Here is a 144,179-nt window from a genome sequence, read left to right as displayed (position 1 = left end):
ACCTAGAAAAGCCAAATCGGCCAGTCAGATTCAAATGTTTCCAGCACATAAATCCATTATGTGGGACATGCATCCAGGACTGTTGCCAGGGGCAGGCAAGACGGGCACCCACCTGGGTGCCAGACTGGGGAGCCCCATGTCACTGCTGCCAATGTTAGTCCAGCAGCGGAGGAAGACTCCAGCTGCAGCTGCTGTCATCAGCAGGGCTGGCTAATGACTGTCTGAAGGGTGGAAGGCAGAGCAGATAACATATAGGGATGATTTAGGGTTGGCTATTGATGCTGTGGAGAATTGGGATTATGATTTGTGGAGTGGTGGGGGTCTTAGGGGGGTGGCAGTGGCAGTTGGCAGTTTGTATATGTAATACTGTATTGTAGATAATTGGGTTTTATGTTAGATTTTATTAGGTATGTGAAATCTGTAAACTGCTTCTATTGTAAATTTGTACTGGTTATGCAGTAGATACATTTTTAAAATAAATAAACAAAAATGTCCCCACAGCTGCCGCGCCCCGCTCTCTCTTCCTCCATTGCTGTCAGGAAAGAAATTGCCTGCCAGGGGTCCTCCACCTCCCACCCTCGTTACCGTTTTTGGCCAGACGGCGTGTAAAAAAATGTTTGCACATAAGCTACCTAAACAAATGCACATCCTTCCTGAGATTAAAAGCAGTCATGACTCCTTAGGATAGAACATTTGCCATGGGTAAAACAGATTTCCTTGCAGCAGGGGAGAAAGATCATTGGGAGGACACTTTCAAGAGAGATTTTGTTGGAAAAAAAAAATGGTTGCTGGCCCTCAACCTCTTCACCCTCTCATCCATCTTATTTCCTAAGCTGCACTTCTGCCTTACTCATTTCTCGGAATTCCTAAACCCCCTTCTGTCTCCTCACCCATTCACCTTCCCTATACCTCTTCTTCAACCTTCCTCACAGGGCCAGTGCAGGAGTATTTAGCGCTCTAGGTGAACCTTTGAGCGTGCCCCCCTTCTTTGACAGTATTGACTCTGGAACAGCACCCTTCTTGGCCTCACACTGGTGGGATTTTGCCACCCCCAAAATTTCGATGATCTAGGCAGCCACCTAGCTTGCCTCTTGGAAGCACCAGCCCTGTTCCCTCAGCCCATCTCTGCCTCTTCACCTTTCTTCATCCTCCTCCTCTCTTTCTCTTTCCCTCATCTGATCTCAGCCTCCTCACCCCCTTACCCTCTCTTTTCCTCTTCACTCTCCCTTAGACCATGTCTGTCTCCTCTCCCTCCTTCAGCTTATTTCAGCCTCCTGAAGCCCCCAATCCCTCCCCCTCCCTCCCTCCAATTCCTCCCTCTCTTTGAGCTCATCATGGCCTCCTCACCCCCTTTCCAGCCCCAACTCCCAGCCGCCTTTTCATCGTGTTGTTGTTGTCTGTTTGCCACTTTGGCTGCTCCTTTTTGAGATCATGGCTAGGTCAACTAGGAAATGAGAAGGAAAAAGGGGGACCTACCAGCAATTATTTTCTAAGCCAATAACTTTCACCAACGTAATTCTTGTAAAAGACTGCTTTTGGAAGAGTTTTCATAGTGGTTCTTTTCCCTTAGAGCAGGAAAACCTGCATTTGAATTTTGACATAAACAGAAAGCATAGTTGCTTTATGGAATAACATAAAAGAGTTTAATCTTGATCAGACTGTCATTTGATATATTCACCATTAGCTAGAAAACCCTTTTTGACAGATGTATTTTTGTGATCAGACTGTATTTTATTTAGTTATTCATCCTTTCACCCTGTAGCTTCTTCCTGCTCCTTTGGGCTTTCAACTCCAATCAGTACCTTCCCTGCTGGGAGTACAGTGCCTTGAGCATTCATTCATGTCACCTGAGGGGGGAATCCCCCATTTTGTACCATTTCCCCCACCCATCCATTACAGCAACAATTCCCTGGCTGAGAGGCACATCTGGCGATCACTTCTGGAAGATGGTACAAGTGTATTTTTAAGACAGATAGTAGCTTGATGCTGTTGTACAAGGACTGGGACTCCTGGCCATCCCAAGGGCTTGAGGAGCTGCATCTGAATGGTCCACAGTCCCAGCCGGCCTCAGGAGCAGAAGCCATATCCAGAAATTTAACTCTAGCCTCCCACCCAGCAGCGCAAACTGCTGCCACTGAGCCATCAGACCAATTTTGCTGTCTTCCTTCTAAACAGAGTGTATCTGGGGGCTAAAATATTTATAGCTTATGTTGGTGCTAGGAAAAGTTAGATACTGAACAGATTTTGATATATTTCATTGTATCAACAAACACAACAATCATGTTTATTCACTGATGTTATTGTACCGTTCTTTCTCTAGAGCCCCACAGATGAATGGCCTTGTGAAACCTTCCTAGCGAATGTACTGTAATAACATCTATCTAGAAAATCTCTCCTTTTTTTGTTGGTCTAATAAAAGCTATTGCAGTCTACCGATTACCCAAGGAAGCATAGAGAAGTGCCGGTTGTTTCATCTGCTGGCATTCATGCAAGCACTTACAGAAGGCAGAACTGCTTCAGCAGTGGCAGAAGCTGCCCTCCGCCGTCTGGATTGTGAGAAAATGCCAGCCAATGGATGTGGACGCTGCAAAGCGAGTCAGCTTGGGCATTTGTTTCTCATTTACAGATGTTCTTGTAAATGCCACTCTGCGTGTCATGTTACATTGGTGTCAACAGCAACAAGCTGGTTTCCCTGCATTATTATATTATTGCCTGTTAAAACTGAAGTGCAATTGGTACCTCGGCACTAGGCACTTGCACTGTTTAATTCTGCTTTAGAAATGGACTTCCTTCATGTGCACTCAGTTTTTCTTGCACATACTCCTCAGGGTGAATGTGCATCCATCCAAAATCAGATGTGCACACTGTTTAACAATGAGATATTTTATTTGTAATTAATTATATTGTAAAATTTGGAGAATCCTAGTTCAGTTTTATTTGCAAGCAAAACAAACCTGGGAGGTGAGTTTGTGCGTTTGATTTATAAATGAACAGCATCTAATCTTTGAAATGATGCTATAGATTTGAAGAATTTTCAGAATTTAACAGCTGCAAATTTGCAATTAATAAGATGTCATAAATCAGCCACACCTGTACATTAAGAAATTAGGATTCTGATAATATGTGTCTTCACCCTCCTACTACTACTTATCATTTCCATAGTGCTACCAGACATACACAGTGTTAAACACACAACTTCCAAATATACCTGAAAGGCACAAAAATGGAACAGACTCTCTTGTAATGTGCATTGCATCCTAAGTCCAGTTTAATGGCAGTAATGAATCAGCCATGAAGGCAGGCTAGTGCTGGCATCCACTGATTACTATGCCATTCAAGGGACAAGCCATAATCCCATAACACTCCTTGCAGCATTTCCAGGAGTGCAAAGGACCACATGAGGTCAGCTATGCCATTTTGAACGGCAGAATCGGTCGGGCAGGAAGCACGGTTCCCTTCTTCTGCACCTTGTAAACAGCAGCAAATGGGGTAGGTGTAGAAGGTTTCCCGGCTTACAGGGTGTAGGTTGGTTGGCCCATGGGATTCTTGGTATTGCCACAGGGAGTGAGGAAGAGGACCAGCTCAGAGGGATCTTGACTTTGCTTCAAGGGGAGGGAGGGGGTGGAGGATCCATCTAATGGGGCGTTGTTGTGTCAGTAAGGGCAGCAGGATTGATCACGGCCCACTTTGGGCTTTATGTTAGGTGTGTGGCCAGTGCAAAACATTTAACTCCCCAAAGTGTAGCTAGATTTTTGCATTAGTTGGTGGATTAATGCAAATCAATTTGCTTAACATTAATAACTAGTTCAGTGTGATGAAGGCTCATTACTTTTATCACATTAATACACTTAGAAACATAGAAACATGATGGCAGAAAAAAAACATTATGGCCTATCTTTGTCCATAGAACAACAACTATTCAGCTTTACAATCTCTACCATTCCCTTAGAAATCCTCTGTGTTTAACACATGCCTTCTTGAATTCAGACACTGTGCTTGTCTCCACCACTTCTACGGGGAGGCTGTTCTATGCATCCATTGCCCTCTATAAAGAAATATTTCCTTAGATTATTTCTGTGTCTACCCCCTTTCATCTTTATCCCTGACCCCTCATTCTAGTGACTCCTATCTTTTGATAGAGGCCCACATTTTTTGCATGGAAACCTTGGTGATATTTAATTTTTTCTATCATCTTCCTTCTCTCCCACATTTCCTCTAGGATATACATGTTTAGATCTTTAAGCCTGTCCCCATATGCTTTAGTATGAAGAACATTGACCATTTTAGTAGCCACCCTCTGGAGCAATTTTAACCAGTTTATACCATTTTGAAGATGTGAGCTCCAGAACTGTATACAGTATTCCAAATGAGGTCTTACCAAGGCCTTATATAGGGTCAATCTCACCTCTTTTTTTTTTTTCTGCCGACCATTCCTCTCCCTATGAACTCAAACATCTTTCTGGCTTTTACCATCAACTTATCCACCTGTTTGGCCATCTTAAGATTATCAGATGCAATCACTCCCAGATCTCACTCTTCTTTCATGCTTAAAAGAATTTCCATACTACACCTTTCTCTTGAGTTTTTGCATCCTAAATGTATAACTGCATTCTTTAACATTAAATCTTAGCTGCCAGGCTCTATATCATTCCTCAAGCTTCACTAGATCCTTCCTCATGTTTTCCACAATTTCCTACTGCAGATTTTGGTATCAATGGCAAAGGACACACTTTTCCCAGAGTAGTTAAATCACAAGCAGATTGTGATAAATTGCAGGAAGACCTTGTGAGGCTGGAAAAGTGGGCATCAAAATGGCAGATGAAATTTAATGTGGACAAGTGCAAGGTGATGCATATAGTGAAAAATAACCCATGCTATAGTTACACAATGTTAGGTTCCATATTAGGTGCTACTACCCAAGAAAGAGATCTAGGTGTCATAGTGGATAACACATTGAAATCTTCAATTCAGTGTGCTGCAGCAGTCAAAAAAGCAAACAGAATGTTGGGAATTATTAGAAAGGGAATGGTGAATAAAACGGAAAATGTCATAATGCCTCTGTATCGCTCCATGGTGAGACCGCACCTTGAATACTGTGTACAATTCTGGTCGCCGCATCTCAAAAAAGATATAATTGCGATGGAGAAGGTACAGAGAAGGGCGACCAAAATGATAAAGGGAATGGAACAGCTCCCTTATGAGGAAAGACTAAAGAGGTTAGGACTTTTCAGCTTGGAGAAGAGATGACTGAGGGGGGATATGATAGAGGTGTTTAAAATCATGAGAGGTCTAGAACGGGTAGATGTGAATTGGTTTTTTACTCTTTCGGATAATAGAAAGACTAGGGGGCACTCCATGAAGTTAGCATGTGGCACATTTAAAACTAATCGGAGAAAGTTCTTTTTCACTCAACGCACAATTAAACTCTGGAATTTGTTGCCAGAGGATGTGGTTAGTGCAGTTAGTATAGCTGTGTTTAAAAAAGGATTGGATAAGTTCTTGGAGGAGAAGTCCATTACCTGCTATTAATTAAGTTGACTTAGATAATAACTAGGGATGTGAATCGTGTCCTCGATCGTCTTAACGATCGGTTTCGGCTGGGAGGGGGAGGGAATCGTATTGTTGCCGTTTGGGGGGGTAAAATATCGTGAAAAATCGTTAAAAATCGTTAAAAATCGAAAAATCGAAAAATCGAAAAACCGGCACATTAAAACCCCCTAAAACCCACCCCCGACCCTTTAAATTAAATCCCCCACCCTCCCGAACCCCCCCCAAATAACTTAAATAACCTGCGGGTCCAGCGTATGGCCGGCGCCATTTTCCGTACGAAAACGATTCGCGGCGGGAAATCGCTCCCTGACCCCCGCTGGACCTCCAGGAACTTTTGGCCAGCTTGTGGGGGGCCTCCTGACCCCCACGAGACTTGCCAAAAGTCCAGCGGGGGTCCGGAAGGACCTCCTGCCGTCCAATCTTTTTCGTCTATGGCCGCCGCCATTTTTCGGCGCCATTTTGGAAAATGGCGCCGGCTGAAGACGACAAGATTCAGGAGCAGGAGCCCGTTCCGGACCGCTGCCGTTCCGGACCGCCGCTGGACCCGCAGGTTATTTAAGTTATTGGGGGGGGGGGTTCGGGAGGGTGGGGGATTTAATTTAAAGGGTCGGGGGTGGGTTTTAGGGGGTTTTAGTGTGCCGGCTCACGATTCTAACGATTTATAACGATAAATCGTTAGAATCTGTATTGTATTGTGTTCCATAACGGTTTAAGACGATATTAAAATTATCGGACGATAATTTTAATCGTCCTAAAACGATTCACATCCCTAATAATAACCACCGCCATTACTAGCAACGGTAACATGGAATAGCCTTAGTTTTTGGGTACTTCCAGGTTCTTATGGCCTGGATTGGCCACTGTTGGAAATAGGATGCTGGGCTTGATGGACCCAGCATCCTATTTCCAGTTCCCTATGGCATGTTCTTATGTTCTTATGTAATCCTTCTGCAATGTTGCTCAAGAAAATGTTGAAAAGAACTGGTCCAAGGAATGATCACTGTAGTACCTCACTAGTAGCACCCCCCTCCTTGGAGTGAATTCCATTTATCACTACTCTTAGTTGCCTCCCACTCAACTAGTTTCTAACCTATTCAGTTACTTTAGGGCCCATACTAAGGGTACTCAATTTATTTATAAGTTGCTTATGTGGAACCCATGTCAAAGGCCTTAGTGAAATCCAAGTACACTACATGCAGTGCTTTCCTCTGATCCAACTCTCTGGTCACCCAATCAAAGAAATTGATCAGATTCATCTTGTAAGATTTACCTCTGATAAAGCCTTGCTACCTCAGATCTTATAATCCATTGGTTTCCAGAAATAGCACTATCCTCTGGTTTAGTAGTGATTCTATTAATTTAATCATCATAGAGATCAGACTAACCAGTCTGTAGTTCCCAGCCTCATCCTTATTTCCACTTTTGTGAATTGGAACCATATCCGTCTATCTCTAGTCCTCAGAAACTATTCTCTAAAAAATATTCTCTAAAAAATATTGAAAAGTTCAGCCAGTAGCACTGCAGAACTTCCTTAAGTTCCCTTAAAACCCTCAGAAGTACCCTATCTGGCCCAATCACTCTATCTACTTTGTTTAGTTAGCTCCTTATGAAAGCCGAGTTGCTTACCTATTAGGGGTGTGCATTCGTTTACAACGCATTAGCAATCCGTAATATATATGCCATATTCGTTGTATTCTTGGGGGTCACGAAACGTATGGCGAACCGCCACGAATACAACATATCACTAACGAATAAACCCCCACCCTCCTGACACCCCCCCCCCCCAAGACTTGCCAAAAGTCCCTGGTGATCCAGCGGGGGTCCTGGAGCGATCTCCTTCACTCGGGCTGTCGGCTGCCAGTATTCAAAATGGTGCCGATAGTCTTTGCCCTTACTATGTCACAGGGGCCGACCAATGGCACCGGTAGCCCCTGTGACATAGTAAGGGCAAGTCACAGGGCAAGTCTTGGGGAGGTCTCTCCAAGACTTGCCAAAAGTCACTGGTGGTCCAGCGGGGGTCCTGGAGCGATCTCCTTCACTCGGGCTGTCGGCTGCCAGTATTCAAAATGGTGCCGATAGCCTTTTCTCTTACTATGTCACAGGGGCCAACCAGGATGCCAGTCTCACACATGAGTGACATCATAGGATGGCGCCCGGCACAGAAAATTTATGTCAAAGTTTCTAGAACTTTGAGCCTCTCTGAGCATGCCCAGCATGCCATTATACCACACATCTATGCGTAGTCATCTCAGTCTTATAATATAGAATTGAAAAAAGAAATTTAATTATGAACAGTTCATAATTTTGGCAATTCCCAATAGTCACGTTCAGCCAGGTGGATCAAAAAGAACTTTTTGATGAAAAAAGGAATGACAACCACCAGTGTAACAGAAAGAAAACAAACAACACTGGTGTGGTCTTTCCAAAATATTTCACCCTGCACAGGCTTCCTCAGGGGATTCTTATTATAGCATATGCACAACTGTGTGAAAACTGAAACAAAAGTAAAAATAAAATGTGCCTTCAACGAAAAACATATCTAATCCCAAATTAAATAAACACCATTTTTCAAAACTAATCATGTGACTGGAATTAGCCAATCTAAGATGTATATGTATAATATATATATATAATTCCCAAAAGGGAAAAGATGCACTAATGTGAAGATAATAAAAAATTGTTTTATTCAAGATTAATCCATAATAAAATTAATGAGCAATACCTGCTATAATTAACTCTAAACAATCAGATATATTCTAATATACTACATACAGAATTATGTAGTACTAATACATAACATAGAACACAACCTAATATAATTGTAGAAATGGGCAGGAAAATGTATTGCAAGATACATGTGAACAAATATATGTGGTATATTACACAGAGTCAGATATCAGTAACAGTTAATCATTACATATGACTGTACCAATGATTAATGTGCTTGCGTGTAAATTCATTGGAGTAGATTTTCAAATGTGCACGAGCTACCCGGCATGCACACATGGATGCACGATTTTATAACATGCGCGCATGTTATAAAATCAGGGGTTGGCACGCACAGGGGGGGTGCACACTTGTGCATCCTGCGCATGCCGACACCCGCAGCCTTGCTCAGTTCCTTCTCAATCCGCTCCAATTTCGGAGCGGACTGGGAGGGAACTTCCCAACCCCCTACACTAAACTCCCTTCCCCTAACTTCCCCGCCCCCTAGCCCCTCCCAAAATTTTTAATTTACTTCTTGTGCCTACCTCTGGACAGGCACAGGTTGCGTGCGCCAGCACCCTGCCGGCACGTGATCCCCGGCACAGCGGCAAATGGCCACTGTGCCGGGAGCTTCTAGCCCCCGACTCGCCTTCCGGACCACCCCTTTCCCGAAGCCCCGGGACTTACACGCGTCCCGGGGCTTTACGCTCATGGCCGGGCCTTTGAAAATAGGCCCGACGTGCGTAGGCCTTTTAAAATCTGGCCCATTGTATATCAATACATCAAATGTTGCATTCTTAGATAAAAAAATGTGACCACATAAACATTCATGGACATACTAGCATTCATACATACAAAAAATGACAACCTATGGTATGTAATGTCCCAGGTTGGCAGATAAAAAGCCCCAAAGCCCTTGTTTCGCCGGTAAAGGCTTCCTCAGGGGGAACCCTGGTACCGAAGACATCATAAAACATCTATTTTGTATGATGCACTTAAATCGCTGTGAGCTATAGCAGGACCTGTTTAATACTGAATAAGTATTTTGTCACTACCTGGGAATGTTGGCTAGCAGATCTAGGCTAAACTATTGGAAGTCCGCACACAGCTGTTGCTGCAGCAAAAGATCCTGGGGCAATGTGAATTAAATGAGCAGCTTGTAGCACAAGCACTAGCCACAAATTCCAAATTGAAAAGTCACTACATGCATTGAGATTTCTGCACACAGTTCAGTAGCAGGAGGAAGGCTTACATGTGCCCGATAATTTTGCTACAAACTTTGCATAACACAGCGCTAGCTGACGCTTCTGCCACCAGGTAGAGCAGGCGAGTTTCTCCAGCTTCTATGTTCCTTTCAGTCTCGGCATCTAAATAGAAACATCTTCTGGCACAGCTTTCAGGTTGACAATACGTCTCCTGCATGTAGTGACTTTTCAGATTGGAATTTGTGGCTAATGCCCATTGCTATGAGCTTCTTATTTAATATAGAAAGAAACAATACCAAGAAGGTCAAAAGATACTAACTGAAGCAGGAAGAGAATGAAAGAATTGATACAAAGTAATAACTGAAATGTGAAATCCGTTATATTATTTTATTGTATTCTGTTTTAACTTTCTTTACCCCTTGACCATGTCTTAAACCTTAAGTCAAATGTATAGGAACAATTCAATTAATAGATGTCAATGTCTTGCGCGCGCCGAGCCCTCGGGGAGACCAGCTGACTTTCCCCGTTCCTTCTGAGGCCTCTCCGAAAATGGAGCGGCCTCGGAGGGACCTTTCTTCCCCCCCACCTTCCCCTCCTTTCCTCTACCTGTCCCACCCCCAGCCCGAAAAAAACCCCTCCGTACCTTTGTTGTGGAAGTTATGCCAGCCAAGTGCTGGCACGCGATCCCCTGGCACAGCGGCCCGGAGTCCTTGGACATGCCTCCAGGACCGCCCAACCCTGGCCCCGGACCGTCTGCCCCGTCCCCTCCCCGCCCCGCCCCCTGCCCACCCATTTGAAAATAGTCCCGGCGCGCGTAAATCCTCCTGGATTTACGCGCGTAGGGCTTTGAAAATCTGCCCCTATCTATTCAACCATCTACTACTCTGAAATGTCTTCTTTGAGGTTCTTGCTGCTATCAATTTCTTATCATGAAGCTCTCACCAGCTCTGTGCCACTCCTCTTCATGAAATGCGCTTTGATTCACAAAATACTTTTAACAAGGGGCTCCCAGGAACCTCCTTCAGCATACACTTCTGACATTGAGACAAAAAGGGTATCCATATCCAAGCCATTTCTTGCTATTAACCTTTTAGACAATCTCTAAATTAATGCCGTATAAAAACCTGAAAATAATATTTGATGATAGTTGTTCCTTTCATTCTTTTGTTATCTAAGTTCATGTCAAAAGTTGCTTGGTCATCTGCATTAAAGCAGCAGAAATAGCAAACGTACTGTTTCACTAATTCAGTTGCCAATAAAACAAACCATTTCTACAAGATTCCTCCTTGATTCCTAAAAGGTATTAATTGTTAATTACATTTATGAAAGCTCTGATGCGACAGTCGTCCTTCTGAAAACTGATAACGGTCGGATTACTTTTCTTTATTGTGATATGCATAAATTATCCCCTGAAAGAGCTCATGTTAGGCTAGGATCTGATATTATTTTAAGATTGGTTGTCTTTATATTGGATTGTGGAATTGAATAGTTTTATTTGCAACAAAAAAAAGTGGACTATGAAGGGCCTTGCCCTATGAAGGTGAATGATCGATCAGTCCGGGTGGTCTTTTTTCTACAGGGTACACCGTCTGGCTTGCTGACACCTTCTTGATAGCCTTAAAAGCATATGTGATAGCAAGCCGCTCCTTTTTATACGCTGTATTCGTTGTCCCCTTTTTTAGCTTTTGTTATATCTTTGTGGGATACAACGGCTCTCCTGATGTGTTGTTACTTCAGACAGTGGCAGGCGAACCTGGGGAGGCCCCATTTTTTGTTTGGGTTTTTTTAATTAAATTTTTATTTTGGTGTGGCAAGCAAAATGGAAATAAGCATAGGGATGGTAAGTTTGATACTGGCGAGCGGGTGCACATGTACCCTCCTATGCCGACTCACGCTAAAGGACGCGGCCATTTTATAACATGCGCACATGGTATAAAATAGTCTGTACACACATACATGTGCTTACAATTTTATATGGACACATGCATGTGCTTGCAAATGCCACCTCTATTGCTTAAGTGGGGGGATTTTAGTAGACACACGCGTGCCGACTCAATTACTAGTTTCCCCAGTTTGTTCCCAGTTTACCCAGGTAAGTGATAGGACTTCCTAACCTCCCTAGTTAAATAGCCTTGCTTTTACCCTGTTAGCACCAACCCTTAAAACTCTGCTATCTAGCCTAGATTTTATTTTATTACTTACACGCCATCCTTAGCAGTAGTAAAGTTACATGGCAGAGGATCCAGGGGCGCGTGCTTGTGCACATAAATACTTATGCGCACATTTCATGTTAAAGTCCCAGAATGCTCATGTCCTGCCCAGACCATACGCATGCCCAGTCCCTTTTTTTGCTACTTATTTGTGCACGTTAATGGAGATATGCACGAACAAGGATTCTGGCTGCAGTATAGCCTCCTTAACACCAGAGGCCCTCCATGAGCACTCTCCCCAGGCTGGCCCAGCCTTCCTTGCCTGCCTGCCTGCCCTACGCCCAGACTCCAGTGTTTAACCCTGCCAAGCCCATGCTTCGGTACTTCAGCATTGAGTTCCTTGGGCTCCCTGCTCTAGCCACCCATTTCTTGCCTTGCACTGTGGCCTAAGGACCTTCTGGGTTCCTGATTGCCTTGCTCAGTGGCCTACAGACCTTCTAGTTCCCCTCTTGCCTTGCTCTGTGGCCTACAACTCTTCTGGTTCCATTCTTGCCCAGTGGACTATACTAACCTTCTAGTCCCTTTGCCCATCCTTAGACTTCCAGGTCTCCCCCTTGAGGCTAGGCCTCTTGCTCTGCTTTCTTGCCCCTGCCTTTCTCTTGGGGCTTCTCTTGCCTTGCTGCCTTTGAGCATTCTGTGTGTCGTGGTCAGTACAGTCCTTGTCCTGGTTTGCCCAGTTGTCATTGTCTGTCTTCTTAGTTCTGGTTCCCTTCCTCTAGTACCACGCTTACCTGCACCCAGTACCACACTTACCTGCATTTTGTTCCTGTGTTCTGGTTACACCCATACCTGCACCCAGTTCCAGTGCTCTAGCTCCACGCTTACCCACATCCACTTTCACGCATACCCACACCCTGTTGCAGTGTTCCTGAAGTTCACTCTTACCTCCATGCACCTCAGTTCGCTCCACAGACTCAGCCCAGCCTGCACCTCGCTCCTGAGACTCAGCTCAGTCTCACTGGACCACGTGCACTCGCTCCAGTTCTTCCGTCCCATGCTATTCCCGGAGGTGGTGTTCACCTCATCCTGCTACCGCCGAAATTCCTAACACACAGGCAGCTTTTTAAATCTGCTTGCATATCTCCTGGTTTTGGCATGCTCCAGGCTTTTAAAATTCACCCCTAAAACGGTAACTTTCATGCATTTTATAAAATAGCCTGGCCGCACGAATGTGTGCCTAATTTTAAGTGGGCAAGTGCCTAGGCACACAAATCCCAATTCTACCGCATAAGTCAGGATATTTTATAACAGGCACACGTCCTCACCGTTGCCAGTTTCACCAGTTCATCCACCAGTTCATCCAGTTAATAGCTAGGTCCTCCAAACCCCCCTGGTTGGATAGCCTGCACACCCCCCAGTTACCCCAGACCCTTTAAACCTGGCAGAAATAGCTAATTTCTTTCCTTTTATAAGTTATGCCTCCTCCATAGCAGAAGTAAAGTTATACAGCAGTGGATCTAGGAGCGTAAGTATTTACATGTAGATCTTTTGGCCATGCCCCAAAATTCCCATGCCTTGCCTGGACCAATTTTATTAAATTTTCACAAAAACTGTAATGCAATGCATTGGTGTCACATTGTACAAATATGTCCAATAAACAAATGGTGAGACATGCACTGTTCCCAATTTCCCCCTCCCAACCTCCCCATAGAGTTCTCTGAATAATAAGCCCTGATATACAACATTAATAGAACAGATAGTCTGACTAGTGGCAATATCCCAAAATTGTTTCTTTTTGGAAGTCTATAATGGACTGGTTAGCTAATAATTTGGAGGCGAAGTTAGCACTTGATACTGGAGCAGCATTGCTCAATATTCCATTTCTGGGGCTGAATAAATATCAGCAGAAATTCTGTTTGCAAATATTTATAGCACCTCGCAGTGTCATTGCCACTCACTGGAAATTGGACGTTACCATGTCCCTTTTGAAATCAAGTGAGATATGCGCAGCGGGAGATATTGTTGTGCTGGGAATGGACCCTTGGCATGGTGCAGGATTGGTATGGCCCTCCAGTGGGACCCAGAGAGTGCCTGCCACCAGGAGGTGGAGCACAGGAGGAAACAGAGGCTAGCTGGAGCTTCGCCAATAGCAACCTGGGGTTCTCTCATGTTGAGCCCTTGGTTACCCGGGCCACCTGGTCTTAGGTGGGCCTCGCAGGGTCTCCTAGAGAGAAAGTTCAAGGGAGTGCCCACCACGAACAAGGGTGCACGGTCGGTGTCCAGATAGGGAAGTCCAGAGGTCACAGGAGACCGGAAGAGAGTGTCCGAGTGTAAAGCGAGAAACAAGGCCAGAGTATAGTTCAGAATGGTCAGCCAGGCAGGGTCGGTAACAGAGGTCAATCCGGGCATAGTCAGGTCAAGTAGAAGGTCAAGTTCCAAATGGCAGTCAAGAGTAGTCGGAGTTCCTTGCAAAGATCAAGTCAGGCAGCGATCAGAGAGTAATCAGAGAACAGGCAGAGGTCAGTACCATGAGATCAGTCCAAAGGGTACTACCAGGAATGGAGAGACGAAGGAGCAAGAGACGCTGGAACAGGAGACACAGGAGATGCTGGAACAGGAGACACTGGAACAGAGAGACTGGAACAGGAAATACAGGAGCAAGACACTAGAACACAGGCAGGCAAACTAGAGACACCGGTGTGTATGACCCGATTGCCAAGGCCCTGAACTAGGGGCTGGGCTGAGGTATATAAGTGATATCAGAATTGAGCGCCGCCCAAGGTCTTCCCGCGATTGGCTCTTTAAATTACGCTGGGCTCCGAGCGCGTGCGCTAGGGGGCAGGGTTGATGCCGAGGAGGATGCCGAGCCCCGGCGCGAGGAGAGCTGCAATGCCGAAGGCCGTGAAGGAGCCAGGGATGCCCATGGAGGACATGGTCGGGGTCGGACAAAGCAGGAACTCAAGGTAGCACTGGTAGAGGGTCGTGCCAGGTAAGCGAGCCCAGTCGCGGAGCCAACGCGGCCGGGAAGCGCAACACTATCCCCCCTTCTAGATTTTAGCAATTGGAATATGCCATCTTTGGGAATGTGCATATCTTCTATTTTTGTATTTTGCTTTCTTCACTATTCCACTGTTCAGAGTCTAGTTTCTGAGGCTTTCCATTTTGGTTTTGTCTGCATGTTTCTGTTTCTAATTTGTAGTCTCTTATTTCTATATTAGGTAAGGGTCGGTCTCTGTTTTGCCTGTGTGTGACTGAAATGCAGTATTTCTGCTAACATGTAGTTTCTCTGTAGTAATCCAACTTGTTCTGTTACTCCAGGCCTGGTGTAATATTTGCATTGCTGCTTTTTCATAGGTTGCAGTTATTTGAGTCCTGAGAGTCAGTGCTGTGACTGTAAGGTATAGCATTAGCAAGGGTCTAGATTTCTCTTTTTTGCAGGAGTTTATGTTTACTTCACAAAATGTTTAGCAATGGAGGGATATATTTTGCTGAGGTTGCACCAGAATTTGAATTTTTTTCATTTTGGTTATAATGTGAATTGTCCTAGCTCCGCTCTGCACCTGTCGTGTTGATTAATGCTATTTTATTATAGTTGTGATTATTTCTGGCTTTCTGCAAAGAGGATTCATGAAAGAATACACTGATTTTTGTTTTATTACATGATTGGTTGGATCTGTCTGTTTTCTTTGCTTTTTACATGATATACTTATGTATTTATAAACTGCAGTAAATGTAAAATAAATGAATACAGATTAATAAGAAATGTTTAATGTTGCTAAGTGCTTGAAATAATTGAGGTAAAATATTTTAAAGTTTCATACATGATGTATAATGGCTGTTGCAGACTACTTAGAAAGCCATTGAAGGGTTAGTATGTGGCATTCTTTATCAATAAGAATACAACTAGTAGGTCTCAGACCTGCATGCCTACAGCCCACCTATGTTAACCTTGTGCCCACCCAAAAAATCAGTTCTGGCTTTGCCACTGGGATAGAGGAGTTTGTCTAGCAATCTGGGTCACCAACCAGATAGTGCTACCATTTCTGAGGGGAAGAACATGATTATTTTTGTTCCCCACTAGGGCTTCTAGAGGAGTTACAGCTTTATGGAGAGCCAATGGGAGCTCCCAGCCTTTACCCCTTCAACTCAGCTTGTTTAGTGAACTGTTTTTTGTATTTCAGAACTGTCTTCTGTTTTTTTGTAATACTGGATTTCTTGATTTTTCATTCTATATACTTTATTTAATGTTTTGGAACATAACAGGAGTGTGGACTGTTTTTATCTGACTGTGTCAGCCTGTCCTGCGAGACACTGGAAACAAGTTATGAAATGCTCTGCAATCTCTGAAGTGTGGGCCCTTATGAAAGAGGAAAGGAGAAGTAATAATGTGTATCTTCGATGTTTTGTGCAATCTTGTGGCATGAGCTCTCTGAAATTGTATTTGAAAATAAAATGCCTGGGAAGACTTTTTTGGGCCCCTAGAAACTGCTTCTTTACCTCATTTGGTCACTGGACTACTAGCCCTTTACTTTTATTATAGCAATTATGTTTTGGCGTGTGATACAGTAATGCAGTGCCGACAAACCATTCTTGTCTGATGTAAATAGCTGTATCATGCACACACAAATCTGTTGATACTGAACCTTGGTGCTTTTGCCATGATGACTGATCTGTTCGTCAGCATTCACCTTTTCTTTTAGCTTTCCATTAATGACGATAGCTGAGTACAATGCTATAATTTTCAAACTTGGTCTACGCAGATTGCCTTTCTGACTCACCCTCTGAAATTATTTCATTAGTATTGTAGTCAAATTGTTCAGTTTCTGCAGATACAAGATTTATATGGAATGATTAGATGAGACGTGGTGTTCTGTCTGCCATATGCTGACAATCTTGCGTGTTCCACTTCCCCTCCGTCTTATAAAGGATAGTTTTATAACTTTGTGCTTTGAGGAAAAGTCTGTTATGTACCTTTTATGCACTGAATTTGCCCCACGTTTTGAAAGCAAACTTATGCACATAAGTTCACTTTGCAAATACTCAGGTTTAATGGTCTGGTGTGCACATAAACTTACCTGTACAAAGTCACACGAACCCTTCATAGAGGGTAACTTATTCAAGTTAACTTATGTAGACTTTTGAAAAAAAAAAATTATGCATGTAAGACCCAATTTTGCACCAGAATACTTATCACCAGAACGAGTAATATGCACACTTTTACATACACTGAGCCTCAGGCTATTTTATAACAGCCATTTACATTCATAAAACCATGTTTTATGCATGTAGATGACTACGAATTCTCCTTCCCCCCCCCCTCCCTATTCCCAGGTAAGAGGGGGAGTCACAACCTGGGAGGTGTTCTGCCTCTGGGAAGGGATGAAGGCTGGGGGCAGGGGAGACCAGCGAGCACAATTTAAGGTTGGGCTAGTCTGCAAACCAGCCTCTTCCTTCAGTGGTTTCTCCTTCCCAGCCCGCCCATCTCCGGGCAGCTTGCATGGTGGGTGAGGCTGAGTACAAAACAGTTGTGACATAGGAGCAGGGTTTACACAACCCCAGGGGTGCACAGCAAGTGCAATGCTGAAAAGCTGGTTTGGTAGAGAATACCAAGCTGGTATTCCTGCTCCTACATTTCATGGGTGGGTGAGAGAAGAGACGAGTTGCCTACCAGGCCTTTGGCTTTGATAGCCAGGCTTGGCCTGCTCACCACCCCAAAATTTGTGCTGCATGTTTAATAAGTGAGTCCTGCACTTCTATGGGCTAGGACTTCATCACACCACAGAGACCTTCAACCCAGTAAGCAAGTGAGCTGAATTGTTCATGTAATTGAAATATTTTGCAGCCATATCTTCCAATAAGGATCTTTGTTTCGAATAATGGCGCGGCAGAGTTTATTTCACAGCTCCAACTAAATGAAATTGGCAGGGGAGAGTGGAGGGTGGGGTGGGTACAGTGGGAAATTATATAGGTTAGACCAGTGGTTCCCAACCCTGTTTTGGGGACCCCCCCCCCCCCCCCAGCCAGTCAGGTTTTCAGGATATCCACAATGAATAGGCATGAGAGAAAATTTGCAAGCACTGCCTCCAAAGCATGCAACTTTTCTCTCATGCCTATTCATCCCAGTTTTCGTTTCCTTGTTCTCTGTATGACACACGTGTTATGTCATCCCAAAGTTATATGTAAACCAAAGTGATTAGTAACATTGTTACCAGAACCTCGGCATATAAAAAAATGTTACATAAAATAAATAAATATTCATCGTGGGTATCCTGAAAACCCAACTGGCTGGGGGGTCCCCAGGACAGGGTTGGGAACCACTGGGCTAGAGTGAGGAGGTGAGTTTCCACATGACACGGTTGTGAAAATCAGGCCAATAATGTACAAGGCTTGTTTCCTGAGTTCCTTTGGCATGCAGAATAATGTGTTCAGTACTGTGGTGAAATGGAGTTAATAATCAATATCAGGTAGATTTTAAAAGGGCTGTGCGTACACCCATAAATGTGCGTATCTCGCCACGCACAAAAATACATGCTATTTTATAACCTAGCAAGTACATTTTCAAAGGGCCACGTGCGTAAACAATGGGGGTTACGCGGGTGGCTGAGCCTTGCACGCACCGCATGCATTTTCAGAAGAGCCCGGCCATGCACGAAACCCCCATTACACGCAGAAGTGCCGGGCTCAAAGAAATGGGAGGGCCGGGGGCGTGGTCTGGGTGGGGAGTGGCGGGGGGGCAAGCCAGGATAGTGCCCTTAGCCACTGCCCAGGGGAAGCGCTCGCCAGCCAGCTGCTGGTGTGCGCGCAGATCACTTTTGCTCCAGAGGAGCAGTAAGTAACAAAACAAAAAAAATTAGGGATAGGAAAGTTCCCTCCTTAATTGGAATGGACTGGGTGAGGCCTGATTGCATTGCCATGCTTAGGTTGTAAAATCCTCCCCCCCCCCCCCCCTTTTTAAAATCCGGTGTGCACATGGACTTTTTAAAATTGACCCCTATGTGTGCATGCCACTTTTGAGAGAGAGAGAGAGAGAGAGAGAGAGAGACTCTGTATAGGGCTCAGCCTGATACTCTATATATGGATCATTGTAAGGGGGCACTTTGATTCTGGCCGAGTTTTCAGGAGGTGGGTTGGCGTTAGGGGGGGTGCTATTACAGACATATTCAGAGGTATCCCATGTAAAATTGACCTCATTAAAGAATTTTAGATCTTATAAGTGATGAAAAGGAGTTGGTTTGTACAATGCAGCTAGCAGACACTGCAGTGTGACATAATAAACTTTCAGCAAAGAAGGCATATGTTCTTGAAAAACACCTAAAATATCTTTCAAATATTTAACAATAAGCTCATGAGGACTAATTAAAGAAGTATAAAGAAAATTAAGAAGACGGAGCTTTAAAAGATCTCCATCTGTTCCTAACCATCTCAAGATGCCTATGCATAGCCTAGATTCATCAAATCACTATAAATATAGCAAAAATAGCACCCATGATAAAAAAAAAAAGGGGCAAGAGAGAGAGAGAAACTATTTATAAGGCTCGCTTATAGGTAAACAATTTATACCAATGTAAGAGGGGCAACTAGTAACTTGGGGTGAGGTTTTGGTGTTGGCCTAGGTTTTGAGGGGCAGTTTTACATGCACAGTCAGAGGTATGAACAGCACAGTAGACATCAGTAAAGATTTGATGTGATTTGGAGTGATGACAGGTACACAAAGATGAGATTTGCAGGTTGTACTCTTGACCTAGCTGGTAGCAGCTAGGTATAGAGGTATCAAACTAGGTTGAGAGTTCATTATACAAATCTCATCTTTGTGTACCTTTCATCACTCCAAATCACATCAAATCTTCACTGATGTCTACTGTGCTGTATGTAGCTCTGACTGTGCATGTAAAACTTCCCCCGAAAAACTAGGCCACCACTAAAACCTGACCCCGAGTTACTAGTTACCCCTCTTATAGTGGTTTAAAAAGTTGACTAATATGTGTGTGCCTCCCTAGAGGCTCTGGCTTGCTCTTCTCTCTCTCTCTCTCTCTCTCTCTCTCTCACTCATAGGATTTGCAATATTCATCACAAATCCCATTTCAGGCATAATGCCAGGAAAGAAGGTGTCGTTATTTCTGGTGTTAAATTGTGCAATAGCATGCTGTTATGCTATCGCTTGCAATGTTAAACACTTCTCTCTTTTGACAAAATTTGCATACACATTTCACGATTAGTTATTTATTGCGGGCATTAGGGGCCTAATGCTCACGATAAGGCCCTAACATGATTTGATAAATGAACCCTGTATATTAGAACTGTCCTTAATACAGGTAAATTTAACTTCTTGAGATATTAAATCATGGGCTTCAGGATTTTGTAGTCTCTTTCATGATCCCCAAGAGTTGCTTGATTTTAGAGTCCGTTGAAGATCCAAAATCATCCAATCTTTTACTCATTGCTTTTTCCAGAAGGACTATGGCCCACCAAACATTCTCAAGGCTGATATTAGTCGACCTCTGTAAGTTGGTATCCGCCAAAGTATGAAGAGAAGATCCTGCCTGAGCTTGAACAACAGGATAACCAATTAGGGAAGAAGTTTCAGAAAAACCGGTGCAAAGGGAGGAATGCAGTCCTCAGGTCTCAAAGATGTATCTTCCTCAAGCTGGCCCAATGCCATCCCAAATGCATTGCCAGCAACGAGCTTCCTGAGCTTAGTCCCAATGGTCCCAACAACATTTGCAGAATTGTGTGCTGTTGAGAGGAGGAAGGCACAGGGTCCAAATGCACCCGACTTCTCCTCTTACCCATAACAAATCCAAAGAAAAATCAAACAGGATGTTTTGGACTATAAAGGGAAAGCAGTCACAAATGGTGTCTGAAAATGGTATAAAGGGGCCCGCCCCTTTAGTGCGAGCCTTTGGCTATGCACACTGCCGGTAGCGCACCACTGGGTGCCTCCTTTTAAGGTCAGCTTCGGGACCGCCTTCTGACATCAGGGACACCCTGGAGAGAGAAACCTACATCCCTGGGATGCAAGATGGTAACTGGATCAGGCAGCCAAACAGGAAGGAGTCCTACACGCCCTATAAGACGACATTTGAGGATCCTAAAAAACTATAAGGTTACATTGACTCTTTCAGAAAATAACATTCAGCTAACGGTAATGTAGCCAGATAACTTTAGGACAGCTGAAGGTATTTGCTTCCTGGCCAGCCTCTGAATATGGACCTTTTTGTATTTATTAGGATATTATATGATTGTTACGTTCAACCATATGCATAAACATGATAACCACAAAGAACATTTAAAAAATACTTGATTAATAAACTCAGAATTTATATTATCATTTCTGTAAGAGTTCCACAAAGAAGGAGGAGAAAGACATGATGTCAAGATTGAGATACTAAATAAGAAATTGTTAGGGAAAGATGACAACATAATCAGTAAGAAATTCCTACAAGTTGATGTCTTTATAGGAACATACACAACATAATGTTATATCAAAAACAAGTAGAAAAAGAAAATCCCATTAGCCTAAACCAGTGTTTCCTAGCCTTCAGCCCTGATGGAATGTGACTCACTTTGAGTATTAGGAACAGCAGCAGTGAAGGAGCTCTGGCAGCTGCATACTGCAGCCAAGATAACTAACAGGGCCTGATTCACTCAGGCATTTCTTCCATTCTGTGTCTATGGGAAAATGCCTTGAATAAAGGCCCTCAGAGCTGGCTATTTGAACTGCACTTCACTTCTCCTGCACTTTTATATAGAGGGAGCAGGTCTTTGTATTTTGTTATATGATTTTACTTGTTCTCTGCTGTGGGCATTTATTTGGAAAAGCGGATTATAAACTGCAAAAATTAATTACATTGAAATGCTTCTACACAATGGGGTGGATTTTAAAAGGGTTACGCGTATAATATACGCGTATAACCCTTTAAAACCCCTCCTGCGCGTGCCGAGCAAGCCCCGGGACACGCGTATGTCCCAGGACTTGAAAAAGGGGGCGGGGAATGGGCAGGCCGGGGCAGGGGCAAGGCCAGAGCCTCCAGGCACAGCGGCCATTTGCCACTGTGCCCGGGATGGTGGGCCGGATGTTGGCTGGCGCGCGCAACCTGTGCCTGCCCGGAGGCAGCCTCAACTTCTAAGTTAAAGGTAAGAGGGGTTTAGGTAGGGCTGGGGGGGGGCGGGTTAGGTAGGGGAAGGGAGGGGAAGGTGGGGGGGACAGAAGGAGAGTTCCCTCCGAGGCCACTCTGATTTCGGAGCGGCCTCAGAGGAAACAGAGGAAGGCTGCGCAGCTCGGCGCACGCAAGGTGCACAAGTGTGCATCCTCTTACGCGTGCCGACCCCAGATTTTATAACATGCGTGCAGCTGCACGCACATGTTATAAAACCAGGCGTAGATTTATGCGCGCCGGGTTACATGCACAAATCTATGCCCGCACCTAAATCTTAAAATCCAGCCCAATGTGAAAATCTTCCATTGAGTTCCCGTAAAATGTATTGGGAATGCAAAGAACGCATAGTAATATTCCAGGTCTATATGGAAATTTTGCAGATGTGTACTGATATATCATTGAAGTTTAAGAGTGAACCACTGAATTTTGACAACAATGCCTGACTTTAATAGAAAATATGGAGATAAACATATCAGAACATCTTACATAAAGATTGTTTAAAGGAGCATGTTTTCACATGATTAAGAGCATGAGAATATATGCACTAATTTAAAAGTGATAGACTTAATGGGGGTCAACGTTTATGGAGGCTTGATCTTTTACATGAATAGGGAAAGGAGTCAGAGAATTCAGGGCGATATGGTGAATGTGATGAGGGATTCATCAGAACTGCTGCAGTTCATCTGCATGGGATGATATGATTCATTTGTTTATGACTGTTGGTGAATCTGTTTCAGGGACTGAGAACTTCCATATATGAGAATTTAAATGAAAAAAAACAAAAAACCAAGACAAGGACTCTGCTGGTTTATTTGAAAACTGTGAAGGCTTCCTGGGAAATGCAGTAAATATGTGAAATAAGCAACATTTTGTGCAATTACTAGTCTTGACTTTAAAAGTAACTCATTGAGCTTTATTAGTGATCATGGTTTTGTTTAAGAATTTGGAAGAGAGGACTTAAAATGCCTGATGTAGGGATTTTAAATAGGAGTATGTTCTACATTATTGGGCTTGTAAAAATGTATGCATGGGTTTTAAAAGATAGCACTGGGGAGACTGAAATTTAATTTTCAAGGTTCTTAGCGATGCATTAAGATGCATCCTTAATGATAATGGGGTAAATTGAATATTGTCAGTTGGATAGATACTAGGAGTGTACACTGACTATTTTTCGTTTCATTCTGGTTTTTATTTCATTATTTCCTTTTTTCATTTTGCTATTTCATTTGTTTCATTTTGTCTATTTAAAAAAAAAACAATACATGAAAAACAACAAATAACAATAAAATGTTGGGTTTGCCACACCGCTTTTCCCAGCGCGGGACACAACACACTGTTCTAGATATATCTCCATAAAGTTTTTAATCTCTTATACTTAACACTACCAAAAAACAAGAAACAGTCAGAAGAAATAAATTAAAATTAGAGAAGTTCCATTGAACAGTATATCAGCAGTGGATAAACTTGAATATGTGAAGTCCTTATTTATTGTTTGTTTGTTTGTTTGTTCTAGTCCTGCAAATTCTTCTTTAAACAGGTGCATTTTTAATGATTTTTTAAATTCTTTGTGGTTAGTGATTTGCCTTAAAACATTCGGAAGCAAATTTCAAAGTATGGGACCAGCTATGGAAAAGGCTCTTTCTCTTGTTATATTAAGTCTTGCAAGCCTAACTGTTGGAACATCAAGTAGGTTTTTACTGGCAGATCTGAGGTTCCTAGTTGGTTTATAAAGCCTCAATGCAGTACATAACCAGGTAGAGTCCTGATTATTTATCAGCGAATGTATTATAGATAAGATTTTATACTTAACTCCAAATTAGATTGGAAGCCAATGTAATTTAAACAAATAGGTGTAATATATTGTTTCATTGGAGAGCCTGTTAATAACTGGGCTGCAGCATTTTGAATCTGCTGGAGGTTTAGAATGGAATAAGGTAGGCCTAGGTAAAGACTATTACAATAATCCAGTCCAGAAAAAATGAGGGATTGAAGTACAGTTTGGAAGTCGGATTTGAATAAAAGTGGTTTTAGTCTTTTTAAAGTATGTAATTTGAAAAATGAATTTTTTTGCAGTATTTGAAATGTGCTGTGTTAGCGACAAATTGGTATCAAATTGAATTCCAAAATTACGAGCTACTCTTTTGATTGCTATTAAATCATTTCCTAATGTAATCGATGGTGGTGGACAATTTACCGGATTTTCGATCGCGCTTAGCAATAGGATCTCTGTTTTTTTAGTATTAAGTTGTCTACTATGAATCAGCCATTGTTCAATTGTCTTGATATAGATTTTATTTACTTTACTTTACTTTTACTATCAGCCCATGAAGATTTATACGGGACAAAGATCTGTATGTCATCCACATAAATTTTAAATTGAATGTTTAAGGTGGATAATATTTGACTTAAAGGTAATAAGTAAATATTGAATAATACTGGTGACAAAGAAGACCCTTGTGGGACTCCAACCTTTTTACTTAGGTATACACTGTTCCTAGCTTATTTCTTGCTTCTGGCTACCTTTTTTTTTTTTTTTTTAATATAAAAACACACTAACTTCTGTTTATTAGCTGCCTTACTGACTATTAAAACACAAACACACTAAATAATATACCCTAAGGGGTGGATTGTAAAAGGCCTGCGTGCGTAAATCTTTCCGGATTTACACGCGCAGGGCACTCGCGCACCGGTGCACCTATTTTGCATAGGCCGCCGGCGCGCATAAAGCACGTCCCGGGGCTTTGGAAAAGGTGTGGGGAGGGGCGTGTCGGGGGCGTGCCGCGGCATTTCGGGGGCAGGCCCGGGGGCGTGGTCGAGGCCTCCGGACCAGCCCCCGGGACTGAAACACAGAGCGGAGCTGCCGGCCGGCGCGTGCAAAGTTACGCCTGCTTTCAGCAGGCGTAACTTTGCCGACAAAGGTAGGGGGGGTTAGATAGGGCCGGGGGGGTGGGGAAGGGAGGGGAAGGGAGGGGAAGGTGGGGGGAGGGCGAAGGAAAGTTCCCTCCGAGGCCGCTCCGAAATCGGAGCGGCCTCGGAGGGAACAGGCAGTGCGCGCTGGGCTCAGCGCGAGCAGGTTGCACAAATGTGCACCCCCTTGTGCGCGCCGACCCCGGATTTTATAAGATACGCGCGGCTATGCGCGTATCTTATAAAATCCAGCGTACTTTTTTAAGATCTACCCCTAATAGTTTACTTCTCCCCAATACTTTAAAAAAAATTCCCAAGCAAAACTTACTGATTCCTTTCAGCCACCAGCAAGGTGATCCTCTTATCTGAGTGCTCCCACTGGATAGTGGGAGCACTGAAAAGAGCTGCAATGTCTTAAAAAATAAGACTGGTTCATTCCTCCACCTACAGCTACTATAGTCTGAAAGGATCTGGAGGCCAGAACATGTAAGGAGATTAGTAATTGTACCAGGCCTAGAATGGCATGCCCATGAGCTGTGAGAGGATTGTTGTTATTATGGATCTCCTCATATAGGCCAAAATTAGCCTAGAACTTCAAAGTACTTCCACCTCATGTAGCCTCAACAGTATGGCTCTGGTCTGAAATATGCCCTTTCTCCATGCCCTCCTGAAAACCTTCTCCGGATCGGGTATCTCTCCAACATATACACCGAAGCAAAGAAATAATTGTTTAATCTTTATTTATTTATTTATTTATTTAGCATTTTTATATACCGACTTTCCAATAACAGAGTTACTGATCAACTCGGTTTACATTATAACAGAACAATCACATTTACAGGTAAATGTCTTACAATGAACAGGTCGATATAACTTGGATAGGTATATATGGGGTTAACCAGTAAAAGATACATGCCTAATGTAGGCATAAGTAAAAGATACAGTGCCTAATGTAGGTTGAATAAACAGTGCTAATTATAAGACTAGGTTATGATCCTCGACTGCCAAAGTTTACGTGTGTTCTATAGATGATCTAAATAGCTCTCAGGTGGATTACCACTGAGAGGATCATTGGCAGGGATGTTCCGCGGGTTGTTGTTATGGGAATGCTTGGTTGAATAACCAAGTCTTGAGTCTTTTTTTAAAAGTAAATGAGCATTGCACTGATCTGAGTTCTGGTGGGAGAGTGTTCCAGATTTTGGGGCCCGCTGTGGAGAAGGCTCTTTTGCTTAATGCTGACTTCATCGGTGGTATGTGCAGGTTGTTTTTATAGGCTTGTCTTACTGGTCTGGTGGATGTGTGGAATTGGAGGGGGATTTTGAGCTCGAGTGGTGCCAAGTTGTGTAGTGCCTTGTGGGTTAATGAGAGCACTTTAAAAAGTATTCTGAATTTAACGGGAAGCCAGTGTAGGCTTTTCAAAATGGGTGATATGTGGTCTCTTTTGTTGGACTTGGTTAAGATCCTTGCTGCTGTGTTTTGCAGCATCTGTAGAGGTTTTATGGTGTTAGCCGGGAGGCCTAGTAGAAGTGAGTTGCAATAATCTATTTTCGTGAGAATGAGTGCTTGTAGCACTAAACGGAAATCTTGGAAATGGAGGAGAGGTCTCAGCCTTTTCAAAACTTGTAATTTGAAGAATCCATCCTTTACGATATTATTTATGAGGGATCTGTAATTCATTTGATTATCAAGGATAACCCCTAGATTTCTGACTTGAGTGGACATTGTTAATTGAGTAGACAGGATGGTACTGGGATGTGTGTAGGTTCCGTCTTGGGAGATAAGGAGGTATTCTGTTTTGCTTTGATTTAGAATCAGATTAAGGCTAGTGAGCAAGTTGTTGATGGCTTGTTTGCAAGAGTTCCAGAAGTCCAGAGTTTTTTGGAGAGATTCAGTAATAGGAATCATTATCTGTACATCGTCTGCGTATAAGTAGTGTATGAGATTTAGTTTAATGAGGAGCTGGCAGAGTGGGAGAAGGTATATATTGAATAATGTTGGAGAGAGTGACGATCCTTGTGGGACTCCCAAGGTGCAGGTGACTGGTTGAGATACTTCATTGTTGACCTTGACCTTATACTGTCTGTTCTGTAAGAATGATTTGAACCATTTGAGGGCCTCATCTCCGATTCCAATGTCTGACAGACGATCTATTAATGTGTTATGATTGACCGTGTCAAATGCTGCCGAGAGATCTAGTAGGATGAGAAGACAAGGGTGCCGGTTTTCCAGATTTAGTAATATGGAATCTGTTAGTGAAATAAAGAGAGATTCCGTGCTTCGTGATTGGCAGAAGCCGAACTGTGCTGGAGAAAGAATGTTGTGGTCGTTTAGGTATTCAGTTAGTTGTTTGTTTACCACTCGTTCCATGATCTTTGCGATGAATGGTAGATTTGCAATTGGGCGATAATTAGATGGGTTTTCTGGAGAAAGATTAGATTTTTTTAGAAGTGGTTTTACGATTGCCATTTTTAGAGGGTCAGGTACTAGCCCTTGGGAGAAGGAGCAGTTAGGGCTTTCTGCAATGGCCTTATCTTCTCTAGGTGTCCCTTTAACCCCTTGATCATACAATGGTCCAACCGACTCACTTGCAGGCTTTCTGCTTCGGATATATTTTAAAAAGCTTTTATTGTGAGTTTTTGCCTCTATGGCCAGATTCTTTTCAAATTCTCTCTTAGCCTGGCTTAAATTTAACTTGCCAGCTTATGCTTTATCCTATTTTCTTCTGAAGGAACCTTCTTCCAATTTTTGAATGAAGATCTTTTGGCTAAAATAGCCTCTTTCACCTCACCTTTTAACTAGGCCAATTTTGCCTTCCTTCCACCTTGACACTATATAAGATTTCAGGGCTGATCATTCAGTCGAATAGTATTCTCCTACACTGAGATGGGAGACATTTAAGGCAGTTTTAAGAGGGGCTATGAGTTCCTTCTCTAGTCATTAGAAAAAAAAATTAAAAACAGAAGCAACAAGAAAACTGAATCTTGACTAGAGAGATTGGAAAGGGAGCATACATGTGCTGGATCATTTAGAGTGTACAAGTCCTTGTTGATTGCTAGAAAAGAGCTGAATACTCTCCAGGTTTCTGACAAAGAGAAGTCTTTCAGATTTTCCAAAGGTTTTATGTGCAGGGGGATAAAACAGGATGGCTGCTGATGAAAATAATTGCTAAGAGACAAAGATGCATGGAGGTTTGCAAAATAAAGGATCATAACAATGTCATTAAATATTTTCCTAAAAGGGCTTTCAGTTTGATGATGGAGTTGCTGCTTGCTAGGGAAAAAAAGGCATACTACTGGTATGGAAAGAAAAGAATTCACCCTCATATTGGCTGTGAAGAAATGCCTTATACATTAATACATATGGATTCCCTAATAGCTAGAGAATCCAACTCGTAAGAGAACATTTTTTATAGTATAGGAGGATTATATTTGAATGCTTTTTCCCAAATGGGCCTATACAGAAAAACCAGCGGGTGAGCCAGCAAGCACCTGCTCTCTGGGCGCGCGATTCAGAAAAAAAAATATGTAAATGAGGGCCCACGGTAAAAGGAGGCGCTAGGGACTCTAGCGCGTCCCTAGAGCCTCCTTTTTGATAGAAACGGCGGATGTCAGTGGGTTTGACAGCCAACGCTCAATTTTACCGGTGTTGGTTCTCAAACCCCCTGACAGCCACGGGTTCGGAAAATGGACACCGGCAAAACTGAGCGTCCATCTTCGAACCCGTGGGCAGATTTTTTTTTTTTTTTTAATTTTTTTTAAATTTTGGGGGCCTCCGACTTAATATCGCTATAATATTAAGTTGGAGGGTGTACAGAAAAGCTGTCTTTTCTGCTTTTCTGTACACTTTCCTGGTGCCGGCCAAAATTAATTCTTGCCTTTTGCAGGCGTTTACTTTCTGTATCACGCGGGAATGACTAATAGGCCCATCAACATGCATTTTCATGTTGCGGGTGCTATTAGTTTCGGGGGGGGGGGGGGGGGGGGGTTGGCCGCATGTTTTCCACGCGCTATTACCCCTTACTGTATAAGGGGTAAAAATAGCACTTCAAAAACTCGTGGCCAAACGGGGGCTAACAAAGCGCTCAGCCTGAGCGCACTTTACTGCATTGGCCCGAAAGCCAGGAGTGGAGTACTTAATCATTTGTAAAGTAATATGTTTTGATTTACTAAGGGAATCTGTAATTTTCGGTTATGCCAGCATTGTATATAATGAGGCACATAGAGTGAGTTCTTTGGAGTTGAGGAGGGGGGCTGGGGTTGGTCATGGAAAGAGTGTATTTTGTTTGAAATATAATGTCTGTGCTTGGGGAAGAAAATGTTAAATTTATGTATATATTGTTGTCTGGTATACATAAGGAACAAATATATGCCACGTGATTGTAATTTATTTTATTGATACTAAAAAGTTCAAACATAACAGTTTTCCTAAAGACATTACTGAAGAATTCAGGAAATATTACAAAAAACTTTATGAATATATTAGTGTACCATCAAAATCCATACTAATGATTTGCTGGAAAGTGTTCAAATTCCTAGGCTTGACACAGAACAGAAACCTCAACTAGAATCCCCTAGTACTGTAGAGAAAGAACCCTGGACCAGATTGTATTCAAATAAAATGCTATGAGAAGAACATTGAAATGTTGTTGGAATTATACAATTTCCTGCACACTCCAGATGTCTCTACAAGCTCTCTGTTAGATGCACACATAGTCCTTCATAAAAAAGGCAGAGATGAGATGGATTATGGGTCCTACTGGCCAATCTCATTAAATAATGCAGATGCAAAAGTTTTGCAAAAATGTTGCAGCTAAGGATAGAGCAAGTCATGCATAGTCTGGGTCTTCCAGATCAGACGGGGTTTATAAAAGTTAGAATATCCTCAGCTAATAGTACTAGACTTCTGTTACACATTTTGATATGGGCAGAACTTAAAAAGATTCCAGCTCTCTCTGCTTTCTTGATAGAGCTATGCTTTCACACGGACAATGTCTTGAGAAGCACTACAGAGCCAATCTCTGACATCCTTAGTCTTCAAGATCAGTGTCAGTATACCCGGTCTGCAGCGATAGGTCAGACTAGCAAAATGCTTCACTGTGATATGCCATTCCTCTCATCTCCTTGACAACATGCCTATCCTCCCCTTCTCTGCTGACTGATTGCTCTACCCTGCATCAATTCCTAACTGTACACATGCACCTCTTGCTTTCCAATGATTTCTATGAGTACATTGTCTATAATGGCTTATAGAAATCATTCTCAGGGGTGTGCATTCGGATTGACCGCATTAGTAAAACGCAACTCATATTTTTTTTTAACTTAAAAAATTGATTCGACATAAACGATCGGATTTCCCACATATCGAACATAGATATGTTCGATATGTGGGAAATCGCGATTGTTGAGCCAAAATAAAAATATAAACCCCCTCACCCTCCTTAATCCCCCCCCCGACTTACCACAACTCCCTGGTGATGGAGCGAGGAGTGAGGACGCCATTTCTGCAATCCTTGGCGAGAAGCATGTGACGTCGGCGGCACGTCGAGTGACGCCGGCGTCACGTGATTCCCGGCTCGTTCGCGCCGGACGGCTCGTTCGGCCCAAAAAGAACTTTTGGCCAGCTTGGGGGGGTCAGGAGGCCCCCCCAAGCTGGCCAAAAGTTCTTTTTGGGCCGAACGAGCCGTCCGGCGCGAACGAGCCGGGAATCACGTGGCGCCGCGTCACTCAGACGCGACGTGACGGGAATCACGTGACGTCGCGTCTGAGTGACGCGGCGCCACGTGATTCCCGGCTCGTTCGCAGCCGGACAGCTCGTTCGGCCCAAAAAGAACTTTTGGCCAGCTTGGGGGGGCCTCCTGACCCCCCCAAGCTGGCCAAAAGTTCTTTTTGGGCCGAACGAGCCGTCCGGCGCGAACGAGCCAGGAATTACGTGACGCCGCGTCACTCGACGTGCCGCCGACGTCACATGCTTCTCGCCAAGGATTGCAGAAATGACGTCCTCACTCCTCGCTCGATCACCAGGGAATTGTGGTAAGTCTGGGGGGGGGATTAAGGAGGGTGAGGGGGGTTTAAATTTTTTTTTTGCACATATGTACATATACCCAACTCATTGGATTTTTTTTATGTCCATATTGGCCGCAAGTGGGACCCCCTTTTGGACATAAGAAATATGAACATAAAATTTTGCTCTGCACATCCCTGATCATTCTATTTCAAACAAATGAATAAGATTCGTTTAATTCATGGGGCCCCTTCAATTTGTTTTGGGGCTGAATGAAAGAAATGAATTTGCTCCTTTTCATTTCATTGTTCTATTTAGTTTAAAATTCATGCACAGCCCTAGAACTGGCCCTATCATAACTGAAAACACTTCTGCTCCTGGAAAGGGGAATTTTTAAAGCAGCCCGCCCAGGCTAGTCTGAGGGCACCTTATACCCTCAGACAGTAACTTTTAAGCCAGTGCATGGGTGCACATGTGCGTGCATTCATCAGCCTGTGCCCAGGGACATGGCCATTTTATAACACCTCCCTTCTCCCCCGTTAGCCCCGACCCTTAAAACCCCACCAAAGTGTCTATTTATGTTTATTTAATAACTTTACTTCTACTCTGGATGAGATATAAGTTATGTGGCTGGGGACCCTGGCACATGCCTGTGTGCAAAGGATTTATGCGCTAAATTCAAGTTAACTTCCAGGGATGCCCAAATCTACGCTCCACCCCTTTTATGAACTTTTCATTTGTGCCACATAGTGGCAAGTACACGCTTATCCAGACAGCTTTAAAAATCCGCTTGGTGCACGCTGGCCCAACTTCTGCGCATATCTCCTGGTTTTGGCATGCGCCAGGCTTTTAAAATTCACCTTTCTTAATTTAGCTTGACTTCAAAAATTTGCGGGTGTGTTCACAACCAGTACCAGCCTACAGCCACAAAGTTATATTTGCTCGGAAACAGGTGCAACTTTATGTGTGTATATTTGTATACACATACTTTTGTAAATCAAAATTATGGACATAAATCATGTTCCTGCCTCAATTCCACCCCTTGGAGCACCTCTTTGTAGTGCACATAAAAGCACATGCAAAATGGCTTTTGCCCATATTTCTATGGGTACAACCCCTCCAGGTAATTTTAAAAAGGCCATTTATATGTAGAAAACTAGACTTTATGTCCATAAGTGGCTTTGAAAATTACCTTCTGAATGTGTAAGGGGTATGTGATATATGCTTGAAAATGCTTAACGTGCTGGGTCCTGTCATGATTCATTCATTCTAGCCCAGATGATTCAATGCTAACAGAGATGAGAGTGAGAGGGTGGAAACTATGGCCAGGGATAGGGGCCAGAGTGACTGAGAGTGTTCCAGCTCTTACCTGCACATGGCGGGAGGTAGAGATGGGGAAACCTTAAGGGATCACTGCATGCTTTGCCAGTCCTTTTATTGTATTTTGGTTCTTTTGCAGTGTTTGAGCCAAGTCTTGAGTAGAGAAACATGCTGCTGTGATTGTTTCCTCCCTGCTCACTCTGGCCCAGGGATGGCAAAAAGGTTGGGTATAGCGGGGAGGGGGGATGTATGTGTTTCTGGTGATTTTATTCTGCATATTATTAATCCCTTCCCCCCCCCCCCCAAAGAGACCTCCACCAGCTGCCTGATACGTGAGTGCGAGGCATAGGTGGATTTTGAAAGGGATCGTTGATGTGGAAAAATAGCATACACACACACACTTCTCTTTTTCTCTTAATGCAGGTGTATATGTAGTGGCAGGGAAATCTGAAAGGAGCATGCAGACAAAAATCATGAAATATAAAGAAAAATCTCTCCAAAGAAAGCTAAATCAGTTTTGTATTGCTTCTATCATTTGCAAAGCAAGGCAACACTCATATCTTTCCAGATTTGTACCTTGGGCACACCATCTGAAAAATCTCTCTCTTGGATCTTCAATCAGACCTCAGTTGTTGGGATGGACCACCATTGGTATCTCTGCCTCCTCAGATGGCTCATGGGTCAAAGATCTGCTGCTGTGTCCCCTCTCCTTCAAAGGCCACAGGAGAGTGGAGCCAGTACTCCTAACATCCTCCTTCTCCTTCCACTGGCTCCTCTCTCTCCTATGCAGTTCAAAACCTGATCTGCGTGGAAGAGAGAGGAGCCAGCAATAAGAGGAAGTTAAAACTAAAAGCACCAGCCAATGGCTCTTTCCTGTCTTTTCACCATGGGGAAGGGGGCTGAAAGGTGAGGGGGATTAAAGGGAGAGGGAGAGGAGGGAAAAGATGGAAGTGCAGGGGGTTGAAAGGTTAGCGGGAAGGATGAAAGGGAAGAGAGAGAAAGGGATAGATGGAATGTCTGGGGATTGGAAGGAGGGAAGGATGGAAGGATAGAAGGGAAAGTACTTGAAAAGTGAGGAGGAAGGATGGAAGATGAAGAGGTGAAAAGGTAAGAAGAGAAAAAAGATGGAAATTGAAGTGGGATGAAAGATGAAGGGGAAGGATGAAAGGGGAGAAAGAGAAGAGGAGGTCGATGGAAGGTGAGGATGGATGGAAGGCAGGGGGAATGGAAGGGGAGGAGGGGTAAGGATGGGAGGATTGAAATGAGACTAAAGGGGCAGGATGCAAGGTATGGGGATGGGAAAAGGATGGAAGAATGAAAGATGAGAATGAGAAGGATGGAAGAAGGATGCTTTGGGAGAAGAGGGGGGTTTTCAGAGAGGAAGAATGGAGGCAGCTTTTGAGGGAGAGGACAGGGGAATTAGATAGCTGGAGATAAGAAAGGGAGCAACCCAACAAGGGGGAGATGGCGGGCTGAGAGTGGGCAATAGTGGGGATAGTTGGGGAGATGTAGGGTTGGGACATGGAGAAATGGGGGGAAATGGAGGGATGGAATCTAGTCATGTGTTTTTAGTGAGGCAGAGAATGAGAGAGAGGAATGGATAAAAATAACGAGATGACAGGGAAAAGATCAATGTCAGAAAGAGATATAGGGGAGGCACTGAAAACAGGTGAGAGAAGAAATGGATAATGGAGAGAAAACCTTAAAATAAGAGGTCAGGAGGCAAAGAAGAGGAAATAAGAAAAAAAAAAGATGAAGACCAAAGTGATATGAAAAATGTCCTGATGACAAAGGTAGAAAAAAAAACACATTTTACTTTCAGTTTAGTGAATGGAATACATCAATTTTGGGAATGCGCAACCCATGATATCTTTGAATTTTGCACAATGCAGGAGGAAATGCATTTTTTGTTTCATTTCTCGGGCGTTGCACTGCAAGTAAAGACTGGCTTCTCTGGGTTTCTAGTTCAGGTTTTTTTGGCATGTTTCTATTTCTAAATTGTGATCATTAATTCTGTATTTGTTGCGGGTTTGTCTGCGGATGACAACATCATGGTTTAAAGACACATACTCCTTTTCAACCCCTACTGCTTAACAAGGTAGAGATTACTCAACAGGTAGAAGTTAAAGATCATATTCATACAGATGTAAGGGTCACATGTATGGAACCAAGGTCACACTTGTGTCTACTTACAGATTATGAATAATAGTGTTATGCTTTAAATAGAAAAGAAATTAGCAGCCCCAGTTTGTGGTATCATGTACAGGGGTTAGGGCACACTTTTCACTTGCCCATACATGCCAATCTGCTGGGCTATGGCTCTGCTACTATCACTGCCGCGGTTCAGCACAAAAAACCCCCCAAAAAACCAGGAGATGTTCCATTCTAAAATAAAGCTAACATAATACGCTGGGACTAGAGTTAAACCATAAATATATAGTGCCACCCCCTTCTCCAAGACTAGGGCTGTAAATAAACCACTTCAGACTTATTTTTTAAGCTGATATGGATTTTAGATTGCGCAGGATACAGGAAATTTCAAAAATAAAAAAAAAAACCACTTCTTTCGAAAGGGTAGAAATATTTCATGCCTGCATTACCACACAATTTGCATAGAGAATGAGCTAATTGTAGTGCATTTTAAGTACCATTTAATACGCAATTTTTGCCCTAAAACTGTTCTAAAATTGGTAGTGCTTTTTAGCAGACAAAAAATGTTCTAAACCAGTAGTAAAACAGTGCAGTGAGCATTTTATTAAATTCGCCCCATGTGATTAGAGAACTGTTATGCTTGAGCTTAAAGAAACTACCGTTTTAGTGTTCTAAGACAAAGAAAAATATTAGCACACCTAAAATTGAAGGCAATTAGCACTCTGATTCAGGCAAGTCTTTGAAAAGGCTTCTTCCTCTGCTCTAATGACTATTACTACTAGTCATTATCATTTGTAAAGCACTACCAGACATTCACAGGTCTGTATAGATACAGATAACTCCTGGGTTAGTGCCCTTTACTGCCCTGTAAACTGAAAGCCTTGTGAATGCAGCTCAGTGGGTTGCCATCTTTTGGTCCTTGAGGCAATTACAGAGGGTCCACAGAAAAGAGAAACTCCCCTCTCCCAGAGTTTCTTCAGGAGGCAAGCACCTACTATAGTTGCAAGGAGGTATATGCTTTAGCTGTAACATGGAAAGGGAGAACAAGGAAATAGCTAACATGAATGTAATCGCCTGGTTAGACCATGCCTGGGTTTCAGTATTTGGTTTTATTTATTTGTTTGTATGTTTGTTTTTCTATACCGAGGTTCAATTGTACATATCACACCGGTTTACAGAGTAACAGAGGAATCTATAAGAAATTAGGTTTCTTATTTTACATTGAAACAACATAACGTATGTAACAAAATAACAATATAACTTGTGGGCAGCAATGGATTGTAATAGAGCTATAAATGACATTGCAACTTCGTAATATATGTAACATTATAAATTGTGGAGTAAAAGTAGACAGCAGTGAATTATAAAAGAGCTATGAACCAGTGGCGTAGCCACGGGTGGGCCTGAGTGGGCAGGTGCCCACCCAACTTAGACCCAGGCCCACCCAACTGGCACCGGAACTGCAAGGCTGTCGCGGGATCCCATCCCCGCGACAGCGAACAAGAGAACCCACGCCTCGCGCGCCATCACGGCACACATGGGGAAGCGCTGCTGCGGCCGTATGGCCAACCGGTCTTCCTGTTGAGGGGGGGGAGCGGAAGCGCCGCGGGCAGCTTCCGCTTCCTCCCCCCAATGCAGGAAGATCAGCTGCCTCTCCTGCTGCCACCGGCCTCCTGCTATCTTCGGGCGTCGGGCCGTATGGTCCGCCGATCTTCCTGCTTGGGGGGGGAGGAAGGAAGCGGACGTTGTGCGCTGCGCTTCCGCTCCCCCCCCCCCCGACAGGAAGTTCGGACGCCCGAAGATAGCAGGAGTCCGGTGGCAGCAGGAGAGGCAGCTGATCTTCCTGCTCTGGGGGAGAAAGCGGAAGCTGTGCACGTGCTTGAATGTGTATGTGTGGATGAGAATGGGAGTGTGTGTGGGTGAAAACTGGAGCCTGGGTGTGTATGTGGGTGAGAATGGAAGCTTGAATATGTGGGTGAATGGGAGCTCGAATGTGTGTATGTGTGGTTGAGAATGGGAGCCTGGGTTTGTGGGTGGGTGAGAATGGGAGCTTGAATGTGTATATATGGGTGAGAATGAGAGCCTGGGTTTGTGTGGGTGGGTGAGAATGGAAGCTTGAATATGTGGATAAGAATGGGTGCTTGAATGTGTGTATGTGTGGGTGAGAATAGTACCTTAAATGTGTATATGTATGGATGAGAATGGGAGCTTGAATATGTGTGGGTGAGACTGGGAGCATGGGTTTGTGGGTGAGAATGGGAGTCTGGGTTTATGTGTGTGGGTGAGAATGGGTGCCTGGATGTGCGTCTGTGTGTTCATAAGAATATAAGCCTGGGGAGGGGTGAGAAAGTGAGAACTTGAATGTGAGCTTGGGGGGGGGGGGGGGAGAGAGCATATGAGAGTGAGAGCTTGAGTGTGTGAGAGGGAGTCTGTGAGAGAAAGCGTGTATGTGTGTGTGTGTGTGTGGAAGGGAAGAAGACAGTAATAGAAGAAAGACACTGAAAAGGAATTAGGAAATGAGCTATAAGGGAAAAAATGGGAAAAAGAGACCAGGACCAACTGATTAGAAAAATACAAAGATCAGACAACAAAGGTAAAAATATATATCTATATTTTGAGATGTTAGCAATTTAAATATAAGCAACACAACCGCTCTCTCAAAATTTATGGACAGGTAGGAGCCGTGTATAAAATCGTAATAATAAGAAGGCTAAATTACCACAAATCACCGTGAATTATGTTTGTATCATTAAGTAAACCTCATACTTAGGCGTAGATGTGAATGCTATGCTGCATAATTTGGCATTATTTATCAGTAAAAAAACAACTAGTAGACCTGCATGCCTACAGCCCACCCATGTTAACCTTGTGCCCACCCAAAAAATCAATTCTGGCTACGCCACTGCTATGAACGACATTGAAAATTCGTAACGTGTAACAATATAACTTGTGGAGTAATAGGAGGAAGCAGTATGAGTTATAGTGGAGATGTTTTGGGGCATAACCCACAGCGATTTGGGGCAGAAGGGGAATTCTGTGAGATAATAGGATTCTTGTTTTACAATGTAATTTCATGACCTCTGATACATTATGTGAGACAAAGGGCATCGGTAAGGGTTATAGTAAAAGAGGAGCGTGGAATCCGCAGATGGTGGAGGAGGAATCTTCTTAGGGATCTTGGCGGAGGGTATTTATTTAACAAACAATGGCCGGTGTACAACAGATTACATATCTTGACCATACCCATGCTGAATTATCTAACCAGCATGAGTCCACTATGCCATGCCAGAGCACTTCTCTAACAATCTTGACAGCCAGACATCTGGTCTTGTTGATATGACCAGGAAGTTTTTCAAAAACATATAAGGTACTAATCATCGGTCTGCCAAGGTAAGTGTGTATTTTTTATATATGCAGATAAAAAAACAACTTATCTGTGAGACATTCATGAAAGGTTTCCATGAATCACTGAAAAGGTTTATGCAGTCATTGTTTTCATAGTCCAATGCACGACTCTACTCACAGGGGATTATTTATCACAAAATCCTGCTTTTCGAAACACTGTGAGCAGTGTTGGACAATGGACTACGAAAACAATGAGGGCATAATTGTTTTCGGTGAGTCACACAAACTTTTCATGAAAATCTCACAGAAAAGTTGGGTTTTTATTTGCATATATAAAAAATTACAAACTTACAGGCTGATAAAGTAAACGGCGCAGGAGAGAGGACGAGCGCACGCTCTCCCGGCGCGCGCGCAGGCCACTCTCCTGTGCACGCAATTCAGAAAAATAATGTATTCAAATTAGGGCCCATGGTAAAAAGAGGCGCTAGGGACACTAGTGTGTCCCTAGCGCCTCTTTTTGGACAGGAGCGGCGGCTGTCACTGGGTTTGACAGCTGACGCTCAATTTTGCTGGCATTGGTTCTCAAACCCGCTGACAGCCACGGGTTCTGAAACCGGACTCCGGCAAAACTGAGCGTCCGGTTTTCAACCCGCGAGCCGATTTAAAAACGTTTTTTAAATTTTTGATTATTTTAAACTTTTGGGACCTCCAACTTAATTTCGCCATGATATTAAGTCGGAGGGTGTACAGAAAAGCAGTTTTTAGTGCTTTTCTGTACACTTTCCCGGTGCCGAGAGAAATTAATGCCTACCTTTGGTTAGGCGCTAATTTCTGAAAGTAAAATGTGTGGCTTGGCTGCACATTTTACTTTCTTTATCGCGTGGGAATAACTAATAGGGCCATCAACATGCATTTGCATGTTGCGGGCGCTATTAGTTTAGGCGTTAATCACACTTGAACAGTGTGCAGATAACGACCATAGTGATATGATGGTCATGCCATTTTTTTGATATGTACATTTGATTTCAGCAAAGTATAGAGTGAATACCTATGAAGTGAACTTTAAGATCCACATGTGTGCACACGTGGACGCATTTGCCAGCGCACATAAATGGATGCGCCAATTTTATAACATGCACATGATGTGCACGTTTATGCATGGTGTTATAAAATTGGCTATCCACGCATACATGCAGCGACGCATTAGACCTTTTTCCAATTTGCTCCCAGTTCGCCCCAGTAAAGGAAAGGCCTTTATAAACCCCTTAGCTAACTTGCCTCCCTTTTACCCTATTAGTCCCAAACCTTAAAACCCTGCTGACTAGCCTTGGGTTTTTTTTGTTGCGCGACTTACATGCTGTTCATAGGAGAAGTAGTTGCGCTGTATTGGACCCCGGCACATGCTTGTGCATGTAACTACTTATGCACTGATCATGCCCTGCCCATTTTTCAGAACATTTTTTTTATACGCGTACTAGGAGATACGAGTGTGGCCATGGGCCTTTCCATCCCCACGGCGCACACGGGTCCAAGTCACGCATGTGTCTCCCAGTTTTGCCTCCTGCAAGCCTTTGAAAATCAACCAGTAAATATTTTTCATTCACTTTTCAGGTTGATTGTATATTAGTATTGTTACAGTAAGTTTTTAAACCATGGCTATGTTGTTAACTTGATTTTTCCATGCATTAATTATAGGTTTTTTCTTCCTAATTATTTTAATTGTTGCCCTGGTTAAATCTTTAAATAAAAAAAATGACTGAATGAAAGTTTAAATTTAGAATTTGTCACTAGTTAAGACCATTCATGGTTATTTCTGTTAATGTTAATTTAGGGGTAGTGTAGGATGCTGTGACAGAAGTGATTAGGGGTGGGATCATCTCTTCTAGATGTGCAGAGGAAATGAGAGGGAAAAGTCTATTATAATAGGGGTATGGAAACTTGAAATGATCAACAAAAGATGTAAATTGGAGGTTGTTAGGAAAAAGCTGATACTTAATAAAGCTCAGCTGAACATGTTGATAGACAGTAAAGTGGAAGGCGGCGTTAGATGTACCAGACAAATGTATTAGGAAAAAGGGAATACAACAAATCAATTGTTAGCTCATAGACTTAAAAATGAGAGTGAGTGGGTTGGTTATAGAATTCATGGATGCTAATGGAAAGAAATGATCTAAGCCACTCCGCAAGGCCTTTGCATTTTTCTATCATACTGCATACTCCTCTGAGCTTCAAGTAACTCAACTCTAAATAGACAGATATCTGCAGGGAGAATCTCAACCGGATGTGTGTCAGGATTTGGAGAAGGAGGATCTACTGTCAGAAAGTACTTGATGCTCTCAGTTTGAGTATAAACCCAGGGGAATATGACTTAACTCTTGGTTTCTATAGTTTCTTTTCTCAAGTACTAGCTTCCAAATTATCACAGTTGTTTAATTGTATTCTGGATGGCAGCATGCTGCCAGATTCTGAAGTATGCAGCTATTTCTGGTATTCATAAGTTTGGTAAGGATCCTGTGGGATGTAGGTCCCCCACTAAAATAAATTCTGTGCTGCTGACATCCCCATGTTTTGTGAGGGGAATTAGCTGTAAGGGTGAAAACAATGCAAAACTATACACTCAGGCTTGAAATCAAATAATTCTTAGAGAGCAGAAAGTCATCTAAAAAAACAAATATTTTATTATGAGGACTACAAATATTACAAATTACAGCACTAATCAGATTATAGCATATGATTATAAATGTAGATATTTTGCTTTGATTAGGATCTTTAGAGATATGATTTGTAAATCAAAAGCAAGGCTCTGCTAGTTATTATTCTTGCAAGCAATACATGAGGACTTACTAGCAGTTGGCCACCCTGCTTCTTGTAGATCAGATGGGCATGGAAATCAGGTGATCAATTTGCACCCATACTTGCTTCATGATGCTGATGATGGCAGCTCCTCCAGAGTTTCGCTGTCCTGTTTTATGTCTTATGCCTTTTCGGCAGCATGTCTCTAACAGTTACAGGTGATGTCATCCCTGTCCATGAGTCACACTGCGTGCACTCTTGACAGAATCATTGTAACTTTGCACCTAGGATGTATTTTGGCTTCATGAAGAGATGTCTCCTTTTGTTTTGGCAATTGTTAAGATGTGACGCGGATCTTACCCAGCACTGACAGCCCCCTGCCATGCCGAGCGCCACCGCCGACAGTGGCAGCAGCTAACTTCTGTTAGGGTGCGACATGGGGCTTGTTCATCTCTGGCGCCCTCCCAGCTCATTGGACACCACCGGTGGCAGCAGCGATAGCTCCTTCCTGCCTGCGCAGCAGGTGTATGTACACCGCTCAACTCCAACCTTATGTGTTGCCGCTGGAAGTTCCAGGACAAGATATCAGTGGCAGCAACTATATAAGGGGCCAGTCTTCCTGCTGCTCTTCGCCTCGGCAATGGGCTTGGTGAGTTGTGGTTCTTACTGCTGCTGCTTTAGTTTGTGCTGTTCCTGGTTCTCCCTCTTCTCCTCGGTTCCTGTTTCTGCCTTGTGGTGTCCTTGCTGTGTGAACCTTATTAACGTCCTCTCTTGACCTTTCGCCTGGTTCTGGACTTTGGATTCTGCTAGCCACCTGCTCTGAGCTCAGCGCCAAGGTAAGACTGTTGAATTCTTCCACTAAGGGTTCACAAGAAACCCAACAGTTTGATGAGGCCATTAACCCAGTGGATCTGACAGCCTTGTTACACGTGCCGGCCACAGCAGACCCATGGCGTGACCCCCTTCACCTCTCTCAAGGGAATCCAGTGCCTGGTCCCTCGTCCCTGGCAGTGGTAGGCTGCCATCCTCGGGCCACCTCTGGTGCCTCCGGCTCAGCTACAGATCCTGGTGCCTCCAGTTCAGCTACAGGTCCTGGTGCTCCGCGTCGGGCCTCGCCGCATGGCCCACGGAAAGACGCCACTACTCAGTGCCGCACCCCTCTCTAGGCATGTGCGTGTGCATCACTGTGTCTTAAAGTAGGGCCCGTGGTGGGAACCTAGCCGTGGCCCCGAATGATGATGTCAGCAGAGCTCCGGTACTTAAGCCCGGGGTCCTCTTCATAGAATTGCCTTTGCAACAGGTTTCCTCGCTGGTCGAGTACTTGTTGCCTCCTAGAGATTCTCCTCATTTCTGGTTCCTGATCCTCGCTGACTTCTGTTCCTGGTTTCCTCGTTCCTGTGTTCCTGATCCACAACCTATCCTCGGATTGCCTCCTCGGACTTTGACCTCTGCTTTGCCTGACCACACCATTGCCTCTCTCCAAGCCTGGACCTCTGCTTTGCCTGACCACACCGTTGCCTCTCTCCAAACCCAGACCTCTGCATTGACTGACCACTCCGTTGCCTCTCTCCAGACCCAGACCTCTGCATTGCTTGACTACGTTCTTGACTCTCTCCTCATCCAGAACTCATCCTTGCTTGCCACAGCTTTCAGATTGCCACCGGCCCTGACTCCAGCTTGCCTTTCGACACCTCTTCAGTCTATGTCCTGGACTTGGCTTATTCAGGCTTCAGCCTGTTCTAGCTTGGGTGCCCCCTGTCTGACTTTGGTTCTATTGGTCCCGGGTCTCCGGGACTCCGCCTCATCCAGTACAGACTTCTTCTCTCCTTTGTTGCTGCCTCTGGGCTGACCTTGATCCTTCCATCAATGTCGACATATGGAGGCTCACCTAAGTCAAGCCAGCCCCGGTACCCAAAGGCTTAACCCATGGGAAACGAGGGCTGGTATTGGTGAAGCGCCAGCTGGCCTCCGTCCAACAGCCCACTCCACCTGCCGACGGGTTGCGTCAACTCCACCTCGGCCCAAGGGTCCACCTCTGGCACAACAGGTTGCAAAGGCCATGGACTCGGTGGAGCCGCATGCCCTCCAAGCTATCCCTGGCCTGGCTTCAAAGGTACAAGAACAGCAACAGTTTATTGAGGCACTGGCCTCCTCTCTTGAGCTTATACATGCCCAAGCTTGATGCCCTATCTGGCAACTCAGTTCCAGTACTGGCTTCCTCTCATTAACAGCCGTCTCCTTCCACTCCTAGAGCCTTGTTGGCCCTACCAGCTCTACTTCGTTTCAATGGTGACTCTAAGCTCTGCAGAGGGTTTATCAACCAATGCTACATGCAGTTTGCTTTGCAGCCCTCCATATTTCAAGATGAACTAACGAAAGTCACCTTTATTTTGTCTCGTCTCGAAGGGAAGGTGCTGGCTTGGGCTTCACCCTAGTGGAAGCGATTGGACTCCCTCCTATAGGAACTGTCTCGACTCGTGGACGTGTTTTGGTGGACCTTTGATGATCCTGGGATGGCATGCCGTGGAAAGCACTAATTTGCTACACCTTTGACAAGGCCTAAGAAGCCTATTGATTATACAATCGAATTCTGGCCCTTAGACTCAGAACTTGCCTGGCAGGAAGACTGCCTGTGAGCTATCTACCTGGATAGACTCTCCCCGCAGCTGAAGGATGAATTGGCAGCTCGGGAGTTCCCCTCCTCTCTCGAGGATCTTATCAATCTAACTGGCTGAATTGTTCATCGTCTCCAAGAGCATCACCGGGAGATTCGGATGACCGGCCTAAGTTCAGTTGAGTCCTGAATTTGGGCACAACGTCACCGGCCCCTCAGTTATCTGTGCCTGGCACTTTAATCTGGGACTCCTGGTCCTTTCCATTCCTTGCTCTGGTGGATTCCGGAACAGGAGGTAATTTTATCCTCAAGGATATAGTTCAACTCCTGAGTATAAATACCCATCCTTTAGAGACCTCTTTGGGCATTGCTTCAATTTATGGAGAACCGTTACCCAGTCAAATTTCCTTGACCACAGAGCCAGTTCAACTTCTTATTGCCGCCCTTCATACTGAAGAAATCGAACTACTGGTACTAGAGAAATCTATTCACCTGGTAGTCTTAGGACTACCCTGGCTCCAACGTCATTCTCCTCAATTCGATTGGGGGTCACTCCAGCTGGTAGAATGGGTTTTACCTGCCATCAGACTTGTCTATGTAAAGTGGTGCCGCACCCGTGGTTCCTTTGGCGACCACCTCCTCAGGCATACCAGCTCCCTATGCAGACTCTGAAGATGTGTTTTCAAAGCAAAAAGCAGACCTTCTAGCCTCTTCGGAGGTTTGATTGTCCCATTGAACTCCTGCCTGGGACCACGCATCCTCGAGGGCATACTTATCCTCTGTCCCTTCCTGAGACCAAGGCCATGACAGAGTACTGTTGTGGGAGTCTCAGTTTAGTGGACCCTTGGGCCGACCTGCTGGAGACTAGGAAGAGATGGACAATGTCTCTGATGAACAGCGGACCGGGAGGCAGATGTTCAGGCGGGATGTAGATGCTCTTCACCCTGGAAGCTGGTGCTCCCCCGGGAGGAGCCCGTAGGAGCCCACCACTGGGACTTAGGTGGCTTCACCCTTGGAAGCCGAAACCCCCCGGGAGGAGCCCATAGGGGCCCGGCCCCTGGGACTTAGGCGGGTTGTGGATCAGGACAGGTAACTGGAACCAGACTAGGACAGTAGTGATACTGTAACTGGGTACGGGTTCTGGAACCAGGCAGGAAATGTAGCAGGACTCGGGTACTGGAACCAGGCAGGAACTGTAGCAGGACTCGGGTATTGGAACCAGGCAGGAACCAAGCAGATACTGTAGCAAGCAGGCAGGAACCAAGCAAGTACTGCAGCAGGCAGGCAGGAACCAATCAGGTACTGTAGCAGGAACGGAGTGACGTAGCCAAGCAGGTCACTCCAGGGCGCAACGCAATAGGAAACCAAAATGCTAACCCGTTGCAAGGCAAAGATTGGATGGCCGCGGCCGGCTTATCAAGGCCGCGGCCGGCTTATCAAGGCCGCGGCGTCTGACGTCAGGACTTGGGCAGAGCCAGTACTGGCGGGAAATGGACTACAAAGGTGTGCGCGCCTAGAAACAAGACGTCCACCGGAACCTTCATGGCGGCGCTGCCCCAGGAGGGACACCGCCATGCAGGCCGCAAGCCAGGACTCCGGAGGCAGGAGCAGGTCCGGGAATCAAGAGGTAAGGGCCTGGCTGCGGTACTCGCGGCCAGGACCGCAACAGTACCTCCCCTCTTACACCCCCTCTTAGCCGGTCTGGGTTTACTGGGGTGGTCCAAATGAAACTGCTATAATAAGTCCTTGTCGAGGATGTTATGGGCCGGCTCCCATGAGTTGTCCTCGGGTCTGCAACCCTCCCAGGCAAGCAAGTATTCCCATCGGCGTTGATGGAACCGGAAATCCAAAACTTCCCGTACTTGATACATAACCTCGTCCGGTACTGAAGGGTCCGAGAGTTCAGGAGCCTTGGAATGGTATCTGGACAACACAAGAGGCTTCAGCAATGACACGTGGAACACATCATGTATACGCATGGAGGAGGGTAGGCGTAGACAGTATGAGACCGCTCCCACTCGTTCGGCGATTCGGAAAGGCCCACAGAATTTCGGGGCTAGTCTTCGAGAGGGAATACGTATCTGTAGATTTCTGGTGCTAAACCTGACACGGTCTCCTGGGAGGAAGATAGGTGCTGGTTGACGATGCCTATCCGCCCACTTTTTGGCAGACAGGGCGGCTTTACGGATCTTTTCCTGGGTAGAGTGCCACAGGGCACGGAGCTGGCGAGCTGAGAATTGCACTGCCGAGAGTTCACTAGGTTCAGGCGAAGGTAGAGGCAGACGAAGTTGCTTCCCATAAACAATGAGGAATGGGGAACTTCCCGTAGCAGTATGCATGTGATTATTATACGAGAACTTCGCCCAAGGGAGTAGCTTGGCCCAATTCTCGTCGTTCGTTCACAAGGCATGGAGAAATGTCTTCAGGGTTCGATTGGTTCGTTCCATTTGCCCATTGCTCTGAGGATGGAATGCAGACGAAAGACTAAGTTGCACATTAAAGCACTTACATAGGGCTTTCCAATAGCGGGCTGTAAACTGTGGTCCTCGATCGGAGACAATATCCTGCGTAAGGCCGTGAAGTCTAAAGATGTGCTGAGCGAACAGACCAGCTAGGTCAGGGGCAGAAGGGAGTTTTGGCAAGGGAACGAAGTGCACCATCTTGGAAAATCGGTCCACGGTTACCCAGATGTCCGAATTACCTCCTGAGACAGGAAGATCCATGACGAAATCAGTGGAGATATGTGTCCAAGGCTCCACTGGGATGGGCAATGGTTGCAACAAGCCCCTGGTCTTCCCGAGGAGCGGTTTTTGAACCGCATAAGTAGGGCACGAGCCCACAAAGGCTTGGACGTCTTGTCTCACCATTGGCCACCAGTAGAAACGGTTTAACAGATCTAATGTCCCTTTCCAACCAGCATGGCCTCCAGTGAGGAAGTCATGGGCCCAAGCGAGGACTGATCTCCTAGAGCGACGCGGAACGATGGTCTTCCCTTGGGAGGACACCAAGGTTGCAGCAAGGCTGACTTTTTCAGGGTCCAAGATATACTGAGGTGTATCAGGGGTCTCTTCGACCTCAGAAGAGCGTGAGAGCGCATCAGCTCGAACATTCTTAGAGCTGGGTCGGTAGCGTAAGGTAAAGTCAAACCGATCAAAAAACAGTGACCATCAGGCTTGTCTTGGATTCAGGCGTTGGGCTTGCTTCAAGAATGCTAGGATTTTGTGATCGGTGTAAATCGTGACCGGGTTGTTGGCTCCCTCCAACCACTGTCTCAATTCTTCCAGAGCAAGTTTCATGGCTAGCAACTCTTTGTCACCTACACAGTATTTGCTCTCAGCCGGGGAGAATTTCTTTGAGAAATAAGAACAGGGCAACAGCTGTCCAGAATCAGAGTACTGGCTCAGTATGGCCCCCACGGCCACATTGGAGGCATCAACCTCCACCACGAAGGGCCGGCTGGGATCCGGATAACGAAGGCAGGTATCTAGTAAGAAGGCTTCCTTGAGGGCCTCAAAAGCTTGGCAGGCAGAAGGAAGCCAATCCACCGCGTTAGCCCCCTTTCGGGTGAGGGCAGTTAACGGAGCCACAAGACGGGAGTAGTTGGGGATAAAGTGATGGTAGAAATTGGAAAAGCCGAGGAAATGTTGCAGTGCTTTAAGACCCCTGGGCCTGGGCCAATTCTTAATAGCCGCCACTTTCTCAGGATCCATTAAAAAGCCTGCTGCAGAGACTATGTAGCCTAGGAACGGCAGGGAGGTCTTCTCAAAACTGCACTTTTCCAGTTTCGCGTATAGACCATGCTCCCTAAGTATCTGGAGCACTTGGCGGGCATGTTTACGATGTGATGGCAGGTCCTGGGAGTAGACTAACACGTCATCGAGGTAAACAATTACACAGGTGTTCAGAAGGTCCCGCAACACCTCATTCATCAGGTGCTGGAACACCACCGGGGCATTACATAAGCCGAAAGGCATCATGAGGTACTCGTAATGCCCATCTCGGGTATTAAACGTGATTTTCCACTCATCTCCGGGACGGATTCTGACCAAATTATAGGCTCCTCGCAAGTCCAACTTTGTGAAAATCTTCACTCCTTGAAGCCGATCAAGGAGCTCCGGGATTAACGGGAGCGGGTAGCGGTCTCGCTTGGTAATTGAATTTAGGCCTCGATAGTCTATACACGGCCTCAGAGAGCCGTCCTTCTTGCTGACAAAAAAGAAGCCCGCCCCTGCAGGTGACTTGGACGGGTGGATAAATCCCTTGGCCAAATTTTCTGCAATGTACTCTGACATGGCCCGGGTCTCAGGTATGGATAAGGGATAAACCCTTCCTTGAGGGGGCATGGTACCAGGTAGCAAGTCAATAGCACAGTCATACGGACGATGCTGCGGAAGGATCTCTGCCTTGGTCTTGGAGAATACATCGGTGAAGTCCTCATAAGGTGCCGGGGGACCCACCACAGAGTGCTTCAACGGAAGGGAGGGGGTCCTAGGCACATTCATACAATTAGCTAGGCAGAAGGGACTCCATTTAACAATCTGTAGCATATCCCACTGAATTGTGGGTGAGTGTTTCTGTAACCACGGCAACCCTAGCACCACAGGGTGGACAGCCTTATCGACTACTAGGAAGGCTATCTCCTCCGAATGGATCGCCCCATTGCAGACCATAATGGGTGCCGTGGACAGCTGGATGGGACCAGGAAGGAACGTCCCCTGGATCGGGGTAATTCATAACGGGACCTCCCTTCTATGCTTAGGGATTCACAACTGGGAGACTAAGTCGTGCAGGATGAAATTACCTCCGGCCCCAGAGTCCAGGAATGCCATCGTCTCAAAGGAACCCCCGGGGTATACCAGAGTAACAGGAACAGTGCATTGAGGAGCTGTAGCACAGCCCAGGAGGAGCTCCTCCCGACCTCCTAGGCTTTGGCGTTTTCCACACGCTCCTGGCAGCGTGCCAAGAAGTGGCCCTTCTGGCCACAATATAAACACAACTTCAACGAACGGCGACGTTGTCTTTCTTCAAGAGAAAGCGGGGGCCCATCCCAGCTGCATAGGTTCGATGGTGGGGACGTGTGGACGAGAGCTCTTAGGAGAGGGCGCAGGTCTCGGCCCACGAGCCGGACTATGGCGACAAGAGTGCTGCTCCTTGGCCCGTTGTTGTAGGCAGCAGTCTATGCGCGCAGCCATCTCGATCAAGGCATTGAGGTCTTCCGGCAAATCTCGAGCCGCAATCTCATCCTTAATGCGTCCGGAAAGGCCTTCCAGGAAGATGGCCTTAAGACTACCATCCTGCCAACCTACTTCCTGGGCTAAAGTTCGAAAGTCCATTGCGTAGTCTGCCAAGGAGCGAGCCCTCTGACGAAGTTGCAGGAGATCAGACGTAGCCGTGGCTACTCAGACAGGCTTATCAAAGGCCTGGCAAAAGTTTGTGATGAACAATTGTAAATCCGTTAGTGAAGAATCATTGTTTTCCCAAAGGGGAGAAGCCCATATCAAGGCTTTCCCATCAAGCAAGGACAGGATGTATGCCACTTTCACCGCATCCGAGGGAAACTGCCAAGGCAACAAGGAGAACCGTACAAAACATTGGTTCAGGAAGCCGCGGCAGGTCCTTAAATCGCCAGCGTAGCGGGAGGGTGCTGGTAACTGAGTCACAGAAGGGCCGTGACCCTCGGGGGCCCTGCCAGCAGAAGGCAAGGACTCCAGGCACAAGGATAGCCGTTCCACCATGGCTGCAAAATTATCAATGCAGCTCTGGTGCTGTAGCATCTGCCGGGCCATCCTGGACAGATCCAAGGGAGCGGGTGCATCCGCCAAGTCCATGGCCTTGCAATCTGTTGTGGGAGTCTCAGTTTAGTGGACCCTTGGGCCAACCTGCTGGAGACTAGGAAGAGCTGGACAATGTCTCTGATGAACAGCGGGCCGGAAGGCAGATGTTCAGGCAGGACGTAGATGCTCTTCACCCTGGAAGCTGGTGCTCCCCCGGGAGGAGCCCGTAGGAGCCCAATCGCTGGGACTTAGGTGGCTTCACCCTTGGAAGCCGAAAGCCCCCTGGGAGGAGCCCGTAGGGGCCCGGCCGCTGGGACTTAGGCGGGTTGTGGATCAGGACAGGTAACTGGAACCAGACTAGGACAGTAGTGATACTGTAACTGGGTACGGGTTCTGGAACCAGGCAGGAACTGTAGCAGTCTCGGGTAGTGGAACCAGGCAGGAACCAAGCAGGTATTGTAGCAAGCAGGCAGGAACCAAGCAGGTACTGTAGCAGGAACAGAGCGACGTAGCCAAGCAGGTCACGCCAGGGTGCAACGCAACAGGAAACCAGAATACTAACCCGTTGCAAGGCAAAGGCTGGATGGCCGCGGCCGGCTTATCAAGGCCTCGGCATCTGACGTCAGGAATTGGGCAGAGTCAGTACTGGTGGGAAACGGGTTACAAAGGCGCCCAAGTGGCACGCGCGCATGCGCGCCTAGGAACATTGCATCCACTGGAACCTTCATGGCGGCGCTGCCCCAGCGGGCACGCCGCCAAGCAGGCCGCAAGCCAGGACTCCGGAGGCGGGAGCAGGTCCGGGAATCAAGAGGTAAGGGCCTGGCCACGGTACTTGTGGCCAGGACCGCAACAAGTACAACCAAGAAAACATTGCGAAAGGGTCCATTCGTCCCTCTACATCTCTTGCCGGTGCAGGATTCTTCTTCGTTACAAAGAAAGATGGATCTCTAAGGCCATGTATCGATTACCACGGCTTAAATGCGATTACCCACAAAGACAAATATCCTTTGCCCTTAATCTCTGAATTATTTGACTGGCTACACGGAGCCTCTATATTCACCAAGTTGGATTTACTCGGAACTTACAACTTGGCACGTATTTGCCCTGATGACATCTGGAAGACAGCTTTCAACACCAGAGATGGCCATTACGAATATTTGATGATGCCCTTCAGCCTCTGTAATGAACCCGCAGTATTCCAACGAATGATTAATTAAATTTTCAGAGACCTATTATACGTTAAGGTTATGACATACCTTGATGACATCCTTGTCTTTTCCAAGGATCTGGCTATGCACAGCACCGATGTTCGCACAGTTCTTCAACGTCTCTGTGAAAATCATCTGTTCGCAAAACTGGATAAGTGCTTGTTTAAAAAATCCAGTCTGCCCTTTCTTGGGTACATAATTTAACAACAGGGATTATCGATGGATCCTGAAAAACTCAAAGGAATCCAAGACTGGCCACAGCCCATGGGCCTTAAAGTGCTACAATGATTTCTAGGATTCACAAATTATTACCGCCATTTTATTACACATTACTCAACACTCATGGCTCCTCTTACCGCATTGACCCGTAAGAGCCAAGATACTCGAAACTGGACTCCGGAAGCCATTACAGCTTTTTAACACCTCAAAGAGGTTTTCCTAGCTAGATCCTGTCTTCACCATCCAGACCTAAACTGCCCCTTTTTGGTCGAGGTAGATGCCTCCGTGATTGGGGCTAGGGCGGTCTTGAGCCAACGTTCTGCTTCCAGATCCGTAGTCCCGTGCTCATTCTACTCTCGCAAGTTCTCTTCAGTGGAACAAAATTATAGCATTGGAGATCACTAGTTACTCACCATCAAATTGGCTCTAGAAGAATGGCGCCCGCGGTTAGATTACGCTCAACATAATTCACTGTATTAACAGATCACAAGAATCTGGAACACTTGAGCCATGCCCAGTGTCTTAACACCCATCAAGCTCGATGGGCCTTGTTCTTTTCTAGGTTTAACTTCAAGCTTCTCTATCATCCAGCTGGAAAAAATCTCCGGGCAGATGCCCTATCACGTTCCCTTGCACCAGAAGATACTCCGGAAGAACCCGGTCATATTATTGACCCAGCTTGTATTTGTCTGTCTGCAACTCACCCAGTTCCCACTGGGAAGACTGTTGTGCCCCGTCGACTCCGTAAAAGAGTCCTCCGGTGGGCACATGACTCTAGGTTTGCCAGTTACCCAGGGCTAGCGCGAACTCTAGCACTGCTCCAGAGGTTCTTCTGGTGGCCCACTATGGTCTCTGACGCTAAAGCGTATGTCAATTCCTGCAACACTTGCACTCAACAAAACCCCTGGTCGGTTGACCATGGGGTCTGCTCCAGCCAATTCCAGCTCCCGAAGAACCGTGGACACATCTCTCCATGGATTTCATCATGAACTTACCACCATCTAAGGATCACATGGTCATATGGGTTTATATAGGCCCATTTTGTTCCGCTATCGGGCCTACCATCTGCTCCCGAATTGGCACGCCTGTTCTTTCTTCGCATATTTCGACTTCATGGTTTGCCCAAGGACATTGTCTCTGATAGGGGTCCACAATTTGTTGCCCGATACTGGCGCGCTCTTTGTAGCAAATTTGGCATCAACATCAGTTTAACAACAGCGTACCATCCAGAAGCCAATGGACAAGCCGAGCGTATGAACTGCTCCTTAAAGTCATTTCTCCGCGCCTATATAAACGATCAACAAGACAATTGGTCCAAACTCCTTCCTTGGGTGGAGTTCTCTCACAACTTCCATATTGCCGCTGCTACAGGTACATCACCCTTTTCCATCGTCTATGGAGAACAACCATGACCAACACTGCCCATACCATTATCGGTGCCCTCTCCTGCTGCACAAGCTACTGCTGATGCCCTCAAGGCACTCTGGAATCAGAGGAACCTTCGCTTATGCCAAGCCGCATCCCAGGCCAAGAAATCTGCGGACAGCCATCGACGCTCGGCTCCTGAGTTCATTCCTGGCCAGAAAGTCTAGTTGAGCACTCGGTATATTTGGCTTAAGATACCTTCCCAAAGGTTTGCACCAAGGTACATTGGACCGTTTCCAATCATTCGTCATGTTGGACCAGTTACATACCAGCTTCGGTTGCCATCTACATTGGGAATCCACAATACATTTCCCATATCACTCCTGAAGCCAGTAGTCCTATCCTGGCCCTCGCAAAAAGCTCATGAATCATCTCCGTTGGTTGCTGAGACCAACACCACCTACAAGGTTCATGAAGTACTTGATGTTCGCTGTAGGGGCCGCCAGTGGGAATACCTCCTTTCCTGGGAGGGATACAGCCCCGAAGAAAATTTGTGGGAGCCAGCTCATAACATCTTGGATAAAACCCTCCTCCTTCAATTTCATCGTACCCATCCAGGCAAACCCAGACCTCCAAGGCAGGGGGGGCATAAAGGGGGGTACTGTTACACGTGCTGGCCACAGGAGACCCGCGGCACAGCCCCCTCACCTCTCTCAAGTGAATCCAGTGCCTGGTCCCTAGTCCCTGGCAGCGCTGGGCGGCCGCCGGCTCCGTCCTCGAGCCACCCCTGTGGCTCCAGCTCAGCTACAGATGCTGGTGCCTCCAGTTCAGCTACAGATCTTGGTGCTCCATGTCGGGCCTCTTCACGTGGCCCACGGCGAGACGCTGCTACTTAGCACTGTGCTCCTCCCTAGGCGAGTGCACGTGCATCACTGTGTCTTAAGTAGGGCCCACGGCGGGAACCTAACCACAGCCCCGGATGATGACTTCAGCAGAGCTCCGGTACTTAAGCCCGGGCTCAGCTTCTTAGGATTGCCTTTGCAACAGATTTCCTCACGGTCGAGTACTCGTTGCCTCCTAGAGATTCTCCTCGTTTCTGGTTCCTGATCCTCGCTGACTCCTATTCCTGGTTTCCTCGTTCCTGTGTTCCTGACCTACAATCTATTCTCGGATTGCCTCCTCAGACTTTGACCTCTGCTTTGCCTGACCACGCCATTGATTCTCTCTAAGCCCAGACCTCTGCTTTGCCTGTCCACGCCGTTGACTCTCTTCAAGCCTGGACCTCTGCTTTGCCTGACCACGCCATTGACTCTCTCCAAGCCCGGACCTCTGCTTTGCCTGACCACGCCGATGCCTCTCTCCAGACCCAGACCTAGACCTCTGCATTGAGGAAGAAAACAAAGAATAGCTATTCTTTGTATTATTCCTCATGGCTTTGTTAGACCGTCTTCCTCTTTGTTTTTTGGGTCCTAGACCTCTGCATTGCCTGACTACTCCGTTGCCTCTCTCCAGACCCAGACCTTTGCTTTGCCTGGCTACTCTGTTGCCTCCCTCCAGACCCAGACCTCTGCATTGCTTGACTAAGTTCTTGACTATCTCCTAGTCCAGACCTCAGCCTTGCTTGCCACAGCTTCCAGATTGCCACTGGCCCTAACTCCAACTTGTCTTATGACACCTCTTCAGTCTACATCCTGGACTTGGCTTATTCAGACTTTGGCCTGTTCTTGTTCGGGCACCCCCTGTCTGAATTTAGTTCTATTGGCGCCCAGGTCTTCGGGACTCCGCCTCATCCAGTACAGACGTCTTCGCTTCTTTGTTGCTTCCTCTTGGCTGACCTTGATCCTTCCATCGATGATTACATATGGAGGCCCACCTAAGTCCAGCCGGCACCGGTACCCAAAAGCTCAACCCACTGGGAATGAGGGCTGGTATTTGTGAAGCGCCAGCCAGCCTCCGTCCAACAGCCCACTCTGCCTGCCTGTGGTGGGGACCTGTAGGATCCTTCCTACAGGTTGTGTCCACCCCACCTCGACCCAAGGGTCCACCTCCGGTACAACAGCCTTACAAACCATCCCTGGTCTGGCGACTCAAGTCCAACAGCAGGGCATTTTGGATCAATTAAAAGGGGTCCTCAAAAGACTTGCCATACAAACAGATGCTCTAGTAGGACAAATAGAGGCTCCTACTCCTCCCATCCCACCTATGAGTTCTGTTCTTCGATTACCGCCTCCTTCACATTTCAACAGAGACCTTTGACAATGCAGAGGTTTTATTAATCAATGCAGAATGCACTTTTCACTTTAGGCTTCTTTGTTCACTACTGACAAAACAAAGGTTACCTTCATTCTATCCCTGCTTGAAGGTTCATTAATGGCCTAGGCATCTCCACTTTGGGAATGAGAAGACCCTCTATTGGACAACTTGGACCATTTTCTTTGGAACTTTTGTTTAGTGTTCGACGAATCAGGATGTTCAGCCTCTGCAGCTTCCGAATTGTAACAGATCCGTCAGGGCTCTCACTCTGGGGGGGAGTATGCCATTCAATTTCAAATCTTGGCCTCCGAACTATGGTGGGGAGATGATAGCTTACAGCCTTATTCTGTCAAGGACTATCTGAAACAATAAAGGATGAATTGGCTGGACAGGAACCACCAGAATCATTAGAAGTATTGATTTGACTGGCAATCTGTTTGGACCAGGTTTCAGGAGAGATCTTCCAACAAAACCTCAGGAAACCTGATCTACCTCGGAGGAACCCATGCAAGTAGACCATCTCCAGATTTCTCCTGAGGAACACCAGTGACATCGGCAATGTAATCTCTGTCTTTACTGCACTGGTGTTGGTCATTATGCGGCTTCTTGCCCTTTCAAGGCGTGAAACTCTCGGACCTAGGATTGGTAGGGGAGGCCACCCTGGGTTGTTCGGATCCCTCCCCACAGATCTTACTTTCCATTAGTCTTTCCTTGAATGAGAATCTAGTATACCTTCAAGTCTTCTTAGATACTAGTGCAGCTGGAAACTTCATCAAAGAAAGATTAGAGCGGCAGTAGCAAATTCCCACTGAGCCTCTGAGATCTACTCTTATGATTCCTCTGTCTCAGGGGAACCACTGTCAGGGAGGATTACCCAAATCTCTACACCACTGATTATGAATACTGGCCTTCTCCATCAGGAAATGATCTGTCTTTACATTTTGCCATCTGCTGTCAACCAGATAATTTTGGGATTACCATGGTTAATGTTGCACCAACCCCACATCAATTGAGGTACCTTACAACTGGTTGAATGGAGCCCCAAGTGCCATGAACACTGCTTGGTCCAAGTGAGGACACCGACACTTACAATTCAGTGGTGAATTCCAACTTTGCCTGGATTACCCATTCTTTATGCGGAATTCGCTGATGTCTTTAGTAAACAAAAAGCTGAAATACTGTCCCTGCATTGAGCTTATGATTGTTCCATTGAACTATTTCCTGGGAAGATGCCTCCTCGGGGGAGGCATCATTGTCAGCCCCAGAAACAGAAACCATGACTCAATATATTCAAGATAATTTGGCCAGAGTTTTCATCAGACCATCCTCATTCTCAGCGAGAGCTGGGTTCTTCTTTGTGAGAAAAAAGGATGGGTCTCTACAGCCCTGCAACGACTATCAAGGACTTAACACCATTACCAAAAAGAATCGGTACACACTGCCACTCATTACAGAACTTTTTAATTGGCTCAGGGGAGCTCAATAAAAAGAATGGAATTATATAAAAGGGATAAATATCCTTCAGTCTATTTGTCCATAAGTACAATAAATCTCCAAACAAGAGATGGAAATACACCAAATTGTGCATGCAGGAATGTGAATATCTTGGACAAGTTTGAAACTATTGGGTCAGTATGTTCAGAGAACTGAACCTCTAAAACAACCCATTTAGTTTCTATAGAAAATAGTTGGGGGTGGCAGAATGCTGACCAGCAATCCATTCAAAAAGCTCCTCTTCTGCCATCCAGCACTTTCGCCCAGAGCAACACAGGCAAACAGAGACCGGAAAAAATAACTGAAGCAGCTAGCAAAGGATGGTACCAAAAGGCATTTTAAAAGTCTCTTCTTCCACACTTTAAAGTGACATTTACCGCACACCTAGCCCAATATACACACACATACCTTCACTGCACATATATACTCCCCCCCCCCCCCCGCCATACATACATGAACCTGCCTCTTGCACGCATGCACCTGCATAGAAACCAGGAAATAACTGACGCAGTTGATGAAATAAGGTACCTAAATGTGCTTTCAAGCTGCTTTCCCTACACTTCTCAATCCAAACTCCCAACACACAAATACTTTCCTATACCACAACCACAGTCCCACCTATACATACAGAAACATACTTCCTCCTCCCCCCAAAAAACACACCCCACAATCCTGCCTATATACACAACCCTACCTCGCATAACTGCTCCAGAGAACCCTCCTGTGATACTGAGGGCAGTCTTGGCTGCCAGAGGACAGAACCAGGCTGGACTGGCATGTTTCTCATAAACTTTTATTAATTGCTTAATTGCTTACCTTAGCAGTTTGAAAGCAAAGTTCACAATGCACTTCAAACCTGAACAGTGCTAGCCTTCCCTGGGCTTCCTTCTCTCTTCTGGGGCCTTTTCTCCCCTCCTAGACCTGGATAGCTATTCCCTTTTCCTAGGGAGCCATCCCAGGACCAGGATTCCCTACCACAATATGGTTTAAGGTAGACCAGTCCAGATCTTTGGAATCGGTCCTTTAAGTATTGTGGTGTTTTCTTCTGTATATCCCTTTGCACACCCTCCCTCACAAATCCCTACCCACCTGAACATCTCCAAACACCATACCCACACAATCTACTCCCACTCAGACACCTACATCCCCCACAGACACACACCCAGACCCTCCAAAATCACAGCTCCATGAAAATATATACATTCCACACAACCTGACATGCAACCCCCACACTCATATAACCTCCATCCACAATCACACCCCTTACCTATACACACACAGCCATATCTCAAAAGAAAACATAAACCACAACCTCATACATATTCCAAACCTCCATGCAATCCCTTATCCATCCAAACATACCACACATATTCATCCCCCTCATACACACACTCACACACCTTTCCACACAGCTCTATACCCCCACAAACACCCATACTCCCAAACTTACACATACATACCATTCCCCCAAACAGCCCCCCCCCCCCCCCACCACCACCACCACAAACCCGCCACACACACCCCTTCTACAAATCTACTTTGGAAAGCATTCCTGAAGCCATGCCTCTGCATTCTTTTCTATTGTTATAAATATTCCAAATCTCTTACTACTCTGCTCCATGTTGGTAAGGAATTTGAGGCTTATTCTGTAAATTAAATGAATATAACAAACTGAAATGATACTTACTATTAATTCCCTTGACACTAAGATTTACTAATGCCCAGTTCTCCTTTAAAAGGAATTGATGGTCTCTGACATCTCTGAGAGCCCTAATTCCCCTTTACTTTTTGAATGTCCTCCTGAACCTGGCAAATATTACTTCTCCAGCCTCTTTTTTATTATCTTTTCATATTGCAATTAAAAAACTTATGTCAGAGCCGCAGCGCCAGTACTGTTCATTCGTAAAGTCCAATGCTGGCTATGTGACGAGTGGATCTTCATCAGGGGCAAACTCCCTCCATGTTGCTGCTTCACTTGGGCAGGTAGTCTGAAGCAACAGCATCACTTGATCTTTATATGCACCAGCATGACCATAGCATTAAAAACTTCTTCAATTCACTGCTTCAATTCACATCAAACTAAACAAAGGCTCAGTTATTCAGACAAATCAAAAAATACCAGTCTATCTCACTAAGACCAAAAGAACACTGGTTTGTATTTTAAAAATCCCAACCTGTTCCCTGTAATTCAGATGTGCTTCTCTGTCATCTCCCCGTGATGTGCTCAGTACTTGTTCCAAAACAATTGCGAAAAAGTGTGTTGCTGTTTCAGACAATGCTGTACAATAGAGGCACTTAAACTTTGTGTATTTAAACAGCTGCAATGTTTAATTAGTCTTTTGAATTGCTCATTTTGTAAGACCCACATATATTTTAAGACAAGGCATGTTAATGCATAAATCACATAATCTGAATTGCTTATCTGTAGTTGTCTTTCTTATAATTGTAAATCCAGTCACTGAGTGATTTCATATACTTCCCCTTCCAACAAGATCTGCGTTCTGCACCCTTGAATTCCAACTCCTTGTTTACAATAAAGTATACCACCACAGGGAGGAAAGAGGGCCTTGTGAGCAGAGAGTTCCCCAGAAAGACTTACTGAAAGCTGCAAATGAGTTTTTGCTGTAGGCTACCGAGACGCCGAGAGAGAGAGAGAGAGAGAGGCATGTCCTGCTTCGTCGAGGAGCTGACTTCATCGGGAGCAGCCCAGAAGACTCGATAAAACCAGGGACCGGTGGTGCACAGGGCAGGGAGGAAAGAGGGCCCTGTGAGCAGAGAGGACCCCAGAAAGACTTACTGAAAGCTGCCAGTGAGTTTTTGCTGTAAGCTGCCGAGACGCTGAGGGAGAGAGAGAGAGAGGGGTGTGTCCTGCCTTGTTGAGAAGCTGACATCATCGGGAGGAGCCTGGAAGACCCAATAAAACAGGGACCGGTGGCGCACAGCCACCAGCGTGCAGCCGAAGCCGCGTGTCTAAGGGGTGCGCCCCTGGGTAAAAAAATGGGAAAGAAGAGGAAATCAAAAACCTGGACTTCTTCCCCTTTGCCCTCAACATCCGCGAAGAATGGGCCGATGGACGACCACATTTTCCATCTGGGTGAGTCTTCCATGAGGGACAATACTGAGGTTAATTCACCCTCAGGGATTTATTTAAGTCCCGGGCCCCAGCAACCTCCTCTTCAAACTGCAACATTGCATATGGATATTGGGACATTATCTGGGGCAGTAAGGGGGATTCCTCCTATTCCCACTGATAACTCACAAGGGTAGATTTAAAAAAATAACGCGATCGCATACTTTTGTTGGTGCACCAGGCGCAAACAAAAGTACGCTGGATTTTATAAGATACACGCGTAGCCGCGCGTATCTTGTAAAATCCAGGATCGGCGCGCGCAAGGCTGCCGATTTTGGGCAGCCTGCGCGTGCCGAGCCGCGCAGCCTGCCTCCGTTCCCTCTGAGGCCGCTCCAAAATCGGAGCGGCCTCGGAGGGAACTTCCTTTCGCCCTCCCCTCACCTTCCCCTCCCTTCCCCTACCTAACCCACCCCCCTGGCCCTATCTAAACCCCCCCACCTTTATCCATGGATTTATGCCTGCTGGAGGCAGACGTAAATCCGCGCGTGCCAGCGGGCTGCTGGCGCACCAAGACCCGACCCGGGGGCTGTTCCAGAGGGCGCGGCCACTCCCCCGGACGCCCCCGGTCTGGCGCCACGCCCCCGGGCCCGCCCCCCAAACGCCGCGTCACGCCCCCCAAACATACATAGAAACATAGAAATGACGGCAGAAGAAGACCAAACGGCCCATCTAGTCTGCCCAGCAAGCTACGCACTTTATCCATTTTTTTCCCCTTTTTTTCTCTCCCACCTGTTACTATTGGCTTCCAGTACCCTCCAGCCCTAATCAATTAGGGGTAGCAACCGCTGTAACAAGCAGGCCACACCCTTACCCCATACTCTTACCCACCCCTGTTTTTATTTTATTTATTTATTTATTTTGAGATAGCAGCCCTCCATCCTTCCGCTCCGTGAAGGTGGAACACCAACTACTGGCCACTGGCATCCCGCTCCGTGAATGCCTCTGTGGCTACTGCCGCTCCGTGCAGTGTTTGAATGCCTCTGTGGCTACTGCCGCTCCGTGCAGTGTTTGAATGCCTCCTTTTTATTCACACCCTCTAGACTTGATGGATCCACAGTGTTTATCCCATGCCCCTTTGAAGTCGTTCACAGTTTTAGACTTCACCACTTCCTCCGGAAGGGCATTCCAGGCCCATCTAGTCTGCCCAGCAAGCTACGCAATTTATCCATTTTTCCCCTTTTTTTCTCTCCCACCTGTTACTATTGGCTTCCAGTACCCTCCAGCCCTAATTCCCCTCCACCCCACCACCAATTTAGAGAGCAGCGCCGTATCTGCATCCAAGTGAACGTCCAGCTCAATTAGGGGTAGCAACCGCTGTAACAAGCAGGCCACACCCTTACCCCATACTCTTACCCACCCCTGTTTTTATTTTTTTATTTTTTGAGATAGCAGCCCTCCATCCTTCCGCTCCATGAAGGTGGAACACCAACTACTGGCCACTGGCATCCCGCTCCGTGAATGCCTCTGTGGCTACTGCCACTCCGTGCAGTGTTTGAATGCCTCTGTGGCTACTGCCACTCCATGCAGTGTTTGAATGCCTCCTCTTTATTCACGCCCTCTAGACTTGATGGATCCACAGTGTTTATCCCATGCCCCTTTGAAGTCGATCACAGTTTTAGACTTCACCACTTCCTCCGGAAGGGCATTCCAGGCATCCACCACCCTTTCCATGAAGAAATACTTCCTGACATTGGTTCTTAGTCTTCCTCCCTGGAGCCTCAGCTCGTGACCTCTGGTTCTGCTGATTTTTTTCCAACGGAAAAGGTTTGTCGTTGTCTTTGGATCATTAAAGTTTTTCAAGTATCTGAAAGTCTGAATCATATCACCCCTGCTCCTCCTTTCCTCCAGGGAGTACATATTTAGATTGTTCAATCTCTCCTCGTATGTCATCCGGTGAAGACCCTCCACCTTCCTGGTCGCCCTTCTCTGTACCGCTTCCATCTTGTCCTTGTCTTTTTGTAGATACGGTCTCCAGAACTGAACACAGTACTCCAGGTGAGGCCTCACCAAGGACCTGTACAAGGGGATAATCACTTCCCTTTTCTTACTCGATATTCCTCTCTCTATGCAGCCCAGCATTCTTCTGGCTTTTGCTATCACCTTGTTGCATTGTTTCGCAGACTTCATATCATTAGACACTATCACCCCAAGGTCTCTCTCCTGCTCCGTGCACATCAGCCCTTCTCCCCCCATCGAATATAGTTCATTCGGATTTCCACTCCCCATATGCATGACTCTGCACTTCTTGGCATTGAATCTCAGCTGCCATATCTTCGACCACTCTTCCAGCTTCCTTAAATCCCGTCTCATTCTCTCCACTCCTTCCGGCGTGTCCACTCTGTTGCAGATCTTAGTGTCATCTGCAAAAAGACAAACCTTACCTTCTATCCTGTCCGCAATGTCGCTCACAAATATATTGAACAGGACCGATCCCAACACCGATCCTTGTGGTACACTACTTAAAACCTCCCTCTCTTCAGAGAGAGCTCCATTTACCATCACACATTGTCTTCTGTCCATCAACCAGTTTGCAATCCAGGTCACCACCTCGGCACTCACTCCTAAGCTTCTCATTTTATTCACCAGTCTCCTGTGCGGGACCGTATCAAAAGCTTTGCTGAAATCCAAGTAGATGACATTGAGCGCTCTTCCTTGATCCAATTCCTTGGTTACCCAGTCAAAAAAGTCAATCAGATTTGTCTGACAGGATCTTCCCCTGGTGAATCCATGCTGCCTCTGGTCCAGCAATTCTCCCGACTGTAGATAGTTCACTATTCTCTCTTTCAACAGTGACTCCATTACTTTTCCCACCACCGAAGTGAGGCTAACCGGTCTGTAGTTACCAGCCTCCTCTCTGTTCCCACTCTTGTAAAGCGGAACCACCACAGCTCTTCTCCAATCACTCGGCACCACTCCCGTTTCTAGGGATCTATTGAACAGGTCACACAGCAGACCCGCCAGCACATCTCTGAGCTCCCTCAGTATCCTGGGATGAACCTCATCAGGTCCCATGTCTTTGTCTACTTTCAGTTTCCCCAGTTCTTCCCATACATTTTCTACTGTAAATGGAGTTACATCTACTCCACTCCCCTCCAGTATCTTGTTAACTAGGGACGGTCCTTCTCCAGGGTCCTCCTTCGTGAACACAGAACAGAAGTATTCGTTTAATATTTCTGCCATTTCTTCGTCTCTCTCCACACATTGATCCTTTCCACCTTTCAATTTCACTATACTACTTTGAACTTTTCTCTTTTCACTGATGTATCTGAAAAATGTTTTGTCACCTCTCTTTACTTCCTTGGAAATCCTCTCTTCTGCTTGACTTTTTGCTCTCTAATTTTTTCGTCTCCCTCAGTTCTACCAGATATTCTTCTTTGTGCTTCTCTCTTTGGGATCTTTTGTATTTGTTGAACGCTGTTCTTTTAGCCTTTATTTTGTCAGCCGCGTTATTCGGCGACACCCCCCGTCACGCCCCTGACACGCTCCTTTCAGGAAGCCCCGGGACTTACGCGCGTCTTGGGGCTCTGCGCGTGCCGTGGCCTATGCAAAATAGGCGCGCCGGCGCGTGAGGGCCCTGCGCGCATAAATCCGGGAGGATTTACGCACGCGGGGGTTTTAAAATCCGCCCCACAGTGTATAACTGAAGAAGGAATTGGGGTGGAGAGACATATGGGACCTATCATTGAGCCTTTAGAGGTTAAGTCCATAGAGGCCAAAGATAGTAATATGTTAATGTTACCTTTTCCCTCTATAATCCCAGAAATAGATTTACCTGAGAATGATATGGAACCTCTCCTTGGAGGATGTGTGGAAACTTGTTGCCAAAGTAGATAAAAAAAAGTGTCAAGCTCTATTTCTTAAATACACAATTTTTCGGTACAAACTAAGCTAAAAGAGGAGCAAGACACTAGGATAAGGAATGTAGAGACCTCTATTTCTAATCTAGGCACTCAATTAGCACCTTTGCAGGTTGCTAGTACATCTTTTATAAAGGATAAATTATTCCTTTATAATCAAATTGAAATGCTGGAAAACGAAATGAGGTCTGATAATTTACAGTTTTTTAATTTCCCCGTAACCAGATTACTAACACCGAGAGAACTATTTAGGAAATACTTAACTGAGATCTTGTCCTTTGAGGAGGACAGGATACCAGCCCTGTCAAAAATTTACTATATTCCTAATAAAAAAAGAGTTGTAAATCAAGAAGGGGGCATGGATGTATTAGTAAGTCCAGGTGTTTCAACTTTCTTAGAAGATTCTACTGACAACATTGTTACTAGAGCCACTTTGTTAGTAACATTTTCACTAAAATGTGATAAAGACTTAGTATTTCATAAGTATTTCCTAAATAAGCATCTTATCTTTTGTGGTGAGAAAGTACAGATTTTCTCAGATGTTTCCCGATCAGGCATGTAGGAAGCTTTTCTTAGAATACAAGCAAAGGGTTCTAAGTTTGGGAGCCAGTTTCTTTCTTAAATATCCCTGCAAATGCTTGATAATGTATCATAATAATAAATTTGTGTTTTATGATCCTCTACATTTAGAGCAATTTATAAGGGATAAAACTGTAGTGTTGTAATGTTGTGTTGAAGATGAATATAGGTTGCAATAAGTAATCAGAATACTGGTTTTCAGGATTGTTCTCTTTCCCCCCTCTAGACGTGAACTATTATTACATATGTGGTATTATTTTGGTTTCTTTTTTTTTTCTGATTGACTTTCCTTTAAATGCTTAAATATTTAATTGTAAACAATGTTATAAACTCAATAAACAGAAAAAAAAAAGAATAAAGTATACCACCTGATTCCAAATAATGGCATATCTTTGATGTAAACAGAGTACATGCCAGTGTCTCTGTATAGAAGACGCTATCTATGTCGTTCTATTAGTATGCTTAAGAACACACATTAAACATGTTAATTCATGTTGAGGTTTGTAATGGAATAGAATCTCCAGGTCTGAAAACATGATCTTTTATATACTTTTCTGATTACTGTAATGGGGTTGCCTACCTCAAGAAACCATTGTTCCAGTATCCTGGATTGTTTTTTAAACTCCCCCCAAGTCAGAACAAATTTGTCGAATTCCAGAAAAACTGACTTATTTATATTCCTGTTTTAAACAAGTGTGGATAATGGCTCTGAAATTGCATTACATTATTCCTATTGGTGAGTTTCTAAACCCCAAGATGTAAAAAATTCCACTACTGTACTGAACAGTAACATTGAAATAAAATATGCTTTGGCGTTTCCAGGTCATGGTAAATTGCAAATTGGAATCAATGGTATTCATCCACTGAGAAAATATTTCCAGTTTCAGAATTGATGATGTCTAAATAAAAAAAAATGTCATCTATTTACCTATAGCATTTACCTATAGCATGGCCACCATTCTGAAATGTAAATAAATATGATGCTCCTCAAATAATGCTACCTAAAGATTAATTACTATGGAGCTATGGAGTAACCTATCATGATGCTGTGTACTTGATGGTAAAATAATGTACAAAAAGAAAAATAATTATTAAAAAGAACAAGCTCTGCTACATCAACGATGAACTCAGAGGTAGAAACTACTTGCAGTGCTGCTCACTGCGGAATGTTGATATACAGATTTTGTGTATCCATCATGACTAATTTTACATATTGGTGTGCCAATAAGCTGTTATTTATGTACTTCAAAAGTGTGCAGTATTCTGAATATAGGAATGAGTCTATGTAGCTGCATCCTTCAAGAACTGATCCAGAAATATTGATAATGGTTCTAATACTAAACTGATGGAAAATACAATTGGTCTTATTGGTGGTTTATGTAAAGGTTTGTGGATTTTGGGTAGTAGATGACCTATATAAAGAACAATGAATGGTGTCAGTGCTTCAGACTACCTGCCTGAGTGAAGCAGCAATATGGAGAGAGCTTGCTCCTGACGATCCATTCAAAATGTGGCCTGCAGTGGTCTGGCAAATATTAAGTAGTATTTGATTGCAGGTGGGGAAGACAATTTTCAGAGACTTCTAGAAAGATAAATAGCAATTTATGCAAATATAAATTGGCCATCTGAAAAGTGCAACCCCCTCCCCCCAGTGTTCAATAACAAACATACTTTTAGCCACATTTAGAGGAAGCATTCCTGCAGGCTCATTTATGTGAAGGAGAAAAATAATGCTCATAAATTATTTTTATGATGTATTTACATTATTTTCCATTAAAAACATACCCACAGGAAACAGTGATGTGAAAGTCCACAGATATGTTTTACCCATGGCAAGTTTCAAAGTGAAAGTACGTGCATATTATCTCTGAAAACAAGTGCAAAGTCCACAGGTAAAAAGGTATCTGCAGCCATTGTCCTAATGTGAACAGCTTGAAAACTGCCCCCATTATTTTTATATTCAACATGCTCCTAATGTATACCTTCGGGGATATCTGCAGTTTCCAAGTTTATATGGCAGAAAAATTCAAGAACGCCACAAGTTTTCCTCTCAATACCAAGAAAGCTGAATGGATTATCTCTTATCATACTGGTAATCTGAAATACAGAAACAGCCAGAGGAATATGTGATGGGGCACCCAATTCTGCCTCTTACTGGTTGCCCCTAGTGGAATAGTATCAGTGGCCTCAACAGTTAAAGCTTACCTGCAGTGTCAGTCAGAGGTCTTCATCCAGACCCTGCCTTTATATGTGAGGTCAGTGTAGTGAGGTATGCTAATGTAGTGTTTGAGAGTTAACTAAACTCCTGTACCCATGTGACACAGGAGGAGTCAAGAACCAGCCTCAGGACAGGGCTGAGTGGAGCAGGCAACTTTCCTTGCAGAGGACTCTTGGTGGGCCTTATCTGGGAAATTGAGGAGAAGGTAAAATTATGGGTTCCAGGAGCGGAAGTAACTGGGACTCCCCACCCCTATACTTGGGGTGGGGAGTACCACATGAGTACATTTACTAATATGATTTACCTTCAGTTTTGTAACCTGACAGTATCCTACTCACCCTTATATCACAATCTATACCCTGGTCAAACAACATCTCACTTGCGGCACCACAGACTAGATAAAATCATCACACCAGAATAAAACAGTAATTAACCCTTTTATTAGTATTGTGTAAGTAGACAGTAAATCCAATCAGAATATTAAATGGAAAAAGTACAATAGTGAAGTATAATATAAACTTGCAGTTTTCTTATTTTAAATCAAGCAGTGCAAAAACAACACTGAGTATAGACTGTTAGCTAGGGCAACCAACATACTTATATGGCTAGTAAAAAATAATAAGGAACACTAATAAAGAAAGGTTGGGGGAAAACATTGAAGTTCATAACTTTCAGAAATTGTCTTTATACCTGAGTCCTCAAAAGGGGGAGGTGAAACAGATCCACCCCAGTGTCACCAGTTTGTAAAGGGTGCACCTGTCCCAAACACAAAACTGTGTGAAAAAAAAATAATCAAGAAAATGAAGGAGTTCCTCTTGATGGTGGAGCTGGCTAGATAACAAACCAAATACATGAGCACTGTAGTGTATGGAAGGTTTCTCTCTCCTGGGGAGCTTCCCTAAATGGTTTACTTGTTACTAAATAGAAAGAGGGCCTGGTTTCAGTCTCTTACAAATAGACCATGGTCCATCATCTTCTTTTTCCCTGCCATATCTTCTGTGGCTGTAGCAAGGGATTATACTTGATTTTGGCTGAAAGGCTGAAACAGTTAAAATGAGATACTGAATTTGTGACAAAAGGCAAGGAAATAAACTACCTCCCTCCTCTGCTAAGATATCCTTTGCTAAGATACTCTCTGTGTAAAGTTTAGATTACTTAACTCAGTCTCTTGGAAGGGCGCTACAGCCAATTGCTCCTAGGTCTGGATATCTCTTGAATGGAAGTCTCTCAGTTCCTGGCTCCTCTGTCCCTTTTTGGGTTTTACATGTAGCTTGGCTATGAAGCAAAAACAGCTGTCTGTATCTCTATTTCCTCAGAACACAGACTTCTGTTTCTCCTTCTTTATAATTAGCTCCTCAGGAAAAGAACTGATTACAGGGCTGCCAGATGCAGTCCTCTCTTCCTGGCTTCAACTCCTGGCTGCTGTGCCTATCACACACATACAGAGCCAGCCAGTTTGTGCCTTTTCTTCCTTAAATGGTCTCCCAGCATTCCTTTGGCTTCCTCCTCTGCTGGTTATGTAGTGCTGCTGTTCTCTAAGCAGGCTAAACAATACCACCCTTTTACCAACACTGTGAGTGCTGGATGTTGGTTCTTGCAGAACATTTGTCATTCACAGGAGAGCTCATAATGTTTTTTTATGTATTTTTATATTCCTTCACCTCGGCTGCAGCAGTTTGCAGTCTCTGGAGGTTTGAAAACCCCTTTTTGACAGGTCCAAAACACATCACTCAGCTCCAGATGCAGCTCGGTCCACATTTTAAGGCTACAACACATGATAAGCTTGTGGGGGCAGGAACCAGGTTTACAGTAGCTTGCTACATCTGTAAAGATATATTTCCTTCAATTACTCCTAAGTCTATTTTCTTTCACTCTCATCCCATAAGCCCTCACTCTAGAGCCTCCTTTCTGTCAGCCTTGTGTGCATGGAAACCTTGGAGGTATTTAAATGTCTGTATCATATCACTCCTATCCTACCTTTCCTCTAGGGTAAACATGTTTAGATTTTCAAGTCTATCCCCATATACTTTAGAATGAAGGCCCCTAACCATTTTGGTAGCCACCCTCTGGACAACTCCAAATTGTTTGGGGATTTTAATAGAAAGTAGAATATCAAGTCTGAATAATTAATAAATAAATCTTATTTGGTGACAATGCCGAGTATTAAAATATATGGGTCAGAAATGTATCCTGGATGTTCAGTAGAGTATTACAAAATTTAAACTTCCTAACAATCCATTTTTCATTGTTTTAGAGCTTCCAGTCCCACATATTTTCATTTTCCATTATCTAAACCAATATCGCTGCCAGTGCATGTTCTTTCTGTGGCAAGAAGACATATTGCAAAAAATGTGAAACCTCCAATAAGGCCATTTTTCTTTAGAATGGTACACTTCTGAAATGAGAGAAGTTTCTTCTTATATAAAAGTCTCACATCTTAACCAAGGGCTGCATAGAAGCCCTTTCGCCATGGAGGGATATAGGATTTAACAGAATGTGATCCAGGCATTGTTGTGTTTGAAGAGGTGTATATAGTCAGCTTTCTGTATTCACTTTACAGCAGGCACTCCATTAGTACCAATGTTTTTTCATTAAAGCAGTTATAAAATAGACTGAGATTCTGAACTGCCTGAAAACACATTTGGGTTATACAGCAGAATCCTTGACTGTATATCATGTCACAAGCCTTTATAAAACATCCTAGGAGAAAAAAAACCCAACATTTTATTTTTGAAATATTATACATTTTCAATCCATTTTGCTCAGCTGTCAGCTGAGTTTTCAGAGATGCTACAGCCCATTGTGATGTCATAGAGAAAGCTACCTTATCAGCAATTAATCAGTGCTTCTTTATGTATATAAGAAGCAATTTTTTAAATTTTGAGATTGTGAAGGACCCACTGGACTGATGAAGCCAGAGACATAGGAGGCAGTATAGGCAGCAAGGCCACATTTACTAAGAAACACACATTCTCAGAAAACACACAGGCTCCTGGCCTTTAGAAAAAAGAAAGCTTCCATATGAATTTGTAGCTGCAGTCTTGCAGGCCTTTAGGTAGCATGGCTCACATAACAAGACAGTCTCCACATTAAAAGCTAGAAAGTTTCCTTAGCCATCAAGTAGGACCAGTGCAAGGATATTAGGCGACCAAGGCAAAACTTATAACCTACACCCTTCCCTGTCACACCCTCCTGACATAATTATAAATTATTTATTTATTTGTTTGCTTGTTTAAGTATTTTTATATACTGGGGCATGTTTGGAACATCACCTCGGTTTACATATAACATAACGCAGCTACAGGCTTTACAGAAAACACAGGGGGTTAACAGCAAACTGTGAACCATGTAATAATAGTGCGAAATTCACGCAGGGGAGGAAGTACACATGTCAAAGCAAAAGGCTTTACAAAAAACAAGGCGACACAGCAAACATGGCCGGCCCCTGTCACATGGTAGGAGCAATGGATGGACCACACCATTGTTAAAGATGGTGTCAGCCATCCATTGCTCCTACCATGTGACAGGGGCCGACCAATGGCACGGATAGCCCCTGTCACATGGTAAGGGCAAAGGGCCATCAGCACCATTTTGTTTACTGGCAGCCGATGGCCCGAGAGCGGGAGATCGCTCCCGGGACCCCCGCTGGACTATCAGGTACTTTAAAAATATTTTGGGGGGTCAGAGGGTGGAGGATTCAAAATAATAAAATTTAAAGGTTCGGGGTGGGTTTTTTTTTTTTTCAGCACGAGACAGCCAATAAAAAACGCTAAGAACCGCGGGAATGAAGATTTCCCGCGGTTTTTCCCCGAACCCGATACCGATTCACATCTCTAATGCTCTCACACACATAGACACACTCATTCAAATATACACACAGACATACACACAGAAATGCTCTCATAGAAAGACACACACACACACAGACATGCTCTCTTACATACACATAAACAGGTAGGGCCAGATTTTCAAAGGGTTATTCGCTTAAATCCTCAGGAGTCTATGCAGGCAGGAGCAAAGCAAGACTGGACAGGCTGGTAGTCTGGAGCAAGGCTGGGCAGGCTGGATAGCCTGGAGCAAATCTTGGACAGGCTGGGTAGTCTGGAGCAAGACTTGGAAAGGCTGGATTGTCAGGGAAAGGATATTAAGGCTAGGACTGGACAAGACAGGATTTGGCAAGATGACAAAGACAGGATGTTGATGCTAGGGAGTGAGGGAGAGGGAAGGTAATGATAATGTGAGGGATGGGGAAAGAGATGGTGGGAGAGGGAAGGAGATGATGCCAGAGCGGCGGGGGGATAGGGAAGGGGTGATGATGCCAAGGAGAGGGGAGAGAGAGAAGAGATGGGGAAGTGATGATGGGGAAGTGGGTGGTGTGTGTCATAACAAAGTGACCCCTGTGCCAGGTGTGCCATGAAACAAAAAAGGTTGGGAACAGGGGTGGATTGGCCGATCGGGCATCCCCCGGTGGGCTGGTCGCTCTAGTCACGTGGTCTGCCAAGCGTGGCCATGACAGAGTTGCACTCGGCAGACCATGTGGTATCTCCTGGGCCGGCCTGGGCGGCGAATCCCCAGGCCGGTCGTCATCGGGAATTCGCCTCTGGTTGGGAACCACTGCTATAGCCTTCCAGCAGTTTTGAAAGTGAAAATGCATATATACTTTGCTTTTTACCTATAGACATCTGACCTTGCTCTTTGTGTGGATACTTTTTCATGGGATATAATGTATATTTTTTAAATTGCATTCTATGTGTGCTGTTTTCCTGCACTGGCCTAAACATGACCTTGGGATTGTTCCCTTGATAAAATAATGTGTATTGTGGAACAGCATGCAAACTGTTCACTGTATTGAAGGACATCAACTTTCAGTGTACACATATAAATCACCAGGGTAAAAGGCTTTGAAAATTATCCTAACCAAGGACAAATTTGAACGGTATCTTGCCAGGTAACTAAAACGTTACCTAGAAAGATTCTCCAAGGTCAATATTGCACCCTTCAGAGCAGCCAAATTATAATTTATGTTGGTTGTTTTGAAACCACCTGAAGCCTAACTGAACAGGCAGGGAGTAAAATATAAGTAAGTAAATTATTAAATATATCTATCCACCTAGTTTTACTAGATCTGGCAAAAATTGGCTGTCCCTGGGGCAAAGATAGTTCAGGGAAGAGATAATTTCTTCTTCAGTTTGATTTTCAAACCTATGCTCATATGCAACCAACCAGCAGAAATTGCAGGTGCAAGATGCACAGATACTTTTGTATTCACATATCTGCGCCTGCGAGAGTTACTCAGAATAGCTGCCTAACAGATTTTGGTATAATGTCACATGATGCTGTCAACCAAATGATGATGCTTGATAGTTTGTGCTAGCCAATGGAAAGGCAGCTTTAACAGTGCTTGATGTTTGTGCTGTAGAAAGAGGCATGTCAAATAGGATTGAATGGCACAAGGGATAACAAGGGCACATGGTTACAGAGTTCACTGGGTTCAATCCAGCTACAGAAAGTAGTGACAGAAAGTCATTACCAGATTGAAAGCCATTTGGTGGCATTTGTGAAATTAGTTTGTGGTCTATAATTGGGCCGTCTATTTCCTAGTGGACAATTATCCACATACTAAAATTCATCATTGGGGTTATTTTTTTTGGCTTTTTTTAGTGAGAAGAGGGTGGGATTTATTTTTTGACCCTACCAGCTCAATAGGAAGTAAGTTGGGTCTGGCACCACAAGTCTTCCTTCCTAAATACCTGGAGATTATTTTCCTTATTTTATATCTCCACCTGGCCCCCACCAACACACACACACACACACACACACACACACACACCCATATCTACAAGCTGATGTACTAAAGTGCACAGAAACATGTGCACTATTTTTGATTCAGTGCATGCTATTTTGTTATAGGGACCTATATATATTTATTTATATATACTGACATTCGATCTCAATCGAGATATCATACTGGTTTACATTCAGGTACTGTAGGTATTTCTCTATCCCCAGAGGGCTTACAATCTAAGTTGTTGTACCTGAGGCAATGGAGGGTAAAGTGACTTGCCCAAGGTCACAAGGAGCAACAGCAGGACTTGAACCCTGCTCTCCTGGTTCATAGTCCACTGCTCTAACCACTAGGCTATTCCTCCTCCCTATATAAAAATAAGCCCAGTAAAAAAATACCACATGTAGTTTTACTACATAAAATTTTGGAAAAATGGTAACTACACCTCACTAAGATGTAGTTTTTTTTTGCGAAACCACGTTTGCAAAGGGTTTTTCCACACATAGTTTAGCTATGTGTTTATTTTTTAAATTTATATTCCTCATTAAATCGGGCTTGCCATATTAAGCAGATTACAAAAAACATATACAATATCAATAGACATACAAACAATAAACACATTGCTATCTACTAAGGAAAAAGTAAACTTACAAACCTGCAGTCCTCTTCAAAAATACATACCCCACCCTAGGAGAAAGCTTCTAAAAATAACAAGACCTTCAGTCTCTTTCTAAAATAACATAATCAGACATTAACTGCAACTCCCCAGGCAAGCAATTCAACAGAAGAGGGCTGATCACTGAAAACATTTGATTTCTAGTCTCCTGATGACGTATAGTCTAGACGGCTGGAACCACTAAAAGTCATCTGTTTTCAGACCAAGGACTTCATCCTAGGACATACAGAGCTACACATCAGACAAATAGGCTGACCCATCCCCATTAATAACTTGAAAAACCTTACATAACACCTTGAATTTAACCTGAGAGCAGTCTGGTAACCATTGTAGCTGCTTCAACATTGGGTTGACAGCCTTTCTCTTGGGCTTCCCTAACACTAAACACAGCAGCATTCTGCAACTGTTGCAAAGGCTGAAGTCAACAGTAAGGCAGGCCCATGTATAGGGAGGAACGACAGTCCGAAAATCATCTTTTAAAAGGAAATGCTCAAGATTCCTCACAAAGCCTCAATTTAAAAAAACAAAACAAAAAAAAAACACCTGTTCTAAGTGCAGTGTTAATGCAGTGATAGGCAAGAATCAAGCCAAACCCTCAAATTCTTCACTTTATCCACAAATAGTATTAGGGAACTTCCAAGTTTCAAACCCCAAATACTACCTTAGTTCATAATTAATGAACGACTTTGCATACTTTTGCTTCATACTCATCTATGAATTCAAATAACATTTCTCAAGCATAAAACTATGCATAATGAATAACTGTGCTTGTGCGCATGTTATAAAATCTGATGGCCGCAGGATTTTAAAATCCATGTGTGCAAGTGTGGGCAACCCGTGACTTGCATGCTCGGGGGGGGGGGGGGGTGAATTTTACAAAGCAATGGTTGGCAACACAATTGGGCCTCCCCTAGTTCCCTCCCAGTGGACTGGGAAGGAACTTTCCTACACCTAATTCTATCCTTCCTCCCTCTTCCCCCTGCCCCCTAAACTTACCCTAAATATCCCTTTTTTTTTTTTTTTAATGCTTACTGCTCCTCTGGAGTAGAAGTAATCTGCGCGCGCCGGCAGCTGGCCGGGGTGCACTTCCCCAAGTCAGCGGCTAATGGCACTGTCCCGGCCCACCCCCTGCCCTACCCCTCCCCATTAGACCATGGCCCCTGGGCCACCCCTTTTCCCTTGGCCGGCACTGCTGTGTGTACCGGGGGTTTGTGCGCGCAAGGCCCGGCCACGTGGGTAAACCCCAAAATGTACACACGTAGCCCTTTTAAAATACGGGCACTGTTTAGAGTCCTAAATTTAGGAGTCTATTGAAACTAGGAGCCGAAATATAGGCATTCAGTCCTAAATTTTCAAAAGGGACAATTTTGGAAAGCAACTTCAAAAGTTAAAAAGCTAAATTCTTTGAAAATCAGCCCCTTATTGCTTGAAAATGAACTGAAAAACTCATGAAAACCAAATCGTAATAATTAAAACACATTAAAAAACAAGATACTATGACAAGTTTGCCGTGCTGCAGACTTTACAGTTCCTATTCTGTTGTGGGACAAGGTTCGCAAGTGAGAGAAGCTTGCACTGTTGTTGTTCTTGCTGGATCTGTTCTGTGTGTGTGAGAGACTCTTGTACTGTCACTGCCCATCCTGTAACTGTTCTGTCTGTAAATGGAAGATATTGTTTTCCAGTGCTCTCAAATACGTTCATGAACAGTAAATTCACTGTGAAAATGTTTTTTGTAACTTTCATAAGTGAGAGTATATTGTTTATTTTATCAAAACTAATCTGTTGTATATAAAGGTCCCTGCATTCATCAACTTTTTTTTCTTTGTTTTTCATTTAGCTGATAAAGAAGCTGATGATTATTACATGAGAAGACGACACCTCCCTGACCTGGCTGCCAGGGGAACCCTACCCCTGAATGTGATCAAAATGTCCCAGGAACAACCATACAGAGAACGGCCAAGGAGACCAGTGAGAGCAATGTCTCAGGACCGCGTTCTCTCCCCTGAGAGGGCCATGCCTGAAGAATTTGGGATGCCCTATGATCGTATTCTGTCTGATGAGCAGCTCCTGTCAGCTGATCGCCTTCACTCTCAAGATCCTTTGCTCTCCCCAGAGAAGATGATGACCCTGAAGAGTTCCGATTTCCAAGACCAGTCCATGTCGCGGGCCTTGTCACACACAGATGTCTTTGTCTCCACTCCCGTGCTGGATCGCTATCGGATGACCAAGATGCACTCGCATCCCAGTGCCTCAAATAATTACAACACCCTGGGCGTGAACCATACCGCTGCCAAGCGTCAGGCATTTGCTTCCCGGCGGCACAACACAGTGGAACAGCTGCACTACATCCCAGGGCACCACCATCATTATCACACAGCAAGCAAAACAGAAGTGACTGTTTGATAGGACAGCATGCAGTCATTAATCAGCAGAGGACTGGACCACCCTCGGCGCTCCCCACTTCTGTGGCCTTAAGGGCCAAGATACCCTCTAAATCCTTATCTGCAAAGATGCTCCAACAGCCCCATCTACATCATTTTTTAAAAGAAAATACTAATATCCCACAACGAAAAGTCATCCACCTGTTCTCTTCGTTAAGATGACTATTGACAGAAGGGAGAAAAGCAAGAATTCCTGCCATGTCTCAGTTTGTCAAAGAAAGCCATACACACTGTACATGGAAAGCATCTTTCTAAGGGCTCACCTGCACTAATTCACTCGTTCTTACAGTTGAAGACTTCCACTGTTTTAGAGGAACAGAGGTTTGCTGTAGATATTGAAAAAAAAAAAATCTGAGTGCCCAAAACAACAACAAAAAAGAAAATTATCTTCAGCCTCTCTGGCCTAAAGCTCTTCTTCCAACATAGGCGTTGAGGTTTGGATGGGACTCCTGTTCTCAAACTTCCTCAGCAGGAGGCACTGTCAGTCTGCATACAAAGAAGGCTGTCCAACTAGTCTTTTTTTTTTTTATAGGCATCTTAATGTTGCATCTAATTAAATCGATTTAAAGTGTCCTGTGATAGAATTTTCTGCACTGGATGCATTTTTCAGGAGCTCACACCTGTTGGATGGTCCTTGCCTATTTACTGATTTACTGTACCTCTGTGTGCATTTTTACTGTGCAGGAACTAAATGTGTAGAATGAATGCTTTCTAATCACTAAAGTGAGCAAACCCAGCCCAAAATCTATACAGCAGTTACACGTATGTAAGCTGAAGAGCTTAAGATCTTAAAGTGACTTTTAGCCCTAAGGCTGCTTTGAAGGGGGATAGGAAAAGCAAAAAAGGAATGGGGGAGGGGGAGGGCAGCTGTCTGATAAGTTTCATTTCATGTGAAGAACCAACTTCTGAAGGAAATATTTTAGTGCCTATATAGATTATCTGCGCTCTTAGCCTAGGACATAGTATGTTTGTGTATTGATAAGCACAATACTACATTAACATTTGACTGTCTCCTTTCACGCTAACCTGGCTTATTTTCATGGTAAATATACAGGAACAAGAAGGAACTAATGCGACAAGTGACTTCTGTTTCTCTTCCTAAGCATGGATATTCCATTTTATCTCCATGAGTACATTCCACTAAATGTTTAAATGCTGTTAATATTTTTCCAAATGTGGTGAATCACCTTCCTCTGTGTTCTGCGGCTCTAGTACTCGCAAGGCCTAGATGCTAGGTTTAGACAACACTTGCATCCTTAAAGATCAAGGTCAGTCAAGCTGCAGTACTTCATAATGGGTGTGTTGTGTTGTTATAGTGGCATTCACTGAAAGGATCCATATCAAGAAAACCGGGTACAGCTGACCTTAAGTGCGGCATCAGTGCTTGCAATGGCCACATGATTGATCCTGTCTGCAAATACCTGTCCATTTCAGTGACATGCCTCTGTATATTATTGTTATGTCTAGGGTTATCAATAGGCTCCATGTCAAGTTGGCAGGCTGAGCCATCCTGGTTTTACCTCCACTGCATCTTAAGATTAGTAAACGTACTTTTCTTAGAAAACTGGAACTACAGGACCATAGAGGCAATGATATAAAAACCAGGACTAGTTTAGCTTGCACAAATGGTAATCCTAGTTATATGTGCTATACATATAACACTAACTTATATTGGACTAAAAAATGACTGAATAAAATATAATAATTTTTTGTCAATTTTCAGGCTAAATTCTACTTCTTGGACCTCCTGCTTCCCATTATAGATTATCATTAGGAGAGTAGGTCCTCTGTTAAGGTAGATCAGGTTACCATGTCTGCCTCTCATAGGGGTCAGAGAGAAGCTCATGAAGAGCAGGGACCCTGATAGGCCCCGGCAGCATTTAAAGTAGAGCTCACAATACACAAGCACGCTGGAGTGGACCCAGTAGAGGTCAAAGGACAGCTCATACAATACATGTACCTTGATAGGGTCCGGTAGAGTTAAGGGAGCAACTCACAGAGTTCAGATATTCTGATAGGACTCAACAAGGATCAGAAAACAACAGATACTCTAACAGGTCATAGCAGGGTCAGAGAACTGCTCCCAGACTCTGAGCCCTATGAATCAGGGAACAGCTTATGTCACACAGGCTTCTTAATAGGGCACAGAGCAGGAAGACATGCAAACAGCATAAGGTTAATAGAACTGTAAAGGAGATAAAAGGAGCTCTAGCTAACACTACCTTGAGAATAGCAGAGAAAAAAATATTTTAATAACTTAAAAAAGTTTTGTCAGATGTTGCACAAGAGTGCATAATAGCACAATATACCTGAGCGCTGGCAAGATACTTGGGGAAAACTCGGTGGTCAACTCTGTTGAAATCCTACTTTAAAAGTTCCTTGAAAAGTATGTAGTATAAAATGTCTAACAAATAGGGATTTTCATTCCCTTCAAAATTTCATATTAATAATTTGCCTACCTGTCTACAATTGTTTAACTGGTTTGATCACAGGTTGTTCATGTCCCATTTCATAGATTTAATTGTTTGAAGGTGTCATATCAACTGCTTCTTTTGAAAAGGAGAAAGCCTTTCAGTGAAAATCAATGCAATGGAATGCAGAGCTCAGAAGGATTCTATCATATGACATCACCAGAAAAATAGGATAGACATTAATGATGTCATCTCCTTAAAGACCCATCTACTGTATATCCTCCTAATGTATATTTACTGTATAAAAGAAAACTGAGCAGATATGATCTAAAAGGCAAAGAGTATTGGAACCCTTCAGATCTTACTGTCAACAAAAGTTTTATTTTCCTTAGTTTGGACTTTTCTTGGATGCCATGCTTCTGGTTGCCCTCTGACACCCTAAAGCCCCTTTTAGGGAGTCACTGTGGGAGGACAGGCCATCCTAACAGGGTTCAGTTGTGGATCAGAGTGCCTTTCCTCATATCCACTAATCCTGAAATGCAAAGATTGCACAGTAACGTAGTAAATGATGACAGAAAAAGACTAAGTTGGCCCAACCAGTCTGCCTCGTTGAGATTCTTCCACTTTGGGTAGAGAATCATACAACATCCATATTCAGCCAATGTCAGCCCCTTCCCACCCCTTTCTTTTACCTTTACCTTCAACCCTTTTCTTATCAGTCCCAAGGATGCCCAGAATTGGTTAAAGTGCTAACCTTAATCATTTTACTAGTAGGTATTTTTAGTTCTTGTTATCTGCCTATTTGATTCTTACAAAACCAACACATAATCCAAAGCCTATGTATTAGCACCAAGCTTTCTAATATTCCACAAACCCACCAAAATCAGCAAAGCCATTGTCTAAAACATCTGGCCTCCCCATACTCACTGAAGTATGCACTTTACCAGGGTCTCTCCCTGCAAGTTACCACAGTTTTTTTTAAAGCCCGATGTAGCCATACCATTGCTGTGACAGTCGTAATTGCATCTCCATACAGGTTGGCCAAATGTGTTCTTGGAAGCTGGATGCAGTCACACCACTGCTGTTTGGGTCATAACTGCCACTCCTTACAGGATTGCCCAATTGGCTGCACCCATGGCCTATGTTGTCACTAGTTCATGCTTTCACTAGCCCTTCACTTTTTGAAAACAAGGATCCATGTTTGATCGTAGTCAAGTCATTGTCTTCTTGTGCCTCAGTTCTAGTCCCAGCTTTGCCACAGATCCAGTATGTGATCTTGTGCAAGTCACTTAGGTATTGATTTCCAGTAAGCCACCAAGCACTGACTTAGCTAGCTATGTTGTAGCCATTTAATTTAAGAAAATTGTCAGTTGCAACCCAGGCTGCGATTGAAAATTACACCTGAAGCTAACCAGTTATATCATACTTGGCTAGATTTAAGCCAGCTACCCAGCACTGAAAATCTAAACTAGCTAGCTTAGTCTACCCCCACCCCGACCCATCCATGCTCCAGGGTCAACCACCTTTTGAGCAGCTAAATATACTTGTTCTGTATATCAGGTCAAAGTTAGCCCACTAAACCCTTTGAAAATCTACTCTGTTATATATTTTCACATATATTAGGCACTTTTAATTAGCATGCCTTAGAAGACACTGAGGTCTATATAGAGAATGACTGACAGACAGTACATATCAGTAGAACTGGTGACTGAAATACTAAGTGTTGAATCAACCAAAAGAAAGCTTTAAAAAATGGGATTTAAATCTGTATTTAAATGCAATCAACATAGGGGACTACTAAATATCGAGCGAGCTTGTTCCATAGGTAAGGTGCATGGTCAAAGATGGCACAAAATAGAGAAGAAGCTTGTTTAACGTGAGGCACACTGAGAAGAGTCTGATGAGAACAGCAGAGAAGATATTGAGAGAGGAAATAGCGAGATTAGGCAGATAGGGAAGAGAAGAACCTAAACAACTTTTGTAAACAAAAACAACTCTTCAGTTGGCAGCAGAATTTAATTAGAAGGCAATGAAAGTTAATAACTTCATCTGCCTGTGCCTGAGTTCTCTGCCATTGACTCTGCGACCTCAGGCAAGTGACTTTATTTCTTTGTGCCTTGGTTTATCCAGTGGTAATTAGGAAACAGTAATCTTTCTCTACCTCTTTCCCCCATCCCACTGGAATTTGTATGCAGCCTGGACATGTTTGGATGAAAGGCATCATATCAATTTCATTTCGTCTTATTAGTAGAATTATTACAAGATAATGCCACTACCACAAGTGCACATTTTAGCACAGACATGGATCAGCTTCATGACAGCTGTATTGATGTGCTGCTAGAAAAATCACTGGAAAAAGAAAGACACTTGGAAAGGCTAGGATGATGTGCGCTTGAGGACGATTGAGGTTCATACTATGAGGGAAATCAGAGAAAGTGAATTCCAATGTTAGGTCAACAGGTATCTGACAATTTTATGCATTAGTAATGCTTTAAAATCAATCTCTAAAATATAAAAAATAAAATCTTGAAAAATGATATGAAAACTCCAACAATATTCAAAATTCATTGTTACCATGACAGCAGTGACACACATATAGCCCAATTTAAGGCTTTAACAATTTCAGTATCATTTTATAATAGAAATTACTTTTAAAGTCCAACTGGAACTGTCCCAGCAGTTTACTTTCCTGTAGATAGTTATATATCCAATAGTTATACCGAAGTGGCATATTATATAACTGATGTTTAATGCACCTTTATTTCTGCCTTTCTGTGAACTGTGTCACTGTGTCAATGTTTTGTACTTAGGATAATTCTGCAAGAATTTCTGCTTTACTAAACTTAACCATTGTATGTAACCTCACAACATACTTCTTGTCTCCCAGATTAATCTCTCTGGTACAGAACATTCATGTTTTGTTCATGCTTCGTCCAAATGAAAGGAGGCAATTTTAGGCTAATTAAATTTACACAATCCAAAATACTGTGTTTAATACTGATACTATAGGTATGAATCCAGTGGAACATGGCATATGATTTGGTTTTATCCTTGCCTGCAAGCCCTCTCTTTGCTTGTTCCTTTCCACCTAGCTCACATCAGGAAATCATCAGTTTTTTTTACTCTTTCCTTACTGCTTCCTGTCCAGCTTTCATCAGGGGACCATCATGCATGCTCATCTTCTTATTCTTTCCTATCTGGATCTCATTAGGTAATCCTCTTTCACAGAAACGGACTCACACTTACTGAATTTTGACAGTACTTAACATTTTTTCTGCCTCCTTACTCATTAAAGGGAGAATGCACCCCCCTCTCCTTTTCATTTGTCACCAGGCCTGTTTCAGAATATTTCCCATGTTGGCGTACAAGCTTTATATGCTGCCTGAGCCTCAGAAAAAAATGGCAGAACCTTGGAAGAAATATTAAAGTTTACAACCATGACATTAGGATTCACCCCTCTAATTTAGGACCTGGTTTACTAATGCTGTTATTCCATTCTGATTTTATGAAAAAAAAAAAGCTCAGTGTCCTTGGTGATTTATGAAATGCTGAGAAGTCAAGCAGTATTATAATGTAGCCAACCAGTATCTCACATATCCTGCTAGTGATTACTTAAGAGGTACCGCACTAATTTATGTGTCTATAAATATCCTAAATTTGTAATGGCACCTATCCCAGAAGACAAAATAATGACCCCCATACAAATTAAATATTGCCCTCTAAAGCAGTCAATAGCTGGCATACCATCATGAGCACCAACATTTTCATTATTTAAAAATGTAATCAGAAAACAGACTGCTAATGTTTCCCTATTATTATGAAATATTGGCCCATCCATGAGGATACAGCTTTGGCCATTAGAATCACACCATTGGCCAGTATATCTAAAGTTTATATGAATAATTCACATACTGGTTGTTAGAGATGGTACTTATCTTTATTGATAATCTAAGTGACAAATCATGTGCAGTGCAAATCATTTTAAGCAATGGAAATGCTGTGGATTGTCATGGCAACCTGCTGCAGCATAACTGAAATCACTGGACACAGAGTCCTTGAAGAAAGCAGATTTTATGTCATACACTACATAAATGGCATTTTATGTAAAGGGAACGTGGAATTACAGAAATTCCCACTGTTGCTGGTACAGGCTGATTTGGTTTGAGCGTTAGTGTCTGAGTAACTTTGTGAAATCATAGATCACTGTGAAAGCAGCTCTTATGAGCCACTGACCATATAACATCAGTCAAAGATCAGAGATGGTGAATGAATTTGGATTGGATTTTGAATTAGTCACCTTTCTAATCCTGAGCTCAAGATGAGTACCGTAGGTACCGTAAACTAGGTATTTCCCTGCGCTAGAGGGCTTACAAGCTGAGTGTTTTCCTGAGGTAATGAAAGGTGGAGTGATTTGCCCAAGTTAACAAGAAGCATCAGTGAGAGAAGTGGGATTTAAATGCTGGCTTCCCTGATTCTCAGCCTACTCCTCCACTCCTCTCCTGTGCTACAACCCAAGAAAGAGATCTAGGTGTCATAGTGGATAACACATTGAAATCGTCGGTGCAGTGTGCTGCGGCAGTCAAAAAAGCAAACAGAATGTTGGGAATTATTAGAAAAGGAATGGTGAATAAAACGGAAAATGTCATAATGCCTCTGTATCGCTCCATGGTGAGACCGCACCTTGAATACTGTGTACAATTCTGATTGCCGCATCTCAAAAAAGATATAATTGCGATGGAGAAGGTACAGAGAAGGGCTACCAAAAAAGGGGAATGGAAAAACTCCCCTATGAGGAAAGACTAAAGAGGTTAGGACTTTTCAGCTTGGAGAAGAGACGACTGAGGGGGGATATGATAGAGGTGTTTAAAATCATGAGAGGTCTAGAACGGGTAGATGTGAATTGGTTGTTTACTCTTTCGGATGGTAGAAAGACTAGGGGGCACTCCATGAAGTTAGCATGAGGCACATTTAAAACTAATCGGAGAAAGTTCTTTTTTACTCAACGCACAAACTCTAGAATTTGTTGCCAGAGAATGTGGTTAGTGCAGTTAGTATAGCTGTGTTTAAAAAAGGATTGGGTAAGTTCTTGGAGGAGAAGTCCATTACCTGCTATTAAGTTCACTTAGAGAATAGCCACTGCCATTCGCAATGGTTACATGGAATAGACTTAGTTTTTGGGTACTTGCCAGGTTCTTATGGCCTGGATTGGCCACTGTTGGAAACAGGATGCTGGGCTTGATGGACCCTTGGTCTGACCCAGTATGGCATTTTCTTATGTTCTTATCACTGTAATCTAAGTCCACAGATTAAAGTTCTATAAGCAAATACGCTTGGAATAATGGCTTTCCAAAAGTTTACGATAATTTACTCACATATATTTATTTGATTTTGTTATTGTACCTCATGGCTCTTCATTGGTAGCTCGGGGCAAATTACATTCAGGTATAGTAGGTATTTTCCTTCCCTAGGAGGTTTATAATCTAAGGAAGTCATTTAATAAGCTGCATTAAGGTTTTACTGTGCAGTAAATGCTTTAACACAGAGACAATGCGCAATACTTCAAATACCATGCATTATCTTAACCTGGTATTAAATTGAGCTGATTTGCATGCAAATGCATGTAGATCAACTCATTAGTAGTTGATTCTATGCTAATCAAATAATGCAGCTTGCCTCAAAATTTGCAAGCTTTATTTGCTTCAAATATAGTTACCCCCCCAAAGGTATTGCTAACTTTTTCCAGATGCATTGGGCCCTCAACGTATGTACTGATACGCCTGGGATGTATCCTTAAAGGGCCTAAGCAGCCTGCATAGTGGGCACTCTGGGTCGAGCAAAACCCCTGAGGGTGTATTGAAACCCCTTCTACCACCCTTTGAAGCTGCCAAAGCTGTAAAATTGTAATTTAAAAAGTAAAAATAATCTGGGCCTTGCCCCATCTCATCCCAATCCCCATCTCCTTTGAGTTTCAAAAGAAACTCCCCACGCCCTGGATTTTCAGCTTCTCCAGGCCCACCCAGTCCCTCCAGAAGACTACCTTTAAGGCCCTGGTGGTCCAGTGGATCTGATAGTGTCCATCATTCGCTGGTCCTCCTCCACCATTTTCAAAATGGAGCCGGATAGCCAAAGGCATATGTTATTTATTTATTAGATTTATATTCCTCCTTTCAAGCACTTCAGAGTAGATTACATTTCAGGTACAACAGGTATTTTCATTTTCCCAGGTACCTGTTGTACCTGAAATGTAATCTACTCTGAAGTGCTTGAAAGGAGGAATATAAATCTAATAAATAAATAACATATGCCTTTGGCTATCCGGCTCCATTTTGAAAATGGTGGAGGAGGACCAGCGAATGATGGACACTATCAGATCCACTGGACCACCAGGCTCTCTCCCATTCTTTGTATATGAGAAAAATGCTTCGTAAACGAGGCCCCGAGGTTGTACTTGAGGCAATAGAGGGTGAAGTGACTTGCTCAAGATCACAAGGAGCGCCAGCGGGATATGGGCCATGAGTGCATGCATGTAAACAAACATCTATAAATTAAGTTTATCGACCACGGTAGTCAGATTGAAGCCAAAGCTTTGTTTTCAGTGTGGGTCCTGATGGGAACAAGCCATCCAGGATAATTTTCAAAGCCATTTACCTGAGAAAATTCTTCTGTGTGAAAATGTCCCTCATCTGCCGAGCTGCAAGTACCACAAGGGCTTTCTCTGCATTTGTACTTTCAGCTACGGGAGGAGGACATGCCCTTCAACATATTTATTTGAGGGGAGTGAAGTAGCATGTGCATTTAACATTTTTGAAAGTACCCACACTATTTGATCCCATCCCCTGCCACCCACACAAAATAGCAGGTGGAAGGCACATTGGGTACTTTTAGGGCACACATTTTAATTTTCCTAGAGAAGCTAGCCGGGAAGTTTGTGAAAATTGACTTATAGTGCATGCAATTAAAGCACTAAGGGTACTTTTGCAAGTACATGCACTATTTAAAAAGTACTCTATTATACCTAGAAAAACAACCACATCATAGCAATTGAACAAATAGCCAATCAAAACCTTGCCAAACATATTTAACAAATATCCGTCTAGAGCAGCCTTTATACTACTAAGAGATGATCATGTATGCAGGTGAGGTAAAAGTACATTCCAAGATACTGGGCCAGCATAGGAAATGGGGTTTTTATCTACTCTAATGTTTCCTCTGAATCAATCTAATTTTGCTCCAGTTTATGTCCGAGAGTAAATTATGTGTAAGTAAATGAAATGTGTATGCAATCCGGGTAGGTGCAATGTTTAAACAGCTTATGTCATTGCAAAATACGTGGGCAGTTTCAAATTCGGTGTGTGAACTTTACATACATTTTCACAGAGGAGCTATCTGGCTTCTTTCTCTTTGAAAGTCGGCAAGTGCAAAGTGTATGCATTCCGAGCGACTGTGTACTCTGCAGGATCAAGGGCGGGGGGCATCTGAAAACCTCCCCTGGAATAAACCCACCCACAGGAACTCTTTTAATGGGGCTACAAGTGCGCAGGTTGGGGAACCTGCGCATAATTGTGGCTGCATTTGGTGAAGGCAGTTTTCAGTTAGGCACATTTTACCCAGGTAAATACATATTTGTCTTTGAAAATTACCCTTTATAGAGAGCAATTTTCAAAGCGTTTTTTATGAATAAACAGCTCCATTGAAAACTGCACTGCCCCCCCCCCCTCCCCCCATCACCACCTGCGCACTGTACATGGCAGGGGCAATTTTACCAGCCAGCCCAGCAGGAATAGGTGGAGACAGGGTGGAAGAAGGTCAAGGGAGGCAGAGGACACACAGGATTTTCATTGTGAAAGCCCCACTCTTACCTTCACTGCATACATTTGCACCGGCTTCAGAGTAGAGCCTGCAAGCTCCACAGCCATGCTCAAATTTTCCCCTTAATAGCAAATTATGACAATATTAAACAGAAAAATCGTATTTATTATATTATTGAAAACTGACAATAATGTTTTAATTTTTACTGTTTACAGGTAGCCAAGATCCCCATCTTAAGTATTTCTTTTTAATGATTCATAGTATTACTTTGGATCTAGTTTCTCCTTGGATGAAATGTTCCTTGTTCATTTCTCAGTTCTAACTCCCCACAGTTAAAATGTTATTTATATAGAGGTAAACCTACATACTTTTTATTATTTTCATTTAATACGAATGTGCTCTTAGCCCGCTAGTTAGAGTTGCTGTAACATATATAGGGACTAATTTACTAAGGCTTTTTTCCCATTCACTGTTTTTGGGAAAAACACTTAGTAAATCAGACTCATAGCTTGAAAAAAGACCATAGGTCCATCAAGCCTGACCCTCTTCTATTCTCACTTTCTTGGGTTGATTTAATAAGTTCCTATAAGGTGTTACTTCATGGTAAGTGCCAACATATGATAAATCAAATAAATAAATAAACATTGGCAACATTTGCTTGAACATTGCTATTTATTGAGCTGCATTGCATGCAGATCCATGCAGAATAGCTCATTAATGTTCAAATGACTTACTGTGGATTACAATAATTCCTAAAGTACCTGACTGGGTTAGTTGAGTGGCAGGCGAGAAAGGCTAGTAGTAAAATGAGTTCACTCTGAGGAGAGGGGTTTTCCTAGTGGTGTACCACATGGATAGTCCTTGGACCGGTTCTTTTCAACATTTTCATAAGCCATACTGAAGCAGAACTATTAGGAAAAGTTTGTCATTTTGTGGATGATACCAAAATTGACAACAGGGTAGACACCCAGGAAGGTGTGGAAACCATAAAGAGGGTTTTGGAAAAGCTTGAGGAATGGTCTAGAGTCTGGCAGCTAAGATTCAATGTGAAAAAATACAGAGGCATTTGTGGCAGCAAAATCCCAAAGGAGCAATACAGTATAGGGGGAGGGGTGAAATTATTTTAAGCATGAAATGAGAACAGGGAGTGATTGTATCGGACAATCTGATGGCTAAACAGGTAGCTAAGGTAAGGGCAAAAGCCAAAAAAATATGGTTGCGTATATAGGGAGAAAAATGGTCAGCAGAATAAAGGAAGTGCTATTGCCCTTGTATACAGTGACAGATTTAGGATTTTGTCACTCCTAGGCACTGATGGTGCTGTTGTGGCAATCACTCACAATCACTCATTAGATATTTTCCTTGAACGTAACTATATTATTATAGCCACCGATATCTTTTTTCTCTAAAACTATGTACAATTTGTTTTGAATTGATTTAAGGGGCAAGTTTGAATAGCCCATGGTGTTGGCAATGTGTGTGAATACATGATAGGCAATTTTCTAAGGGAAACTACCTGTGCCCGCAGCGGATCAGGGATGAAACAGTACACGCACATTTGAAAATCAAATGTACACAAGCTGTTTAACTCCCCAGCCTAAAAACATCCCTAAGAGTGCATTATTTTTCAGTGACTAAACGTTTGTATGCTATGAAAGTCAGTCCCTGCGATGAAAGGTCAGTTTTCAGCCAGAGCAATTTATCCGAGTAAATGGCTTTTCCGAATTTGTCACAAAGAACGACTTCTGCTAACAAATGTTTCACAATTGCATCGCTGAACAAACCACCCTGTCTTTTGTAGGTGGTGAAATCTTTTACCTCTAGTTTTAGAGGATGCCTCTTATTTTTGTTTGTAACTGCTTTTGTAAAAAGATCCCCTACAAAATCTCCATAGGGTCCTTTGATGTATTTCTAAAGTGTAATTACTTTTCAAATGTCTTTTCTCTAATATAAATAATTCCAATTTGGACAGTCTTTCAGCATACATAAGACACTGCATCCCCTTTATTAGTCTGAAGTCCAATTTTAAACTTTTTAGGTACTTAAATGAGTTAGGTGCCTCCAAGGGCATTTTTTGAAAACTGATTAGGGTTGAAATCCTAAATTTAGGTCCCTAGAAAGTGGGTGGGGGCCATGGTGCAGAATCAGGTCAGGGGAAGTGAAGCTAAGTACTTAGCACTGATTTTCAGCACTAGGTCCCTGACTTAGGTGCCCAAGTGTAGGTGAATAAATAGCAAGCCTAAATTTAGGGACCTCAGTTTGGCACATTTACAGGCCAAAACATTGGCTTTCAAATTTGGTTACACATTTTCCTAATGTTAGATGCATAAAAACTGAGGCGCCTATGTCAAGCACTCACCTTTCTTAGCAACCCTGCTTTTCTAAAACTTGGACAGCCTTTTCAGAATAAATGACCAGAAACAAAGCCTTGTAGTCCAAAGTAGTCTGACAACTGTTTATATAGAGGTGTGATGATATCTTCTTTCCTTGTTTCTAACTCCCCCCCCCCCCTCCCACACACACACACACACACACATTTAATGAAAGTCAACGTGTGCTCATCAATAGCTGCTGCTGTTCAGCTTTGAAAACTCATTCCCAGTTTGTATCAACTAAGATGCCCATGCTGTTTTCCTGTTTAGTGTTGGCATGTATTTCCCAGTCAATGTATGTTGCACCAGCTTGCTCTTGTTCTCCAAATGCATTACTCTGTACTTGTCCACATTATAGTTCATCTGCTGGTGCATGATGACTGGGACTCCTCCCCTCCGGAGCCTGTGAACACTGCCTCTACAGCATCCCCAGCCTCAGTCAGAGGTTCAGAAGATGGGTTCAGGAATTGAACCCAAGTCTCCAAGATGTTAGGGCACACAGTACTGCTGCTGGCTCAATGGGCCTGCTCTAACCACCAGATTTGAACTAGAAGCTTGCAGAAAAAAATACTCTATCCCTGCCCTGTGCATATCTCAGTCCTAGAGCTGAATATTTCCATTGTCTTGTGACAGTCTCCTGGCAATATCCTTTCCCATTTGCACAAGGTTCATGCATCTGCACCAGTCCATTCAGACATACAGTATTTAAAGTTCAATTTCACATTTTTAAGCAACTATCAATAACATATCCTAACTGCAGAGCATCTTTAGATGACCCAGATCCTACCATGTTCGGCTCCTTTTTTTTTTTTTTTATATTATTTATAGAGATTTCAAGATTACAAGTCACAAAAGCAATCTTGTCAATAAAGGAAATACAGATAGCTCATGAAACTAAAATAATGAGAAAATAAAGATGAAATTTCATCAGTAATCAAAGAAATGAAAAAAAAACCAGGTTGACAAGACATATTGCTGAGGAGGAATCTCCAAGCTTAGGTGAGCAAAAAATGAAAATTTACTTAGAAGGTAAAGGCATTAACATGGTCCTGAGCAAATATACAGTATATATAGCATCCAGCTTCCATCAACCCCTCTACCTGCAATTGTACAGATTTCAGCGGCTTTCTTAGCATCAAGAAAAGTTCTTAACTGTTCTGGGACAAAGAAAACATAATTCACGTTTCATTAATTAATAATACATAAACGTGGATTTCGTAAAAAGAAAGAAGCACCAAGGCACAAGTCTCTTAATGCATTGTAAGGATTAATTTCCTTCTCTCTTGTGTCAACTTGCAGCATCTGGAAATATCCAGATCCTTTGGCCCATAAATAAAGCTTGAGCTTTGTCAAAGTACAAGTGCATGATCATATTTAAGTCTTATTCAAAAACCAAATAAGATCAACAACGTAGCCCTAACATGGTCTTCTTGTCTCAAAAGTCTCCTACAAAGCAGATAAGTTAGGGTTATCCGGCTGTGATAAACTTTCTGCTTGTAACCTACATTTCCTTTAAAGTTAGTATAGATCTTGTTCACTGGGGGACAAGTTTTAGGTGTAAAATTTGCACAAGATAATTTTTAAAAAGATATTGAGGTAATATATTCTGGGATCTAGAGAAATTCAGGAGACAAAGGTTCAGATGCCATGCAAAATTCTCCATCTGTTCAACCCTCAGATATATCATGAATTATCACAGCATTCGCAGATTTCAACATCTTGTTCCAACACTTCTAATCTACCCTTAAGTTCCCTAGCACCTCTTCTTTCACATTCTGAGCCAAAATACCAATATCAGCAGAACAGGTAACAAACTGAGAATTCAAACCTGTATTGCTGTTAGGTTTAACCACTGGCAGTTTGGTTACAGGAGTCAGCCTACTAACAGCCAGACCATGTGTCAAACCTCACAATCCCTGCAGTCTTACCGATGGCATCTGCACTGTCTCCTTCTGCCCAACTTCTGGAAGCAGAACCGCACACTCACCACATGTCAAGTCTTCTATCCCCCACCACAACCAATGTTAGCAGGGAGAATGCTCATTCTGACCCAGCTCCCTCCAGCAGCGCTGGTGAAGCCACTGGATCAGTGCCAATCATGCTACAGCAGCTGGTATCCTGGAAGGGAAGGAAAAACATCTTCCTGTCCCTCAGAGATCATCTTGTCGGGATGTGCAGAGAAAAAGTTTATGTTAATAAGTCCATAAGTCGAAGGTGAGGGTCAATTTTGGTCAATATGGACATATGTAGAATTCCATAAGTTGAGGCTATGTCCATACGTGCACCGATTCCCTAAATAAAAATTTAAACCCCTCACCCTCCTTAATCCCCCCCCCAAGACTTACCAAAACTCCCTGGTGGTCCAGCGGGGAGTCAGGACGCCATTCCTGTATTCCTTTGCGAGGAGCACGTGATAGGGGTGTGCATTTGTTTTGACCGCATATGTAAAACGCAACTTTTTTTTTTTTAACTTAAAAAAGTGATGAGGCGAAAACGATCGCGATTTCCAACTTATTCAACGTTGATCCCCCCAAGCTGGCCAAAAGTTCCGGTTGGGTCCAACGAGGGTCCCGGAGCGGACGCGCGGTGAATCACGTGACGTCCGCGTCACTCCGACGTGACGCCGACATCACGTTCTCCTCGCAAAGGAATACAGGAATGGCGTCCTGACTCCCCGCTGGACCACCAGGGAGTTTTGGTAAGTCTTGGGGGGGGGGATTAAGGAGGGTGAGGGGTTTAAATTTTTATTTAGGATCAACGATCGCGATTTCCAACTTATTCAACATAGCTATGTTGAATAAGTTGGAAATCGTGATCGTTTTCGCCTCATCACTTTTTTAAGTTAAAAAAAAAAATAAGCTGCGTTTTACATATGCGGTCAAAACGAATGCACACCCCTATCATCTTGTCCCTTGTTTTCTTAACGCAAGAAGTGGTCCATTTCTCTTCCATTTCCACTGGGAGCCTGTCCCATGCATCCACCACCTTTTTCTAAAGACATATTTCCTTAGATTACTCCTGAATCTACTCCTTTTCACCTTTCATCCCATTCTTGGGCCTCTTTTCTGTTAAAAGAGGCAACCTCTAGTGCATTTATTTAAATGTTCCTATCATATCTCCCCCTTCCCTCCAGGGTATATATATATTTAGATATTTAAATCTGTCCCCTATGTTTTATATCAAAGCTCGTTGACCAATAGTTGGATCAATTCTATTCGGTTTACATCCTTTTGAAGTTGCAGTCTCAAGAACTGTACAAGGTACAAATGCGGTCTCATCAGACACTTATACAGAGGCTTGATCATCTCTTTTTTTCTGCTGCCCATTCTTCCTAGGCACCCAAGCATTCTTATGGCTTTTGCTATCACCTTCTGTACCTGTTTGACCACCTTAAAATCATCAGACATGATCACCCTCAGATCTCACTCTTGTTTTCTGCACAGAACTTCATCCCCTGTACCAGAGGTAGGCAACTCCATTCCTGGAGTGCCACAAATAGATCAGGTTTTCAGGGTATCCACAATAAATATGTATGAGATATATTTGCATGCACTGCCTCCATTGTATGCAAATATATCTCATGCATTTTCATCGTGGATATCCTGAAAACCAGACCAGTTTGTGGCACTACAAGACTGGCATTGTCTATCTCATCCTATACTGTACCACTCCGTTTTACAACCCAAATGCACAACCCTGCATTTTTAGCATTAAACATTAGCTTCCAAACTCTAGACCATTCCTAAAGCTTCACTAGATCTCTCCTTGTAATTTCCACAGCTTCCAATGTATCTACTGTGTTGCAGATTTTGGCATCATCTGGAAAAAGGCAAACCTTTCCTGATAGGCCTTCTGCAATATCACTAACAAAAATGTTGAAGAGAATCAGCCTGGGGTCTAATCCCTGCTGCACACCACTGATAACCCCCATTTTAATTTAATTAATTCCAAATTTATATTCCACATTTCTCCAGAACAAAGCAAATTATATAAAATGACATTCATAATTAAAATTAAGAGAACATACAAGAACATAAACACTAGGGATGTGCAGAGCAAAAGTTTAAGTTCATATGTCCATATGTCCAAAGGGGGTCCCATTTGCGGTCAATATGGACATAAACAGAATTCAATGAGTTGAGTATATGTCCATATGTGCAAATAAAAATTTAAAACCCCTCACCCTCCTTAATCCCCCCCCCCCCCCCCAAGACTTACCACAACTCCCTGGTGGTCCAGCGGGGTCAGGACGCCATTTCTGACCAACTTTGCAAGGAGCATGTGACGCGGCGTCACGTGATTCCCCGCGGGTTCACGCCGGAACGCTCGTTCGACCCAAAAGGAACTTTTGGCCAGCTTGGGGGGGCCTCCTGACACCCCCAAGCTGGCCCGCGGGGAATCACGTGACGTCGGCATGACGCGGCATCACGTGATTCCCCGCGAGTTCCCTCCGGCACCCTCGTTCGGCCCAAAAGGAACTTTTGGCCAGCTTGGGGGTGTCAGGAGGCCCCCCCAAGCTGGCCAAAAGTTCCTTTTGGGCCGAACGAGCATTCCGGCGCGAACCCGCGGGGAATCACGTGACGCCGCGTCACTCCGACGTGGCGCCGACGTCACGTGCTCCTCGGAACGGCTTTCAGAAATGGCGTCCTCACTCCTCGCTGGATCACCAGGGAGTTGTGGTAAGTCTTTGGGGGGGGATTAAGGAAGGTGATGGGGTTTAAATTTTTATTTGGATCAACAATCGCGATTTCCAACTTATTCAACATAGCTATGTTGAATAAGTTGGAAATCCGATCGTTTATGTCTTATCACTTTTTTAAGTTAAAAAAAAAAAAAGTAGCGTTTTACATTTATGTTCAATACGAATGCACACCCCTAATAAACACTCCCTGAGCAGCTCAACCATGTTCAACTATAGAATACAATAACTCCTCACCAACACTACTCCCCTACATCGCTGCACTCTCCAACAACTTTGCCCAACTCAAATAGCCAACTATGCTCCATAAGACATTGCAGATATGTTTGCTTGCCTCCCTCTTTCTGCAATCTCATCTAATTTATGAATGCTAACCATTTTCCCTCACTTCACAAGCCCTGCATTTATGTTGCATTAATATTATTTGTTATATATATCACTACTCTTCCTGTCTTTCTTCCTACCCTGTCCTTCCTAAATAGATTATAGTCTGGTTCACCTATATCCCAGTCATGGTTTTTCATGTAATGTCATGTCTCTGTATCTGCCACTATATCCAAGTCAACCTGTTCTATTACTGCCTCTAGATCTGGGATTTTTATTTCCCTCTACAGATCTCTGGTGAGACTCCTTTGAGAACTATGTTCAGTTCTGGAAACCACATCTACAAAAGTACATAGACAAGTTGTATGCAATTCAAATGAGGACCATCAAAATGGTGCATGAACTGCACTCTTGAGTCATAAACAGAAAGAGTGAGAGAGCTACAGATGTACTCTTTAAAAGAAAGAAGGAAAGGAACGATATGATACAAATATCTAATACTAGAAACTGAAAAGCTCAGAAACAAGGTAGGGGACATCTAGAAATGACATCCAGCAGAGGTTATAGGATCCAAAACAGTAGCAGAATTCAAGCTTGCATGGGATGGACACACGGAGTGTAATTTTATAACAGCCCATGTACTTTTTGCATTGCCAAAGTGCTTAAGTTATGTCAGTTTTCAAAATGAACTTTGGCATGTAAGTTTGCTTTGAAGCCCTCACATGAACAAACTAACCCAAACAAAGCTGCACTTGCTGTTTGCATTGTTTACCTTGTGCAGATTAATTTGTATGCATGCTTTTAAAAATCAAATATACGCATGTATATCCCACATCCACCCCAATTTCTCCCCCAAAATGCCTCCCTTTAATGCACATAAAAGTATGTACATAATCAGATTTTTGCATACTTTTATCTACACAAATTTCACACAATTTTATATTATCCATTCACATGCATGAACCTATGTGTGTATATTGCTCAAAGTGGGCAATATTCAAAAGTTATTTATCTGAGTAGATGGTCTGTCTGAATATTTTCCAACCTTTCCAGTGGGTAAAAATGCACATGAGGCTCTACAACATGCAGACTTGTACCCATGGAAAAAGTAGGTGGGCTCAGAGATGGGGTTAGTTTGGGGTGGGCAATAACGCACATAGATTTGCATTTTCAAAAACTATACAAATGTTTTTTGAAGGGAGAGCATGGCCACAGAAAATGCAGGTTCAATTTTCTCTTTGAGCACTGGCGGATTTGGCAACCATGTGGGCAACAGTGAAAATTGTCTCCACATTTAAGTGGTTTTTAAGGAATTAAAATGAAGGCACTTTAATTTAGCCCTACAATTCATTTTCCTAAATTTATTATACTAAGTCAGGACTCTAGTGCTGTAAATCAGCCCACACAGCCACCCATTTTTTTAGGGACCTAAATTTAGGCTCCTAGTGAAATCAAGCACCTAAATTTAGTTATTCATCTCTAGTCATTTTTCCAAGGGACCAGTTTAGGTGCCTAACATCCAACTGCTAACCCCTTTGAAAATTGGCCCCAAAGAAACTGTAGTGTCAAAGGGGGGGGGGGGGGGGGGTGAGGATCACAGATCAAGTAAGACCTTTACAGTTTGGAAAGCAAGTACAAATAGGTAGAATGGATAGACCAAATGGTCCTTTTCTGCTGACATCTGCATTTCTATGCTTTTTGCTTTATTCGTTTGTGACTGCAGTTTCACCTGCTCAAATTACTTTTTCTTACTATAGTTATTACAAGTGTGGTTATAATTAAACACTATTGGCCTGATTTTTAAAAGCATTAACACATTTAAAACTGGGTTTTACATGTGTAAATGCACTTTATGCATGTAAGCGGACTTTTGAAAATTGCTACAATATATGCCATTGAATTGTCAATAGGTTTTACCCATGTTAAGTGCACTTAACGCAGGTAAATGGCTTTTGAAAATTGCTACGAAGGTATGTTACATTTACATGCATAACTTGTTGAAAATTCACCTATATATTATCCTGTTTATAAAGTAAACTGAAACCCCCCAACCCTTCCTATTAAATGTAAGCAAATTGTTGCAAACAGATATCTTTACTTTGTATGAAAAACAATAGAGATGTGCATTTGTTTTTCACCAATTAGACAATTTCAATTAAATTGTCTAATTTGTCATGGTTCAGAGAAACTGAAAAATGAACTGAATAAAATTCATAGTTTGTGTTAATGTGAAAATCGGAACCCACAAAAAAAAAAAGCGAATTGCGGGAAAAACAAAATTTCCTGCGGGGGCCCGAAAATTAAGCCTGAACCGATAGAAGTAAACAATGCACATCTCTAGTAAATAGCCCAGCACAGCAAACTGCTGTACAGTGTGAACCCCAGATACCAGAGAACTCCAAGATGATAGTACAAGAATAACAGCATATGAGAGCACTCAGAAATGTTCACTTTCCTTAGCAAAAGTATCTTTAAAAGGTAGTTTACTGTTTATCTTGGCGCACCTGATGAATGTTTTTGTACTTTCTCCAACTGAACTATAAATATTGTGTGCCCATAATCTCTGAACCGTTTCCTTATCCTGCCTGGGAAGGATGAATGGCAAACTATAGCACTCCCCATCTATTCACCTTGCCAGCTTTTTGGATCCTGTTTTGAAATACTGCTCTGGCCAAAGCTGTGAAAGGTACCTTTTTAAGAGTGATTAGTTACTAATTGCTCATAAAGCAAGGTGATTAATTAGTTATTGTTTTAACTGCTCTGGATCCACTAGATATACATCAGCGTGGGATACAAACTTACCAGTGATAAAAATAAATGTATGCCAATCCTTCTTCAGGCAACAATTAAACAGGAATAAATTGAGCTTGGTCTTTAGAATTTAAGAACTGTATTAAAAAGTTAAATTACCATCAGTCAACAAAAGCAAATTAGTGTATGTGAACGAGTTTTCATTTCAAGAAAACAAACTGATTGATACATTTTGGAGCCACATTTAGCAAATTAATCCTATGCGCTGAATGGGAGAAAACACATGAAGAACAAGACCCCTTATTTAAATAAAACATAAGAGTTCCTTTTTATCTCCTTCCACAGAAAAGTTAATCAGTTGAATTAGAAAAAAATAACTACTTACAAAATTTCATTACAATCTAGACAGAGCTGGTGAAGAGCCAGCCACATATGGATAATTGGTGCGATTTGTGGTTTGTGGCAGGCCTTCCTGCCTTCTTCTTTTTGACTTCTTGTCTTTAATAAGTAAAGGATCTGACCATGGCGATCTGACATTAATCAAGGCAGATTTCTTCATATTGAACCATCTGGAACAGGGATGGGGCAGAACAAGGAGGGTGGATATTCTGCAAATATTTCAGAGAACGATGCTGTTAGCAATAAGTTTGTCATTGGACATTCCATAACTCATTCCTGTTTTATCTGTTGGCCAAGCTGATTGCATGGGAGAAATTTGAGACCCATGTGGACCTCACCAGACTTCGAATTCAAGCAACATCCTGTAACTATGAATATTCCCGGTGAAAAAATCTTTGCCTCCCTTGGTGAAGGTCTATACTCTCATAGATAAGTTGAATTATTACACTTGTGATATATTTGTGTAAATCTGAATTTAAAAAAAATACATAATTTCAGTAGTTAGAAAAGATACATTTTGTGTCCTGCATAATGTGAAGAAATTCTCACTTTTCTATCAGTGCCATTTCATTAACTGCAGCAAAATTTTATATTCAGGAAAGGTTTTCACTTTCAAGATCATCCCATGTGCTTTGTAATAGCTTACAATCTTTATTCAGTAAATAAATTAGAATTTTTTGTAGCAAGAACGTCCTGGCTATAATGCAATTCTTACAGTAATATTTTTAGTTGGAGACATATTTCCTAAGATGGGTAAAGTAGACATTTTTCGGCTTTTGCCCAATTTATTGGATCTGTGTTTATTAATTGTACTTATGAGGAAGTACCTTTGTATCTGTCACTTTACACAGACTCTTTGGTTACCATTAAATAAGCTGCGGGGCTTATTTGTGTATTTGACTGTTCTCCTCTGTGCTTTCCTCATTGTACCACTTTCCTGTAAAAGCACATTCTGTACGTACTGTAAACAAAGATATTGACAGTTTAGTAAAACTTTAGAGTCTTAAGGATTTTTTCCACTTTTGTCAGTAAGATATATTTATGGAGTCAAAAATAAAGCAATTTCAAACAAAGAAATGGTTTCCTTTTTGAGTCTGTCCAGTAATTTGCAGGTATAACTGTATTGTGATGAAGCTCTGGTAAGCCAGCTGTTTTCTGGCTTAAAGTACATTTCAGAATGGATTATTTCTGATCAATTATTCATCTGGATTTCTGAGTTGGCTGCAAGTTGCTTCATGTCAAAATCAGAACTTTCACAATCAAACAGAAAGCTCAAAAGCCTCCAGCAAACAAGTCAAATCACAAGCCAACATGAAGCTGCAGTTACTCTGAGGAATGACGCACTAATGCTGCTATAGAGGCTAATGGTATCATATAGTAGTGTGGGGTAGTCAAAGAACTGTTCAGATGTTCTGACAGTAATGACTCCACTAGTAAATGACAGCAAATAAATACCAAATGGTCCATCCAGTCTGCACAGCAAGATCAGGGTTATGCCGCTCTGTTATCCCCAGGATTCCTGTTCAGTAGTGTAATTGCTTCTACGCGTATTTCCCATTATTTAAAAAAGTTACTATGTTACTCCGGTGCTTCATTTCTGTCCTCTTGCCAGGATAGATCCTCTGTGTTTATCCCACACCCTATTGAATTCCATCAGTTTTTGTCTTCTCCACCTCCGCCAAGAGGGCTTTCCAGGCATCCACGAACCTTTCTATGAAAAAATATTTCCTTATGTTGTTCCTGATTCTAACACCCTAGTTTCATGTCATGACTCCTACTTCTACAGCTTCCTTCCCATTGGAAATGTTTGCCTCTTGTGCATTTTTTTTTTTATTTCTCCATATATATTTCAAGAAATAAACTTGAATTTGAAAAAAAAAAAAAAAAAAAAGAAAGACAAATATAAATTCCAATTCCATAAGAAAAGTAATTATAATAACAATAAAATATGTCTCTATACCCCAAGTCCCCTAATTAAGGATCCAATACATAACCAAAGGAAAACATCATAAATAAGAATAGTGACAGGGATCAGGAATCACACACATTTGCAATGGTAACAATGCTAGACCCAGGTGCTCAGTCTAAGGCAATCGGTAAGAGGTAATATTAGAAACAGAAGGAACTTTATCTGCCAAAAACGATGAAAGTTGCAATGGTAAAAAAAAAATGGAAGAAACATTCTGGTATTCAATAATACATTTGCATGGAAATTTCAGCAAAAAAACTCCTATTTCTAAAATCCTAGGTCTTAATAATCAGAACTGCGTTCTTTTCTGTTGGGTTTGTCTTGACAAATCTGGGTAGATACAGACTTTGTAATCTAAAAAGGTGTCGAGACTGTGGCTAAAAAACAGCTTCAATATCCACTCTCTATCGGACTCCAATAAGAAGGTAACAATAAGTGTAGCTGGAGAAATCAAGTCCTTTTGATTAGACTCCAAGATGTTAAGTCAACCTGAGAAGAGTCACTTGGTGAGAGGACTTGAAACTCCTTTTGATCTGATGAAACCTTTTTAAACGGTGGAATATAATAAGCACATGATACCAGGGGGAGAGTTTGTTCAGGAATTGTTAAGACCTCTAACAAGTATTTCTTCCACATATCCTTTGGAGAAACTGTAGGATCTTTAGGAAAATTAATAATGCGTAAATTCCTCCCCTGTATTTGGTTTTCCAACCGCTCCATCCTATTCGTTAGAAACTGATTTTCTTTAATCATAGATTGTTATATTGCAGTCACACTACCAATTTCCAAGTTAAGATTTGCTGACAAAATTTTATTCATAGAAACTTCTCTTTCTACCATTTTCAAACGGTTATTTAGCTGATCCAAAGAGGTAACCACCGGATGTATTTGTTTAACTATATTATGATTCAAAGTCTGTATCACCTCCCAAATGGATTCCAGTTACCAGTTACTTACCAGTTCAGGCATAGGTACTCTGAATATAGTAAGTGCCTGTCCCTCCAGCTGTAGTACTGCAGTTCTGCCAGTAATGTCCCCAGGATCCCTAGGGGTTTCAGAGAACTCCAGATCTCACCCCAATGCGGGCTCCACCTCGAAAAGTGGATGGTTGTCCCCTTTATCATATAGGGGCTACAAAACACTCAGCGATTGAATTGTCCTTGCCTCCATGGGATTTACCGGGGTAATCCGTTGCTCTGGGGAAAAAGATGTCAGTAGCTCTGGGAAGGAGTTGGGTTCTGCTTCCTCCCGACCAACCTCTAGTGAGCCTGCTCCCAGTACCAAAGATTCCTGATGCACATGAGTATCCATCGGACCTACAACTTGTGAAGAAAGTAATACTAATGATGCTTCACATTCCCTAGCCCAGCATTTCCTGCCGGTATGAGGCATGTCAAAATGATTCAGGGCCCAGTGAGAGCATCTCAAACACGTCCTGAACCGTCAGCAATCTTGGATCCCTCCTGCATCATCTTGTGCATTTTTAATATCTTTCAGATATTTTAAAAATTCTGCATCATATTTCCCCTGTCTATCATCTCCTTTAGAGTATCCATATTTAGATCCTCGAATCTCCTTTCATAAGTCTTTTGGAGTAGACTCTGGACCATTTTGTTTGCTTTTCTCTGGACAGTTTCTATACTCTCCCTATCCTTTTTGAGATACGACATCCAGAATTGAACACAGTACTTCAGGTGAGCTATCACCAATGACCTGTAATAGGGCATTATCACCTCCTTCTTCCTGTTAGTTATGCAACTCTCTGTGCAACCTTGTATTCCTCTGGCTTTGGTCACTGCTTTGTCACAGTGCTTCACTACCTTCAGATCATCAGGCACTGTTAAGCCGAGGCCTCCCTCTCAAACCATGCTCATCAGACTCTTACCTTCTATCACTTAGCATTCATTTGGATTTCTGCACCTCAATTGCATAACTCAGCACATTTTGACACTGAATCATAACTGCAAAGCCGTTGACCAAGCTTCCTTAGATTACTTCTCATTCTCTCTAGACCTTTAGGGTGTTCGCTCTACTGCAGATCTTAGTGCCATCTACAAAAAAATACTAAGATTTGTAATATCACTCCCAAAGATATTGAACAGAACCTGCTCCAGAGCCAATCCCTGAGACACTCCACTAATAACCTTTCTCGTCTCCATAAGAACATAAGAACATGCCATACTGGGTCAGACCAAGGGTCCATCAAGCCCAGCATCCTGTTTCCAACAGTGGCCAATCCAGGCAACAAGTACCTGGGAAGTACCCAAAAACTAAGTATATCCCATGCTACTGATGCTAGTAATAGAAGTGGCTATTTTCTAAGTCAACTTGATTAATAGACTTCCATTTACCACTATTCTCTTGTCTATCAGTCAACCAATTTCCAATCCAGTTCACCATTTTGGGCCCACTCCCAGGCTGCCCAAGTAATTCATGAGCCTCTTATGTGGTATGTATCAAAAGCCTTGCTGAAATCCAAGCAACCACATCTAGTGCATGCCATTGATCTAATTATCTAGTTAGGTAATTGAAAACAAATCAATCAAATCAAATCATTTACCATTAGTCATGGAATTTTCCATTGCAAGTAAAAAGCCAAAAGTAGGCAAAGTCCACTTTAAAAACTGTATCATGTACTACTGCAAACCAGTTCAACACTATAAAGTTCAATGAATTGAATGTCATCCTCATTTACAAAAGAGATTCATATAGTACAACTTATCATCTTATTTTAATATTTCACAGTCTATTCCTGAGCCAACCAGAATAGTCTATCTTGTCCCCATAATCAACTGACATTAATGTTTTGGCAAATTCTGTCTCAAGGGTAACACATCTGCTGTATCTGAATAGAATCAAAAGTTAGTGAGGACAGTATGAAATCCAATCCAACAGCAGCAGCTTAGCGAACTTTAACACATCACTTCAATGTACAAGACAAATTGTCTCCTACTATTAAGTAAGTGCAGCCATGTCATCTTTTTAAATCCTTGATTCAGAGCCATGGACTAATTGAATGTATGAGTGAGCAGTCAGTCTGAAAAAGTAACCAATCAGAAAAACAACAGGGGTAACCAATCCAGCAGAAGGGAACCAGAAGGCTCACTGCCTATCCTGCTCAGTAACCCCCAGAAAAGGACTCCAAAGGTCACCACAAGTGATCCAGGCTTAAATCTCCACAGCCCCAGTTTCCAGAGGCCCCACATCTCTTGCAATAGAAAAGGACGGGAAGCATGCGCCATTAGGTGCGTGCACTTCACTACTCTTTACTGTAAGTTTTCTAAAAGTTTTATTCAGAAGGAATTTAATGCAAAACAAAAGTCCATAATGTGAGTACCTAGGTAGATATAAGTAATTATTGACAGACAAATATAAAATATAAAATATATTAGCTTTACATTTCTACTCCCTTAGAAATGTTAACTCTTTAACAAATCAACAAAATTAAGATGTAGATAGCAGTCCTGCAGTAAGAGGGAGGCTTTACAGTCTTTTGCACTGAGTGCCAAATGTATGATTATCTCCCAGCTAGCGCAAGGTTGTAGTGTGCCCTAAATGCTAGGGGTGTGCATTCGTTTTCAACGCATATGTAAAACGCAACTTATATATTTTTTTTAACTTAAAAAAGTGATGAGGCGAAAACGATCGCGATTTCCAACGTATTCAACATAGCTATGTTGAATACGTTGGAAATCGCGATCGTTGATCCTAAATAAAAATTTAAACCCCTCACCCTCCTTAATCCCCACCAAGACTTACCAAAACTCCCTGGAGGTCCAGCGGGGAGTCAGGAAGCCATTCCTCTATTCCTTTGCGAGGAGCATGTGACGTCCGCGTCACGTCGGAGTGACGCGGACGTCACGTGCTCCTCACAAAGGACTAGAGGAATGGCTTCCTGACTCCCCGCTGGACCACCAGGGAGTTTTGGTAAGTCTTGGGGGGGGATTAAGGAGGGTGAGGGGTTTACATTTTTATTTAGGGAACCGGTGCACGTATGGACATAGACTCAACTTATGGAATTCTCCATATGTCCATATTGACCGAAATTGACCCCCCCCTTTCGACTTATGGACTTATGAACATAAACTTTTGGTCTGCACATCCCTACTAAATGCAAAGAGCTCCTAGCTCTCAAAGAATAAGTCCGATCTTGGGAGACCTGGTGGAGCAATGGGAGACAGAGAGGTATATAGAGGAGACCTTCAAGTACATACTATAAAAGTCCCACCTCCAATATGACTGCCTCTCTGCTGCCTTGGAGGAAAAAGATCACCTGGAAGGAAAGCATCAACTCGGTGAGGCAGGAAACAATCCTAAGGTAAGGCCTGCCCTCAAGATGACGTAATATCCTCTTATACTGAGGATATGTCTCCAATAACCGTTGTAGTTGGTGGTTCAATTATTAGGAAGGTAGACATCTAAGTGGCTGGTGGATGTGAGGATCACCTGATAACTTGCCTGCCTGGTGCAAAGGTGTCACATAGATAGGATTTTAGATAATGCTGAGTTGTTGTGCTACATGTTGATACCAATGACATTGGAAAGTGCAGGAGGGAGGTTCTGGAAGCCAACTTAAGGGTCATTCCTTAAACTGTGATGTGCTGCTATTACGTGTGTTACTGGCTGCATCATGGTGGTACAATTTAAATCAGGGGAAGGGGAGGAGTGTGGGCAGGGTTTGGGCAGGGTTATGGCCCGGCAGCACTGCGGGCAATGATGTTTTCCTCATTAATGCCGGCAGTATTGCAGGAAATAACACCTTTTCCTGTGGCACTATGGGGGTGAAAGTGAGCGGCCTGGCCACAAATGCGGAGGGTGAAAATGTACCGCCGCAATGCGGCTGCCTGCATACTTTCTCCCCCCTGCTCCTTCATTCTGCTATATTTATAGAGGAATGAGGAATCCCAGGGTTAGGTTTTTAGGTAGAAAGTTGAAATTCAGAACCTCCAGGGTAGTATCCTCAGAAATGCTTCCTGTTCCACATGCAGCACCCCAGAGGCAGGCAGAGCTCCAGAGTCTCAATGCGTAGAACTTGCGTAAGGAACTTGGCATCATTTTGTGGAAGGGGTTTCTTTTCCAAAAGGATGGGCTCCACCTTAACCAGAATGTAACTAGGCTGATGGCACTAACCTTTAAAAAGGAGATAGCACAGCTTTTAGACAAGATGATGGGGAAAAGCCAGCAGTTGCTCCGAAGTCCATGGTTCGGAATGATGTATCTTTGAAGAATACATACTGTCATATTTTGCTGGGAGAAACGCGCATGACTTGGCTGGTGCATGCCACATGAATGCTGAAAATTGCACGAGTCCGCGGGTATCTCCTGGTATGTGCACAAATTAAAAAGTTCAAAAAGGGGCAGGCTTGAGTGGGGTCTGGGTGGGGCATGGGTGGGTATTAAACCCACAAATAGAGTGGAAGGTCAAGTGTCAGTGATAGAAGATGAAGCAGTGGCACATGAGGGGAGGATTGTGGCATTTAGAAAGGAAGGTGAAATGGCAGGAAGAAAAGCTCGAGGATTTCGAGAACTGCTCCTGCTGAAATAACATTAGAATTATAGGTATGCCTGAAATATTGCCAAGCAGAATTTGACAGGTTTCCTAGAACAATGGCTCCCCGAAGGTCTAAATATCTGGGAACTACAGAATTGTGTGAAGATAGAGAGGGCGCACCAACTGGGCAGCAGGCAGGAGAGAGAAGCACGGTCGCGAATTGTGATAGCAAGGATCTTAAATTTTGCTCACAAACATCTGCTCATGCAAAGTTTCCGCAAAACAAAAAATGTTTAAAAACCAGGAATTTAACATCCGGCATTTTCAAGATTACTCACTTCAAGTGTTGACAAAACAAAGAGAATTCAATCCGTTTTGCTCTACACGTGCAGAAGCAAATTTGATTTACTTTGCAGTATCCAGCATGCCTCCGGATATGGCATGAAGGCATGGTACAAGTGTTTGAGCAAGTGGAGAAAGCTAAACAGTTTGTGGAGTAGCTTTGAGGAGTATATATTTTTCTCTTCTTTCTTTTTTTTTTGGCAATCCAAAGATGTAAGGTGAGGGAGGAACTTGATTGTCTGGGAAGATTTTTGCAATAAAGTTGGTTCAGACATTTGTGGAAATTGGGGAATGTCAATGAGCAACCGATGACCCCATATATAATTCTTTCCTATACATATTATCTTACGGGAGAGAAAGGAGAGACTCAAGAGGGCATGCCGGAGATGTCCCAATAACAGTCAAAGACCCGATACTTCACTAGACTTCTGGGACACATGTGGTGAGAATAGTGAGGAAAATACATTTTCCAGGTGGTCATGCCGGAGACGGCCCTATAAAATCTGAGACCAGAGCCGTAGCGTGCCTATGGCTAATATGGCCATGGCCGTAGGTGCCACTACCAAAAGGCACCAATGACAGCAGTGTGGCTGGCAGCCAGCAGGTCCTCAGTAAAAGAAAAGCAGTGCTGCCCCATCGAAATTGACAGTGTAGTCAGCGCAGCCTTAATAAGTGGAAAAGCAGCAGGGCCTTGTTGGCATCGCTACTGATTCTGGAGGGGCTGCACTGCTTTCCCACTTACTAAGGCAGCGCTTACCATGCCGACAATTTTGGCAGGGCTGCGCTACTGAGAAGGAGGAGGAGGAGCACGCCCTGCCGGACGTAGTCCAATGCCCCATGGCCGGAAGTCATTCCCTTGGCCCTAGGGGCTGAAGAAGGAGAATGCTGCTGCAAGCTATGTCAAGGAGCAAGTGAGTGAGAGAGAGCATGTGTGTGGGAGAGTGAGAGTGAGCATATGTGCTTATGTGTTGGCAAGTGAGAGAGAGCATGTGTGTGGGAGAGTGAGAGTGAGCATATGTGCTTATGTGTGGGCAAGTGAGAGAGAACATGTGTGCGGGAGAGTGAGAGAGAGAGCATATGTGTGGGAGAGAGAGAGCATGTGTGTGGGAGAATGAGAGGAGCATGTGTGCATATGTGGAAGAGTGAGAGAGAGCATGTGTGTGGGAGAGAGAGTGCAAGTGTGTGGGAGAGTGAGAATGAGCATATGTGCTTGTGTGTGGGAAAGTAAGAGAGAGCATGAGTGCATATGTGTGTGGGAGAGTGAGAGAGAGAGAGCATGTGTGTATGTTTGTAGGGGAATGACAGAGAGTATGTGTGGGCATAACTATCCCAGTTACTCTTTGCCAGCTAATCCATGACAATTTCAGGGTATCTAGAAATCAAAAGTTCCAATGTATGGATAACAGGGAATTTTTAAAAATCTGTATTTTAATTGCTGAGTGTTATTTGATGTGTCTGTTTTAAAATATTTTATTGATGTTTGGAAGATTTTTATATGAGTTTTTAATTATTGAATGTTAGTCTCTTCGTTAATTGTTTTCAATTATTCTTTTTATTGATATGGTTTTACTAATTTTGTTTTATGAGGAATGGTAATGTTTCTGTTTTTTTGCATTGTTGCAGTGTGTACAGAATTTGGCTTGTTGCAGTTTCCAGTTCAGTTCTTGTCTAATCATTTCTATTTATACTGTATGGTCTCTTTATTCTGTATTTGAGGATCTGTCTGTGTTTTGCATGTGTGACTGAAGTTAGTTATTCCATTAGTATGTAGTGTCTATGTAGAGATCTATTGCAGCTTGGCTTGTTCTGTTTTCCTAATGGGGGGTATTACTATTTTAGGCCTGTTATAATATTTGTAGTATTAACTTTCATAGGTAGGGCTGTTGCTGTTTGAATGCTGGCAGTTAGTTCTATTTTTAGATATAAATCCTTTTTTCTCGTGGCTCTCTGAGGGTCATGCCCATGCCCCAGATGCATTACAGTAGGCCTAATACCATATGGATTCCAAGTATCTCTTGCAATTTTGCAGAGTTTTCTGGTTGGCACCTCAGGAGTGCATATAAATATAATATACATATTGTAAGTGATATTTTTACCTCAGAAGAATGTGCTTTGAATGCTCTTTTTCTTGTAAAATCTGTATTATAAATGCATAATTTTTAATTGTGTGTGATGTGGATGGGGGTTCAAGATTATAAAGTTTTTCTAGGCCTTCTGATATCCTTGCACTGGCCATGGGTATTGCTGTATAAACATGTAACAGAATCTCCCAACTCGTTGTGTCATGTGATGTGTAAAGGGGGAGGGCCCAGATTTTCACTTGGCCATAGGCGCCAAATTGCCTGGCTACAGCTCTGCCTGAGACTGCTACTTCTTAATATGTGCCTGGGAGATTTGTGTGATAAATAAGGTTTGGGAAGAAATATAAAAAAAATGAAGGGCAAAGAATGGTTCTGCCTGGATGTTTGAATGAAAGCAGGAAGGGATTTGGAAGGCATTTTTGTCTTTAATATCGATATTCTAAGGAGAAGACGGTGTGCAGCAAGATAAGGGGTAATGTTGATATTCTGATGGGGGTAGTTTCTTTCTTGTTGGTTTTCTCTGTTTTCTTAATTGCTGGTTGCTTAAAAGAAGTGGAGGGGCTCTTGAGGTAATGGGTGGGGATGGCACCCATTCACATAAATGATGGACCTCAAGATGACGTACAGTGGGAGAGAGAGAGGGAGGAAGAGAGGGGATGGAGGAACAAGCAAACGAAGGTGGGTTAAGACATTCAGGAAAGGAGCACCATAAGGAGGGGCCTATTGGAATGGTTAGCTGGAATGTAGAGCAGGGTATGGAGACCTGTGTATTGGTGGGAGGTGCAGCTGGGAGCCTCACACCATATTACAGCAATATTCAGCCACATTAAAAGATCTTGGGTCTTATGGGTGAACAAATAAGGATAGTGTCATGGAACGTAAATGGACTGGATTCCCCAATAAAACAAAAGAAAGTGTTACAAGCTTTGAATAGACATGAAGCTGTTGGATTCGTGGACCCTTGGACCGATCGGAACCAGAGGGTGAGCTGCTGAGCGAGGTGACAGCGGATGTCCCGATCGGAAGGCGGCAAGGACGGAGTTGTGGGTGGCTGGAGGAAGATCCTGGGAAGCCCTATGCAACCAAGGGCCGAGGCAAGGAAGGATGAAACGGTGGAGCTGGTACAATGGTGAGAAGATCTTCGCCCTGGAAGCCGACCCTCCCCCGAGAGGCGCTCGTAGGAGTTCGGCTGCTGGGACTTAGGAGATTCACCTTGGAAGCCGGCGTCCCCCCAGGAGGAGCCCATAGGGACCCGGCCGCTGGGACTTAGGAGAGCCCGCGGGGGCTGAGTCAGACGGAGTCCAAGGTCGTTGCTCACCAGTCCAGAGTCGTGTACCAGAGAATCGTCGCTTGCCAGTCCGGGATCAGAAGCCAAAGGATCGCTGTAAGCCAAACCGGGGTCCGAGACCAGGGAGTCGTTGTAAGCCAGTCCGGGGTCAAGAGCCAGAGGGATCACCATAAGCCGCACCGGGGTCAGAAGCCAAGAATCGTCGTAAGCCAGTCCAGAGTCCGAAGCCGAGAATCACCGTAAGCCAGTCCAGGATCAGGAACCACAGGAAATCAGGAGAGTACAGGAACGCAGCAACTGGAGACAGGGTAAACCTGGGAACCTCGTTGCAAGGCACTGGAGAGGAGCAACTGCAGGGCTTAAGTAGCCCTGCAGCGTCTGACGTCACCGGAGGCAGTCTTCAGAGTTTCCCGCGCTGGCCCCTTTAAATTGGAGGCAGAGACGCGCGGGCCTAGGGGGCGGAGCTAGCCGCGGGAGGACGCCGACGGTGAAGAGGACGCTGGAGCACGGTGCCAGAGGGCCCTGCAGGCCCGTGCAGAGTCGAGCTGCGAGGGAGAAGCTGCGCCCGAGGTCCTGAAGAGGGAGAGGTGCCCGCGGACCCGCGGCGGGGTGAGTGCCGATCCCAGGGCCGCCCCGGGATCACAACAGAAGCAGCGATTGCCTCCATCCAAAAAACTCATTTGTTTGGAGATTGAAAGAAAAAGACTAAAGAGAGAATAGGTTAAAGTATGTTACTTTTCAGAGGCTAAAGGAAAGAAAGGAGGAACAGCTATTCTCCTGAATAAGCATGTTAATTTTCAGTTGTTCAGGGAGATCAAGGATAAGAAGGGTAGGTTTCTGATTCTAATTGAAAAAGTTAATGGGAAAGAAATGATGATTTCTGCACTGGTTCTGCTATAGGGTTCTGCCATAGGGGGGACATAGCCCTTGAGTGTCCCTCTGTCATTCCCAATTCCTTGCACAGGGACTTCCATTCTTGAAGTGTGGTGGCTATCACAGGACATACCTGACTAGCATATCTACCTTCTGCCGATATAGGGGACTGCAGCAGGAATAGTCCAGGATCTACGCCCCCTGCTGGCTCCACTTCTAATAAATACCAAGGTATCCTTTTCTCCTGAAACAACCATGTAAGTACCCCAGTAAGAAGAGCCACCCAGAAATAGGCCTGGAGATTCGGGATCGCTAGACCACCCCCCTTTCCTTTGGCTGCTATAAAATCTTCAGTTTTAAACGTGTCAGCTGTCATGGTACATGTGGGCACCAAAGACATAGGAAAATGCTGGAGGGAGGTTCTGGAAGCCAAATGTAGGTTCTTAGGTAGAAAGCTGAAATCCAGAACCTCCAGGGTAGCATTCTCTGAAATGCTCCCTGTTCCACGCGCAGGTCACCAGAGGCAGGCAGAGCTCCGGAGTCTCAAAGCGTGGATGAGACGATGGTGCAAGGAAGAGGGATTCAGTTTTGTAAGGAACTGGGGAACCTTTTGGGGAAGGGGGAGTCTCTTCCGAAGGGATGGGCTCCACCTTAACCAGGGTGGAACCAGGCTGCTGGTGCTAATCTTTAAAAAGGAGTTAGAGCAGCTTTTAAACTAGAATAAAGAGGAAAGCTGACAATCTCTCAACAGCGCATGGTTTGGAGGGAGGTATCTTCAAAGGATACTAATGAAGCATTAGAGTTAGGGCATCCCAGCAGAGAAGTTCCAATAATAAGAAACGTAGTCCAAGTGTCTATAATTAAAAACTCACCTGAGTTTACAAGATTCCAATTTATCCCTGTTAACTGAAAGCCAGAATGTTAATACAAACAAAAAACACACTTAGAAATGTTTGTATGCTAATGCCAGAAGTCTAAGAAGTAAGATGAGAGAATTAGAGTGTATAGCAGTGAATGACGACATAGACTTAATTGGCATCTCAGAGATATGGTAGAAAGAGGATATACCGGGGTAAAATTATATCTTAATGCTGTATCCGTCGGTGCCCGACGCCCTCTCTCCGCCCTCCTTACTTCTCTGGCTCCTCCCTCTCCGTCTGCGGGAAGACTGGCTGCCGCAGCATTCTACTGCCACTTGTCCTCGGGCGTTCCCGGACCGGCTCGATGCTGCAACCGCCATGTTTCCTGGAGGCCTAGGGGCACGCACGCGGCGCAACCCCGATTGAAGTACCGGCATTGGCGCGAACCTCGGGGGAGTCCCCTGAAGATGATGTCACCCACGACGGATATTTAAGGTCTTGGAATTTGCTAACACATCGAGTTAGCAAGGGCTTCGCTACCTAAGCTACTCTGCCTCCTCGGACTTACCAGAGGTACCCACTCTTCAGGGGCCTCACTCTCTCCTTGTTTTTCAGGTGACAGTCTGGAACCGGTAGTCGCTCCTCAAGGGCCCTGATCCCAGACTTGCTTCGTATACTCCTCTGCCTGGAAGTCTTCACTACCAACTATATCAGCTACATCAGAGTTACCATCATTCTCTCTGAGCTGTCCCTGGAACCAGGTACTCGCTCCTCGAGGTCCTATACTTTCCAGCTCCTGGGCTTCATTGGGACATTGTGTGAATGTTACCATCTGCATACCCTGCCTACTCACTATATCTCAGTCTCTCTTCAGCTCAGCCTCCAGGGATCGCTGTTCCAGTATCTGAGGGACTACAGCCCAGCCAGGCTTACCAGCTCACTACTGCCATCTCTGGTGGTTCAGTATACTGTCTAATAAAAGAACTAGTGTGTGTTTGTCTCCTAACTCTGAGCCTGACCGGGGGCGTGGTCATCTGCCACTGGTCCAAGGATCCACCCTCAACTCTCATATATAACTACAGATCCCAAACAGATTGCTAACTACTATCTGATTGCTCCTACCATTAGGCATCAGATCAATAACAGAATAACTGATTGCTAACTCCAGCAGCTCAGTTCTGAACACTTAATGACAGATAGGCACATCTTGATGGCGGGGTGGCGATTTATGGCTAGGATGGCATAGAGTCCAACAGGATAAATATCCTGCAAATGCACAATCAAATCTTTATAGGTAGAAATCCCTTGTGTGTCGATGAAGAGTATAGTGATAGGAGCATACTACCGTCCACCTGGTAGTATAGTAATAATGGCATATTTCAATTACCCCAATATTGACTGGGTAAATGTAACATCAGGACATGCTAGAGAGATAAAGTTCCTGGATGGGAGCAATTCTAGATCTAATTCTCAGTGGAGTGCAGGATTTGGTGAGAGAGGTAACAGTGGTGGGACCACTTGGCAATAGTGATCATAATATGATCAAATATGAATTAATGACTGGAAGGGGTACAGTAAGTAAATCCACAGCTCCAGCACTAAACTTTCAAAAGGGAAACTTTGAGAAAATGAAAAAAATAGTTTGAAAATAAACTGAAAGGTGCAGCTACAAAGGTAAAATGTGTGCAACAGGTGTGGAAACTGTTAAAAAATACCATCCTAGAAGCATAGTCCAGATGTATTATATGCATTAAGAAAGGTGGAAGGAATGCAAAACGATTACCAGCATGGTTAAAAGGGGAGGTGAAAGAGGCTATTTTAGCCAAAAGATCTTTATTCAAAAATTGGAAGAAAGATCCATCAGAAGAAAATAGGATAAAGCATAAGCATTGGCAAGTTAAATTTAAGCCAGGCTAAGAGAGAATTTTAAAAGAAGTTGGCCATAGAGGCAAAAACTCACAATAAAAACTTTTAAAAAATATATCTGAAGCAGAAAGCCTGCAAGAGAATAGGTTAGACCATTAGATGCTTGTTGCGTGTGCCGGCTGTGGTAGGCCCGCGGCCAGGCCTAACTTCTACCTACTTCAGAATCTGGCTCCACTTCCCTTGCGGAGGAGGGCCGCCGCCTCAGACTTCAGGCCGTCCCTGCTGCACCTCTGTCCACAGCAGACTCCTGTGCTCCGCGGTGGGCCTCCCTGCGTGGTCTGTGGAGAGACGCCGCCATCACGCGCTGCATCCCTCCTTAGGCGCTCGCACGCGCAACTCTTGTTCCTTTAAAGGGACTGCGGCGGGAACCTATCCCGCGGCCCCGAGTGATGATGTCACTAAGCTCCGGTATATAAGGCCGGGCCCAGCCTTTGGTTAGTTGCCTTTTCAACAGGTCTCCATGCTGGTCGTGTACTTCGTTGCTCTCCCCGGTGACTACCTCCATGTTCCTGGTTCCTATTCCTTCCATGTTCCTGATCCTGGTCCTGATACTTCATTTGTTCCTGTGTCCCATGTTTGTTCCTTTGATGTATGGACTGACTTCTGGACCCGACCTCTGCTTTGCCTGACCATGCCTTGATCTTCTCCTGGACCCGACCTCTGCTTTGTGTTGTGACCATCGCTGCTCGATGCCCTCACTCCGCCCTCTTTACCTCTGTGGCGACTCCCTCCAGGTCTGATGGATGGCTGGCTGCCACGGCGTCTCCATGCCATCTCCCTCCGGCGTACCTGGACCGGCTCAACGTTGCAGATCTGACATGTTGCCTGAAAACTTAGTACCAGCAAGGGCGCGAACCGAAGGGGCGTCCCCCTGAGATGACGTCATCCGCTTCCAATATTTAAAGGTCTCTGTTAGGAGGTCACGTGATGTGGTGAGCCGGGGAGGACGGGAAACCCTGAGCTCCGAGTGCCTGACTCCCTCAGCGCGATATAAACCAGCGAATCCGGCTCTAAAATTCAACCAAACGGAGACACAGTGAGTTCATATGTCCATCGCAAAATATATGAATAAAACGCCGCCCCCGATGGCCTCTAGAACTACTAAAAAAGACAAAGAAAAAACGCGGGGCTCTGAAGCCAAAATGGCCGCCGCCGTCGGCGAAATAGCTGGGGATCCAGCACCGGCAGGGCTCACGCTGCCTGCTATCGAACAGGTTATTAAAGCAGCATTGGATGAAAAACTTGCAGGGGTAAAGGCTCAGATAGGAGAGGTGCAAGCTGCAATCGCTGAATTTTCCCCACGGCTGGAACAGGCTGAGGGCAGAATTTCAGTCCTAGAAGATGACGCACTCAGAGCTGAAACTAAAGCTGACAATCAGGGGAAATTAATAACCCAGCTCCTAGACAAAGTAGATGACTTAGAAAATAGGGAGAGAAGAACCAACCTGCGCTTTCTGGGGTTCCCTGAAGATCTGGAGGACTCTGCCCTCGGAGAACTTTTAGAACAGTGGCTCCCGGAGGCATTAGATCTGCCACAGTTCAAAGAGTCCCTTAAAATTGAAAGGGCTCACCGTTTAGGGGCAAAAAAGACAAACATCGACAGACCACGGCTAGTCATAGCAAAGTTTCTCAGCTTTACCCATAAGAATGAAATCTGGAAAGCATACCGGCGCAAGTCTTCTGTTTCCTATGGGAAACATCACATCCGGATTTTCCAGGATTATTCTGCACGAGTGTCAGACTTGCGCAAGGGTTTCTCCCCCATATGCTCTCAGCTCTTTCAGCGAAAAATCAAATTTGCCCTCCAATACCCAGCGAAGCTCAGGATCTGGCACAATGATACACAACAGCTTTTCCAAACACCCGATACTGCGGCTGCTTTTTTGAAATCCGTCACTCCTCTTTCAGACATAGCAGGCCAGAGCTAAACTGATCGGGGCACGGAATTGTTTATGTCTCCCTGATGTTTTTGCTGCCATCATGGATGGCTACCGAGAGAGGTTGGACTACACGCACCCAGTGGGGGAGGGGGTGGACTGAGCCCCCATGTTGTTACTCTATTTTTGGCTTGGACTTCACCTAAAATGTTCTGGATCTCCAGTCAGTACTTTTACTAATTTCTATCAATTGTCGCATAGCATTCTGAACTCACTTAAACTTTAAATTTCGTCTTCTGAGGACCAACGACTCACGAAATAGAGCCACAGCACTCGTACACTAATCAAATGACCTCCATGCCTCCAAGATTGAGGCTTTTTGCTATACAGGATCACAGTCCACGGGGTGGGGAAAGGTATAGGGGGGAGGGGAGGGTTGTTTTCAGTAGACCTAGTTCCTTTTCGGTAGTCACTAATTCTTACACCCAACAGTATTACCACCTACTGCAACCAGCTGTTCTGCAACAACATCACAGACGGAAGGTACACGCCCAGAAGAGAATCCAACCCTATCTGACTGGAGGGGGGGCCAGGCTGGGGGTCCTCATCTCCGCCGTCATTTGGGCATGTTCACAACTGTATCAGCAAGTGTCTAACTGGTCTTATGCCTAACTTGATATCTTGGAACGTCAATGGGTTGGGCTCGCCCATCAAGCGTCGAAAAGTGCTGGACCATCTCAAGCGTCTCCATACTGACATTGCCGGACTACAAGAAACTCATCTCACTACAACCGAAAGCCAAAAACTGCAAAGAGACTGGGTCGGATCTTGTTTTTTCTCAGCTGCAGTCAACAGAAAGGCGGGCGTTGCAATTTTGATCAATAAAACGGCGAATTTCCAAACCGTTACCAGTATAGCGGATCCAGAGGGTCGCTTCATCCTGCTGGTTGGCCACTGGAATAACTTGTTGGTCACGTTCTGTAACGTCTACGCTCCCAACGAGTATTCGCACTCCTTTTTTACATCCATTTGTAATTTACTCCATACACATGCTCAGGGGCAACTTATTCTTTTAGGCGACTTCAATTGTGTACATGATGCCTCCATCGACAGGAGCCCCCCGCACCAAAGACCATCCACTACGAATAGGAAAGGCATCGCTTTTCTCTGTCATCAACTTCGACTTCTGGACGTCTGGCGTGTTCTACATCCCGGCGAATTAGATTATACCCATGTTTCACGTTCTCACCTGTCACTATCCAGGATTGATTACATTCTCATCTCACAAACTCTCTTTTTCCGGATACAGAAGGCATCCATTGAAACGCAGGTGATTTCGGATCATGCTCCGATATCGCTTTGTTTATCCTCTCCCTATATTTTACAAGGGGACCGCATTTGGAGATTCCCGAGTTATCTTAAGGACGATCTTAAATTTAAGGACTATCTACAGCTTAAGTGGACGGATTATATGAATAACAACCAACAACACATGTCCGATCCCCAACTTCTTTGGGAAGCAGGAAAGGCGGTATTAAGAGGAGACATCATCGCCTATGTCCATCAGCGAAATAAACAACTAAACAAGAACATACTGCATCATGAGCAAATGCTTGCCAAAAGCAAACATGACCTAAATATGTCACCATCCATTCAGCGTAGAAAAGCATACTACAGTATCCTTGGCAGCCTGAATGCACTCCTACATATGAGAGCCCAAGCTTTCCTTCAGAAAGGAGACCAGAACCTATTTCGATTTGGAAACAAATCAGGTAAATTGATGGCGAACCTAGTCCGAGCTGCCAGGAAAAAAACGTTCATTACTAGCATGCATACCACTGCTGGGACCATCACCACTGATCCATGGGAGATTTGCGAATCATTTCGCACGTTTTATGAACATCTCTACACCCCAGACCATGGGACGGGGGACGCAGAGGAGAAAGATTTCTTTCATAATCTGACACTGCCACACCTCAATGGCCCTCAACAGGATTTTCTCAACAGACCGATCCAAACTTACGAGGTCTCTCAGGCTATATCTTCCACTCAGGCTGGGAAGTCTCCGGGACCTGACGGCCTGCCCTATGATTTCTATAAAATACTCCACCGCCACTTAGCTGTCCCCCTTACCAACTTTTACACAGCTGGTCTCGCAGAGGGCCATTTTCCTCCATCTTTTAACACAGCTCACATCACAGTGTTACCAAAACCTGGCAAAGACTCTCTGCAACCCTCGTCCTATCGCCCAATATCGTTACTAAACTGCGACCTAAAGCTCCTAGCGAAGGTCTTAACAGACCGCCTGAACGTTCTATTGCCCTTTTTAATATCACATCACCAGGTGGGGTTCGTAAAAGGCAGGTCCCCGCATGCCAACATTCTAAAGCTGGTGGCAGCCATGGAAATATGCCAATCTCAACAAATCCCTGCTCTAGCTATAGGATTTGACTCTGAAAAGGCATTTGACAGGGTAGCCTGGTCATATCTTTTTTCCACCCTTCAACGCTTTGGAATTTGCGGGAATTTTCTGCAATACCTTCAACTGCTGTACTGTGCTCCCACTTCCCGCATACTGGCCAACGGTTTTTTATCTAACGATGTTCGCCTGGGGCGTGGGGTGCGACAAGGATGTCCATTGTCCCCTTTACTTTATATCCTAGCCATCGACCCCTTGCTGCGTAAATTGGACCAAACTTCGACCATCCAAGGTTTTGGGGGGCCGCGGCAGGTCTTCAAGATAGCGGCCTTCGCGGATGACATCTTGGTTTTTGTTACCCAACCCGCTACCTCACTGCCTGAAGTGCTACGATTGCAGCACCAGTACGGTCAATTCGCAGGTCTAAAAATCAACCTGGATAAATCGGAGGTCATCGACGTCACGGGTTCTGTACGCAACATATGGACTGGGGACTTTCCCCTGCGTTGGGTAGCTAAGGAACTCAAGTACTTAGGAATTCGCATACCCATTCATATTAACCTCTTATATCAGGCAAATATTCAACCACTCTTAGACCAAACCACCACAAAGTTACATCAATGGGCATCCCTGCCTCTATCGCTCTTTGGACGGATTCAACTGGTCAAAATGATATTACTCCCTAAGTGGCTTTACATTCTGCAAATGGCCCCTTTGTGGCTTACCAAAAAGGATTACAAAACATTTCTGAAGGCACTACGTCTCTTTCTGTGGCGGAGCAAAAAAGCACGACTACCTATGGCAGTACTGATGGCTCCGGTGGATGCGGGCGGTATGGGGTGCCCGGATCTGCTACTTTACAACTTAGCGTGCACTCTGCGTTATGTATCTGATTGGCTATACTCCACATCAAAGTTTGTTCCTTACGCCCACCTTTTGGAGTGGTACAGTGTTACAGCTTTAAATCCACTATTGCATTTACCATTCACCAGGCTCCCAAACCATCTCAAAAACTATTTACTATTACGCACCTGCCGGAAAGCCTGGATTATGCTTTGCACCAAACATCACCTAACATCTCGCATGACCCCCTTATTACAGATAGTAGGTAACCCAACTTTTGAACCTGGATACTACAAAGGCCCGTTCCACAGATGGCGAACAGCGGGACTCACCTATGTCTACCAACTGTTCGAGGTGGCTACGGGTCGACCATTAACGTTTCCTGAACTACAAGCAGCCTATAAGCTTACAAACCTGGACCACTTTGCCTATCAACAAGTTAGACATTTTATCAGCAGCTTAAACTTCTCGATGCAGGTCTTACAAATTTCTCAGCGTATACAGGATCTACTTCATCCGGGTCCAGCAAAAAAAACTCTCCATTTCCAAAATGACGAAGTCCTTACTAGAGGTATCACCCCTGCCACACCTAGATCAGCTATACCATAAATGGACAAAGTGGCCTACTTGTACAATTACGTTGGATGACTTCAAAAGAAGTGTTGTAGCTACGTCTGACTTCTCGGACAATGTATTACTTCGGGAAACCCATTACAAATTTATGTGGCAAGTCTATATTCCACCCACTCGAGCCTACCACATGCGAATTGTTCCCACCAACAAATGTCTTAAGTGCCAGATAGCAGCTGGGGATTATTACCATAGCTTTTGGGACTGCCAAAACATCCTATCCTTTTGGACACAGATTTCTAGCTTCTGTTCGCAATTGCTACACACAACGTTACCTCTCGATCCTTCTCTTTGGCTTTTTGGAACGCTGCCAAATACGATTGCCTTCTTGAGTGACCCTCATCATTCATTCTTAAAAAAAGCCGGCCTGATAGGGAAAAAATCTATACTGCAGACTTGGACGTCCCATCTCCTACCAACCCAAGACATGTGGTTCAAACAGTTGGTGCACCTCTGTGCGATTGAACTGGCAGTAGCGCGGACAAAAACTGCAAAGACTTCGACTCTCATACCGCTTATCTGGGCCCCGTTAACAGATTACTTGTCACCCACGATTCAGGTCCATCACACTATACTGTAATAATAATAGAGTGCTTATTGGACCCTATCGATTGATTCGCTTTCTCTCACCTTACTGTCTATCTGCATATGTTTCTGATTATGACTCGGACTCTGATTATAATCTCGAGTTTGATGTGACCAATGCAGAACTTCATATGCTAGTTATTATCAGCCTCAGACTGAAGTGGAACTAGGAGGGAGGGGGGGAGGGGGGATAGGAAGGGGGGATAGGAGGGGGGTATATGCATCTATAAGCAACTAAGAAAGGAGAAGCCAAAAACCACTAGGATTTCATGGAGGGAATTGTTAATATATGTTTCTTTATTTTATTACCTGACGGTTCGCATGTCTCAGATGTTTAATATGGTTAGACAACAACGCTGCTTTCTTTATAAGTCTGTATACTGTTTTGATGTTCAGCGTTATTATGTATTTGTACCATCAGACATGTACAATGTTGACCTCCTGTGTTTCTCACTGTTATTTTATTGCACTGATACTGTAATTCTTATTTCATAAAACACCAATAAAACATGGTTTCAAAAAAAAAAAGGTCTCTGTTATCGCTAACTAACTGAGCAAGGATTTGCTAAGGATTCGCTAAGGACTCGCTTTGGCTAAGCAAGCTACTCTGCCTCCTTGGACTTACCCGCTCATTAGAGGCCTCGCTCTTTTCTTTCAGATTACAGATAGGAACCGGTACTCGCTCCTCGAGGGCCCATGTTCCTGGACACTCTGAAGATTCTCTACTGCCTGGAAGCTATCACTGCTACAAACAATTGTGAGTTACCATCGCTCTCTCAGAGCTTTCCCTGGAACCAGGTACTCGCTCCTTGAGGGCCTAAACCTTTCCAGCTCCTGAGCTTCCTTGAGATCTTACGTGAGTTTTGTCATCTAGTTCTGTTTATGAACTCACTTTCTACAGTTTCTCAACAGCTCAGCCATCCTGGATTGCTGTTCCAGTACCTGAAGGACTATAGCCCTGCTGGGCATATCAGCTCATTACTGCCATCTCTGGTGGTTTCAAAAACCTGTTTAATAAAAGAACTAATGTGTGTCTGTCTCCATACTCAAGCCTAGCTGGTGGTCCCTCTCAGGATATCTTCTCAGGGGCATGGTCATCTGCCACCGGCCCAGGGATCCACCCACTACTATATCAGAATTACAGATTGCTACTCTCAGCTCTACACAGAGCTTTCCTAACAAGATTGTTAACTCCTCCCACTTCAGGAGCCCGCAGTCTAACTAACATCAGATTCTTAACAGATTGCTACTCCTATCTGATTGCTCCGCCCATCAGGCATCAGATCTACAACAGATTGCTAACTCCAGCAACTCATAGCTTCAGATCGATAACACTTTGCCTGACCACGTCATTGATCTTCTCCTGGACCCAGCCTCTGCTTTGCCCGACCATGCTACTGATTGTCTCCTGGAACTGACCACCGCTTTGCCCGACCATGGTACTTATCATCTCCTGGGCTTGACCTTAGCCCTGCCCGACTACACCTTTGATTATCTCCCGGACCTGACCTTTGCCTTGCCACTGCCTCTGCCTGCCAACTGCCCTGACTTCTGCCTGTTCCACGACTCCTCTGAAGTCTCTACACTGGACTTGGCTATTCAGGCTTTGACCTGCTTTTACTCGAGCATCCCCTGTCTGACCTTTATTCCTCTAGGCACCCATGTCTCCAGGACTCTGCCCCGTCCAGTACAGACTTTCCTCTATGTACACTGCTGGCCCCTGGCTGACCTCCTCATCTTCCAGAAGACCTCAGATGGAGGTCCACCTAACTCCAGGCCCCGGCACCCAAGGGCTCAACCTGCGGGGAACGAGGGCTGGTATAGGCGAAGCTCCAGCCGGCCTCCCTCAGTCAGCCACCTCCGCCTACCGACGATGGGGACCCATAGGGCCTCCCCCTATGTGTAGCGATAACCCCACCTCGGCAAAGGGTCTACCTCCTATGCAACAGGTTGCAGAAAGAATGAGAACTCCCCACAGAACTTTTAGCATGAGCAGCATTCCTTCAGCTACCACTTCCTCCCCTAACTTTATCTGCCATTCCCCATGGTCTACCAAACTGCAGAAAAGGCTCTTCTGAAATAAGCCATACCAATAGTAGCTGGCAACAGAGAACCCACCCCCACCCCCCAGTACAGAAGACTCCAACAGAAATTTCAGTCACATGATATCCTACAGACCCCTTCAAGGACATGGCCACAGATCTGTTGATAAACAGAGCACACAAGATTGTAGTCTGGCCAAAGTGGGCCAGCATTTCCTTTGCTACCCCACTAACTAGTATGCCTAATGAATGGGTATTCTCAATGGCAGGGGACATTGAGTCCACGTCATTCACAGCTGATGCCAGAATTGGTGGAAAAAATGGTCTTCATTAAAATAAACCTCTCCCTTCTTCATTTCCCTGAATTCCCTTGTGAGTAGCAGGAGGACAGTATGCAAAGCTACATGGAATGAATGGCATTCAGCACCTTGCTGTGTTGTTGCCAGTTGCCACTCTTTCCACTGCTGCCCAGCATGCTCCTTGTGCACTGCCTCCCTCTTGCTTCGGTTTCTTACTGTGCTGTTATACTCCCCCTACTACTCCTCCCACTCTGACTCTTTCTTGGTTATACTGGAAGGTATCGGTCGCAAAACAAAAGCATAAAAAAGAAAAGAAAAACTTCTCCTCCAGCTCTACCAATCTCTTGTTTTAGTGTCTTTCTGTTTTCATCTGTCACTGTTACTGCCCAGCCATCATTTCCCACTCTGCCTCTCTTAATTATATTGGGGTGTTTTAACCCCAAAACCAAAATATTTTAAAAAATAAAAACGTTCTCCTCCCACCTTACATCTGACAATATAAAAGGTTTTATTGAATCCCTGTGTTTAATAAAGTTCAATTTAACTTATAATATTCTTCACCGACTTACTATTAACAATATTTTTAATAAGAATAAAATATTTAACATTTATTGCAAAACTTGCACCATACACTAGATAAAATATAATAAGGAAACATACTGAAGCCTAAACAATTCTTAGATATGCAGAATACCATTATACCAAAGTTGAAGAATTAATTACTTTTGGTAGAAAATAGATACCTTTCTTAAGGTAAAAATATGCTATGCTTATAGGCAATTGCAGTTTGGTCTTGGGTCATGCTGAACTGTTAACTAGTCATGATCTAAGATATCTAAAAATGTGCTGTTTAAGCAAAGTGCAGAAGAGAAACTGGGATTAGTCAATCTGAAATATTTTTGCTGAACCATGAATTTGTAGAAATAAAAAGCCTGATTGTATGTATTGGATTTTATGCTGAGAAATTGCCTGAAGTGTGATATTCTTCATGTAATATTTTACATTAATAAAAGTGATAACATTGTACTGCAATAGATGTGTCTATTTTTATTGTGGAGCAAATTAAAGGGAATAACTTTCTCTCCACAAATATGGTGCCAAAACCTATCTCCACACCTTTCTCCTGATTAACATTTTCCTATGTTGTTCTGTCATTGTTCTGCCCCTCTCATGCTGCCTTTGTGAACTGCTACCACTTCTGGTACTATTTTTCTCCTCTCACGGTGCCTTGGGATATTCATGTTACTACTGATGGTGCTTTTTATTCTCTCTGGATGCCCTAGAGTGCTCATACCACTATTGTTGGTACACTTTACCCACTTTTGGTGCTTCAGTGTACTCTTGCCATCACTGTAAAGAATATAAGAAATACCATCCTGGATTAAACCAAGGTTCATTGAGCCCAACATCCTGTCTCTGACAATGGCCAGTTCTTCACAAGTACCTGACAGATCAGAAAAAGTAGATCAACTTCTCATTTCTCATTTTCAGGGATAGAAATAGTTTTATTTAGTCTACTTGGATAATAATGTTATATAGGGATGTGCATTTGATTTAAACAAATTTCAAAAACATGATGAATAAGGGCATTTTGTTTCATTGGGGAGCTCAAAAATGAATTGAGGACCCCCCCAATGAAACAAACATTATGAATGTATTGGGCCTAGGCCTGAGGTCCAAAGCAAGGGCCCCAGCTAAGGCCCAAGTGCAATGCTGGGGTCTCAGCCTAGACCTGGGCCAATCCCAGAGCCTCAGCTGAGACCCAAGACCCCTGCCCCCTGATTAGTTACTTACCTGATCCATTTTGTATCTGAGGGCCAGGCCATGTCCTGACTCCAAGGCATTAACCTGGACCCAGAACTGAGGCCGGGTCCTGATCCTAGGCCTTGGCCTACGCCAGAGCCTGGCCTAGGCCTAAAACTGCAGCCCGGCCCAGAACCGGGTCCCAATGCCAAACCCTCGGCCCAGACCTAGGCATACCACCTTGCTTAGACCAAGGCTGAGGCCACAGCAACCTACCGCAGCCTTGGCCTGGGCCTAGACCTCGCTGGCAGATTCCCAAGGGACTGGGTAAGTGAGAGCCAGGAGGATCCTGGCCTCAGAATTTTTTTGGGTGGGAGGCATGGGTGGTGGGGACAAGATGGTAGGCCTTGAGAGGCCCTGCTTTGTTTTGTTTTGTTTTTTTTTGGGGGGGGGGGGGTTGTTTGATTGCTTTTAATGTTTGATTCATTTTTTTTACAAGAATGAATCAATTCAAACATTCTATGAACCAAAAATAATGGGGGGGAAAAAACTACCAAAAACAAACCAAATATCAAAAATAATTTTTTTTATCCCTTTGAGGAAAGACTAAAGAGGTTAGGACTTTTCAGCTTGGAGAGGAGATGGCTGATGGGGGATATGATAGAGGTGTTTAAAATCATGAGAGGTCTAGAACGGGTAGATGTGAATTGGTTATTTACACTTTCAGATAATAGAAAGACTTGTGGGCACAACATGAAGTTAGCATGGGGCACATTTAATCGGAGAAAGTTCTTTTTCACTAAACACACAATTAAACTCTGAAATTTGTTGCCAGAGGATGTGGTTAGTGCAGTTAGTATAGCTGTGTTTAAAAAAGGATTGGATAAGTTCTTGGAGGAGAAGTCCATTACCTGCTATTAATTAAGTTGACTTAGAAAATAGCCACTGCTATTACTAGCAACAGTAACATGGGATAGTTTTTGGGTACTTGCCAGGTTCTTATGGCCTGGATTGGCCACTGTTGGAAACGGGATGATGGACCCTTGGTCTGACCCAGTATGGCATGTTCTTATGTTCTTATGCACCCCTAACATTTTATAGATTTTTTTTCAGGAACTTGTGAAGACCTTTTTTAAAACCCAGCTAGGCTAGTCAATTTGACCATACACCTAGCAATAGATTCCACAGCTTGATTGTGTGCTAAGTGAAAAAATTCTTTCAATGATTTGTTTTAAATCTGCTGGTTGTTAGTATCATGGAGTGCCTCTTTTTTTAGTATTATTTAAAAGGTTAAATAACTATTCACTTATTCCATCCAAATCATGATTTTTATATAATCCTATCATACCATCTCTCAGCTGTTTCCTTTTTAAACTGAAGAGCCCTAACCAAATTAGCATCTCATCATAGGGAAGCCATTCTGTTCCCTTTCTCATTGCTTTCACCCTCCTCTGTACCTTTTCTATTTACATTATGTCTTTCTTTAGATGGGGCAACCAGAACTATACATGGATTGAGTCTGGGTAAAACAAATAAGAATGGGTGCAGCTTGCTTATTGCGGCGGCTTCTACCCTTAACTAATCAAGCTAGATATTTCACTTGGATACAGCTCCATCACTGCTCTCTACATTAAAGGTGGGGGTGGAAGGGAAATGGAACCAAGAGCTAAGAGAAACAGATAAGTATGAGAGAAAAAATGTGTGAAGCTTGCTGGGCAGACTAGATGGGCCATTTGGTCTTCTTCTGCCGTCATTTCTATGTTTCTATGATATTTTCCATTTATTTCTCCATTCCTTTTTAGATCATTCTTAACATTTGATTTCTTTTTTGACCACCACTGCATGCTGAGATGAGGATTTTGACATATTGTCCACAAGGATGCCAAGGTCCTTTTCCTGGGTGGTAACTCCCAATACGGAACCCATCACTGTGTACTTGTAGTTGGGATTATTTTTCCCTATGTGCATCACTTTGCACTTTTCCATATTCAGTTTCATCTGCTGTTTAGATGTCCAATCCCTTATCTCACAAAGTTCTCCTGCAATTCATTGCAATCCACTTTTGCTTTTTTAACAACTTTGAATAATATTGTATCATCTACAAATCTGATCACCTCACTCATCATTCCCTTTTTCAGATCATTTAGGAATAAGTTAAATAGCATAGGTTTGATCAAAGAATGTTTCCAGTGTGGGTATGTTCCCAACATCCTTCTCAGTAAAGACTGCATGGAGTGGCAGTTATTGCCCTTAATGGAAGACATGGAGTAAGCTGCATGGAGCAGCAGTTACTATCACAAGCAACTGGTTGGGCAGACTGGATTGCCTAGTCCTGCAGCCTCCGGGCCTCTTAGCATCTCTCTTCAAGGCCTTCGGGCCTTATGCCTAATGCCTTCTGAACTGCTGCCTTTGGGCCTCTGTGTTCTTTGTTCCTTTTTGTCTTATCCTTGTCCTGTCCTTGGCTGTCTTGTCTAGTCTTCTCCTACCCTGCCTAGTCCTGTCCCTGCCTTCATTCCCTGTACTGCCAGTGCCTTGCCTTGTCCCAGACTGCCCAGCCTGTCTAACCTAGTTCCATTGTGTCCAGCCCTTGTCTCCAGTCCTGAACTGCCTCAGTATCCAGTTCTAACTTTCCTCAGTATCCAGCCCTTGTCTCAAGACTGTGTCTCCAAGTTCCAGCTTGCACCTTGATTCCAGCATCAATCCAAGTCCTGCTGGCTGCTAGAACCCAAGGGCTCAACCTGAGGGGGAAGTAGCTGGAACTAGTGGAAGATCCTCTCTGCCCTGCCTTGAAGTCCTGTGCTGCCCCTGTGGGGGTCTCCCAGCTCTAGCTGGACCCTCAATTGTGACAGAGGCGGTTTATGTTCCTACCATTTCTGTTTTTAATTGCTAGCACCACTGCTGTCATCAAGTCAGTCTTTGTACTTTAGGACAGTGCTTCTCAATGCAGACCTCAGGGCACAGCTAGTCAATCAAGTTTTCAGGATGTCCCTAAATATACTTGAGATAAATTTTCATACAGTGGAAGGAGAGCATGCATTGTGGATATCCTGAAAACCCGACTAGATAGGTGTGCCCTGAGGACTGAATTGAGAAGCAATGATTTAGGTGCTTCCTCCACTGTTCCAGCTGTCTTCTTGGTGGTTTCCAAACCACCTTCCCCTATGGTATTTGCCAACTCTTGGTCTTGTCCTGGTCATCCAATGTTTTTCACAGGCCTGACCCACCCAGTTATCTTTAATGGTTTCATGCCCACTTGGACATTTTTTATACATTCCCTTATAGTCTCATCTGGTATTTAGCCTTCAATGAATTATACCACATCATAAGGTAAGGTAAGAACCACCAGGACCATACTCCTCCATTATTAGTTCTTCTGAAGCAATGGAGGCAGTATTTTCTTCTCCATCTCCCCTTGATGTGGACTAGTCATTTAGTATGCTTACTTTTTTTTCATTCTTTTCTTGTTTTTCTTACTATAACAAGAATGTATGATTTTCTGCATATTATATGTTTCTTGTTAATGTTTAAAAGCTAATATAAAATAAATAAATAATATTGGCAACACAATAAATAGTGGGCGATATCAACTAAAATATCTATTTCCTCATATAATGCCATATATTCTAATTCTCCAGCCTTACTATTCTGACTGCTAGAATTCACATAAGAGATATTTGAAAGTATGTTCTTTCTTTGTATTCGTATTCACAACCTGCTTATTAGCAGAAAATACAGGCAGGGTATACTCATTCACATCTGAGTGCTTTTATCTATATCCATCTGCTCTACTTCAGCCTTGATCACATTGTCTCTACTGGGATATTCTGTTTCCAAGAATCTTTGGAAGATACTTCCCTCTGAACCATGCACTTGTGAACAAGTATCAGCTTTTCCCAATTGTTTAGAAAAGCTGCTCCAGGGGGGTGCTCTCACGCGGAATCCAAGATGGCCGCCTAACGTTGAGCTCCGGGAGAACTCGCTCATTACTGAAGGGAATTTGCATTTTTGGACCTTTTTTTTTTGAACCGTGGACCCCGCGACACTATTCTTAAGGATGTCTACAGCTAAACCGGGCAAAATTGAAGCGGCATTCGCGGCCGGTGCTGGCACGAAACGGGCTAAATCAGACCCACTCTCCCCAGACAAGGCTGTTCCCCCTAAGCAAATGGCCTCGGCGGACCTGGTTTTGCAAGAACTTAAAGCTTTAAAAACTATGCTACAAACTAATACTGACAACACCCTTGCGATCCGTGCGGACTTACAAACTCTCACTAGCAGGTTTGATCAACTTACACACCGCCTGGACGACACTGAAACTCAAGTTTCCTCCTTGCTAGTCACTACTGCGTCACTCCCTAAAATGGAGAAGGAGCTAGACACGCTACGCCGGGACTTTGAGGACCTGTCCAATCGAAATAGGAGAAATAATATCCGAATACTGGGGATTCCTGAAGGTATGGAAGGCACGGATATTTTTTCCTTTCTTTCCCACTTAATCCCTGAGGTCCTCCACCTTACTTTCAACCCTCCATTGGAAATTGAAAGGGCACATTGCGTCCTGTCGCGACCCTTGCGGTCCTCAACCCTTCCTCGACCCATTATATTTAAACTATTGCGCTATCCGCAAGTCCTACAGATTTTCTCTGCGGCCAAATCTAAATCTCCTCTCCAGCTCCAGGGCTCTCAGATTTTATTTGTGCCGGATCTGGCGAAAACAACCGCGGCCAAACGCAAAGCTTTTTTGATGATGCGACCCCGTCTCCATGCTATTGGAGCTAAATTTGGCCTTCTCTATCCTGCCATGATGCGGGTAACTCATCACAATGCTACGCAGCTTTTTCATGCTCCGGATGACTTGGGTGTTTATCTACAGTCCGTTGTGGGTTTACATGACATGGTAACCTGATTATATTTTGAACTACAACCTCTGGTTTTGGTATTTTTCCTTTGCTAATTCCCGTGGATGTATCTCCCTTATCTTCCCTTGAAGCTCTAGGCGGCCCTTGGCCCACCTTGAGGCCCCATTTTTTGGCTTTGAGCGATAGGCACGAATGTTAGTGTCTGTCTTGTGCTCATTTTTTGCACCTTTTTTCTGCATGTTGACTACTAGTGTTTGGACACCGACTTTTTTCTTTTCTTTTTCTGTTGTTTTTGACTTATCTTTTTCAACCTTTGCACATCCTTGTACTTCTACGCATCATCGGTCCCCGAGCCGCTTTCCAGGCAGTTTCATTTTGCTTTACACCTCACTCTGGGGACGATGGCGACCACCATAGACTCCATCACGATGGTATCGCTCAATGTCAATGGGTTTACCCACCCGATCAAGCGCAGGAAAATATTGACCTATCTACAAACGCTTAACACGGACATTGCCTTACTCCAGGAAACTCATCTCACAACTGCGGAATCTCTCAAACTCAAACAACAGTGGGTTGGCCAGGTTTTTTTTAGTCCGGCTCACAAGAAGAAACGGGGCACAGCGATTCTACTCCACAAACGATTGAGTGTTTCAATTCTGCACCAGGAAATGGATCTCGAGGGACGCTGGAATATTTTACAACTTACATTGCAGAATAGCACTTATACCATTCTTAATCTTTATGCTCCTAATGCGGATGACCCTAATTTCTTTCATGCTGTTTTTGCTAGACTGCTATCTCTGGATTCTCACCCACTTATCATTGGCGGGGATTTCAACCAGCCGCTGGATCCTCTACTGGACAAAAAAACTGAGGTCCGATACACGACGTCTAAAGCCACTACAGCTCTTATTTCTCTCATTTCTCGACTTGGCCTCGCTGATCCATGGCGTCTCATGCATCCCACGGATAAAGACTTCACATTCTACTCTGCTCCACATTCCTCGTACTCTAGACTGGACTACTTTCTCACCTCCAGCTCTCTTTTGCCACAACTCCTTAATACTACTATATGCTCCATCCTGGTTTCGGATCATGCTGCGGTTGTTTTTCAGCTTCGACTCGCCTCTCCAATCCGTCTGGATAAACATTGGAGATTCAATGCATCTCTTCTTTCGGACTCTGAATTTCATACCTTCTTCCTAGACAAGACCTCCCAATACTTTACTACCAATTCTGCTACTGCACCTTCCTCTGCTATATTGTGGGAAGCCTACAAAGCCACTATCCGGGGAGATGTGATCAGTTACTCTGCCTACAGGAAACGCACTCAAAGACAAGTGCTCCAGCAATTACAATCTACCACCGAACACTTGGAGCATCTACATCTTCAATCCCCCTCAGCACAGACTTTAACTCAGTTACTGAAGGCACGGTATGACTATAACAAGCAACTCAGCGCGCAGGTACACCTTCACCTTTTCCACTCCAAGACGCAGTATTATGCGGAGAACAACAAATGCGGACGTATGTTAGCTTCCTATCTTAAGAAAAAATCTGAGAGGTCACGCGTCACTAAGATTATCTCTGCAGCTGGAAATACGGTCACGACTGACAAGGAGATATTACAATCTTTCCGAGACTTTTATGCTCAGCTTTATCAATCTGAAATGACTCCTTCCCAGGCAGCCTTCGACTCCTTTTTTGCCACTTTGGATCATCCCCGCCTTACGGATACGCAGCGTCAACAACTGGACTTGCCGATCACCCTCGAAGAAATATCCACTGCCATCATGTCTCTACCTCTGAATAAAGCGCCCGGCCCAGATGGCTTTAGTACTGACTTTTATCATGCTTTCAAAAAGACTCTCTCCCCTCATCTTCTTAATTTTTACTCCTCCCTTTCCTCTGCGAGCGCTGTCTCCTCCAACTTTACGGACGCTAGGGTGGTGGTAATTCCAAAGCCAGGTCGAGATCCTTCTTTTCCCGCAAATTATCGGCCCATTTCACTCCTTAATGTGGACTATAACATTTTTACGAAAATACTTGCTATTCGCCTTTCTAAAGTACTTGGCTCCCTCATTCATGTTGACCAGTCGGGGTTTCTTAAGAACAGACTCATTACTAACAATACCCGGATGTTTCTACACATCCAAGAATCTTTATTTAACACCCATGAACCGGCCATTGCGGTCTCGCTCGACGCGGAAAAGGCGTTTGATCGTATCGAATGGCCTTTTCTTTTTGAAACCATGTCAAGGTTTGGTTTTGGCGACGTTTTCTCTAAATGGATTCATTTAATTTATAACTCTCCCATTGCCTCCCTTTTTGTTAATAATCAGGTTTCCCCGCCATTCTCATTGCACAGAGGAACCCCTCAAGGGTGTCCCATATCTCCCCTTTTATTTGACCTGGCTTTGGAACCATTGCTTCTTGCTATTCGACAGTCTTCTCTGATTTCTCTACTTTGTTACTCTCTGCCTTTACCCACATTGTTAATTGTAAACCGGGTTGATGTGATTCCTATCATGAAACTCGGTATATCAAAAATAATAAATAAATAAAATAAATAAATTTCAGGTGTTAATATTGGTGCGGGGGAATATAAGCTCTCTGCATATGCAGACGATGTCTTGCTCTTTTTGACTCGCCCAGTACCATCCTTAACTCAACTATTCTCCCTCATCGATTCCTACTCTGCTTTATCTGGCTATAAAGTGAACTGGAGTAAAACCGAATTTTTACCATTAAATAACCTCTCTTGCACCCTGGATTTTTCTTCTTTTCCCATACAAAAAGCGAAATCCGGCTTGCAGTACTTGGGCATCCGTTTCTATCCGGATCCCCAGCAAACTTTACTTCTGTGTGAACAGTCCACCTTGCAACACATTAAGGAGACCACTCTCCGTGGTCTCCTTTACACCTATCCTGGTGGGGTAGATTAGATACTATTAAAATGACCCTTGCTCCAAAAATCACCTTTAAGCTAGCTATGCTCCATATTTTTTTTTCCCCTGATTTTTATAAACACCTTGATCGGGCTTTGCTCAAATTTCTTTGGAACGACAAAGTTCCCAGGATAGCGCTACGTAAACTAAAAGCCTCAAAGGCCAATGGTGGGGTAAACTTTCCTGATTTTCGCAGGTATCATATGGCTTTCATCTTGCATCAAAGCTCCCATCTATTCAACTCCGGGGATCCAGACCCTGACTCACCTCGTTGGCTTGCTATTGAGCGTTATCTTATATGTCCAACTCCTACCCTGGCATTCCCTGGAATGCATTTCTCTTCGTATCACACACACAATAAGATCTTACGGTCTCTACATCAAGCCTTACATGAATTTGACCAATTATGCCTTAAGGACAAACCTACCTGGTTAAACTCTAACTCCCTACCCATTTGGAATACCTTCAAGATTCGTGTAGCTGGAAGCCCCATATATTGGCCCATCTGGTATGAGAAAGGTATTTGGTTCCTTTCCTCCATTATTTCCAATGGTCGTCTGCTCCCCTTTTCTTCTTTGCAGTCTTCCTTTCACCTTCCCTCTAGCCAATTTTATGCTTGGTTGCAACTTCGAGATGCCCTTAAGGACTTGAACCTTTCCATGCTACACTTAGACCAACCACCCTACTTGCTTTCCTTTTTTGCAAAAATTGGCACTCATCGTCATCTTGCCTCTAAACTATACAAATTGATGTGCACTCTTTCTTTCCCCAACCCGGCCCTCGCTCTCCAGCGCGTGTGGTCTGATGAGCTCGGTGTTCACCCCTCCACTACGGCATGGAATCATGTCTGGTCTCACTCAGTACGTATCTCCTTATCCACTAGCTTATCTCAGACTTCCTTCTTTATTCTGCACAGAGCCCTCTGGACCCCTTGGAAACTTCATAGAGCGGCACTCCTACCCTCCCACTGTTGTTGGTCATGTCATGGTGTAAAGGCGTCATTGGAGCACATGCTTTTCACCTGTCCATTTGTTTCCACTTTTTGGACGCAAGTTTGGACTAGGATATCATCCATCCTTTCCATATCATTGTCACTAACCTATGACTTGGTTATCCTTAAAGGGGCCCACCCGGCGGTCACTCTCCCGCTTCCCCACAGGAAGCTCCTTGATTTCCTCCTCCTTGTAGGATTGCACACCATTACCTCTAATTGGAAACACAGTGACTTCCTGTCAGAAGCATTATGGTGGAACACTGTCTGCATATATAGCAAATATGAAAGGGCTATTTCTATAAAATATAACAGATTGGCCACCTGGGATCGCATGTGGAAACCCCTTGACAATTACAACTCTTAATCCATTCTTGTACTATCTTGTTACCTGCCAACTATCACACGATGTCACTGCTGGAATACATGGATGTCGCCCTCCTTTCCTTCTTCTTCTTCTTCTCTCCTCCCTGGTTACTTATTTTTTCCTTCTTTTCTTTTTTTTTAGTTATCCTTCTTATTGTTGACATTTGATCTAGGTGTCCTGCATTGCTTGATGGTTCTTTTTACATTGTGAATTATTAAAGTTATAATTCTGTTGCTATGTTTCTCTCTGTTCTGGTTTGACACATTGTTTTTGAATGCCTCTTGTCTCTATGTACTTGGATGTTTGTAAACAGTGTCTACACTTTATCAATAAAAATATTACAACAAAAAAAAAAAGAAAAGCTGCTCCATCTCCTTTTTAAATATTAGCATGAACAGCTGGATTCTACCCTAGTTAAGGTGGAGCTCAACCCATTAGAATAAACTCTATCTTCTCCAGAATGTTCCCCAGTCCCTACCAAATCTAAAGCCCTCTTCCCTGTGCCATCTTATTACTGAGATCCTGGAGTTCAGCTTGCCTCTGGCACCCTGCACATGGAATGGGAAGCATTTTTGAGAATGCAACCCTGGAGATTCTGGGTTTCATTTACTTAACTCAGGGGGTGATGCATCAAGCCGCACTAGTACTCTAACGCGCATTAAACAGTGTATATCATTCAAAAGAGCACTACTGTGGTGATATCATACAATATACATGATATTTAGCATGTCCCTATCCTGGTACCCTCCCCTTTACATTGACCTTCTTTGCATACATGAATAATATGCATTAATGAATAATGCAAATGCATACAAAAAAGGCCATTAATAGACAATTTTATGTTAATATTTTATTGCAGCCCACTGAGAAAGTGGTCAGCCACGATAAAATAACACTGAAGCATGATAAATGTGAGGCGGGAGTCTCGGTACTCTAATACAAGTCCCAAGGCTCCCGCCTCACATTTAAAGTGCCAGCCAAAAAAAAATTGTCCTGTGGCTCAAGAAAAGGTTGAGCGGGGTTCAGTGCTGACCCTTGGCTCAACCCAGGGCTGCCACTCGAGGCGTCCCTGACTCCCCATAAGTAAAAAATTTCGGTAAAGTGCCCACGCAGTGATGGCCCCAGCCCTCTACCCCATAGCCAAAGGTGTAATAATTGTGTAATTGGGAGTTCAGTTCCCCCCACCCTTTCACATTTTCCTATAAAACTCATTGGAGTTCAGGGATCCCATTCCCAACCACCACAAAGTGCTGAAAATGTAAAAAAGATGCTCCAAACTCCCCCTGAGCCCCCAGTCAACCCTCCCCCACCTCCCAATCTGCTTCCATATCCTCTGAACCTTTACAATCATGAGCAGGTCCCTTGTTGGGGCCTGGGTACCTACTCACACATGGCCTGGTCGGTACCATTTTTCAAAATGGAGCCAACCTTTCCTTGCCTCAGTTATGTGACTGGGGCAAGGTCTAGGGATAGGACTCCAATATCACAAATCTTACATCTTTGGGAGGAGGGTGGGGGAATCAGGGCCATCGCAGCGTGGGTACTTTATCCACATTTTTTATTTCTGGGAAGTCGGGACTGCCTTGAGTGGCGGCCCTGGGTTGAGCTTGGGGTCAGCATTGACCCATGCTCAACTTTTCCATTTTGCCACAACAGTTTCTTTGTTTTGTCAGCTGCCTTTTAAAGCAATGGCAGAACCTTGAGGTTAGGGCCGCCAAAAAGGGCTGCTCGTCATGTTCTATTTTTCCGTGATGTTTGGCCATGAGACAAAAGAATGTGCCATAGAGTCGCTGTTAGGCATTGTGGACTCTTGCCCCGAGGTGGGGTTGCCACTGCCTGTGGGGTTGAGCCCTGCAGGTCCCCACCGTTGGGAGGCAAGGCAGGCCAGGAGCAGAGGCAAACAGGACCTTCACCAGTACCAGCCCTCGTTCCCCGCAGGTTGAGCCCTTGGGTGCCAGGGCCAGCTGGTCTTAGGTGGGCCTCTGTGTAGATGGTCCTGGAGGAAACAGGCGGCTGGAAGCAGGGAGTATCAGAGAGGTCAGATTCAGTCCAAGACTGAGGTTCCCTTGAGGAGAGAGAGAGAGAGAAGGCCTCAAGTGATGAGATGCTGCCACAGTTCCGGAGACAGTAGAGCAGGACCACGTGGGGTAGGCCCTGTCGGAAGGAAGTACAAGAGCAGAGGCCTGAGTAACGGTATGTTGAAGCAGGCCCTGAGCGGGGAATCCGCTGTGACAGGTTCTAGTGGGGTAGGAGTGCTGAGGCACTGCCTGAGGTGCGGCAGCGCGTAGCAGGAACCTGTGAAGTAGAAGCGCTGAGAGATACCCCAAAGAGCGGGGACACAGAGAGACACAGTCCTGTAATGTAGAAGTGCTGAGCCAGGTCCTGAGCGGGAGCATAGAGACAGCATTTCGTGACATAGAAGCTCTAACCCAGATCCCGAGGGGCAGAAGCGTCGAGACAGGGTCTCATGATGTAACAGCGCTGAGCCAGGTCCTGAGGAGCGGGAGCGCTGAGGCAAGTCCCAGATGTAGAAGCGCTGAGGCAGGCCCCGAGGCACAGGAGTGCATAGATAGGGTCCCAGATGTAGAAGCGCTGAGCCAGACCCCGAGTAACGGGGTGCTGAGGCAGGATCCCAGATGTAGAAGCACTGAGCCAGGCCCCGAGGAGCGGGGCGCTGAGGCAAGGTCCCAAATGGAGAAGCGCTGAGCCAGAACCCTGAGGAGTGGGGCGCTGAGGCAGGATCCCAGATATAGAAGCACTGAGCCTGGCCCCGAGGAGCGGGGTGCTGAGGCAGGGTCCCAGATGTAGAAGCACTGAGCAGGAACCCTGAGGAACAGGGACACAGAGACAGGATTCCGACAAGCAGAGCAGAGATCCATAGAGCAGGAACAGCAGGTCCAGAGAACTGGAGCAAACACCAGCTAGGAACCAGGGAACTCGTTGCCAAGTCAGTTAGTGGTGGAGAGAGGTAGTCCTTAAATCTCCTGGGCCGGTGATGTCATCAGCCAGGGATGAGCCTGAAGTTCCCGCCATTGGCCCTTTAAAGGGAGGACAGATGGCACGCGTGTGTGTGCCTAGAGAGGCCCAAGGTCAGAACACTGTTCGGTGGCATCCCAGCCACCACATGCAGCACAGGGAGCCAGGAGGAACGTGGCGGCGGTGACTGGCTGCGGCCACGAGAGTACTGGGAGTAAAGGGCCAAGCATGACATGAGGTGAGTTGAGCCGGCTGCGAGTGGCCGCGGCCGGTGGACGTAAAAGTCGCAATGTTTTTTCAGAGGAGGGCACTAACTATAATGGTGATGCCCTCCGCTGCGATAGTGGGACCTCTCTCATGAAAGAAAATCCTGGCTTAATGAATCTAGTTTTAAAAGCCTAAATTTATCCTCCATAACCTGCATACTGCACCTTCATTGGCACCCACATGTATTGTTGAGGTGTTAGTAAACACTGAATACCAACAGCCAGTAAGAGAAAAATGTTTAGACTTTATTATACAATATCTTTTGATAGAAGCATAGTGTAGCTTACCTAACAATGGAGAGTAAACCCCTGACTTAGAGCTCCCAAGCATTTCCAGTCACCTCCTCTAAATTTACACACCAATAGGCGAATTTGTTTGTATTACATTTTCCAACTGGTTCACATTAGAATTTTATCTCATATATGTTAATAAGATTGGATTATTGTAAGTCATATGATTTCTTGTAAATTAAGTCCAGAAGGCAGAAACAAAACCCAATGCTGACCTTTAAATTACTTTTTAACCTTTAGTTAAACCTTTAGTTTTTTTCAACTGTACCTTAATTTTTGAGCTCTTTCATCTTTTGTATTTATACTGTACTCACACTCCATTTACTCTATCTCTTTTATATTTATTTTCTATATAATATTTATTACTATATTACTATGTTTAATTGGTTATCTATTCTATTTGTTCCATCATTATTGTTATTGTTCTATTGTTACCTGTTTTATTGTTCAACTGTTCTATGTAAAGTCCACTACTCTTTTTGGGCATTTAAAAGTTGTATGTAAACCGGATTGATTTGTAGTTCCTACAAGAACTTCGGTCTATAAAAATTAAAAATAAATAAATAAATAAATAAATAAATAAAATAAGTATAAAGTTTAGTATTTCAACAGCCTTGGCTATTTCCCTTTGCTATTTTTACAAATCTGATCAATGCAATCTCATTGTGCTGGAATTATCTTTTTTCTTCATCACCATGTAAATAAGTGGTCCTAGTACCCCTTCTTAACCTATGAGGGACCAGGCTAGATGCTTGGACCACCTTAAAACTCATAGAGGGAGTAAACTCTGTGGGTGGGATCCTGCTGGGAGAATAAGAGGCCAAGCTCCTGCACCCTCTCTGAAAGAAGGTAAAAGAGGCCAAGCTCCTGCACCCTCTCTGAAAGAAGGTAAAAGCTGTAAATACACTGCTGAAGGTAAGCAGTCTACATGATGTTGTTGTTGTAAATAAAGCTATAATCTTTAAGAAAAAAGTCTGGAGTCCTGTGCGTAGTGTATCTCCAGCCTGAAAGTTACTCGGCTATTCCTCACACCTGCAAACTAGTCTGGCTTCATAGAAAATCTTCTCAAAGTACCTTGACAGTACCATGACATCCAGCTCCTCCCCAACATACTCCAAAATCATATTTCTGTGATGTGTAAAGTCCATTATATTTGCACTAGGCAAGCAAGTTACTAAGCGATCCTCATACCCACCAACCAACCTTCTACATTCCTAATGATCACATCACCAACTATAATGACAGCCCTAGACCATCACTTTTGTGCACATGTCCTTAGGGACACATCCTAGCTACAGGATCACTTCATACAACATCAAGGCAATGTTCTCCTTCCAAGTGACCTTGCTTCTCCAAAGCACCCTTTGCCTCTCATTTTATGCTATGGTGTGTTTTTACCTTTGTTGATGGTACCCTTTGCCCTCTCATGAGGCCTTACACTGTCCTTGCCTCTGTTTGGGTTGCTTTGTATCCCTCACAGTGCCTATGGTTGTTCAAGCCATTGTTGTACTGCTTTGATGTTCTTGTGGAGTCTTGGGGTGTTCGTGTCATAGTTGCTTGTGCCCCTTGCCCCTCTCATGGAACCTTGGGAAATTCATACCATTAGTAGTAGTGTAGGAGTAGCCTAGTAGAGCAGTGGGATATGATCCATGGGAAGCCACCCTTCACCCTTCATTGCCTTAGGAACAAATTTAGGGCTTTATTTACTAAGCACTTTTCCCATAGACACAGAAGTGCGGGAAAATTCTTAGGATATCAGGCCCTTAGATTGTAAGCCCTCTGGAGATAAGGAAATACCTACATTATGGGGCGGATTTTAAGAGCCTTGCTCGCGTAAATCTACCCGGATTTACGCGAGCAGGGCTTGCGCGCCGGTGCGCCTATTTTACATAGGCCTGCCGGCGCGCGCAGAGCCCCGGGACTCGCGTAAGTCCCGGGGTTTTCCGAGGAGGGCGTGTCGGGGGCGTGCCGGGGGCGGGGCTGATCGGCGCGGCGTTTTCGGGGCGTTTCGGGGGCGGGCCTGGGGGCGTGGTTTCGGCCCGGGCGGTCCGGGGGTGTGGCCGCGCCCTCCGGAACCGCCCCCGGGTTGTGTCTAGGTGCGCCAGCGGCCCGCTGGCGCGCGGGGATTTACCTCTCCCTCTGGGAGGCGTAAATCCCCCAACAAAGGTGGGGGGGGTTTAGACAGGGCCGGGGGGGTGGGTTAGGTAGAGGAAGGGAGGGGAAGGGGAGGGGAGGGCGTTAGCGAATTCCCTCCGAGGCCGCTCCGATTTCAGAGCGGCCTCGGAGGGAATGGAGGTAGGCTGCGCGGCTCGGCGCGCGCCAGCTACACGAAATCGGTAGCCTTGCGCGCGCCGATCCAGGATTTTAGCAGATACGCGCGGCTCCGCGCGTATCTACTAAAATCCAGCGTACTTTTGTTTGCGCCTGATGCGCCTACAAAAGTAAGCGAGGGCGCCCTGTTTGAAAATCTACCCCTATGAATGTAATTTGCTTTGAAGTGCCTGAAAAAGTGGGATATAAATAAGTACCATTTTGCCCCTTTTACAGAGCCTTGGAGTGCTCTCATCCTGTTTGAGATATTTTGCCCTTCTCGTGGTGTTGTGGGCTGTTCATGCCTCTGTTTGGGCTGTTATGACCCTGTCATGACTCCTTAGGATGTTTATACCACTCTTAGGATATTTATGCCACACCTTGCCCCACTCTTGGTTTCTTGGAGTGCTGTTCCTTAGCTGCTGATGTTGTTATTACTGGCCAAAGCAGTAAGCTGCTTTTATTTTTCCATGAGGCCAATTTTCAAAGAGTTTGGGCTCCTAATTTTTGGAATTAGGCTTCTAAATTAGCCTTTTTGAAAATTTACTAGTGCTGATTCCTAAATTTAGGCTCCTAGTTCCATAAAATTCTTAAATTTAGGACCCTAAAAAGTGAGTGGCTATGGAGCAGACTTAGGGCTGGATTTACTAATACTGCTGGGCACTTTGAATCCCGCGGTAATGGGAGGCGAAACGGGGGGTGGTCCTGCGATCGCTGCCAGCGTTGTGCCGAATAACTACAGCTTTTATGGTGTAGTTATTTGGTGTGAAACTGGCAGCAAAAACGCAGCATACCTTTCGCTGTTGCCGAAGTCTTCACGGCGTCAGCCCCGGTGCTGCCCCTACTCCTCCTCTTCTGGGGCTGACGCCACCCCGACTCCGCCCCAATCTTGGTATCACATGCGATAAGGGCAATGACCCCCTTAGGAGCTTACAGTGATTTTCAGAATTAGGTACCTAATTTATGCTCCTAAGTCTAGGCAAATGAATCGCAGACCTACATTTAGAGCTCTAACTTTTAGGCTCCAAACTTTATGTGAATTTTCAGCAGAAAAATTAGGCATCTAAATTTGACTGAAAATTAGACAACAGATTTAGAGGCCTAAATTTAGAAGCTCAGCTTTTTTGTAATATATGCCTTCATATATTTTTCATTGGAATAGTCATTTTAAAGACAACATTTTAAACATAGAGGGGCAGATTTTCAAAGGGTTACGTGCGTAACCCCCGAAAAGCTGCCCCAAGCTGCCCCTGTATGCGCTGAGCCTATCTTGCATAGGCTCGGCGGCACGCGCAAGCCCCGGGATGCGTGTATGCCCCGGAGCTTCAAAAAAGGGGCAGTCCGGGGGCGGGGCCAGGGCCGTGGTACGGGGCATGGTGGGGGGGCATGACGGTGGTCCGGGGGCGGTCCGTGGGTGGGGCCAAGTGCTCTGACACAGTGATCTGTGCTGGGGCATGGCACGCAGGAAGCCAGCCAGCGCGCGCAAGTTACCACCTGCCTCGGGCAGGTGTAACTTTTGGAACAAAGATAAGGGGGAGGTTTTAGGTAGGGCTGGGGGGCGGGTTAGATAGGGGGAAGAGAGGGAAGGTGGGGGGAGGCAGAATGAAAGTTCCCTCTGAGGCCAGCTCCGATTTCGGAGCGGCCTCGGAGGGAATGGAGGAAGGCTGCACGGCTCGGTGCACACAAGTTTCACAATTGGTGCACCCCCTTGTGTGCACCGACCCTGGATTTTATAACAGCGCTGGCTGCGCGCGTGTGTTATAAAATTGGGCGTGATGTTGTTTGCGCTGGGTGAGCGAACAATCTATGCCCGCGCGCAGATTTTAAGATCTGCCCCAGAGAGGACAATATTCAGTAGATCGTTTAGTGGACAAATTATTCAGCTACAGTTAGAAGTATAACTTGTCCCGTATATTTATTTATTTAATTATTTACTTAAAACTTTTTCTATACCGTCGTTTGGACGTGCACCATCACAATTTTTACAAAAGGCACATATAATTAATGTTCAGCTAGGGTAATACTATCTTACAAAGTGCCAATAATTTCGGTTACATGTTTCAATAATACAAACTAAGTGAAAGGTGACATGGTACTTGTCCATATATATGATTACCAGGGTAATCATATAAGAGTTATACTTTATACTGGCTCTATCAAATATTCAAATTAAAGTATGAGAGAAAATAATAAAATATGCGAAAACGCATCTTGGTGACTTTGCGCTGTGTTGATGTTCTTTTGCCTGTTGGTTCATACTTCTTTATTCTCTGTTTTCACTATAAAAAGCTTTTTTGAACAGCCAGGTTTTCAAACCTTTTTTGAATAGTTTTACATCTCTCTGTAATCTAGTTTCCAGTGGTATTGTGTTCCATAACATTGGTCCAGCTAATGATAGGGCTCCCTCTCTAACTTGGGTCAGTCTGGCTGTCCTGACTGAAGGGATGGTTAGAAGGGCTTTATTGGCTGATCTAAGATTTCTCTGAGGGACATGTAATCATATTGCTGTATTTAACCAATCTGCTTTTTCTTCATTAATTAGTTTATGAATTGTGCAGAGTGCTTTATACTGTACCCTTTGTTCAATTGGCAGCTAGTGTAGTTCGGCAAGCGTTTGAGTGATGTGATCTCTTTTATTTTTTTACAGTAAGTATTCTGGTGGCAGAGTTCTGTAAGATTTGGAGTGGTCTTATAGTTGAATACGGTAATCCCAGAAACAGTGTGTTGCAGTAATCTGTGCTAGCGAATATAAGTGCCTGTAGGACTGTTCGAAAGTGTGTTTGGGTTAATAAGGGTTCCATTTACCATCACACATTGTCTTCTGTCCGTCAACCAGTTTGCAATCCAGGCCACCACCTTGGCACTCACTCCTAAGCTTCTCATTTTATTCACCAGTCTCCTGTGTGGGACGGTATCAAAAGCCTTGCTGAAATCCAAGTAGATGACATCGAGCTCTCTTCCTTGATCCAATTCCTTGGTTACCCAGTCAAAAAAGTCAATCAGATTTGTCTGACAGGATCTTCCCCTGGTAAATCCATGCTGCCTCTGGTCCAGCAATTCTCCCGACTAGATAGTTCACTATTCTTTCTTTCAACAGTGACTCCATTACTTTTCCCACCACCGAGGTGAGGCTGACCGGTCGGTAGTTACCAGCCTCTTCTCTGTTCCCACTCTTGTGAAGGGGGACCACCACTGCTCTTCTCCAATCACTCGGCACCACTCCCGTTTCTAAGGATCTATTGAACAGGTCACTCAGCGGACCCGCCAGCACATCTCTGAGCTCCCTCAGTATCTTGGGATGAACCTCATCAGGCCCCATGGCTTTATCCACTTTCAGTTTCCCAAGCTCTTCCCATACATTCTCTACTGTAAATGGAGTTACATCTACTCCATTCACCTCCAGTTTCTTGTTAACTAGCGATGGTCCTTCTCCCTGGTCCTCTTTAGTGAACACTGAACTAAAGTATTTGTTTAATATTTCTGCCATTTCTTCATCTCTCTCCACACATTGATCCTTTTCATCTTTCAATTTTACTATACCACTTTGGACTTTTCTCCTTTCACTGATGTATCTGAAAAATGTTTTGTCACCTCTCTTTACCTCTTTGGCAATCCTTTCTTCTGCTTGACTTTTTGCCGTCATGATTACTTTCTTTATCTCCCTCAGTTCTACTAGGTATTCTTCCTTGTGCTCCTCCCTTTGGGATCTTTTATATTTCTTGAACGCTGTTCTTTTAGCCTTTATTTTGTCAGCCACCTCCTTTGAGAACCAGATAGGTTTCATTTTTCTTTTGCTTTTCTTTACTTTTCTAGCATTATAGATTAGTTGCCTTGGTAATTGCTCCTTTTAGTTTGGTCCACTGTTGTTCCACATCTCTCTTGTTCTCCCAGCCTACTAGTTCTTCCTCCAGGTACTTCCCCATTTCATCAAAGTCTGTGTTTTTGAACTGCAAAACCTAGGTCTTTGTGCTTCTTTTCTGTATCATTTTTGTGATATTAAAACCATACCGTATGATGATCACTGCTGCTGAGGTGGGCACCCACTTGGACATCAGAGACATTATCTCCATTAGTGAGCACTAAATCGAAAATAGCCCTCTCTCTTGTGGGTTCCATTACTATTTGTTTGAACAAAGCTCCTTGCATGGCATCCACTATTTCTTTACTATTGTTAGATTCTGCAGATGGGATGCTCCAGTCTACATCCAGCAAATTATTTCAAAATCGTCAGAAATCGGGGGCTCCCCGAAACCGAAATTGTTCGTGGGGGTTCTCTTATCATTTTGGGGGAGGGCGGGAAAAACGGCACACAAAAATAACCCCTAAACCCACCCCGACCCTTTAAAACTAATCCCTTAGCTTCCCCCACCCTCCCGACCCCCCAAAAAACATTTTACAGGTACCTGGTGGTCCAGTGGGGGTCCCAGGAGTGATCTCCCGCTCCCGGGCCATTGGCTGCCACTAATCAAAATGGCGCCGATGGCCCTTTGCCCTTACCATGTGACAGGGTATCCGTGCCATTGGCCGGCCCCTGTCACATGGAGGGAGCACCGGATGGCGCGGGCCATCTGGTGCTCCTACTATGTGACAGGGGCCGGCCAATAGCACGGATACCCTGTCACATGGTAAGGGCAAAGGGCCATCGGCGCCATTTTGATTAGTGGCAGCCGATGGCCCAGGAGCGGGAAATCGCTCCCGGGACCCCCACTGGACCACCAGGTACCTGTAAAATGTTTTTGGGAGGGTCGGGAGGGTGGGGGAAGCTAAGGGATTAGTTTTAAAGGGTCGGGGTAGGTTTTTTGTTTATCGGCTCGGGTGCAGCCGATAAAAAAAAACCCGATCGGGCAGGACAAAAAAAAACCACGATGTGAATCAGAACAGATTCCGGTTCCGATTCACATCTCTAGTATTTAATACAGAGAAGGTGTTTTGTACTTGTTGCACTACTTTTTTTAACTGAATAAAATGTTAGCCATATAATGAATTACTCCGGTAAAATTTCACCAGTGAGAGGGATTTTCAAATCTTAGGGTTTGCCGGACTAACTTAAAAGTTAACCGGACAAACCCTTTTGAATATGAACCTCAAAGTGACTTATCCAGAGCCAGATTAGAAAAAAAACAGGCAAAGTGTTAAGAGCAGATAGAAGTCTTTAAACTCAAAACCAAGAATTTTTCCTGACTCATAGCTCAATGTACTAAGCACTAAACTACACCTCCTCCTTTAATTACTATTTAACAACTGCTCAATTTGAATAAATTAGCAGTCTGAAAATACAGTAGATCCTGATTTCATGCTGATTAATCCATATGGAAAACAGACAATCTAATAGCAGCCTATTACAGCAGTTAGGGAGCGTCTGTCTGATTTCTGCCAGCCTGCAGCATATTGTTCTCATGGGTGAGCCGATCCACAATAAAAGTACCTTTAGCCATCTTCTGAAGTCTAGCAAGATATCATCAACAATCCCTAGCAGATGCACACTCAGTCTGAATCCTAGCAGAATTTAAAGTATTCCAAGCAGTAAAAAATACTCATTTTGTGCAGGCCAATTTGTTTGTAATAATACTTATCATTTTATGGCAATAATGGAAGTATGCAGCAATGTTCAATGGTGATTATTATTCAGGTAAGTCCCTGCCAAAAGGGCTTATCATCTAACTGGGCACCTGAGACAATGGGAAATAAAGTGACTTCTCCTAGGTCACAAGGAGTGTCAGTGGCAGAAGCAGGATTTGAATCCTGAGTTTGCTGATCTTTAGTTAATTGCTTTAATCACTAGGTCACAGAGTAGGTTTAGAAGCAGCTCTGCTTCATTAAGATATCCTGAGTCTTCTACAAAAAAAAAATTCTCTTCTGTGTGCTGCACAAAATTTCAAAATCTGCAGTTAGTAATACCCACCCTTTTAGGCAGCTTTTTTTTTTTTGGCAATTTTCCTAAATCATGGCCATATCCATGTCTGAAAAAGATTCTAAATTGCATCAGTATGAATGGTTCACACAGTTTGTGACAGCTTACCTCAAAGTGAACCGATGAGGTGTAGCAGATGTGAGCTGTAACTTATGATTCCTGCTAACATGACTGATCTCAGGAGTGCAAGAGACTTGCATGGAAAGAGACTTGCATAAATCCAAAAATAATGGGAAGCATGAAAAAAATGTAAGAGTGAAAGGCAAGAAGCTTTTTTCTTTTAGGTAATGCCTTCTGTAATCACATGTAACCCCTGAGCTGCAGACAGGACACCAGATTTTAGGGATGAAACCTGGAGTGCAGGTTCTAACAAACCTCTGACTCCAATAAGGAACTCAGGGCTCTATTTATCAACCCACAATGCATGTTAATGTGTGATATTTACTGAGGTTAGCATTATTTGCAATCAGGCCGATACAGTAAAGTGCGCTTAGGCCAGTGCGCCATTTTACGCAATTTGGACGCGCGTTTTAGACACGCTAGACAGACATCCTATACAGTAAATCCATTAGCGCGTCCATAATGCGTGTGGTAACCAGTGCATAGGTAATAGCGCTCATTGCGTGTAAATAGCATGTTAATGACTTGATTAGCTAGTACCCTCGATACAGTAATGCGCACCCAAAAGTAGTGCGTCCATAACAAGCTTTTTTACATGTAAAATTTAGCACCTACCCTGTCCCTGGTATTAATGTGGTGTCACTATTGGTGGCAGACGTATCGGAAAAGCTTTGTGATTCTGACTACATCCAAGATGGATTTTTCTAAACATTTTTGCCTTGCTGGTCTTTCTCTTGCATATGAAAGCAAGAATAAGGAATGCCAGGCAAAGGAGAGCAATTGCTGAGAACAAAGAAAGATGAGAAAACCTGGTGCCAATACCTGAGGAGGTAAGCAAGAATTGGGAGTCAATGAACATCTGTAACCACTTCACAACAGACACCCAAAAGCGTGCATGTGTCTGAACTTTCGGAGTCGTCCATGCATCTATGTGCCCATTCGGGACGTCTTAGCCACTGAGAAATGTCGGCATCCATGCAACCTGGATTATAGACGCCCTTTCAGGATGTCTTAACCGGTCAGAAATGGACGCTGAAGGGCTCAAAGGATGTCCATGTGACAATGAGAAATCTGGGACATCCATGAAGGAAGGCCTGTAAATGAATAGCCAATCAATTTATGCTGGCTATGGCTTCTTCCTTTATCCTTCCACTGATAAAGGACAAAAGCAATTCCTGCATACAGGCTGATACTACAAAATACTAATATAAATAATAACAATAATGCAAAATACTAATAATAACAATACAAATTAATAATGCAAGTTACTTGCGACTTGATAGGCTAAAGCTATACTTGATGGACCCTGTATGGTATTGTTTTATGTCCTTTTGTTTTTGATACAAGCCAGAGCCATCCATCGACCATGCCGGGAACGTATCTTTCACCCACGGATAACTCTCTTTGGGTTGCCCGAGCACAATGTGGTGCAAAGGTACAGACTCAGCTCAGGGGCAATTCTGGCTCTTTATGAAGAACTATGCAGTGACCTTGACCCCATGGCCAATCACAACCATGCTGTGCCTGGGTTGATGAAACTTCAAGGTGCTTTACATTTTTTCTACACAGGAACTTTTCAAAATCTGGTTGGTATAACTGCGGAGATGACCCAGGACTCGATCTCATGGCATTCTGCATAGGTCTTGAAAGCGATGATGAGGCAGATGAAGAAGAACATCGCGTTTCCTGAGGATCCAGTGCAACTGCAGGAGATATGCAGTGGGTTAATGGTAATTGCAGGGATGCCAAATGTGTTGGAATGGATACCATAGACTGCACCCATATTGCATTGACTCCAAAGTCAGAAGAGTAGAGTTCCTTCTGGAACCACAAGCTATTCCATTCAATGAATGTGCAAGTTGTATGTGATGCACACCTTTGAACACTTAATGTTGTTGCAGTGTTTCCTGGGAGCTGCCATGACTCCTACACTCTTGCACATTCATTGCTTGGAGCCCATTTACCACAGGGGAGATACAGTGATGGCTGGCTATAGGACAGGGTTCTAGACAGCCAAATGGGATGATGGCAGTCATGTAGTGTTAGGGTGATGAGGTATAAGAACATAAGACCATAAGAAATTGCCATGCTGGGTAAGACCAAGGGACCATCAAGCCCAGCATCCTGTTTCCAACAGAGGCCAAACCAGGCCACAAGAACCTGACAATTACCCAAATACTAAGAAGATCCCATGCCACTAATGCAATTAATAGCAGTGGCTATTCCCTAAGTAAATTTGATTAATAGCCTTTAATGGACTTCTCCTCCAAGAACTGAGTATATATATATTTATAAGTGATGTGAATCTTTTTTTATGCATGCTGTTGTCACTGTAGTGCTTTTTTTATGTATTTTGGTTACATCTTATATAGGTGGAGGCAGCTGTGGCTGTAAGCCTTGGTTTCTAACTCCGCTCCAGTCCCCACACACTGCAGTGGAAATACGCTATAATGAGGATCATGCTAGTACAAGAAACATGATAGAGTAGACCTTCGGAGTACTCAAAGGCAGATTCAGATGCTTGGATTGCTCCGGTGGAGCCCTGCAATACAGTGCGGAAAAGGTGGCAAGCATTATTATAGCCTGTTGCATGCTACACGACATTTGTTTGTGGTTTGGCATGCATGCGGAGGTCGCAGAAAACCTGCCGCCAGATCCACCCCAGGAACCAGCTGCAGAGGTGGACAATACAGCGAAGGGCTATGATGTTCGCAGAAGGGTCATTGTGAATTATTTCTTGTGTAAGTTGTTATCAATTACACCTATAACGCTTTGACCCTTTGTCAGGATATTATTGCAGTCTTGATTCAACAAAATGCCTCTGTAAAATTGTTTTATATTTACCTTATTATAATAGTAGATTAGTTGCAAATCTTGATTGGAGTCTGTACTTGTCATCTAGGCCTCACAATATCCCACCTTGGGAGCAAAAGCTAAATCCTGTTTTGTGTTTTATTTCAGGAGCTGTGATCGAAGGATGATAGATGAACCCAGCATCCAAAAGCATTATTTTTTTTCTAAATGTATCAATACATTTTTTAAATTTCTTTAATGGACTCTGTTCTCTGACATTTACATCCCTCTCCCCTTGTGCCAGCTATTGTCCTTGCTGCCAAAGAACTTTCCAAGGTGTCCATTCTTCCAGCTGCCTTGGGCATTCAACTGTCAAGGATGTGCAGAGCCTTTGTGGACGCCAGAAGCATGGAC

Source organism: Rhinatrema bivittatum, chromosome 4 (assembly GCF_901001135.1).
Source record: "Rhinatrema bivittatum chromosome 4, aRhiBiv1.1, whole genome shotgun sequence".
NCBI lineage: Eukaryota > Metazoa > Chordata > Amphibia > Gymnophiona > Rhinatrematidae > Rhinatrema > Rhinatrema bivittatum.
Note: the sequence above shows the minus strand (reverse complement) of the source record.